Source organism: Exophiala spinifera, assembly GCF_000836115.1.
Source record: "Exophiala spinifera strain CBS 89968 unplaced genomic scaffold supercont1.6, whole genome shotgun sequence".
Taxonomy (NCBI): Eukaryota; Fungi; Ascomycota; class Eurotiomycetes; order Chaetothyriales; family Herpotrichiellaceae; genus Exophiala; species Exophiala spinifera.
This window is the reverse complement of record NW_015622518.1, coordinates 1-136,813: the sequence shown is the minus strand read 5'-3', so window position 1 is coordinate 136,813 and position 136,813 is coordinate 1. Positions and strand designations below refer to the sequence as shown.

At 46.4% G+C, this 136,813-nt stretch overlaps 40 protein-coding genes and 1 non-coding gene across 41 annotated transcripts; 21 read left to right on the top strand and 20 right to left on the bottom strand.

The window, feature by feature from the left end:
- Positions 1–348: 348 nt before the first annotated feature.
- Positions 349–1,362, bottom strand: PV08_07959 (uncharacterized protein; the record flags this gene model as incomplete). The annotated part of the gene is made up of 1 exon (XM_016382285.1): positions 349–1,362. The coding sequence occupies one exon, from the start codon at positions 1,360–1,362 to the stop codon at positions 349–351; it is 1,014 nt and encodes a 337-aa protein (XP_016232988.1).
- Positions 1,363–2,219: 857 nt separating this feature from the next.
- Positions 2,220–3,959, bottom strand: PV08_07958 (uncharacterized protein; the record flags this gene model as incomplete). The annotated part of the gene is made up of 8 exons (XM_016382284.1): positions 2,220–2,651; positions 2,708–2,792; positions 2,908–2,994; positions 3,048–3,276; positions 3,322–3,503; positions 3,552–3,742; positions 3,790–3,869; positions 3,929–3,959. The coding sequence occupies 8 exons, from the start codon at positions 3,957–3,959 to the stop codon at positions 2,220–2,222; spliced, it is 1,317 nt and encodes a 438-aa protein (XP_016232987.1).
- A 1,331-nt stretch (positions 3,960–5,290) lies between these two features.
- On the bottom strand, positions 5,291–7,280 carry PV08_07957 (uncharacterized protein; the record flags this gene model as incomplete). The annotated part of the gene is made up of 7 exons (XM_016382283.1): positions 5,291–5,525; positions 5,581–5,788; positions 5,845–6,119; positions 6,164–6,482; positions 6,533–6,690; positions 6,740–6,949; positions 7,000–7,280. 7 exons carry the CDS (start codon positions 7,278–7,280, stop codon positions 5,291–5,293), a joined length of 1,686 nt encoding a protein of 561 aa, XP_016232986.1.
- A 1,760-nt stretch (positions 7,281–9,040) lies between these two features.
- On the top strand, positions 9,041–10,728 carry PV08_07956 (uncharacterized protein; the record flags this gene model as incomplete). The annotated part of the gene is made up of 3 exons (XM_016382282.1): positions 9,041–10,002; positions 10,056–10,282; positions 10,337–10,728. The coding sequence occupies 3 exons, from the start codon at positions 9,041–9,043 to the stop codon at positions 10,726–10,728; spliced, it is 1,581 nt and encodes a 526-aa protein (XP_016232985.1).
- Positions 10,729–10,894: 166 nt separating this feature from the next.
- On the bottom strand, positions 10,895–11,975 carry PV08_07955 (uncharacterized protein; the record flags this gene model as incomplete). Its single annotated transcript, XM_016382281.1, has 2 exons — positions 10,895–11,616; positions 11,681–11,975. The coding sequence occupies 2 exons, from the start codon at positions 11,973–11,975 to the stop codon at positions 10,895–10,897; spliced, it is 1,017 nt and encodes a 338-aa protein (XP_016232984.1).
- A 426-nt stretch (positions 11,976–12,401) lies between these two features.
- PV08_07954 (uncharacterized protein) lies at positions 12,402–13,858 on the top strand (the record flags this gene model as incomplete). The annotated part of the gene is made up of 2 exons (XM_016382280.1): positions 12,402–12,533; positions 12,572–13,858. The coding sequence occupies 2 exons, from the start codon at positions 12,402–12,404 to the stop codon at positions 13,856–13,858; spliced, it is 1,419 nt and encodes a 472-aa protein (XP_016232983.1).
- Positions 13,859–16,630: 2,772 nt separating this feature from the next.
- Positions 16,631–16,867, top strand: PV08_07953 (uncharacterized protein; the record flags this gene model as incomplete). Its single annotated transcript, XM_016382279.1, has 1 exon — positions 16,631–16,867. The coding sequence occupies one exon, from the start codon at positions 16,631–16,633 to the stop codon at positions 16,865–16,867; it is 237 nt and encodes a 78-aa protein (XP_016232982.1).
- Positions 16,868–24,250: 7,383 nt separating this feature from the next.
- Positions 24,251–24,592, bottom strand: PV08_07952 (uncharacterized protein; the record flags this gene model as incomplete). Its single annotated transcript, XM_016382278.1, has 1 exon — positions 24,251–24,592. The coding sequence occupies one exon, from the start codon at positions 24,590–24,592 to the stop codon at positions 24,251–24,253; it is 342 nt and encodes a 113-aa protein (XP_016232981.1).
- A 1,101-nt stretch (positions 24,593–25,693) lies between these two features.
- On the top strand, positions 25,694–25,763 carry PV08_07951. The gene has a single exon. It is a non-coding gene; the product is annotated as a tRNA-Val (tRNA).
- A 334-nt stretch (positions 25,764–26,097) lies between these two features.
- PV08_07950 (uncharacterized protein) lies at positions 26,098–27,476 on the top strand (the record flags this gene model as incomplete). Its single annotated transcript, XM_016382277.1, has 3 exons — positions 26,098–26,386; positions 26,442–27,244; positions 27,306–27,476. 3 exons carry the CDS (start codon positions 26,098–26,100, stop codon positions 27,474–27,476), a joined length of 1,263 nt encoding a protein of 420 aa, XP_016232980.1.
- A 1,299-nt stretch (positions 27,477–28,775) lies between these two features.
- Positions 28,776–29,731, top strand: PV08_07949 (uncharacterized protein; the record flags this gene model as incomplete). Its single annotated transcript, XM_016382276.1, has 3 exons — positions 28,776–29,056; positions 29,149–29,480; positions 29,544–29,731. The coding sequence occupies 3 exons, from the start codon at positions 28,776–28,778 to the stop codon at positions 29,729–29,731; spliced, it is 801 nt and encodes a 266-aa protein (XP_016232979.1).
- Positions 29,732–31,913: 2,182 nt separating this feature from the next.
- PV08_07948 (uncharacterized protein) lies at positions 31,914–33,281 on the bottom strand (the record flags this gene model as incomplete). The annotated part of the gene is made up of 4 exons (XM_016382275.1): positions 31,914–32,697; positions 32,746–32,807; positions 32,859–33,002; positions 33,057–33,281. 4 exons carry the CDS (start codon positions 33,279–33,281, stop codon positions 31,914–31,916), a joined length of 1,215 nt encoding a protein of 404 aa, XP_016232978.1.
- A 1,234-nt stretch (positions 33,282–34,515) lies between these two features.
- PV08_07947 (uncharacterized protein) lies at positions 34,516–35,745 on the top strand (the record flags this gene model as incomplete). Its single annotated transcript, XM_016382274.1, has 1 exon — positions 34,516–35,745. The coding sequence occupies one exon, from the start codon at positions 34,516–34,518 to the stop codon at positions 35,743–35,745; it is 1,230 nt and encodes a 409-aa protein (XP_016232977.1).
- Positions 35,746–55,221: 19,476 nt separating this feature from the next.
- Positions 55,222–56,913, top strand: PV08_07946 (uncharacterized protein; the record flags this gene model as incomplete). The annotated part of the gene is made up of 1 exon (XM_016382273.1): positions 55,222–56,913. One exon carries the CDS (start codon positions 55,222–55,224, stop codon positions 56,911–56,913), a length of 1,692 nt encoding a protein of 563 aa, XP_016232976.1.
- Positions 56,914–58,107: 1,194 nt separating this feature from the next.
- PV08_07945 (uncharacterized protein) lies at positions 58,108–59,826 on the bottom strand (the record flags this gene model as incomplete). Its single annotated transcript, XM_016382272.1, has 4 exons — positions 58,108–59,020; positions 59,075–59,134; positions 59,182–59,637; positions 59,684–59,826. 4 exons carry the CDS (start codon positions 59,824–59,826, stop codon positions 58,108–58,110), a joined length of 1,572 nt encoding a protein of 523 aa, XP_016232975.1.
- A 2,534-nt stretch (positions 59,827–62,360) lies between these two features.
- Positions 62,361–62,798, bottom strand: PV08_07944 (uncharacterized protein; the record flags this gene model as incomplete). Its single annotated transcript, XM_016382271.1, has 1 exon — positions 62,361–62,798. One exon carries the CDS (start codon positions 62,796–62,798, stop codon positions 62,361–62,363), a length of 438 nt encoding a protein of 145 aa, XP_016232974.1.
- An 872-nt stretch (positions 62,799–63,670) lies between these two features.
- Positions 63,671–65,289, bottom strand: PV08_07943 (uncharacterized protein; the record flags this gene model as incomplete). The annotated part of the gene is made up of 2 exons (XM_016382270.1): positions 63,671–63,859; positions 63,919–65,289. 2 exons carry the CDS (start codon positions 65,287–65,289, stop codon positions 63,671–63,673), a joined length of 1,560 nt encoding a protein of 519 aa, XP_016232973.1.
- Positions 65,290–66,237: 948 nt separating this feature from the next.
- Positions 66,238–67,866, bottom strand: PV08_07942 (uncharacterized protein; the record flags this gene model as incomplete). The annotated part of the gene is made up of 4 exons (XM_016382269.1): positions 66,238–66,337; positions 66,395–67,376; positions 67,429–67,479; positions 67,536–67,866. The coding sequence occupies 4 exons, from the start codon at positions 67,864–67,866 to the stop codon at positions 66,238–66,240; spliced, it is 1,464 nt and encodes a 487-aa protein (XP_016232972.1).
- Positions 67,867–68,563: 697 nt separating this feature from the next.
- Positions 68,564–69,809, top strand: PV08_07941 (uncharacterized protein; the record flags this gene model as incomplete). Its single annotated transcript, XM_016382268.1, has 6 exons — positions 68,564–68,722; positions 68,772–68,850; positions 68,903–69,043; positions 69,094–69,207; positions 69,268–69,462; positions 69,514–69,809. The coding sequence occupies 6 exons, from the start codon at positions 68,564–68,566 to the stop codon at positions 69,807–69,809; spliced, it is 984 nt and encodes a 327-aa protein (XP_016232971.1).
- A 464-nt stretch (positions 69,810–70,273) lies between these two features.
- Positions 70,274–71,373, top strand: PV08_07940 (uncharacterized protein; the record flags this gene model as incomplete). Its single annotated transcript, XM_016382267.1, has 3 exons — positions 70,274–70,545; positions 70,633–70,838; positions 70,895–71,373. 3 exons carry the CDS (start codon positions 70,274–70,276, stop codon positions 71,371–71,373), a joined length of 957 nt encoding a protein of 318 aa, XP_016232970.1.
- Positions 71,374–71,442: 69 nt separating this feature from the next.
- PV08_07939 (uncharacterized protein) lies at positions 71,443–73,844 on the bottom strand (the record flags this gene model as incomplete). The annotated part of the gene is made up of 4 exons (XM_016382266.1): positions 71,443–71,654; positions 71,719–71,922; positions 71,975–73,671; positions 73,741–73,844. 4 exons carry the CDS (start codon positions 73,842–73,844, stop codon positions 71,443–71,445), a joined length of 2,217 nt encoding a protein of 738 aa, XP_016232969.1.
- Positions 73,845–74,369: 525 nt separating this feature from the next.
- Positions 74,370–75,963, top strand: PV08_07938 (uncharacterized protein; the record flags this gene model as incomplete). The annotated part of the gene is made up of 6 exons (XM_016382265.1): positions 74,370–74,400; positions 74,455–74,551; positions 74,602–74,764; positions 74,817–74,873; positions 74,929–75,294; positions 75,364–75,963. 6 exons carry the CDS (start codon positions 74,370–74,372, stop codon positions 75,961–75,963), a joined length of 1,314 nt encoding a protein of 437 aa, XP_016232968.1.
- A 406-nt stretch (positions 75,964–76,369) lies between these two features.
- PV08_07937 (uncharacterized protein) lies at positions 76,370–77,470 on the top strand (the record flags this gene model as incomplete). Its single annotated transcript, XM_016382264.1, has 1 exon — positions 76,370–77,470. The coding sequence occupies one exon, from the start codon at positions 76,370–76,372 to the stop codon at positions 77,468–77,470; it is 1,101 nt and encodes a 366-aa protein (XP_016232967.1).
- Positions 77,471–78,021: 551 nt separating this feature from the next.
- Positions 78,022–79,910, top strand: PV08_07936 (uncharacterized protein; the record flags this gene model as incomplete). The annotated part of the gene is made up of 2 exons (XM_016382263.1): positions 78,022–78,250; positions 78,337–79,910. The coding sequence occupies 2 exons, from the start codon at positions 78,022–78,024 to the stop codon at positions 79,908–79,910; spliced, it is 1,803 nt and encodes a 600-aa protein (XP_016232966.1).
- Positions 79,911–80,147: 237 nt separating this feature from the next.
- On the bottom strand, positions 80,148–81,188 carry PV08_07935 (uncharacterized protein; the record flags this gene model as incomplete). The annotated part of the gene is made up of 5 exons (XM_016382262.1): positions 80,148–80,252; positions 80,314–80,450; positions 80,513–80,622; positions 80,697–80,869; positions 80,922–81,188. 5 exons carry the CDS (start codon positions 81,186–81,188, stop codon positions 80,148–80,150), a joined length of 792 nt encoding a protein of 263 aa, XP_016232965.1.
- A 384-nt stretch (positions 81,189–81,572) lies between these two features.
- On the bottom strand, positions 81,573–83,183 carry PV08_07934 (uncharacterized protein; the record flags this gene model as incomplete). Its single annotated transcript, XM_016382261.1, has 1 exon — positions 81,573–83,183. The coding sequence occupies one exon, from the start codon at positions 83,181–83,183 to the stop codon at positions 81,573–81,575; it is 1,611 nt and encodes a 536-aa protein (XP_016232964.1).
- Positions 83,184–83,587: 404 nt separating this feature from the next.
- Positions 83,588–85,429, bottom strand: PV08_07933 (uncharacterized protein; the record flags this gene model as incomplete). Its single annotated transcript, XM_016382260.1, has 6 exons — positions 83,588–84,124; positions 84,171–84,530; positions 84,589–84,783; positions 84,833–85,105; positions 85,159–85,180; positions 85,233–85,429. 6 exons carry the CDS (start codon positions 85,427–85,429, stop codon positions 83,588–83,590), a joined length of 1,584 nt encoding a protein of 527 aa, XP_016232963.1.
- An 825-nt stretch (positions 85,430–86,254) lies between these two features.
- On the top strand, positions 86,255–87,610 carry PV08_07932 (uncharacterized protein; the record flags this gene model as incomplete). Its single annotated transcript, XM_016382259.1, has 1 exon — positions 86,255–87,610. One exon carries the CDS (start codon positions 86,255–86,257, stop codon positions 87,608–87,610), a length of 1,356 nt encoding a protein of 451 aa, XP_016232962.1.
- Positions 87,611–87,933: 323 nt separating this feature from the next.
- Positions 87,934–93,068, bottom strand: PV08_07931 (uncharacterized protein; the record flags this gene model as incomplete). The annotated part of the gene is made up of 7 exons (XM_016382258.1): positions 87,934–88,137; positions 88,201–89,514; positions 89,587–89,861; positions 90,429–90,966; positions 91,019–92,282; positions 92,341–92,947; positions 92,996–93,068. The coding sequence occupies 7 exons, from the start codon at positions 93,066–93,068 to the stop codon at positions 87,934–87,936; spliced, it is 4,275 nt and encodes a 1,424-aa protein (XP_016232961.1).
- A 543-nt stretch (positions 93,069–93,611) lies between these two features.
- On the top strand, positions 93,612–95,247 carry PV08_07930 (uncharacterized protein; the record flags this gene model as incomplete). The annotated part of the gene is made up of 3 exons (XM_016382257.1): positions 93,612–93,741; positions 93,792–94,863; positions 94,914–95,247. The coding sequence occupies 3 exons, from the start codon at positions 93,612–93,614 to the stop codon at positions 95,245–95,247; spliced, it is 1,536 nt and encodes a 511-aa protein (XP_016232960.1).
- Positions 95,248–96,080: 833 nt separating this feature from the next.
- Positions 96,081–97,443, bottom strand: PV08_07929 (fumarylacetoacetase; the record flags this gene model as incomplete). Its single annotated transcript, XM_016382256.1, has 2 exons — positions 96,081–96,433; positions 96,495–97,443. 2 exons carry the CDS (start codon positions 97,441–97,443, stop codon positions 96,081–96,083), a joined length of 1,302 nt encoding a protein of 433 aa, XP_016232959.1.
- A 1,473-nt stretch (positions 97,444–98,916) lies between these two features.
- PV08_07928 (uncharacterized protein) lies at positions 98,917–99,937 on the bottom strand (the record flags this gene model as incomplete). Its single annotated transcript, XM_016382255.1, has 2 exons — positions 98,917–99,594; positions 99,674–99,937. The coding sequence occupies 2 exons, from the start codon at positions 99,935–99,937 to the stop codon at positions 98,917–98,919; spliced, it is 942 nt and encodes a 313-aa protein (XP_016232958.1).
- A 349-nt stretch (positions 99,938–100,286) lies between these two features.
- PV08_07927 (uncharacterized protein) lies at positions 100,287–102,011 on the top strand (the record flags this gene model as incomplete). The annotated part of the gene is made up of 1 exon (XM_016382254.1): positions 100,287–102,011. The coding sequence occupies one exon, from the start codon at positions 100,287–100,289 to the stop codon at positions 102,009–102,011; it is 1,725 nt and encodes a 574-aa protein (XP_016232957.1).
- A 591-nt stretch (positions 102,012–102,602) lies between these two features.
- On the bottom strand, positions 102,603–104,323 carry PV08_07926 (uncharacterized protein; the record flags this gene model as incomplete). Its single annotated transcript, XM_016382253.1, has 4 exons — positions 102,603–102,863; positions 102,956–103,616; positions 103,673–104,121; positions 104,183–104,323. 4 exons carry the CDS (start codon positions 104,321–104,323, stop codon positions 102,603–102,605), a joined length of 1,512 nt encoding a protein of 503 aa, XP_016232956.1.
- Positions 104,324–105,238: 915 nt separating this feature from the next.
- PV08_07925 (uncharacterized protein) lies at positions 105,239–107,563 on the top strand (the record flags this gene model as incomplete). Its single annotated transcript, XM_016382252.1, has 12 exons — positions 105,239–105,315; positions 105,399–105,607; positions 105,693–105,745; positions 105,832–106,029; positions 106,082–106,149; positions 106,221–106,317; positions 106,375–106,458; positions 106,527–106,542; positions 106,598–106,694; positions 106,784–106,938; positions 107,104–107,347; positions 107,425–107,563. 12 exons carry the CDS (start codon positions 105,239–105,241, stop codon positions 107,561–107,563), a joined length of 1,437 nt encoding a protein of 478 aa, XP_016232955.1.
- A 485-nt stretch (positions 107,564–108,048) lies between these two features.
- PV08_07924 (uncharacterized protein) lies at positions 108,049–110,260 on the bottom strand (the record flags this gene model as incomplete). Its single annotated transcript, XM_016382251.1, has 2 exons — positions 108,049–109,100; positions 109,180–110,260. The coding sequence occupies 2 exons, from the start codon at positions 110,258–110,260 to the stop codon at positions 108,049–108,051; spliced, it is 2,133 nt and encodes a 710-aa protein (XP_016232954.1).
- Positions 110,261–123,734: 13,474 nt separating this feature from the next.
- On the top strand, positions 123,735–124,688 carry PV08_07923 (uncharacterized protein; the record flags this gene model as incomplete). Its single annotated transcript, XM_016382250.1, has 2 exons — positions 123,735–123,837; positions 123,964–124,688. 2 exons carry the CDS (start codon positions 123,735–123,737, stop codon positions 124,686–124,688), a joined length of 828 nt encoding a protein of 275 aa, XP_016232953.1.
- Positions 124,689–125,764: 1,076 nt separating this feature from the next.
- Positions 125,765–126,322, top strand: PV08_07922 (uncharacterized protein; the record flags this gene model as incomplete). The annotated part of the gene is made up of 1 exon (XM_016382249.1): positions 125,765–126,322. One exon carries the CDS (start codon positions 125,765–125,767, stop codon positions 126,320–126,322), a length of 558 nt encoding a protein of 185 aa, XP_016232952.1.
- Positions 126,323–131,248: 4,926 nt separating this feature from the next.
- On the top strand, positions 131,249–131,570 carry PV08_07921 (uncharacterized protein; the record flags this gene model as incomplete). Its single annotated transcript, XM_016382248.1, has 2 exons — positions 131,249–131,253; positions 131,327–131,570. 2 exons carry the CDS (start codon positions 131,249–131,251, stop codon positions 131,568–131,570), a joined length of 249 nt encoding a protein of 82 aa, XP_016232951.1.
- Positions 131,571–134,717: 3,147 nt separating this feature from the next.
- On the bottom strand, positions 134,718–135,107 carry PV08_07920 (uncharacterized protein; the record flags this gene model as incomplete). The annotated part of the gene is made up of 1 exon (XM_016382247.1): positions 134,718–135,107. One exon carries the CDS (start codon positions 135,105–135,107, stop codon positions 134,718–134,720), a length of 390 nt encoding a protein of 129 aa, XP_016232950.1.
- A 425-nt stretch (positions 135,108–135,532) lies between these two features.
- Positions 135,533–136,469, top strand: PV08_07919 (uncharacterized protein; the record flags this gene model as incomplete). Its single annotated transcript, XM_016382246.1, has 4 exons — positions 135,533–135,589; positions 135,683–135,857; positions 135,918–136,148; positions 136,210–136,469. 4 exons carry the CDS (start codon positions 135,533–135,535, stop codon positions 136,467–136,469), a joined length of 723 nt encoding a protein of 240 aa, XP_016232949.1.
- Positions 136,470–136,813: the final 344 nt, after the last annotated feature.

Genomic DNA, 136,813 nt, shown 5'->3' with positions numbered 1-136,813 from the left:
GAATCCTCGGCCAAGACGAAATTAGCCCAGCAGGCTGGAGAGAAAGAATTCGGTTCCCCACGGTACGTCTTTGGTGACCACGGCAAGGCTTTTGCGGGCAGAATGTTATTCGTTCTACGTGACGCTCTGCTGGCTTTTGAAGGAGCAAATTTACGGTTTAGCCAGATGAGGATGATTATGTGCAGCGGGAGAGCTTTTGTGAGGAGGAGAAATAATTAGTCAAAGCGCGGTGGAATCCTCCCTTTGTGCGAAAGCGTTGCTACATTGACATTACAGACGAGGAGCAGTAGAACCATATAGTGAAGCAGATCACTCTTAGGGAAAGATGCAAAATCAACCCAATGGTTCTTAAACTGCGACAGCTAGAAGATCTTGGATGGCTTTTGTTGTCTCCTCAGGAGACTCCATTGTCCAGAAATGACCCCCTGGCAGGTACTTGACTTGCACTTCCTTCGCGTTTGGAATGTACTCCCTTGCGTCCTCGTAGAACTCACGAGGCTGTGTCCTACTGTCGTAACCTTGCATTATGAAGACAGGACATTTCCACTTTTCTAAAAGACGATTCCGACGATCTAGCCATTCAGCTCTGAAGGTCGAAGAGTTGAAATATCGTGGTACTGCGCGTGAGACCAGTGGATATGAGTATTCCTGGATGATGCGGGCGAACTGATCATCTGGAATTGGTTGCTTCGCCACCCACGTGTAGACCCATACGACAAAGTGCTTCGGATCTTCCATGATGCCTGTCCAGGGAGCGTTCATAAAGATATCACCCTGAGGCGCAAGGACAGGGTTGAAGTGGTACAAGTGCTGTTCTCCTCTCCCGTAGCGCAATACCGCTTCAGGGTGCTTCGCCACGATATAGTCAGCTTGGACCGTGCCTCGATCGTGACTGACTATGTTGAATTTTGTGGTAGCAAGGCCAATGGCTTCGAACATAGAAAAGAGGTTGTCTGCAGCACCTTCGTGACGGTAGTCGCCCGCTTTCTTCTCTGACTGTCCGTAACCCTTGAGATCAGGTGCAATGCATCGGTATGTTGCGGACAACGTAGCCATTTGATGATGCCATTGGTACCAGGAATCCGGGATTCCATGTAGGAAGACGATCACCTCACCCTTCTTAGGGCCGGCTTCTACGTAGTGGAACCGCACACACTCATGATCGCCAGGTGCGTCGACAAAGTGATGCGTAAACTCAACCCCGTCTAGAGCTTCTTTGTCGCCCTCGCTATCTTCAGCTCGAGGTTGGACTGAAGCAAAATGACGGCTCCGCTTTTGAACAATATCATCTGGTGGTATGAAGTCATCAACGGCTTGCTGAGCCCTAGAAGAAAGCTCGGTGTATTGAAGATTTGATGGCATTTCTCGGCTGCGGCTCCTTAACTTAGCTGACCTTCGTAATACGAATTGTTGACTTCGCGAGCGTTTGGACTTGACGAAGTCGTAGATTTTATGAGATCTGTTCGACCGTGCCGAGATGGAGCAGAAACCACTACATTCTATATCGCGCAGATAAGTCAAAGGTAAGTGCTGGCGGATGCTATTGCGAAGCTAACCCCACAACACTAAGAACAATGGTAGCGACAACATTATGTCTCGGAATTACCGCAGCAGAAGTAGAAGAGGAGCCGATAAGTATTGAGATGGATACGGTCAATATCTCCTTACCGAGTGGGGGACCGGAATTGGGGATCTGGGCAAAAGACAGCAAGAGAGCTCGGTATGACGTTGAATTGGAGAAGGACGTTGCATTGTAGAATTATGGGATATGAATAGTTGACCCCAGAGATGAGTTAGTTAATCTGTTATGACAAACCGAAGAGGCGACATTGAGAAGGTTCAAGGCAATTCCCACCTGTGCAGTGATCCTTTTGCAAAGGGATGGGGTTAGAAAGCCATGTTCATATATGAATGACAGAGGAGATAGATAATGGTTGACTAAGGAGACACGACGGACTGTTCGAAAGCAGGGGACCGTTTTCAGGAGATGGTGAGAAGCTGAGCTGCAAACCGTAGTAACCATTTCTTATACCTTCTCACGAAGATATGATGCCGCCTTGCAGTGTTGGTGTATAGAGTAGTACTATCGAAGGGCAGCTGAGTTGGGAGATTGGGTGGTCGAGGCTGGGAGGAACGAAAGCGAGTTCAGTCTTCGGTAACATTGATTATGTTCCTATATTTTGTAGAAAGTCGCGTCATGTGCCCGTCTAGTCCGACCATCACATCATATCGCCAGACAATTTCTCTGTCCATTTCTCGAACGCAACGTTGGCATGTTTTACAGCATCAAACCCCATCAGTTCATTCTGATAGCCAATATCTCCCCACTGCCACGGGCATGGTGTCTTCCAGTCCACACGCGAGAGTTCTTCGTCCCTCTTTCGCTGATCAATGCCGTCGTGCATGTGAAACATTTCTCGATTGCGTATAGATCCGAGGACATTGGTGGTCGTCCGCGACTTTCTAATGGATTCGTACAGTTTGAGAAGAGAGTGAACATTCGCCGTACTATTAGCAGATTGTTTGTTCAATCTTGAAAATTTCCCCAGCAAGAGGCCTAGGACCGCACCGTCTTCAACCGCCATTGCCGCTCCTTGAGCCTGGTATGGGAGAGATGGATGACAGGCATCGCCGAGCAATACTACGCTTCCCTGCGATGATATGAGCACAGATTCTGTTACTGGCATAATGTCGTTTGAAATCTTACTTTGACCCAACTTTCTAACTCAGTATGATGACAAAGTTTCCATTTCAGTAAACTGTCGTTCATACATGATATCAGCTGCAGCAACCTACCAGAGTCAGCTTAATCCTTGATAAAGATGCTCTCTCGGTTTGGCGTTTCTTTAACCCCAACAACCCAAGAAGGGCAACCACACTCATAACGGAATTGACAAGGCAACTTACGTAGGGTCCCATCCTTCGAACATATATCTCAGTTCATTAATGCTGCCCTGAGACGTTCTAATGCCTTCTGAAAGATCGTCAGGAGTCCTGCCAAGACGAAATATAAGTGAGAGATGTCAAACAGTACCAGCTAGACTCACAACAGGACCAAGTTAAATTCCTGTCCGTTTCGAACAGGATAAAACGAGCAATGTTTGTCTGGACCCATCCACAGGCACGCCTTTTGGGATGTGATGAGGTCTCGAATGCCATCATCTTCTATTTTTTCTAACCTTGCAAGAGGGAAAGTCCCTCTAAATGCAAGGTCACCGGTTTCTTGAGGAGGACTCGACCGACCCAGGATCTGGTCCCGTGTTGTCGACCACAAACCTCAAATGCTGTTAGTTTCGCCAGTACCACATGTGTGCCCTTTACTTGGAAGCTTAACATCCGCTCCTACAATCACGTCGGCGGTAATTTCATCTCCGGTTCTTAGCACAACCTTAGGACTCTCGTCGAATATAATCTGCGAGACTTCGGAATTTGGGCGGAAGTCCACACCTATCCTTACAGCTTCTTCTAGCAGAAGTTCCTGATAGTCGGCGCGGTGTATAACGCTTAAAAGAAGTAAGAAAGAATGCTCAACAACATCCCGCAAAACTTACTAGTAGGATGCTCCAAAATCATTGACCATATCATCTAGACCAGGTCGGTTACACAAGGTGTGCCCATCTGAATATCGTAGAAGATTGCGTGAGTGAATACGCACAGCTCCACGCTGGCGAAGGCGGTCTTCAAGACCAAAATGCTGCATAATCCTTGTCGCATTCGGTGGGATCTGGATTCCTGCTCCAACCTATTCCATTTAGCATACGGCATACATAACTGTGAGGTCCATAGTACTGGCAGAATGGATGGCGCCCGCTCCAGCAAAAGAACCTGTAAGCCTTCCCTGTGACAAGCTATTGCGCAAGCAAGGCCACCTAAGATGCACCGTAAGCAGCGCCCGCATCACGTGCAGCCCTAGTAGAAGTTTACGTACCTAGGCCGCAGCCGACAATGATGATCTTCATTGTATCATAGGATGATGATACCCTTTGCTCAGTGACACAAATAGCGGCTTATTTCGCAGAGGAGGTAGAGGGGAACTTATGTGGCTGGTTGAGGGGACCAGAGCAGCTCAATCGGAAACCTACCCGTTCTCGAACTTCAGACCCCCATGGGGCCCCACTGGCCGCATCGGCATGTCGGCCGCATAATTTGCAAAAGTTCCGAGCAACGACGCCACTGAAATTGCTTGACAACTCTTGCTCCCAAGCACTGCGATGAAATGTTCTCATGTCGAAAAGGACTCGTTGGCGCTGGAAGGTTGAACGAGCCAGCTATGGCGTTGGTTGATGATTCGAACTTTTCCTGAACACCTTAAGGGAGAGTGCCAACTGCCGGCATAGCCGACAAACCCCATTCTGAGGACTTTGATGCGCACCTCGTCGGATACGATTCCGCCAAGATGACTGCAGAGGGGAAAGGTGCCTATTAGCACTGCGTCCGTTTCGGATGCGAAGCCGGGAATCATGAAGCCTCGAGACCAGGAGGAATTCACCTTAGAATCACTTTCCTTTGGTAAGATAGCACAGAGACTGATGAGCCCATTCGTCTTCGGTAGCGGACGCTCAGCATTGTGTGAACTTCAATGCATGAATCTGAATAAGCGGCAGCCGTTTGATTTAATTAGCTCGAACTTCTATCCAACAATATTAACTTTGGTTTACGGGCTCGGTACTAGTTAGCGTCATTATATGGAGGAGGCAAGGAACGTGTCATCAGCAAACGCCTAAGTCACAGATTAAGGTCTTCACTATCATCCTAGTCGTGTGTCCTGCTAGCAAGTCTAACCGTCGACCCCAACCTCGGCCTCGACACTGCCTGCGTTCGCCTACTCACACGCGAAACCCTACGTAACTAGTTCCCAGTACTTGACTTAGTTATTGTCATCAAGATGATCGATATGGTTATGAGACATGGTAGGTCGCCTGTAGATGATAATATCCACACAGTTCTTCCAGTTGTAGACTCTGTGCCTAGGTTGCCAGAGCGAAGACCAGGAAACATGGCTATAGAACCATATCGACAACTATTTCTGTCAGCAACCTTTTACTCGTCTCTTGCCCCAATGACAGCAGTAATGAGATGGCGTCGTGGTGATCACTGCATGCTTTCCAGCACTGGAATGATTCTTCCGCCTCAAGAATCCTCAAGTTCTGATCGTACTTCACTACAGTGAACAGTACTTAAAAACAGAAAGTACACGCACGGCCGTTGCTAAATGAGTATATCATTGCGTTGCGACTCTGAAGTGGCGCACCTACAGAATTTGCAGAGCGCAACTACAAGTGAAGCAGTCTTAACTTAATGCTTTTTCGAGCTTTGAGACTCCAGGCTGGGTTATTTTCGCTGACATATCAACCCCTTCAACTTCGCCAATTGTCCTACCATCGCCGAGGTATGCAAATCGATTGCGCCCAAGATAATGTATCTGGTAGTCTTCGAAGCGGGGCTCTCTCAGTGCTTCCTCATAATGCCAGGTAGATCCTATCCAAGGTCCAATTACCGGCCCGTCAGATTTTCCGTTCTTGTACCTGGTGAAGAGAGTCAATGATAGCGATAGGCATTTTGGGCAGTAGGGATACACACCAGCTTTTACAGCTATCGCTCCAGACCATTAGATCCATATATGCATCACGATGCTCAAGGAAATCTTCCACCGCTTCGATTTTAGGCTCCAAAGAAACGATATTCTCGGTCTGCATCTTGGTAATGCAGCGGTAAGCATAATCTATTGCTGTTTCAAGACCAGCTATCAACGAGCCATTAGATATTGGACTATTGGGTCCACCGGCCACTGGCATCGTTGTCAGCGTACTGAGTCATCAGCGCAGATTCTACAGGGGAACTCACTGAAATAGTTTGGGAATCCTGGTGCTGCAACAGAAAGATAGTGTAGTGGCTGCTCTTTCCACTCCTCTGCCAAGTTCCTCCCGTTCAGCCCGATGACCGGAAAGGCTGGCTTGAAAGATGTGTCGAATCCTGTAGCACAAATAATGGCATCAACCTCATACTCCTCTCCGTCAGTGGTGCGCAGGCCACCACTAGTGATGCATTCAATGTCCGTCGTCACGACGCGTGAATTAGGCGATACCAGCGCCTCTAGATATCCGGTGCCCGGAGTGAACCTGTTGCAATTAGCCGAGTGTGGTAGCATGTTGATGCAACTTACCGCCGACATCCAACCGCAAATTCTGGAATAATTCGCGAGCAAAGATCTTCTCTGAAGTTCAATCTCTCTTTCATCATCTGAGTAAACCGTTGCTTCGCAAGTTTCTGTTTTTCTGAGTCTTTGTAGTATACGGTGTAATTGGCTCCCGACGCATTATACAACCGTTTCCGATAGTCAAGGAAATATTGTGTGTCTGTCTTGAATTTCTCGATTTGTTCTGCGGAGTACCTGGTTTCTCGCCCTTGCGGTGCCAGGTCGGCATTGAATTCTGCAGTGATCCATGTTCGCGAGCGGATGAAACTAACCATCTCTGCCACAACTATCCTCCAGTTTAGTAAGATGGCGCGGTCGGCACAGCAACAAACTTACTTGGTGTCAACTTGGGGACGATCTGAATTGCAGACGATCCGGCCCCAATTACAGCCACTCGTTTACCCTCGAAACTATAGTCGTTGTCCCATCGTGCTGAATGAAGAAGTTTTCCCTTGAAATCGTGAATCCCAGTGATATCTGGCCATTTCCACTTGCTATGACTTTTGAGCCGTGGTCGATTCATAAGCTAGTATGCTCACTTACTTTAGCACACCGGTAGCGCTCAGAAGGACATCACATTCATCCACAATTGTCTCTCCTGTTGCCAGGATTTTTACACTAACGTCCCATTTTGAAGAGCTGGACGACCACTTTGCTTCCGTGACTTGGTGCGACAATTTGATGTATCTCATACAGTTCCACTTTTCAGCACAAGACTTGTAATATGCGTGGATCTCGGGGGCCTCTGCGTAGCTGCAAGATTTTTTAGTAAATGCTTTGTGCTAAACGATCGCGCGACATACAAACAAGACCATTCCGGGTTACCCTCCCATGAATATGTGTATCCATGGGCAGGGATATCGCATGCACAACCGGGGTAGCGATTCTCGAGCCAGGTGCCCCCGACATCCTCGTTCTTCTCGTAGATGACGAATGACACATTGCTGAGTTGACGATCATATTTATACGCTGCCGCAATGCCTGCTATTCCAGCCCCGATGCAGATTAGCCGCAGCTGCCTGCGGGTGTGGATCTGGGACTTTGACACCGAGCATTGGCCATTTTCGTCGAACTTGTCCAACATCGCGAAGTCACCAAATATGCTGGTACTCTACATACAATCGAAGGTGCCAAGAAAGAATGTGGAAAACAGCTCTTACTGATCGTACGGGTCCTAGGACTATATATCTGGGGGTAATCGCCAGCGTCCATATACCGTGCGATAAGACAGAATGAAGTTTACTTACTTGATCAAAGATGGGAATTATTCCGAAGCAGAAGGTCGAACAGCAGCCGACACTCTGTGAGAACGTGCACCAAAGTCATTTCGGCAACGGAGCCGTCGGAATCACATCCATGAGGCCTGCCCCCCGGGGCAACTTTATCCGCTTAGGAAGGATTGAAGAATCCCCGGGGATCGCTTCGAGGTTTACGCTACAGAAAATTGTTCCTTCTTCTCACCCAATTTTTGCGCTTCTCCACCATCAACGGGAGAGAAGTCCCTCGGACGCCATAAAAAAGACATCCGCCTGGGAGCTGATGCCGCTATGCTCGAATGCTCCTTATTACCCTTGGTCCATTCAATAGGGGTGCACCTTCCAACGCTCCCGTCTCGCAAATGCTATCTCTGATACTGCTAGGTCTTTGATTTGGGGTACTGGAGGAGGGCTGCGACCTATGCTGTAGAAGACTTCTAGCTCGGTCTTTACTTGGTTTCTAAGTGTCATGAGTTTAGGATCCCGTGTGGTCGTAGCGGCGTGAAGAAATCAAAATTGACTACCTAGAGGTAACGGATCGGCGGGCAGCTGTATGTAGGTACTTTATGTAAGGGCATGGCACTCGTAATCCAGTGGAGCAGCGGACAGAGGCACCCTCAATCGTTGCCTTACTCCCTACGCCACAATCACATTATGAACGCGCACAACATTATTCGTTCGCCTCCTTGCTAATCCCGATTCCGGCTCCCCCGCACTCTGGCTCCAGAAATGACTGCCGCCCCCGGTCTCGTTTCTCCACTGGACCAACCCAATGCTACTGTAAAACCTCTGAGCATCCCGCCTTTGGGCGGCGCTTCTCGTCTCCTACCGTGCCCAACCCAATCGCCCTTATCGGGCCCGGCACATCCTCTCCTGCTATTGTCTGCCCAGTATTGTCTTCACGACCGACACAATGGAAACTTCTGTTATGAGAAGACAGAGTGAGGCGTCGCATAGCCCTGGGGTGTTGGGGGTTTCCACACTATCAAAGCAACATGGCCACAAGCCGAGAAGGCGTACATATTTGGCTTGCACATTTTGCAGGTCGCGCAAACAGCGATGTGATGCAAGACAGCCACAATGCGGCAATTGCAAGCAGCAAGGCGTCGAATGTGTCTACCAGGCCGCTTCAAAGCGTGCAACCGTTACGCAGCGGTAAGTAAGTCGCTGTGGTCGTGTCATTTCTGGTGCGCAGTTCCATACCTTGAACCACTTTCTGGGTAACACTGCCGGGGCACGACAAAAATCAGTCAATTTAAAAGCTCCTGATTCTACCAATTGAGCTGACTTCGATGTTTCTGCAATCCAGATACGTCCAGAGCCTCCTGACAAAAATTGAGAAACTTCAGGCGCAGCTGGACGGAGTCGCACCCTCGCCAACTTCCACCCACAGCGCACACAGCCTTTTGAAGGACGATGATGTTCTAACTGCATCGGCAATTCAAGAAGCCCAACAACTCAAGGTGCGCTCTCCTACGCGGGCGTGTTACCGCAACGCAGACGCTGATCTTCACAGGGTACGGCCAGCGAACCATCCGAGGAAGGCTCAAAAAATGTTACACGTGCCCCTTTTTGCGGCAATAGTTCGATGACGGGTTTGAGTCCCCATACGTTTACCCAGCAGGTGATAGCTAGGCCGATCGATACGGCGAATCTAGATCAAGCGACGGCATCTGGCACGGTCCAGAGTGGTTTCGACATAGACCTCCACACCCTTCCACAAAAATGGCTAGCAAATCAGCTTGTTGACCGTTACATGGAACTATGTCAGCCTCAGTATCCATTTTTGCATGAAGCGACATATCGGAAAGCTTATGGCAACCTGTGGACTTCTGAAGAGCCCCCAAATGCAGTCATTGCGGGTACACTGAATGCTGTGCTGTCGCTTGGATGTCACTTCTCTACCAACTCCAGCATCGCAATGGCCGACTCATTTTTTCGCAGAGCTAAAGGACTTACCTTGTCCGCGTACGAGAGTACAGATGATGGAATGGTGACAACCACCTTACAGGCTCTTTCGTTGATAGCAATGTATCCACAGGGCTCGGAAGCGCAAGAACAGACCTGGGAGATTATTGGCATGATGATCCGGCTGTTGCCTAGACTGAGACTATCGCCTGGGAACGAGCATTCCAGCTATGAGGCAAAAGTCGAAAATGAGATGAACGTACGACTATGGTGGGCGTGCTTTGTTCTCGATACGGTGTACAGGTCATACTGGGGCCGTGAACCCCGTTTCCCCGATGCGGAGGACAACGTTCGATTGCCCCAGGCTCTCGAAGATGAAGACAGCCATTCTGGAGACGATATCACACCAGGAGCACTAACCCCACCGCCCAGGATCTTCTTCTTCGCACAAACCATACGGCTCTGCCAATTGATGCGGAACGTGGCTAAAACATATCGATCGACACCGAGCGCGGCGCAGACTTTGGAAATCGATCAGCAGATCCTAGACTGGTACTCCAGCATACCATCATTACCTTCCGCAGAGCGGGAATACTGTCTACACGGAATTCTGTGGCGCCAATGCGAGGTCCTGACATCCAGGTGAGGAGACGACACATTATCCTGCTAGCGAGACGAGGCTAATGATTCCACAGATTCTTACATCTCAGGGTCTTTCTTCTGACCCGCCATCTCAAGTCAAGCTATCCTCAACCCAAAGTGATCACAGCTTTCTCCTCTGCGAAAGGTGCGGCCGATGCAGTGTTACAGCCTATATTGGAGGAAGCTTGTGTAAAGGCGGCAATTGAGCTTATCCACCACCTCGACAGGCTCCATAGCGCCAAAGACGGACCACACAGTGCATGGTGGTATGACTTGAAGAGTAAGGAGCCTATTTGCCGCAAGAAAATATTTGTTACTGATACAGCCATCTCAGAAATCACGGCTTCCGTAGGAGCGCTACTATTGCATTTGAATAAGCTTGCAGAGGGCCAAACTGTGACCGCAGAGTTATTTCAGGGCGAAGAAAGTGCCCTTCATATTGCGCTGAAGCTTCTGAAGCAGATCGACAATTCCGGCAAACCGCAAGCCTCTGGGCTTCTTCAGCGGGTTGAAGGACAATTTGAGGCTGTGAGGGAAAAATTGCACACCATCGAGACTGGTAATATTGTGCCTGAGGGTCACGAAGAATCAATCCCCAAGTTCCAGCTCGACACCAGCTTTGACTTGATTGGGGACGAACTAATGGACGAAAGCTTCATTTCTTGGGAGCCTTGGAGCTCGGACACTATTACTGCGGAGCCGTTTAGTCTCGACTTACTGTCTTAAAGCGTGTCAAAATAGTGCTGCATGGACAATATCAGAAAAATGGGAGTCGCTGGCCCTTCAGTGTCTAACTATGGTCTTTCTCTCGAAGTTTCGACGGGCTATTCTTCGATGTGTCTCAAGGCTGGCCACGGAAATGGTCCCAACCCATCTGAACAGATTCTTCTATCTAACTCCTCTCAAGCTTCCGAGAATCTAACTGAGCGAGAAAACTCTTTATCGACGACTTCAGCTCAGCTCGCCCTTCGGCACCCGCATCGCCCATCGGAAGCAAAGTGAATGCATGGCAGCCTTCAGGGATGACCTTGAGTTGGACCTGATTTCCTTCGAGATACCACCTTGACGCCATGAATATGCTATCATCCAATGCCGGGTCAGCAGTCCCCACTAGAAAGAATGCCGGAGGTAGGTTTTTCAAATCTGCTCGCAGAGGAGACAAGTTTGGATCCTTGCGTGCTGTCTCAGGGTAAGACGCCGCAGGAAAAGCGGCGTCAACAAGGAGTTTCAGATCTTCGCTTCCTACCAATGCTCTCCCCTTGTAGTTGTGGACAGAGGGCGTGTAAGTAAGGTCATAAATTCCGTAGCTGAGGAACACAGCTGTGATTTGTTCTCTTAAATCAATACCCTCATCTCTCAGTGTCAAAAGGCTCCAGGCAACCAGATATGCTCCTGAAGATTCTCCTGCGATGAAGAGTGGTTTTTGTCCTAATTTAGCCTTCCCTTCTTCAGATAATGCAAATCGAAGGGCATCAAGAGCGTCCTCGCCGGCAGCTGGAAATGGTTCTTCAGGCGCTAGTCGGTATTCGACCGATGCTACGGCCAGAGAAAGATCGGTAGCAAACTCTAAAAGATATTTGTCTTGGCCGTCTGCTGATCCGTAGACGAGACCTCCTATGGGGTCAAAATGAGTGGCTGCAAACAAATCTCAAAGGCGTGGGAAATGGAATGTACTAACCGCCGTGATAGTGCAGTATGACCCCTTGTATCTCGCCAGCAGGTTTGATAAGACGCAGCTGGATTTGGTGGCCAGCATGAGTCGAAGGGATTGAAATCACCTCAGCCGTATCGAGTACAAAGGGTTTCTGAAAACCGTCGGTGCCTTCACGACGTTTGTCTCGGTATTCCTGTGGAGACCGACATTGATGCCACTGAATTTGGGAATTCGTCATTGCCTCAAGACGCTGATTGAACGCTTTCCTTGCGGCCAATCCATCCTCGCTGCAGGGGCTTAGCTCGATTGTGAGGCCCATTTCCTTGGAATTCTAGTAATGCCCAGGAGAGAGAAGAGCTAGGGTTGACAGAGTCACTGCAATATGACCTACACTTTGGCAGATATGAATTGATATTTCAAGGTGACATGTTGTGGAGCCGGCTCGGAAACAATCGCGAATGTCTCATCTTAGGAGCTCGACTGGTGCTTCAGGATCTGAAGACTCTCATCTAAGTCCACGATGTGATGGGTAGCTTCCAAAACACCAGCTCTCGCATCTGCCGACACTCCAATACAACCTGAGAAGAAGAGATCCCGTATCCTTACCAATTATCGAATAGGGTTCATTCCCGCGAGCATTGGCTACCAATCTTCTTCCTCGCAATTGACTTCTACCGGATCCTTAGGCTACAAACAGCAGAGTTCAGGGATGTAAAGTTGCCACCTAGAGACGGGAACGTACCCGATGGTTTTTGTGTTCAGCGCCCGTCGCCCGCGATCCCGACAGCCTGACGCGGGGCTCCGCACTTGCGAGATCTGCATTACATATAGCTACCGTACACGCCGTTGTTTTGCGCATAGCACAACGTCCAGTGCGGTAGATGACATCTGCACCACACTTGAAATTTTCAAAAGGGACTCCATTCTACTCTCAACGAAAATGGACAGGCAACAAAAGCACTTTTCGGAACCTATAAAAACCCATGGGCACATCATCCTTGTGTCAAAGGCACTATCGACTCGACTGCAAATACCAACGTCATTCTCTGGGCGAACAAGCTTCTGGCGTTGCGGGAATCCAGTCTGCCGTGGGAACTTGACCCGGATACGCTGGACACCAATGGATACGATCCGTTTAAAAATTATCCGGAGTCAGTGGTTTTCACGGCGCATCCAAAGATCGACCCTTACACGGATGAACTGATCGTCTTCGGCTACGAGGCCAAAGGACCTGCCACGGACGATGTCATTACCTACACAGTGGATCGAGAGGGCAAGAGACACAATGAGCTCTGGTTAAAAGGACCATACGCAACGTTCATCCACGACTGTGCAGTGACAGAAAACTGGGTGGTGCTGCTCCTTTGGCCATTTGAGGCGAGCATTGAGAGGATGAAAGCTAGCGGTCACCACTTTGCATATAACTACGAATTGCCTGCGAGTTTTATCGTATACCCTCGTAGGAAGCACAACATTGCGGGTTGGAAAGCTGGGGAATACCGCGTGTATCATTGGAAGAACTGTATGAATATCCACACAGCTGGTGGTTGGGAAGAAGAAGAAGGCTCAAAACTGGTTTTCGAAAACGCCAGAGTTCACGACAATGCTTTCGGTTTCTTCCCAGACGCATACGGAAGGAAACCTGGCCCCGAAACGAAGGCGGACTTCGTACGTTACGAAATCGATCTGACCCAGCCCAGTGAAAGCTGGGTCCCTGATCCAAAGGTCATCTTGGATATCCCGTGCGAATTTCCTCGCATTGACGATCGATTCATCTCTAAGAAATACGACATCATTTTCCTAAATGTTTTCCTTCCTGAGCGCTCTGACGGCAAGAAAAACATTTTCGCTGGCCTGAATGCGCTTGCAATGGTCAATAAACGAACCGGAAAAACTGAATTTTACTACCCCGGAGACAATTGCTTCTGCCAGGAGCCAACGTTCATCCCACGGTCTGAAAGTGCCCCGGAGGGTGATGGCTGGATCATGTCTGTCGTTGAGCAGCGAGATTACAACGTAAGCAGTTTGGTTTTCCTTGATACAAGGGAATTCAGCAAGCCCATTGCCGTTGCTGAGCTTCCCTTCCGTATCCGGGCACAGATCCATGGCAATTGGGTTGATGGAAAGGAGCTCAAGGGCAAGCCGCTAGTGTACTACCCTGAAGAGACAAAGATCTCAAACATGGGAATTCAGCCGTTTTGATGGGGATAGCGTGTTGGAAACTGCACGAAGATCTGGAAGCTTGTGTCTCTGATTCTGTCTTCGACGCTACTACACTGGTATGTAGTTGAAACTTTGAATGACGAGATTTTCTGTGTTCCTCTGCAAATGATCGACTCACAGTATGCATTCATTGCGCCGCAACCTGTTTGCAGCGGGTCGTCATCACTGTAGTCAATAATTTTCTTGATTGCTCGAAGACCTGTACAGATATCTTTTTATCTGTCAAAAAGACGCCTTGAAAGTCCTTCGGTAAGAAAACTATCTTCTCTCATTTCCAGCCGACACCCTGAGGCGATCTACACAAACAAATGCAAGGTAGCAGCCAATCTGCAGCAGGTGTGGTCAGGATGGCCCTCCTTCTCCTCTCACCCCATCCTTTATAGTTCCACATATCTATGATATCCTATCTTGAGCTCCTCCATCCTCATACCCTGCCAATGATTGTTTTTACTCGCATGCAAGGGGATACTGAGACATAAACACAAGATTTGTTGGGACTCTTGTCACTCACCTTCAGCTTATACCTCAACACATGCTCCATATTTTGAACAGTATCATGAGCAGTGTTATGTCCGTCTACCAATATCTCCAAATCTCCTTTTCCCGACGTCGAGTCTTGCGCCGAGGGCTTTGATGAGCCAAGATAGCATCTCCGGAGGATAGTCCCAAGTAGTAACTCCAAGCACTCTGCCGTGCTTCTTGCAAAAGGCACTAACATTCGCAAGTGAAACTTCCGTCTTCGGGTTGTTGACCCAACTGTTCCAAATCCCAAGACTCTTGTAGAAATCAAATGTGCCAATGAGAATGCTGTTAGCAACAGAGACGGCGACGATCTCTTCGATTTATTTCAGCACTGAAGTGATTCGCACATGCCAGTTTCCCTCCGTCAGCCAACGCTTGATCCTGAGGCAGGGGTGCTTACACCAATTGTGGATAATGTCCACCGACCCTGCGGTGGCCAAGAGGCGGGTACTTTGCGATGTTCTCAGCATCCTTGGCCTCGGCCTCAAATAGCCAATGAATCATGCTACCTCAAAGACCGGTTGGACCTCGAAGAAAATCATCAAACTCAGCTCCAGAGGGAACTCATTAACACCGCCACAATGATCATCGCACTAATATGGATTACAGACAAGCGGTGATAAGCCACAGCAACGCTAGCAATAGACAATATCGCCGCGTCGGAAACGAACAAAAAGCGTGTTCGAGGTCAATGAGGACAGTATCGCGCCCAGTCATGTCAGCTGCCAGGACTGACTTCGGGGCGTCACGAGCTTCAAGATTGGAGACTAGTTCACCACGCGTTCAAAGATATCCCGTTACGCTTTCCGGATCAGAAAGATAAGGTATTTCAATCACGTTCCAGCCGAAGCTATAAAGTTTTTCGACGTGGTTTCGAGATTATTTCAGGCGTAGCTTCAGTATTGACGTAGTTTCCGTACCAATGACAAGCAACACTTATTTTCGCCGTGAACCATTCGCTAAGTCTTCCTGGTGGCCAAGAACTCTCTCTTAGATACCTTCGAGAACACCCGAAGAAGATCAAATCGGTGTGGTGTATGTCAAACTTGCGTTAGTGTTCTTGGAGGCTGGTCAAATCGGTTTGGTTGCTGCACATCGGGTGTAGGTTTATTATGAGAATCATTATTTAATCGATAGCTGATCCACAACGGAGAGAGATCTGCAGCATTCGTTGAGGGAAACATCGAAGGGAGTTCCTGAGACCAATTAGTCAAGTTCGCGAATTACTGCTGTGCACCGAACGAGAACATGTGCCTCCCACTCGAATTCCCAACAGCACTTAAAGAGTGTAGTGGACTCTTGGTTTGCCCGGCGCCAAGGGCATCTAGTCTGGGGAAGACAAGTTCACTGTCTTGGCTGGATATCGCCCATGGGGTATTCCGAATCTGTGGTCCCTCCACATCAGCTTGTGATGTCTTCACCCTGATACCCACTTCTCGCAGTAGCACGGGGCAGGGAGCCAGTAGCCCAGAGCCACTCGCTAATGCTAACCTCTATTTCAGAACTCGTCATATTGCTTGGAAGATATTCGATAGACGCCTTGGCGAAGTTTATTGCCTTCTAGAAGGCCTCCGAAAGGATATTGGCCAAGCATGCCGCGCCCGTGAAACTCCAATGTTCCAATCTGAAATATCTTGGACCTGGATGCCAAGCACACCATGGTGATAACCCCTCTCGGGCGGTGGCCCAGAACGGAGCATTCAAGAAGTGGTCTTGGACTCTGTTCGATGTTGGCTTTTACAGAAACTTGGCCTTGCTTACAGAGGCCAAGATATGATCATAATCCTGCGATATCCAAGCCTTCTAGATCGACTGCCATGATCGTATTCAATCCATCATTGTAACCTTCCACGATAATGCGCCGGAGGAATGCAGTTTGTAACTCAGCTCAACCAATTGATGAGCTCGATTCTAGAAATCTAATTGCCTGACGGGCGAAGTTAGGAACAGCAAAGACGGGTAGAACCCGTACTATGCGTAGGGAATTTAGGACATAGGTCTCATCTGTTGCGGTAGACAGGATACACGAGACGGAAGAACTGGTCCCAGAGCGCTGTTCGAAGTATAAAAAGGACAATATGTCTTCTCTGTTTATCGGTTTGTTCAAAGCATCTCACTTCACTGACAATCTAACTCCTTCGTTCATTGACTTATATCGCCTCAACAAGCTATCTGCTTCAAATCCAATCTCGATTAAGAAACTCCATCTTCAGAAGTTTTCCAACCATCATGGAATCTTACAATAAAGATGACAAGGGTGACCAAGATCGTGTGTTGCCTAGCAACCAGGCTGAAAAGCCTGTCGGTGCTCACACGGAGTACGTTCTTGATCCAGAAGGTGAAAAATCGATCTCAGTCGATTACTCTGGAGCACATGAGAAAACCGACCCTGCAGAAATTGCGCTGATCAAAAAGCTCGATCGCTGGATCATTAGCAATGGTAGGGTCAATAGTTATTACTATTAAACAAAAATATTAATAACTAAAAGATGATAAAGTTAATAGAGGTTTTAGTTTAATGGTAAAACATACGACTTTTAATCGTTATGTTACGTTTCGCTCCACCCGGGGTGTCACTGCACGTATCGTTCCTTGATAAGTGGGAAGTATAGGAGGCGAGGTCGCTGAGAACGGAGTACTTGAGCGAGTACTAGAGCGAAGTGATCATAGTCCAAAACGTATGGGTATGATCGTGAACGAAGTTGACTACGTGGTAAAGCTATGGAACGACCGTGTATATATATCCGTCACTGCTCAGTCCCGCTCAGTGGTGCTCAGGCCAAGCACACTAAGCACGTCTGAGCATTCCCGAGTGATGCTCAGCGGTGCTCAGCGTCCCCAGGGCTGAGCCGGCTGAGCGTATCACGTGATCCGTGCCGTGGTTCTTCACACGTGATTTCCCGGTATAGCTTCCTCTCTTGTCCTGGCTGTCGTCACAGCTTTGTATGCGGCCTGCTCGCAGGCCGATTCGTAACACTTTCCCCTTCCTAGATTTATTTGTTGTCCTTAATGTACATAAGTAAGTGCCTCCCCCTCCTTGTGCCCTTCTCTTCTTTCTTTTCCATGGCTTATCATGCCTCAGTTTCGTGTTGCTAAGCCCGCACGCCTCTTAACCCTTTATCGTCAGAAACTGATTGATCGTATCGAGTCCTTTGGTCGCGAATTGTCCGGTATGGGTCGCTGCATACCTTACTAAAACTCGAACTCCGTCTATTTCGTCCTCGATGGCTACAGCAAGTGTTCATCCTGCACAAAGAAGGGCGTGAAGTATTGCGACGGCACTTTTTCGGATGAAGAGTTTGACTCCCTGACTACTCAACGAAATCGCCTCGTCGAGGCGGCCCGCCAAAAGGGCGCAGAGCTGGCCTAACTGATTGCCGTTGTCAATAAGGCTCACTCTGAACGCGAGCGTCTTCAGCGTGAGGCTGACCTGTTGTTGGAAAAGTAGAAGCAGATACTGGTGCGGGAGGCCAAATCGCTGGATGCTTTGGATCACGTGGATTCTCTCGAAAAAGCGTTAGCCATCGTTTTTATTGGCATGGATGATAAACAACTTGAGGAGATATTTGAGTTGTCATCGGGGGCTCTTCTAAACTTCGAAGGCCCCATCCCAATTGATCGCCCCTTATAGTTGCGTCAGATGTTTGGTGAGTTTCCTCCTCCGTTTCTTCCTCAAATACTTCTTGATCATGTTCTCTGAGAGATATTCCGGTGGTTCCTATATGTTTTCTTTGTGTCTATATCCTAACTATTTGATTAGGTATTGTAGTTTTCCATTGGTTTTTTAATGGTCAAGGATCCCCTCTATATTGTATATCGATTGTTGGGTTTCCTCATGTATTAGCACCGGTCCTAGTTTGGCGTTCGGTGGTGCTTTTTCAAGAAGCGATTTATGGAAAACTAAATAAATGTTCATCCCTCTAGATAGTTTCAATTTAAAGTTCACTGGTTCAAGTTTCCTTTTGATCTTGTAAGGTCTAATCTTGGTGTGATCTAGTTTGTTAGATAGTCGTTATGTTTTAATGTTTTTCCTAAGAAGGTACACTGCCTCCTCTTCTTTGAAGTCTAGTCCCTTAGATCTTCGTCTGTTTAAGCTTTTAACTGTTTTTTATAATATTTTCTTAAGTTCTTTCTTTAAAAGTTCATATAGTGATTATAATTTCTCAACCAAGATTGCTGCCTTTTCTGTAATTGGTTTAATGTCTTTAGCATTCTTATCTATTCTTGGGTGAAACTCATAATTTACGTAGAATGATAATATTCTTGTTGCTGCTGCTTTATTGTTAAATGTAAACTACGCTATAGATAGTAGCTATATCTAGTCGTTCTGCTGGAAATTGATATAACATTATAAATACTATTTCAGCGTTTGATTCGTTCTTTTTGTCTGCTTATCGCTCTGTGGGTGAAAAGCTATTAATAGCTTTTAGTGGACTCCTGTGAGATCTATTAATGATTGCCAGAACTGCGATATAAATAGCTTATCCCGGTCCGAGCGTATTTCTTTCGGTATCTTATGTCGACTAAAAATGTCCTTATATAGCGTGTACACTAAGTCTTTAGCTGTTGATAACTCCTTGTATAGGATGAAATCTGTATATTTAGTCAGAATATCATTTACCACAAGTATACTGTCGAATTCTATATCCATGAGGGGTTCTTTAGACTTTAGTAGCTTTGTGATAAAATCTAATGCGATAGTGTGCCACGTCTTTTCTAGTATTATTAGCGTTTAGAGTAACCCATAGAGCTTATATCTTGTGTGCTTTGCTTTGTGGCATGTATTGTAGTTCTTAATGTATTTTGCTATATCTTTCCTGACCTCTTTCTAGATAAAGTCCCTCGTGACTAATTCGAGTGTCTTCTCGATACCTGAATATCCTGCTAACTTATCATCATGTCGTCTTTTGATGATTTCTTTCTTTTGCTCTTCTATCAACTCAATGTCGATAAGAGCCAGCACCTCTATCTTAGGTGTTGCGTAGATTAAGGCGCTATCTTTTTCCTTGAGTACTGCCATGGGCTCTGGTTTGATGTTTTCCATGTAATCTGGCCGTCTATTGAGCGCGTCTACCACAGCATTTTCTTTTCCTTGAATGTGATGTATCTTGAAGTCATATAATGCCAATATTTCGGCCCACTGAACCTGTCTATGGTTAAGTTCTTTTGTGGTTATCCAGTATAATAGGTTTTTGTGATTAGTGTAGATCTAAACTTAATACTTAGCGCCTTTAAGATATACTCTTCATTCCTTGAGATATACCATGATAGCGAGTAATTCCTTATCGTGGATATCGTAATTTAACTTCAGCCCTATCATTCTCTTTAAGAAGTACGCGATTATTTGAGTCTTACTATCTAGCCCTTTTTGCGTGAGGCGGGCTCTAATCGCTTCGTTCAATATATCTATCTCTATCTAGCATTCCAGCTCAGGGTTAAATATCGCAAGTACTAGCGCCGTCATGATAGCTTCTTTGAGGCGTTTAAATGTCTTTCTGCATTCTAATCTAAACTTAAATGGAACGTCCTTCTTGGTAAGGTTCATCAAAGGCGCTGCGATCTTCGAAAATCCCTTAATGAATCTTTAGTAGTAGTTGAGTAGTCTAACGAAAGACTGTACTTTCGTGATATTCTTGGGTTCTGGCCAGTCCTTAATTGGCGCTATTTTATCGGGATCCACTTCGATACCCTGATCGGATATAATGTGGCCTAGAAATCGAATCCGTTTTTTGTGGAACTTATACTTGCTAAGTTTTAATGGTAGATCCTTTTTCTGAAGTTTCCTTAAAACCTTTCGAATATGCTGTATATATTCCTTATATGTCTTCGAGAATATAAATATATTGTCCAAGTATATAACTACGAAGTTGTCGAGATATTCTTGTAGTGTGTTATTGATTAGTTCCTGAAAAGATATCGGGGCGTTGGTTAATCTAAACGGTATAACACAATATTTATATAATCTAAAGCTGATTTTGAAAGTTGTTATCTATTCATGGTCTTCCTTCATCCGTACTCGATAGTAGGCGTCCTGTATATCGAGCGTGATAAAGTATTTTGCATCAAGAAGTCTGTTCTGCAGCTCCTTGATCAAGAGTAGTGGGTATTGGTTCTTTCTGGTGATCGCATTAAGTGGTCAAAAATCAATGTATAGTCGAAGAGATCTATCCTTTTTTGGGGCGAACAGCACACTGTGTGCTATGAATAACTTGGATGGTTAAATAAAGTCTTTCTTTAAGTGAGTCTCTACGTACTCCTTAAGGAAGCTTTCTTCCTTTGGGGATAAGGGTCGAAGCTAACCGTTATGCTTTAGCACTTTCCTTTCTTCAAGTGTTATTTTATAGTCCCATGGCTTATGCTCTAATAGCGTGGCCATGCCTTCTCTTTCTTTAAAGATATCTGCGAAGTTCTTATATTCCTTAGATAGGCTTTTCTCTCGTATTTCGTTTAAGGCCCTTCTTCTAGATTATATCTATATCGCCCTTTATAGAGGTACAATAAAAGTTAATTATTTCTTTCTCTTTATCTTCCCGTGATTGCAATTTAAGAAGAACAAGGTTTCTTCTTTTTAGTCTATCACTAATGAGTGTTCTTTTAGTCACTTTATCCCTAGAATGATATCATACTTAATTGATATTATATTAAGCTCGACCTGCTCTCTATACTCCCTAATCTCTAGATAGATGTCGCGAATCTTCTATCGTATCTATCCACCATCATACTCACCTAGTGTCTTGTCTACTATAAAGACCGGGTATAGATTCTTTTTCCGTTACTTATTTAGTCTTGCTACTATTTTTAGTGATATATAGTCTCGGCTTGCTTCGCTATCGATCATTACTTGGACAGGCTTATTAGCTAGTCTGGCGCTAAAGACCAATGACGTTGAACACTAAGTCTGTACTATATTGATATGGCGTTTCCGAGGCTTTTTTCTGTTGCGCGGGACCTTCCGCCTCATGATAGATTCTCCGCCTAGTTTTTTGACATGTTGTTCATGGTTATATCCCTGCTTCCGAAAACATGTAGAAGCACCTCGATCGGTGGTTCGATCACATTCTTTGTCGTGAGATATGCGTGTATCCTGGGTGCATGGATGTATGTCGTGTTAGTACACTACTTTTTGGCTAATATAAGGACTTTATTCTTTTCGCTTATTTCGGGGTCAAACTTCGGGTGGTAATGTGATACTCTGTTTAGGCAGTTTGTCTGCTCATATTTTACTGGTCTTCAAAACGGGGTTAAGAACCAGAGGTGTATTTTAGTTGTCTTGATAACGATAAACTTGAACGAGTTATTCTTATTGGATTCTTCAGGGGTACCAATTACCATGAGATCTTTCGACTTATATAGTAGGTAGTGTGTTTCGCTCTTAATCATATTGTGTGTGTATTCTCCCTTGTATAGACACCACTTATCGTGACATAAGCATAAGGTTATAGAAACCTAGTGGGCATTTAGGTTAGTGTAGAGGCTGTATCTCTGGACCCCTTTTACTGTTTAGACTTAATGATATATTCTTATAACCATAATGTCTCTCGTTCTTTCTTCTTCAATATAGTGTCTCGTCATGTCTTGGTCGATCTCTTTTGGGGTTAGATCATTATGTTCTTTGAATGAGAAGAAGTAGGGTTCTCCGATATCAGTTTAATGTGTATAAAGAGCTAGGCCTAGACACCTAAAGCATCGCTATATAGATATCAACCTCCTTTTCTTCTACTTCTAAGCATAGTTTAGCTTAAGCCCATTGTTGACTATACACATCTCGAGTACTCCTTCCTTATAGTAGATTTAGTTCGGCGTCTTGATAACCGCGTGATAGTACCCATGGAACAACACGATATTACACTTAGGCTTAGAGTCGCTTGAGTTCAGTTCTTCGCCGAATATAAAATCGTAATGGTCCTCCCCTAGTATATCGTGTGTGTGAGTGGATCCTTTATATATTTCTTCATATTTTGTCATAGGTACTAAATCTTCCTTGTTCCTCGAACTTCCTTTAGGATCAAATCTTTTGTGTTTCGTGGCGCAACCCCTTCTATATACTTGGGTGCATAATATGTTCTTTCAGTACTTTGTTATGAGTACTGCCACATTATTATAATTGGCAATTATTCTATATTTTTCTTTGTATCGTGTCCCTATTATTGGTGTAGCTGTTCTCTAGATGTTAGACTCCATCTAGACGAATGTTTTGTCTTCTTCTTGGTCGCTAGGTTTATTGTTTTCCTTATTGGAGTTGTTATCGAATGGAAAATAATGGATTATAGGCATTCCCTATATATCGTGTGTATATAGACGGAACCCCTTGATGTAGTTAGGTTCTTGATAGATACGCATGATGAGGACATGCTTTGTTAGCTGTTTTCCCCGATATAGGCTCAAGAAGGTCCTGTCCTCTCTTCTGGTCTAATAATGTGTTTGTACTATCATCAGCGTTTCCGCTCTGCTTATAAGGTTATAGGTGCTTGCGACTTCTTAGTTTATCTGGCTTAGGGTCCATTCCCATAGCAGTTTAAACGGGAACTGGTATTGTTCTCCTTCTGCCAGGTGGATATAGAGTTCTTCAAAACTGCATTACCAGAAGCACCTTTTCAGCCTTAGTGATATCCAGTCTTGCTTAACATTAATGTGTGGGCTAAACACGGCCCCGTTAATGTCATGTTCCTAATAACGAGTCCTGATCCGTGCAAACCTGTATCCGACGCTAATTATTTCGTATAATGATAATCTCGCTTCTACCATGGCCACTATTTCAGGCTCTTCTCAGTCGACTTCCTTTCTCTTGGATTTTTTGCTTTAACGATTCTTGCACTTCTTTTCATGAGGGAACTATTCTGTACCCTGCTTGTTAGAGTAGTGAATAGAGCAGTTATCATCGTGGCAGGCTGTCCATAATAAGTTCGCGTGTTTTGGCCGCTCTTTATCGGTCTTTCGTGCCGTGGCTATTTTATTCTGTTAACCTCAGCCAGAATAGATTCCTACGATATCGATAACCTCTTCACCATTGATTATTAACAGTGATACTGAAGTCGCTCCCTTCGTCTAGGTTCCTTCGGAATTCTTCTTCTATGCTCTCTCGACGCGATTAGTCTGTTCTGAGTTGTCTTTCTTAAGGCCATCCAGATATACCTTCATCATTTGTTGTCTTTTAGATTCTAGGCTCCTCAATCCCCGAATCTATTCTTTACTCTCAAGTCTTAGGCGCTCGAGTTCTTTCTCAATTAAAGTGTCGGCCTTTTCTTCTCCAATACCAGCTTCAATTATATACAGTTCTATGGGCTTTATACCACACTCATTAGCCCTATGTCCTGGATTTCCACAGTTATAGCACAGGTTTTCTTTCTTGCGTCGTTCTCGCTCCTTGTTAAATAGCCCCTTGCGTTGGAACTTGCCTTTCGGTTATAAGGACCGGCCTCGTTCAACAATATCAAGATCCATCGGATCACTATAAGACTGGTAGTTAGTGCGCTTGCCCTTGTAGTACATGCCACCTGTCTTTTCATGATATTCTTTCTTCTCCAATCCTAACTCGTATAGCCAGTTATCAATTTCGATGACTTTATTAACTAACCCCTGATATGTGTCAAGCCTCTCCGGTCCCAACTCCTTTTTGATATTGTCCTTTAAGCCAGTGTAGAAGGCAGCGACAAGTACATTGTCGTCCCAGTCCAGTTTAGTCTAAAGCCTCTTAAACAAGGCATAGTACTGCGCAGCTAACCCCTTCTGCTTGAGTTGGTAGATTTGTTGGGCCGCGGCCTGTTCCTCCCCTAGAGTTCTAAACATTTGCTTGAGTCGTTCCATGAATGTCGCGAAGTTGGAGAAAATGGCAATGGTTTCCGGGTCCTTTTATCCTTTGGGGGACGTCATGTAGTCCATCATGATAGGTTCAAACCAATAGAAGGCTGATCCCCTTATATAAAGTCCCGCGAATAAGACCTTGTCTTCATGGGTGACATACCTAGTGCGATTCAATTTGAAAGTCGCGATAAGTTGAGTGACGAACAGTCTCAACTTTTCACGAGATCCATAGAACACGTCAACCTTGGTATTGTCCTTGCCGTGATTGCTATAGTTGCCATAGCTAGAGATGACAGTGGAGGTGGGTCCTGGTGTGGGTGCGCCCGGCGCGGCGGACCGAACCGACCCAATAGGGGATAATGAGCGGATAGGAGCTTTGGAGCTGGACATCGTGTCGAATACTTCTAATTAAGTGGTAGTTAAAGTGTTATATTTCGCTCCACCCGGGGTGTCACTACACATATCGTTCCTTAATAAGTGGGAAGTATAGAAGGCGAGGTCGCTAAGAACGAAGTACTTGAGTGAGTACTAGAGCGAAGTGATTATAGTCTAAAATATATGGATATAATCATGAATGAAGTTGACTACATAGTAAAGCTATAGAACGACCATGTATATATATCCATCACTACTCAGTTCCGCTTAGTGATACTTAGACCAAGCACACTGAGCACGTCTAAGTATTCTCGAGTGGTGCTTAGCGGTGCTTAGCGTCCCCAGGGCTGAGCCGGCTAAGCGTATCACGTGATCCGTGCTGTGGTTCTTTACATGTGATTTCCCGGTATAGCTTTCTCTCTTGTCCTGGCTGTTGTCATAGCTTTGTATGCGGCCTGCTCGCAGGCCGATTCGTAACATGTTATCATGTTTTGAGTTAGATTTTCGACAGATATATGATTATTATTAGCAATCACTTGATCATTATTTTCAATATTCTGAATTACATTTTTGATACTAGAATTATTATTATTTATAAGACAATTTTTGTTGTTTCTAATGTTTTGAATCATGACAAAGTTTTAAAATATAATAATTGTTTAGATAAAGATGATTATTATATACAAAATCAGAATATATTTTTACATCAAGATAGATTCTATTGATATAGATCAATTATTTGGTGTTACTATATTATAATTTGTTGCTAAAATATATAGCATAAATATTATAATTGTTGTTATAATTAAATATAAACCTATGTTAGTTAAAGAGAAGTTTCTTATTGTGAATTGGTCTAAAGGACTTTGACTTATGTATTGCATTCTTTTTAAAATTAATAATTTTTGGGTTGTAAATGCTCTTAAATAATAAAGTTTTATTATCTAAAATATAAACTTTAAGTTTATAGTTCGTTTTAAGTTTTTATGCTTTTTTTTTCTACTTTAATTTGTTGTGTTTTTGTTTGATTCTAATGTTTTTAAAATTTTAATAACAAAAAACAATTAATAAATAGAGAAAAATTAAATAATATGATAAATAAAAAACAAACTTTCAGAGAAAGTAGCTCAGCGGTAGAGCAGTCGTTTTACACGCGAATGGTCAAGTGTTCAAATCACTTTTTTCAACTTTAATTTGTTGTGTTTTTGTTTGATTCTAATGTTTTTAAAAATATACGTGTTTTAAATAAACGTACCTCTACTGAAGATCTAAAATTATAAGAAGAATATGAAAAAATTAAAAATATATCAAAAAGAGGTATTAAAACTAGAGTTAATAATAACATGAAAGTGTAAGCACTCCACCTCATGACTAAGGCGGCAATGCACAAATTGAAATCATTAGACCGTTTCTGAAACCAGTAGTGAAGTATGTTATTTAATTCGATGACCCGCGAATAACTGTTTACACTAAAACCACCTCAAATAAACTCAACTATGTCTTGACCCACTCTCTGGCTCATGTACTGGTTGAATTATTTGGACCGCAATGCCATTGCCCTGGCTCGCCTGAACGATCTGGAGGAGGACCTCAACTTGACCTCCACACAATATCAGACATGCGTATCGATACTCTTTGTTGGCTACATTCTTGGCCAGGTTCCTTCCAACATGTTGTTGACTCGAGTCAAGCCATCCTATTACATGTCTGGCTGTATGGCTCTATGGGCCGTGGTATCGACTCTGACCGCGATCTCCAAGAACTTCACCGGACTCTTGCTCACTCGATTCTTTCTCGGAATCACAGAAGGTAAGCACATCCACTCTACTAGACTTCGAAAGTAGGGTCTTTAACATGATGCCAGCGCCTTACTATCCTGGAGCTCTCTTCCTGCTATCTTGCTTCTATACTCGGAAAGAGATCGCAACCCGAATCTCAGTTCTCTACACAGGCAACATTCTGGCGACCGCCTTTGCGGGTCTGATTGCGCTAGGGATCTTTGAGATGGACGGCTTCGCAGGCCTCGCTGGCTGGAGATGGCTTTTCATTATCCAAGGAATCGCGACTTTCATCGTTGCTCTAGGTGCCGCCTTCACTCTTCCAGATCACCCACTCCAAACCAGATGGCTGTCTGAGGAAGAGCGTCGACTAGCTCATGCACGAATTGAGAAAGATACAGTGGGTAACAAGGCCGCAACCTCTACCGTACAGGGTCTCCTCGAAGCTGCAAAGGATCCCAAACTCTGGCTCTTCGCCTTTATGCAACATATGCATCTTGCTGCCAATGGTTTCAAAAACTTCTTCCCCACTGCCGTTCAGTCCTTGGGATTCAACCGCACCATCACCCTCGTTCTCACTTGCCCACCTTATCTCATCGCAGGGTTTATCTCCGTGTACTGGTCTTATTCCTCTGGACGGTTTAACGAACGTACATGGCACATCACAACCGCCAAGGCAGTTGCATGTCTTGGTTTCGTCGTGGGCTGCGCCACTCTCAATACCGGAGCAAGATACTTTGCGATGATCGTCTTCTCTATTGGCACCTACGCCGTCAACTCGATCATTCTTGGCTGGGTCGGAGCCACTTGCGGACAAACCAAGGAGAAGAAAGCAAGTTCCCTTGCCATTGTAAACACAATAGCTTGCGTTTCCTTCATCTGGACTCCTGTAAGTGTGCACCCAACAGGATATGAAAATTCGAAAACAGGATGCTAATGGTGGTTCTTAGTACCTCTGGCCAAAGACTGATGCCCCGCGCTACACTATTGCAATGTCAAGTTCCGCTGCTTTTTCAGTCGCCACTGCTGCTGGTGCTTGGGTCATGAAGATGTGGCTCATCAGGACTAACAAGAAGATCCGGCAGAGTTCGGACGAGACAACTTTATTCTACGCCTACTGAATAGTGACGAAGAGCGAAGGTCACTTATATGAAAATTCTATACCAGCGGTCTGTTGATGCGGCTGAAACTGTGGGAGCGTGATCTTAGCCAACTATCAAGGGCAACCTAGCTTCCGCAGCTAACAGATGACTCTAGTATTGACCATCACGAGATGGAGGGCTCTGGGATCATTCTGAAGTTCTCCATGTACGTCAATCAAGGCAATAGGTTCCTCGCTTTGAGGCGTGTGCTAGTAGGTCGGTTCCAGACTAATGGTAACAGACTTCTGGCAGGTAGACATCATCTCGAACATGATGAACTATGTGTAGTCAACAATATACATGTAATACTCAAAACTTTTGCGACAATCTATTCAGTATCCATCACGATCGCGGTTATGAGCTGGAACAATCTTTATACTTAGGAGCAGGTATTTGCTTCGTACCATCCACGCAGCTCAGCCAGCTAGGTCTTGCGTCTGCATATCCTTCAAGAGTAGGATGGATATAAAAGTCATCCAAAGTCCCAGACTTGATAATGGTGAAACCAGGGAATGATTCGCCCTGTCGATAGCAAGTGCTCCCGCAATCACCACACAGATAACTGACTATCTTATTCCCGCTGTCAGCTAATTTCTCATACACTTTTGGCGTGCCCTTGACGAGATTGAGATTTTGCTCAGGAACCAAGATATTGGTGCTGAACGCGCTGCCGCTAATCTTGCGGCAATCGCCGCAATGGCAAAGAGCCTATCTCGTCCATCAGAACTCTGATGCTGTCAAGGCCGTGTTTGAAAACAGCTACTAAAGTTCGGCCAAGACTTACCTGAACCACGGGCTCTCCCGTATAACTGTACCGAATGTTTCCGCACAAGCAGCCTCCTTCCGCCATTTTGATGTCCACTAAGTTTGCCGAGATCGAAAAGCGTTCACTTGAGAAGACTGTTCTCTATGTGAGAGGTAGTATAAGTAGTCTCTATCAACGAACCAAATCGCCTTTATAATTGTTGAATATAAGAAGGGCGACGGTTGGGAACCGAGGTCTTACTATCACTAACCGATATACCTCGGCAGACTTGCCCTAGAAATCACTTTTCCCCAGAAAATACTTGCCCCAGACAATCGCTTCGGCTCATTTTGTGGGGATTGCGTAGCCTAATTATGTTAATTTCATTCCCTCGGCTGAATTGAGAGTGCTGACCCCAGCTTACATTGTTCAATAATAATGATCGATCCCCGCAATTGCCATAACTTTGGATAATCGCTCTCGACAAAGGGATAGAATTGTATTCTCATTGTTTACTGAAAGCATTGTTGACCATGGGACGACTTGACGGCAAGATAGCCATAGTGACCGGCTCGTCTAGCGGAATAGGCCGTGCTATTTCGCTAGAGTTTGCTCGAAATGGCGCCAGAGTGATTTGTGCAGATATTGCCGAGAAAGCCCGGGCAGAGATTGCCTCCGAGCTGACCATTACGACGCACGATCTGATCACCAAAGAAGGTGGCCTTACTGAGTTCTTTAAGGTCGATGTCACCAAGGGCGAAGAACAAGAGAGGTTGGTGAAATATGCTGTCGACAAGTTCGACAGACTAGATATGTAGGTCACTAATCGCGGTTTCTACTTCGCAACGGGGTTCGACCTTGCACAAACTTTTCATGAAAGCCTAGCTGACACATTCCATCGGTAAGAATGGTCAATAACGCCGGGATTGCGAGTGAAGCCAAAGATCCCCAACCAATCTGGAGCTTCGACCAAACCACCTTTAAGATGGACTTGAATATCAATGTGATGGGAGTATTTCTTGGATGCAAGTATGCTTCTGCCCAGATGATCAAACAAGACCCTCTCCCGTGCGGCGACAGAGGCTGGATATTGAATACTGCAAGTATTTTCGGCCTAGTCGGGTCACCCGGTGTCGCTGGCTATGTTGCATCTAAGCATGCTGTGATCGGATTGACCAAAGTATCGGCCTGGGACTGTGCGCCGCACCGAATCCATGTGAACGCTCTGTGTCCTGGATGTGAGTAGTTTTCTTCTTTAGTACCCATGGTCTCTGTCACGGCCAGAAACTAATATAGCACAGACACAGATACAGCCTTCATAGCTGGGCTTGAGAGACAAAAGAAGGCTCAAGTTGAAGCTCTCCACCCTTTTCGAGGACTGGGAAGACCAGAAGACATTGCCAAAGCTGCCTTGTTCTTGGTCTCAGAAGATAGTAGTTGGGTGACGGGTATAGGCCTGCCTATAGATGGAGGCTATACAGCTTTTTAGCTATACAAAGAGATCAGTATCAAGAACTATTTTTCTAGATATTTTCTAGGCAGCTTGAGTTACTATACACCGAAAAAAATGGCTCGCTAATTAGCCTGTTTTTAATAAGCTCTCAAGTTTTCTTCGAAATATCTCGCGAGAGAATATAATCGCCAATATATCACAATATATTCCCTTAGTCAGCTCACAAATTTTCAGTTCTTAGCACTATACTGTATTACTACTTATAAGTTTCTTATCCAAAAGTTCCACAATCAATTTTTAATTAAGTCACGATCACTAAATTTGTTTAGAATTTAGTTTAGTCTCTACTGTTATCCTCAGAGTAATACTCTATAAACGATAACTTGGGAAAGAGCATAGAGCTCTTCTTGATCTTTAGCGACTGATTTAACTCTTGGTTTATATCCACTACTTGTGTTAGCACAACTATCCAGAGAGTGTCTAAGAACGCGCGAGACTAGCCATAATCATGATACTAAAGATATCAGTGTAGCCAAAATCTTGTATAGGCCAAAACACACTTAACTAGTCTATGTTTTTGCTAAAGTATAGATATCACCAAGATTGGCTATTAATATTATAACAGGAGTAAAGGGGGAAGCACCAGGTGCACAGGGCTGTTATCAATCAGGCAACATGAGAAGAGGGTCGAGATGCACTTATAGAACACTTCTTCTTTCCCTGGAACACTTGTTTATCCTCTTTAAACACTCCTCGGAATGCTCTAGAACACAATTAATCATGCGTTGGAGTGCGCGACGTACTGAGAATCTGTAGGGAACGCTGTAGACTTGACCGAAATCTGCTGTCTCTTCGCATCACTCTGTACACAACTTATGTACTCGCATGTTGACTATACACGCTTCTCTATACGTATATCTTACTTGCTTGTTTTCGACTATTGCTTGATTGACTGATTGATTGTATGTGAACATGCTATCCTCGGGCTGTACTATATGCATGAAAAGAAAGAAAAAACATTTGCCTAGGCCTCTTGATCTAGTTGTTCGCGTCTGCTTGGCCCTGAGCCCACTGTATAGTGATCGCCTCCCTAGAGAGGGGCTCACACATCTCAACCTACTACAATATAGTCCTGAGATAGATAATTAGAAGTCGATATTTAGAAGTTAAGAGGGCACCAGAATACCGCGACACAGAAACCGGAGAATAAGTATAGAGGGTTTGCTCTATACATTGTATCTATTGAATCTCTCGCACCGTGGCGAGGTAAGCCTACGAAACCTCGAAACTCATAAGCTTTTATCACCTTCCTGTGTAGAGTAAATGGCTGTCTCAGCCACTATCACTAATTCAGGAAGAGTCAAGGTTAACCCTCATCAGCGTCAAAATGTGGAGTGGATGGACGTATTTAGGAACCTTTGACATGTTTGTCAAGACGGTATCTCGAGATTGGCTGAAGTAGGCTTTCAGCGAAGCAGCTGATCTCCTCTTAAGAGTACCATCTATCTAAGCACGGTTTCAGTGTGGCTAACGATATTATGCCGGCATTCACCGATTGCTGATATTTACACATGTCTGTCAAGGCCTCACTAAGAAAGCTATCTTCGAGGCGCTTCTAAAATAATTCCCCGTTCCTTCTAGAGATTGGGGTGCAAGAGAAGCTAATACTAATAATCATTCCTATTTTATCCCAATCTAGACTGAAGTGATTTCTATACACTAGAACAAGCAATCCACCAGGATATTTAATGAATATCTGCTTTTTCTAGTTTCTTCAGAGCTTTCATTAACAAACTCTTTAGTCTTCTCCTTTTGATCGAAGTCTTTCCCACGGGTAGCTTCGATCTGGTAGCAATGGAGAATATCTCCACACATAGAACCTAATCGAGATTTACTGCGAACTCAATTAACTAGTATTGTATCTTAGGTGGCAAAGGTCTAATCTATAAAATTCGGGACGCCCTGAATCTGAGTGCGCGATATAGTGACGAGTCTAATGGTGCAGAATAATGATATTATATCTAAGGAATCGCCGACATGAACAAGCCCTCATACTCAAAACAAATCAGTTTTCGTAAGTTTAAAGCTGCTGTTTAGTATCTTCCTCTCATGCTTAGTCTTCGAATCATCAGTGGATATAGATGTCTAACTCTGCCTTATTCGTGTCAATATTGTGAAAAGTATCTCGATTGAGCCCAAACTCCAAAGGAAGATCTTTTTATTCTCGACCCTTTAATGATGATGGTGGCTGGTCCAAATACTCAATATGGCCCTTAAACGATGTAATTTGCTCCAAGGTCAGCTCATCACCCGACGGATTTGGAAAGTTGCTTTTAAATACTGACTCGCCGTTGAGCAGAGGCTGAAGATTTTGTCGAACGGAAAACATTACGTTTTCAGAGAGAGCCTCCCAGAGCACTGGATCCTCACTTTCGTTGCCACCTTGAATGTCGCTTGATCGAGCCATGCTACCTGGTGGCGTGGACCTTCCGATCAGGCGGGGATAAGGCGCGATACATCTGAAGTCGTGCAGGTCTCCCTTGCACATGTTTCCCATGCCCCCATCGACGGTGAGGCTAAATGGGATCATGCTAAGTTTGTAGAGCATCTTCTGGGCGGCACTGCGGGTGACAGCATAGGCCGAGGTGCAAAAGGCAAAATCCTGGAAGTAGACGACTCGTGTTTGAGGATCAGGATTGTCACCTTCAGCCCAACGAGTCATGTTGTGCCCGCCAAATTGCGAGCGATACCCTGCGAGTGGTACAGTAGGGTCATGAGGAATTACCCATCGTCTTGGGTCAGTCATGTTGGGATCTGTGTGACAGTGCCCAATCCACAGGAGGCTCCAGCCATCTCCGTATGGTGACCTGGGGGTCTGGGAGCCGGTCTCAAGTAAGAAGCGAGACCCTTTAGCGAGCTCATGCAATTGAGCCTTGATGCCTATATCCCAGTCCGAGTCGTCCTCAAAAACCAATGCAGTTTCAATGTTTTCCTGGATCATTCTAGAACAAAGTTAATTGTGAGTGGAAAAAAGGTGCAAGGCTGCCTACCTCTTCCAAACATTCAGATGAGCCCTCCAGCAGCCGATACTGCCATTTCCTTGGTTCATTGTCTGAAATACTTAGCCACTCATGCTTTCGCTTCAATGAACCTTGTAACTTACAAGAGGTAGCGCCTTAGGACTGACATTCTCCCCGCGGATTCCATCAACGAAATCCAGGGTGAAATTGGTCAGACTGGCTTGAAGTAACATTGTATCGGCCTTGTCAGATCGCTCTGGCAGATTAATTGCGAAGATTTTCTGAAACTGATGGTGTCGGGTTAATTATCTGTAAACCGAAAAGGTAACGGAAATACTCACACCGAGTGTGCTGTTATAAACGTCGCCAAGATTGTCTCTGCGGACAAATCTGTCTAGGCTCGCCCGACTCGATTTTAAGTGTGTGAAGTCGTCTGAGCTGGATGAGGCATACAAGGCCGCGAATGAGAGTGTCAAAGTGATCACTGCTACCATGCAGGACAAAAGATACTTTCTGGATGCTCTGCTAGTTGACCATGCTGGGTTTGTCTGCGAACTCGAGCCCATGTTGCAGTGCGTTGTTCGGAATTTATAGCAGAGAAGCGAATTAAACGATATTTGCAGAAGTAGAAAAACAAGCAACTCCTGTCCTTGCCTCTGTACCGGTAGGAAGATGTCGTCCTTGACTCAAACGGAAGCCTGAGTAGGGAGGGATGTATCTGTATCCGAGCCTGTGAAGGGGCTTGCGGAAAACAACCACCACAGGACCCAGAATAAAGAAACTACCGCGTTAATAAGCAGTTAGGAGCGATTAGAAAGTGATGTGGCACAGTGCTTGATGCGGGTTGTTGGAAAGAAAGATCCAGGACAAGCCACTGTCTTAGAATGAGGAATATTTTGGCTGATGTCCCTAGGTATCGAGGACGCAATGGGACCCCGGTAGGACTGAAAACAGACTAGTCCAGGTCTTTGAATGTCCTTGATGGAGGCAGCAAAAGTTTAAAATCTCCGGATCTCTAGATCCTGAGTCCAGGAGAAGAGACTCCGGAAGGGGTGCACTTTCCGTGTTCTTGTGCTATATCTTATCTCCGGACTAGCACGACCAGGCATCGCTTCATGCAATCTGTGACGTCCGAAACCTAAACATGAGACGGATTCTGGAAGCCAATAGCTTCAAAAGTCTAGGGAAATCTGTATTCGCCCTCTGCGAAGAGAGTGTGTGGATAGAGTAGGGATACGAAAATTATTGCTCTGTTCGCCAGGCCTAGCCTCTCTGCCTCAGAATCTGGCGGCGTTGGCCGCGTGGCAGAGGCTAGATGCGAAGCACAGGCGCACGGTGTAGTGGCGCACTCCGATCGGCCTCAACGTGTCCGTGCGCGCAGGGTGCATGGGCCAGGTGAGAAATATTCTAGGGTCGAGAACGTGTCCCCAAGGTGGACTTTGCTCTTCTAGAGCAGTCGCGGTCAACCTTGTTGGAAATTTGACTAAAAGCTCGTCTAAGAAATATCTGTTCTTATCGCCGGCAGTATAGTTCGCCTCTAAAAGACACCTAATGTTCTGTGGGGAGATCACAATTGGGAGTTCTGCCTATTGGGTTCTTGCTTAAATCTCCTCGCGAGCGGCAAGGCCCCAAGGAAGGGGAAATCCGACTCTTGCACTGACAACAGGCCGGCCGCATAACTCTGCCGACTTTGGGGTTATAGAAACTCCGAGTGTCCATTGTGCGCAGGTCTTCCTTTATGTTTTCTCCTCTCAAGCCCACGCGTGTCTCGTGTCGATCCTCTGCGCAACACTAGTCTCTATGGCTGAGGACCGTGAAGACCGTGCTTCACGATTATGTGAGCGTGGATTTGAGATGGGATATGCGCATTCCTCAGAAAAGTCAGCCGATCAACCTCTTCTATTGATGTCCGACAAATCGCCAGAGGGGTTCTTATACAGACATCCGCGGTCAAGCCGACGCACCTGGATCGCTTTGGTGGTAACCAGCTTATTCCTCGTCGCTAGTGTGTTCGCAGTTCTCATGGTACGCCAAATAAAGCTTTTCGAAGAGCGTCGTTGGAACATAAAGAACTTCAGGTCATTCATCACCTTTGGGGACAGTTGGACAGGCGAGAGCAGATACGAGTATTTCTACGCCCACAACTCCACATTACCTGAACCAGGCACTCTTTTGGGAGAGAATCTTCGAACAATTGTTGGCGGCAGAGTTTGGGCTCGTTATGTTGTTCAGTATGCTGGTTCATCAGACCCTATGCAGTGGAAACCCCAAATCACCCTATACAATTACGCTTTCGGTGGCTCATGGTGTTCGGATGAACTCATTGCGAGAGGCCCAAAAGGGGTATCAGTGTTGGAAGGAGGAGTACCATCTTTCATTCATGATATGAACGCCACAAGGCTCGACACCACAGAGCCTTTCTTTCAACCACCAATTACGCCGTCTAATGCTGTATTCGCACTCTGGATCGGTGTTAACGACCTTGGAATGTTCGCGTACCTCTCAGATGATCAGGTGTATGGAAAAACGCTACTTGACTTTACAGAATGCAATTTTAGGTCTTTTGATGCATTGTATGCCGCTGGGGCAAGAACTTTTGTTCTGATGAATACGGCGCCTCTACAATTAGCTCCAGCCCATGCGAACACGACGTCGAGTGGCGGAGAGAGAATAAAGGACTCTTGGATGGCGGGTCGGGAGCTATCCATGACCGAGGCTATCAACAATATCTTCAGATACCAGACGCTATACGAATTCACTGTGTCTATGAGGTATCCAGGGGCCAGGGTTGCTCTTTTTGACGTCAATTCTCTATTGACCCACCTATATTATAACCCAGGGCTCTATCTTAATGGCTCTGCAGCGCCAAATGTGACAGGTTTCTCTATCGAGACAGAATATGGTGCTCAAAACCCAGACAGTTTTATGTGGCGCAATAACCTTCACCCATCTGAACAAACAAGTCGAATTATCGCCGCCGAGTTTGTGAAGGTTTTAGACGGCAAGTCTACCTATGCTCAATATTGGTGACTATAAATTTTGGGGAGTATAATACTCCTGATTAATAGAGTGGTGTATATATCAGAATTCAGTATCAAGTTAAAAGCTGTGTTGACCAAGGGCAATAATTCAGTGTAGGAGGCTAGTAGAGTTGCTGTCCAGGGATCTTGTTGTCGGACCTAGACTTAGAAGCTTCGCACTTTTCACGTAAATCTTTCGTATAAGGAGATCGTCTCTTCTTACACTTGAAAGTTTATAGAAGGAGTAACACCTAAATAGAAATACTTCGACTTCTTCTACGCTATCACTCTACCTGTTGATAGAAGGGTTATAATAGAATGGCAGGCTTAAATGATTCAGAGGTAATTCTAAGCGGTGGTGAGACGGTTATTCTTGAACCTCGACAAGGGGCACCGGTAATCACTTGTGCCTCGTGTACTCTTGTCCCAATCTATTCACGGCGTCGTGTAAATACTTTAGTGTATTCGAGTCATCATCAACGCCATTTTCAGGCTGTGATACAGCAGCCTTAAGGACAAATTTCGCATTCGTCGCCAAAATCAGAGCTACAAGCTGACCTGACTCGACCCGATAAACCACTAGCTCATTGACAGAGTAGAGAGCAATATCCGTCTTATATCGAATGCTGTCTTAAAGAAACCCTGGTGTGGGCTATCCACCACCTTCACCGGGGAGAATTGTCAGAATCTGGGGTAGATGAAGGTTTCACTATAAGCTTTACCAGCCCCCTCCGATCATTCCTTGGCTACCTATAGATAGCTAGACAACTATATAGTCTAGGCCTCCCCTGAAACCCTTCTATCGAGGACAAGAAACCTTTTCAACCTCTCATAGTTTGACAAAAATGGCTCGTAGGTACCCCACAATGAACTCGGCCTAGCGGTATTAATTATTAACAGAGAGAAGCATGCCAATTAGGAAGAGAGGGATCGAGACTTTGATAAATGTAACAATGTTCAGCAAGTTATCTAGGACGGCTTACATAGTGTCCGAAGTATGGTATTACAAGTGCGGTCGTTCCATTATAGGTTCAAGGGGCCTTAACAATTTGCTGTTGCGTGGAAAGTGATGAAATATAGTCACCTATAAAGTGTCTTAATCTGCAGAATTCTCCTAGTAGGTGTTAAGTATAAAAGAAAGATCCTAAAATCGAGCAGCTATAAACGATATATAGAAGAAAAGTGATAATAACTAAAATGTAGAAATATGATCGTGAACAAAATTGATTACATAGTAATACGATATAACGATCGTGTAAATATATCTCGCAGTCTTCCTATAGACTTCTCGGGTTTCCCTTAACTCTCTCGCAAAGCCATCAGAGCTATGGAAAAGGATATCGAATTCAAGAATCAGGAAAGCTGAATTTTGCTACTTGGAAGCTAAGGATTCCGCACATTCTTTGATCTCACTAAAATCGATCGCGTTGTCTCCTTAAAGGATTGCTGTAGTGTAGTTTCTCTGGGCCAGACTTCGGTGGAAGTGTGGTTGGGCCAGCTGGATTGCATCTTGTTGTGGTTCTGCCACTCTATCGTGATGTGGATATTGATTGACGTTACGAGTACATGGAGCGAGAGGATACAACATATTGGGCCTGAGAAAATAAGGCTGACATGGCTATCTTTCCGCGCCGCCTGCTGTTAGAGGCCTGTGCACTGACCTAACCATAGGTCAACTCGCAACAGTTTTCTCATATAGAGAACTTGCGTGATTCTTAACTATACGGTAGGTAGTGTTGAGTGTGGACTCTCTTAGCGCATTGCAGGTCTTCTGGTGCGCTTTGTGGCCCTGTTTGTTCCGTAGCCCTTTTGCGTGATATTAAATAAGGATTCTCTCTGCTGCCTAGAGTACTTCATAATGATTGATGTCCTTACCCAGAGGGTAATAGATAGAGAAGTGCTAGGTTTACTGCTAGTCTAGCTTTAATATAATAATCTTTTCTGTCCCTAATTTTACAGTCATGTGTTACGTTTCGCTCCACCAGAGGTGTCACTGCACGTATGGTTTCCTGACAAGTGGGAGGTATAGGGTATGACCTGAGAGCGTGGTAGCTATGAGCGATAATTCTTGAGCGAAGTGATCACAATCCAAAACGTATAGGTATAATCGTGAACGAAGTTGACTACATAGTAAGTCTATATAATGACTATGTATATATATACCTTGTTCCCTGCTTTCTCTATTACTATGTCTGAACATAGCGAATAGAGGAATAGAGGTCACGTGACCTCTGTTCTGTAGCCTCTTTGCGATCCCGTGCACTTGGCAATCCTTCCCTTCTAGAAGGCGTGGCTATAGTCATAGCTTTATATATGGCCGGTGGCCAGGCTAATTCATAACACTTTCTCCCTCCTAGATTCGTTCATTGTCCGCAACGTACATAAGTAAGTGCCTCCCCCATTCTGAAAAGTTCGCCTTCTCCTTTCTTTTGTTATGGCTAACGATGCCTTGATAGCGCCCCGGCCGGCCTGATTCCCATGAACCCGATTACACTTGTCTTGGTAAAAACATCTGCAGCATCGATGAGAAGGCGATAGCTCCCTGCCCCCAATGTGTTAAATCCAGCGAAACCTGTATTGTCAAGAAAGGATATAAGCGCTGCGATCCTTGCACCCGTAAGAATGTGTCCTGTGAAGGGAATTTCTCACAGACCGAGTTCGATCGGTTGGATAAAAAGAAGGCTCAACTTAAAGAACAGTGTCGCTAAGGTCGCCAGCTAATGGCTGTTTTTGCCCGCCAGCTGCTCGCTTAAGAATAGAAGGTGGCCAACCTGGAAAAGCGTCTTGAAAACATCTCTCGTCGACAGAACCGAGTACTGTTGCTGCTATTGATAGTGATATATAGTCTTGATTAGCTTCATAATTAATCATTATCTGCACTAGTTTATTAGCTAGTAAAGCCTTAAAGACTAATGGTGATAAAGCTTCTTCTTATATAATATTAAGTTTCTGTGTTTAAGGCTTTTATTTCTTTCTTCGAGAGAACTTTCGCCTTAAAAGTTTCTCTCTTATTCGTTTTTTGGTAGGTCATTTATGTCTGTGTTAGGTTTCCCGAATATATATATCAGGACTCCTGATGAAACTTTGATATCTATCTTGTCATTGAAGTTTGGCTTATGCGCGTGAATAGTGGGTATGTATTGGCACTATCTATCCCTGTATCATGATATCTAGATCATTCTTGGTTGTCTTGGTTCCACACTTAGATTAAATTTCGCATGATAATGTTATGTTCCTTCTAAGCACTTTTCCTGTTGATATATACTAGGTTTTCAGTACAGCGTGGTTATGTAAAATTATTTATTGTTGACATTAATGATAACGAACTTAATGAGATCACTATCCTATCTAGGTGCGTTAGCCATTATAAGTATTTTATCTTTCTGTTCTGAGTTCTTTCTTTGCGCGCTCGTGTTTATTAGGTCTGTTGCGAGGAACTAGTATGTTCTCTGGTCTTTGACTGAGTGGGTGTGGTTGCCTAGTCCATTAGGGCACTCTAGCCAGTTGCATTGTTTTAGCCCAATTATTCTGTGGACTGATTATGGGTATCCTCACAGTGTAAATCAGGCCTGACCTTCTATCACAGTCCACTAATGCATTGTTATAGTGACCTTGTGTTCGTTTCAGCTTATTACCCTATATTTTTCTGCGACTTCTCTGGCCCTGATGAATTCGTTGTTCTTTGGGTCACTGGGTTCTCGAAATAGGAATTCTAGGTAGTCCTGTTGGTTCTTGACTTGGTGTGTATATGGTTTTGTGATCTTGTCATATTCTTTATATCGCCAAAGCGTCACTATCTGTTATTCTTCTCGCTTGATACCGTATAGGTCAGCCATCGCGTGCGATATCCTGTATCTATTTGGTGCTGAACACCTCATGTTGACTTATCAGTGAGTGAATATAACCGCACAAGTGACTCCTCGGTATTACACCTTATATTAAGCGTTGGTTTTTATGTCGCTGTCCTCTTCCTCTGGAGGTCCCTTTGTTGGCATTTTGTAACAATCCACACCCACTATATTATGCGTGTGTTCAACATTTAAGCTAATATCGCACTCGCTGTCTTCACACTTCTATATATACACAATTCTTTCTTGCGTATTTAGGGTTCTGTTGGGGCAGAATCGCCGATGAATACCTGAATACCCTGATTCTGTGCTGTTAACTTAGTACCTAGTGTTTAGTATTGCAATATTATAATTATTTGTTACTACTTAGTATTTGTTTGTGTGTTGATATATAACTATTTCTTTAGGTGTGGCACTTGTGCACCCTTTATTGTTTTTGTTATCGCTGAGGGCGTCTTTATTTTCTTTATTCAGGAATATATATATCTAGATGTTTCCTTAAATATTGTGAGTATATCTTTCTTTGTCGCTATTGTCGCATTCTTTATTGTTGTAGATCCTTATTTGTACTGTGCGGGGCTCCACTTATTTAGCACTAAACGGGCGAAATATAGGTTTCTTATCGATCTGCAGCCAATAGTTCGTTTTAGTCATTACTTGTCTCTAGTCTTTATACATAATCCGATAAAGCTCCACAATATCGAAACTAAATTCATCCACCAGGAGTTTATTCTTATCTTCAAACGAAAAGTTGTATTGTTTTCTATCCAGTTCTACGTGAATATATATTTTATTATCCTAATATCTAAAGTATCTCTTAATAGCCACCACTCTAGATCTTTATCGTGAGGCGTCTTCACAGTTAAGGTCAAAGATCACCTTGCCCTGATGATCCCTCTTTTAGTATTTGGTCTCAACTTCTATAACTCTATATTCAATACACATAATTCCTTGGAAGTACTTATTTTCTCCCATATAATCGAGGATATTCTTTTCGTCTCAGTTGACGACTTGCTTATCTCTTGGCTTTTATGGGTGTCTCTCTCTAGGCCATTTTGATTCTTCATTATATCGATGGTGCACGGTGTAGCCATCCTTGTAGTGAAAGCACTAAGATATAAGTTCGTGCTATCTTAGTAGTGCTTTGGCTTCTTTATTTTGCTTCTTTAAGTTAGAAAAGGTTTCTGTGGTCGTGATAATCTCTTTACTATTCTTCTGTAAAGATGATCATAGAGTCGCTCCCTCCGCCTAAATCTCTTTGAGTATTTCTTTCTGTGCTTTTGAAATATTGCTAGCTTGCTTAGGTTCTTTATTGGAGGATTGGAGAGCTGTCTAGTGTTTGGCTCTCTTGGCCTGAACCCCCGCGCTTAATTTCGTAATCCTCTCCCCGAAATGTTTTATCTATATCTTCGCAGAAGTGTTGATCTTTTCTTCTTCTGTATTGATTCTTACTTTCATCATGTACAGTCCTAAGAGCTTTCTATCGCATTCTTTAGCCTGATGTCTAGATTCACTATAGATATAGCACAGATTTTCCTTCTTTCGTCGCTCTCGCTCCTTAGTCGATAGACTTTTACGTTGAAACTTACTCTTTGGTTGTGAGGACCGGTCTCGTTTCATTGTATCAAGATTTATTGGGTCTCCGTAGGATTGGCCTCCGCCCTTGTTTCTGTTGAATGGGTCGCTGGTTTGTCCTCGGTATTCTTTCTTTTCGAGCCTTTATTTATAGAGCCAGTTATCGATCTTAATTGATCTATCGATAAGCCCTTTGTAATCTGTCGGTCGTTTGGCCCCCATTTTGTCTTTGATACTGTCCTTAAGATCATTGTAATACGCAGCAGCGAAAGCATTGTCTTTCTAGTCTAGCTTTGCCTCGAGCCTCTTGAAGAGAGTGTAATAGCTGGCTGCAGACTTGGTCTGCTTGAGTTAATGAATGCGCTGCGATGCTGTCTGTTCTTCCTCTGGAGTTCCAAAAAGCTGTTTCAACTTTTGGATGAAGACACTGAAACTGGCAAAGATTTCCTTAGTCTTGTCATCTTTCTGGCCTTCCTGAGAAGTCAAATGGTTTATTAGGATCGGTTCGAATCAATGAAAAGCGGATCCTCTTATGTGGAGTGCTGTGTAGAGGACTCTATCTTCGTTTCTAGGGTACACGGTCTACTTGAGCTTGAACAACGCACTGAGCTACGCGATAAATATACCCAACTTGGCGCGATCCCCATAGAAGGCCTCAACCTTCAAGTCCTTGTTGTTGGCAGTGTTGGTAGTCGACATGATAGAACTCGTTAGTGTTCCTCGAACTGATCTAGTTGGTGAGGGTGACCTGATAGTTGGTGCTCGAGAGCTGGATATAGCCTATACTTCCAGTTAAGTGGTAGTTAAAGTGTTATATTTCGCTCCACCAGAGATATCACTACACGTATGGTTTCCTGACAAGTGGGAGGTATAGAGTATAATCTGAGAGCGTGGTAGCTATAAGCGATAATTCTTGAGCGAAGTGATCACAATCCAAAATGTATGGGTATAATCATAAATGAAGTTGACTATATAGTAAGTCTATGTAATGACTGTGTATATATATGCCTTGTTCTTTGCTTTCTCTATTACTATATCTGAACATAACGAACAAAGAAACAGAGGTCACGTGACCCCGGGGGCTGTAGTCTCTCTGCGATCCTGTGCACTTGGCAATCCTTCTCTTCTGGAAGGCGTGGCTATAGTCACAGCTTTGTATGCGGCCGGTGGTCAGGCTGATTCGTAACATCATGCCTTGTCTGTAAGGAGTTCAATATAATTGTGAAAAGTGCTGGTCGCTTTGATCATAGCTAGACTTCTAGAGGTCGAACTTAATAGCCGGAAACAACCCCATTTTATGAATAAGCTTGCCCTGAATTATTAGCGTATACCCGCATGGTTTGGTAAGCATGCATAAAGTGGTGTCGCCTTCCAATAAGCATAATAAGAGATCGACAATAAAGCCATAAATTAATTAAACCGAAGTGAAAATCTCTGCCGATTAGATAGAATACATTTTCGAGTAATATTAAGATTAGAAGACTTCTATTATAAGTATTAAGCTTGATTTTATTCTCTTCTAAATTTATAGCAGCACTTATCTTTGTCTTAGACATTATGGCGAAGGAATCCTTTTTGAAAGAGAACCCTCAAGTGACAGTGAACATAACTGTAGTGTTATGTTTCGCTCTACCAGAGATGTCACTGCACATATAGTTTCCTGACAAGTGGGAGGTATAGAGTATGGCCTGAGAGCGTGGTAGCTATGAGCGATAGTTCTTCGAGCGAAGTGATCACAATCTAAAATGTATAGATATAATCTGTTGAGACAAGGGGGTGACTAAGTATATTGCATGCTTAACCGACTTGGTTATTTTCTATCTACTAAGGAGAGAACGCCCCTTAAATACTATAAAGGTGGCAACTAGCTTATAAATCAAGTATCCACCTAAGTGGCAAAGTCTCCACTTAGGTGGCAAATAATAAAAACCTATAGAACTCCTTAGAAACCTTGATTTATAATAGACCTAAGTCTATTATTAATCCTCTTTCTGACTCACAGACTAGCCTTATATTTTTATATTCTTCACAGATAATGGCAGGGAATAGCGTGAATTGCCTTGTATATAAGAATAATTATAAATAAATATTACGAGTGAAGCTTAAAGGACTTTATCTTAAGATGGGTTCAGCCCTCCTTAAATAGCTAATAAGTGACGAATAAACTAAGCATTATAAGTTATATTCTTTACTCATGAGTTATAGTCTGTACTTGTGAGTTATAGCCTTCACTCATAAGTTATGATCTTAACTTAGCTGGTTAAGTGAGGCTATGATTAATTAGTTAGTGTCTAGGCGAGGCTATGAACTTTAATAGTTACAAGGCTTAGTCTTTCAAGTCTCTAAGGTTGGTTCCTTACCTCTCTAACTATAATGAGAATTTATATATAGTCAATATATAGTGATTATAACTTCTTAATCAAGATTATTGCTTTTTCTGTAATTGATTTAATGTCTTTAGTATTTTTATCTATTCTTAAATAAAATCCATGATTTATATAGAATAATAATATTTTTATTATTAATACTTTATTATTAAACGCGAAGTATATAATAAGTAATAACTATACTTAATTATTTTATTTAAAATTAATATAGTATTATAAATACTATTTTAAGATTTAATATATTCTTTTTATCTATTTATTACTTTATAAATAAAATATTATTAATAGCTTTTAATATATCTCTATAAGGTTTATAAATAATTATTAAAACTATAATATAAATAGTTTATTTTAATTTAAGCGTATTTTTATTAATATTTTATATCGATTAAAGACTTTCTTATATAGTATATATACTAAATTTTTCGCTGTCGATAATTCCTTATATAGAATAAATTCTATATATTTAGTTAGAATATTATTTATCACGAATATACTATTAAATTCTATATTTATAAGAGATTCCTTAGATTTTAGTAGTTTCGTGATAAAGTCTAATATAATTATATACTATACTTCTCTTAGTATTATTAATATTTAGAGTAGTCTATATAGTTTATATTATATATATTTTATCTTATAATATATATTATAATTCTTAATATACTTTATTATATCAAAAAAGCGAAGAGGGCATACTTCAGGAGAACGATACAGGAAGCCTCCCAGGATCAAGGAAAACTCTGGAAGCTCAGTAAATGGGCGAAACGGAAAGCGAAAGGACTACTCGAACCTGAGTACTTCGATACACTGAAAAAAGATAACGTGGAAGCGATTAGGGTAGAGGAGAAAGTAGGCATCTTTCGCGAAGAATGCTTCCCCTCCCCTCTCAATGCAGATCTAGAAGACCTATCAGGATTTAGATACCCAATGCAACTGACAACTTCAGACAAGGTCTCACAAGATGAACTCATGACCGCGGTATGGAAAACGAAGCTAGATAAGGCACCAGGTCCCGACGAACTCCCTAACCGGATTGTGAAGATAATCACCGAGCAAGCAATAGCAAAACTAGTAAGGTTATTCACAACATGTCTCAAACATGAATACCACCCAAGGGAATTTCGAAAAGCAATCATGGTGATGCTAAAGAAACCAGGAAAGAAAGACTACACCGACCTCGCGGCGTATAGACCGATCGCCCTACTCAACATACTCGGGAAAATCCTAGAATCTATCGTAGCGAGACGAATCAGCGACCTCGCAGAACGATGGGAACTCCTTCTGGACACCCAATACAGAGCGAGGCCAAGAAGATCCACAGAGACCGCACTCCTTAATATCTATGAGCAGACTAGAGTAGCCTAAATAAGAAGTAAAAGAGCGATAGTCACAATTCTATTAATGGATATAACGAAGGTATTCGATCGAGTCTCCCACGCACACCTTATCCACAACCTAAGGAAGAGAAGAATACCATAGACCCTAGTTAACTAGGTAGTAAGCTTCCTGAAAGATAGACAGATATTAATTAGACTTAGTGACTACACTTCTCAGCTAATGGACATTCAAGTCGAAATCCTATAAGAATCGCTGATTTCACCAATTCTCTATCTATTCTACAACGCAGATATGGTAGAAGACTGTGCGAAAGCAAGGCTTACCTTAAACACCATAACGTTCATAGACGACAATAATATACTAGTCTACAGCGACTCAACATAGAGTAACTGCGAGAAACTTCAGGAAGTTCACCAGATCTATAAGAAATGGGCAACACAATATGGCTCTCAGTTCAATGTCAACAAATACAAAATAATCCACATGGCAAGAGCGAGGAGAGACAACATGCAACAGCCACTTATACTAGATGACCAGACCATTAAGCCAGATGATAAGCTTAAGATCCTCGAGATATATCTAAACAGAACGCTAAGCGGAAACGCCCATATCAAGGCCACCCTAGACAAGGCGCCAAAGCTGCTAGCGACGATACAAACGCTTCAAGGCTCCAACTAGGGTGCATCGCTTCAGGCAAGTAGACAGGTTTATCTCGGTATAGTCCGACCAGCACTTATATACGGATCTCTGATATAGTATAGACCAGAAGGGATCCTCAAAGGAGGAAGAATAACGGCCAAAAAGCTGCAAGCAGTTCAAGGGCAATTTTTACGGATAGTCGCTGGAGTGTATAAAGCGATGTCGATCGAAGCTCTAGAAGTAGAAACTCATGTTTAACCACTCGATATCCACCTCACCAAACTGACGCTCGGCGTCGTAGCGCGCTGCGCACTATCAAAGACAAAAAGAGAGATAGAAAAGCGAGTAACAGCAATTTTACGTGGACACAGAATTCGCGGCCGAACACCAAGATACTAGGGGCCTTTCCAGACCCTCTAGGCATAGATCACCACTATCTCCCCATAACCGCTAGAGAGACAGACAAACCTGAACAAAGAAATAACCAGAGAAGCAAACACAAAACTCCTGAACACAGTCAAAACAGCAATCGCGGCCAACGGCCATGACTACTGGAAACGTCGCTGGGAAACAGGGTTAAAAGGCGCTCATAGTCGGATCTTATAATCGCGCCCTAACGCCAAAATAATCCAAATCCATAATGGGTTAAAGAAATACCAGTCTACTATCACGGTGCAACTACATACAGGGAAGATCGGCTTCCAAGCCTTTCTATATAAGAAAAGAGTCCCGCAAATCGACAGTCCATTCTGTCTAATGTGCAACGAACTAGAGACTATACAACATGTCCTACTAAGGTGTCCAAGGTGAGAAGAAGAGAGAGAGGAATACTTAAGAACAGGACTTAAAAGGGGAACCCGACCATCATTAAAGTCACTCCTGAACACAAAGAAAGGCTGTCTCGCCGCAGCTAGAATGATACAGAGAATAGGACTGCTACCACAGTTCCAGTCCTGCGATATTAACAAGGTGGAGGAGGAAGTTAAACAGAAAGGACAAGAAGAGGAGGATAAGGTGTTGATAAGAGGATAGAGAGGGGTGATGGCCCGAGAAGAGCAACGTCTTCATTAGCTCCATGTGTAGTTAGACGGACGTAAAACGGGATCAAATAAATAATAAATAAATACTTTATTATATTTTTCTTAATCTCTTTTTAGGTAAAGTTCTTTATAACTAACTTAAGAGTCTTATCTATATTTAAATATTCTATTAACTTATTATTATATTTTCTCTCAATAACTTCTCACTTCTATTTTTTTATTAACTTAATATTTATAAACCCTAAAATTTTTAGTGTTATATATATTAAGATATTATTCTTTTTCTTAAGTATTGTTATAGTTTCTAATTTAATATTCTTTATATAGTCTAGTCTTTTACTAAGCGTTTCTATTATAGTATTTTCTTTTTCTTAAATATAATATATTTTAAAGTTATATAAAGCGAGCGTTTTCACTTAATAAACTTATCTCTAATTAAGTTTTTTTATACTTATTTAATATAATAAGTTCTTATAATTTATATAGATCTATATTTAATGTAGCGCACCTTTTAAATACACTCTTTATTCTTTAAGACTTTTTACTATAGTAAGTAGTTCTTTATTATAAATATTATAATTAAGTTTTAGCCTTATTATTTTCCTTAAGAAGTATATAATTATATAAATCTTACTATTTAGTCTTTTTTGCGTGAGACAAGCTTGTTAAGACAAGGGGGTGACTGAATATATTGCATGCTTAACCGACTTGGTTATTTTCTATCTACTAAGGAGAGAACGCCCCTTAAATACTATAAAGGTGGCAACTAGCTTATAAATCAAGTATCCACCTAGGTGGCAAAGTCTCCACTTAGGTGGCAAATAATAAAAACCCATAGAACTCCTTAGAAACCCTGATTTATAATAGACCTAAGTCTATTATTAATCCTCTTTCTGACTCACAAACTAGCCTTATATTTTTATATTCTTCATAATGAATACATAAAAAATAAAGAGTTCGTCAAGAGATATATAGTGCTAAGCTAAGATAAATAAGAAGTCACTATAATAACTCACTAGTGGATCACGATTTAGGGCTAGATCTAATTTATATTTATAAGTTATCTATAGCTAAGTTCGAGAACGATAAGATTAATATAGTGTTAATAGCGAAACTATTTAAGGCAATCTAGACTCTATATATACTTAGTAAAAGGCGAGAAGATATATCGAATTCTATTAATAAATCTATTGCCTAAAAAGATACACGCATAATATAACGACTTAAAGCAAGAAAGAGATAAGATATTTATAATGACTAACACACTTAAATAGAATATTAATCTCATTAAGTTCATTATTTTCAATATTAATAATAAATAATTTTATATAATTACACTATACTAAAAACCTAGTATATATCGACAGAAAAACTATTTAGTGAAAATATAATATTATTATATAGAATTTAACTTAGATATAGTATCTAGATAATCATAAATAATTTAAATTCTATAATATAAAGACAATTAATATTAATACACACTAAATATTTATATATATAAATCAAGCTTAAATAATAAAATAGATAATATACTATATAGAGTAATGATATATATAGTATAATAACGCACTAAATTCTACTTCAGCACCTATAAAAGTCTTCAACGAGGTATCACGACAGATATCCCATTTTCAAATAAGCTAGATAAGTAGTCTAAGATCTTATCTTTATCCTCAGACTCGCTTTTGATAATCACTTATCGATATGGTTATCAGCGTGACCATTTAGCCAAGCGCCCCGCCTCCTCCTCTCGCGCGACCTTTAACACTTTCTCTGTTGAATACATAAATTCGCCTTCCAACCTAACTCTTTTGCCTCGCTTATAACTCTTTCAGGCCTTAAGTAACTCCTCTTGCCCTTGATTCTGTCGTTGAAGAAGAGTGTTCTCCACAGCGAGCGTTTCAGTTATTTGAGTCACTCGAGCCATATATCGCTTGATAGGCGATGATAGCCCTAGTGTCTGCGCTAGTATAGAATCCAATAAAATGTTGAACTCTCGAAGTTCGGTATCATCTAGAGAAGAGCTATGGAGTAAGGAGAAGTTGAGATTACGCCCTTCTGGCGGTGTAATTAGAACAAGAGCGCGTTGGGTCGGGTTTTGCGAGAGATACTTCAAGACTTTCTTTAGGTTATTTAGCACTAAACCTATGCCTCTTCATCCTTTAAGAATATTATTCGACTTAACAGCCTTCGCGCGCGCTTAGATAAATATTTCTATTCATTCTAGACGCGAAATGCGTTATATACTAAGTCGAGAAGTCATATTAGTCTTATTTAAGTGGGCGCGCTTGAAGGCCATAAACACCTCTATATTAAGCGGCTAAAGAAGATAAGAGTAATGAGGAGACATAATCAGTAAGTCAATATTATTCTCTATACAGTGGGCAATAAAATCGGCCCTGATATAACTTTCATGGCTATTAGCGATCAATAATCGTGGCTAACTAGCCGCTTTTTTATGTGTTTAAGGCTTAAACACCTTTATCAATTATTATAAATCAAGAACGTTTAATGTCTAGCTATTCTCACTAACTGCGAAATGCCAGTTCTTTAGTGTTTAAGATAATAGCCACCCTGAATTGAGGTTTTAACCCTTAAAGATAATTATTGATGGGAGAGCTTCTCTCGCTGCATTAATATATTCAATAACAATTACTCACTCTTGCTTATCTACTATAGTTTTATGCTATTATGCATAATTAATAGAGACTAAGATCTTTATAGTTTAACTGTCATCGACCTCAAAATCAGACTTATCCATGTTCCAGATATTAGAATTATGGTAGACGCGCTCTTGAAATTTCGTGGCGACCGCGTCAAACCAGGCCTTTACTTTATTATATAACGCGTTATTATATCGTGTGGCCTCTAGCTAACGAGCATAAATACTCTGGATAATAAAATAATGATTGAGGAAGCGATAGAGCCATTCGTGGCCGATTGATGCGAGGATCTTGGTGGAGGATAAATTTTGCGACGCGTGTTGGACACATTTATGTCGAATTAATTCTGCCATTTTCAGCAACAACGCTAATGTGATGAGACTTTCAGTGTATATATATCACGAGACCCATTATACGAGAGTCTTTTCCTCCGCGTTTAAAAGAATTTAAGCGACTTCTTTAGCTTGAGCGCGTGATAGTCCTCCATCGAGATGGCGAGATATAGTTCGGTCAGAGACGTGAAAATGATTGGCAGCGGCGCGAATCGAGCTAAACTCTTGGTTTTTATACGCTGAGATGGCGTCCTGTAGTCGCTGTTCACGATTCGCTACTTCTGATGTGCGCTTGTAACCCATGGTTGATGGAAATGATAGTTAAAGGTGGTGGAGTAGGATTTGGTGCGTCATTATACCATATACGCCATTACCCCATACAGTACGTTACCAAAGGATTTCCTCCTCGAGTGTCTGTGGTGGGAGATATGGCGAATCGACTTCTCGCGGTACGCGACGCGCCACGTGTTGGGCCGTGTTGGGCTAACAACTTTGTTAAACGCCGTCCAGAGCTCAATACACATTTTCAACGGAAGTATAACTATCAGCGAGCTCAGTGTGAAGATTTAGCCATTATTCATGGCTGGTTTACACTTGTACAGAATATAATCACGAAGTATGGAATCCACGATGTGGATATCTATAACTTTGACGAAACTGGGTTTATAATGGGCGTTATCTTGACCGCAATGGTTATAACAAGCTCTGACGGGCGAGTTAAGGCTAAAAAGGTGCAGCCTAGCAATCGGGAATGGGTAACGATAGTTTAGGGCGTTAATTCTCAGGGCTAGGCGATCTCGCCATTCATCATTATTGCGGGTAAAAATCACCTTGTATCTTGATATAAGAATAGCGGTTTTCCACTTAACTAGACTATCGAAGTTACTAAAAATGGTTAGATAATGAATAAGAGAGATATAGACTAAATTTAGCACTTTAAGAAGTATACTCGGTCCTAAACTATGGATAGATATCGCCTATTAATTCTTAATAACTATAAAAGTCATCACTCAGACGAATTTAAGGAATATTATAAAGAGAACAACATTATCACACTCTGTATACCTCCTCACTTCTCTTATTTACTTTAACCACTAAATATTAGGTGTTTTAGCCCGTTAAAGAAGGCGTACAGCCAATAAATCGAGAATATAATGCAGGCCTAAATAACGCACATTACCAAGGATAATTTTTTTCCTGCTTTCCGCACTGCATTCTTTACTGTAATCACCGAAAGTAATATTCAAGGGGGTTTTAGAGGTGCTAAACTTATCCCATTCGACCCGGAGAGAGTGATTTCTACACTTGATTTTAAATTAAAGACACCAACGCCCCTAACCTCTCGCCCAAGTACTGCTCAACCTTGGGTATCTCAGACGCCGAACAACCCAACCAAAGCCTCGTCACAAACTACTTTCATCAAGAATCGAATTATTCGTTATCAAAATAGCTCTCCAACCTCGATTTACGAGGCTATTGACCAGTTTGCGAAGGGTACATTAAAGATAATGTATAAGTTGGCGTTATTACAGACGAAGAATTAAATCCTTCGACAGGCGAATAAGGAACTTAGTAAACGCCGAAGAGCGAAAAAGACATGACTATGGCAAGGAGGATCACTTACCCAGCAAGCTGCGCAGGATTTACAGGACCAGATTAATATTGCGTATCAAATAAAGCAGGAAAAGCAGGCTAACAGTGGTCGTAAGCCAAGAACCAAAACACGCCCTCGGCGTTATGGTGCTTACAACGAAGTCGGACATAATGCGAGAACCTGTCAGATCGATATAGAGACATCTGAAGAAGAGGACTCTAAATAGTTTTGATTGATTACAGGCGTTGTGGTGGAATAATAGTGGTGTTGGTGGGGGGGTTGGTGTGTGTCATTCGCTATGTTGTATTATTCGCTATGTATCTACGTTATATATTTTAATTATAATTACTTCGCTCTAGTATTCGCTTAAGTACTTTATTCTTAGTGATTTTATCTTTTATACTTCTTACTTATTAAGAAACAATATATATAGTGACACTTTTAGTGGAGTGAAATATAATATTATAAGTCGGTCTATCTATAGACTATATATTGACTCATGATAATAGAATATTAAAAAAGATAAGTTAAGCGAGGTAGCTTTATAAGCAAGGCTAGTGTATATAACTTTCTAGTTTAGAAAGAGAGTATTATAATGTGGTGCTATAATGCTATAGTGGTTAGTATAATAACACTATAGTAAGATAATATAATATCGCTAAGATATATATATATATAGTCATTATATAAACTTACTATATTGTCAACTTTGTTTATAATTATATCTATATATTTTAGATTATGATCACTTCGCTTAAAACTATCGCTTATAGCTATCACGCTCTTAGGCTATACTCTATATCTCCCACTTATCAGGAAACTATATATATAGTGATATCTCTGGTGAAGCGAAATGTAATATATAATATAGATAAACTATAATGTAAGTAGTTATTTAGATACCTAGTTACTAGGTCTATATTGGTTTAGAGTTCCTTAGAGATAGTTTTGTAATTCGTTACTAAGTCGATAATTAGAAAGAGACAACTTCGAAGGCTTTAATGATTAGTTGTTAAGCACTACTAGGGTCTAATGAATATAGAAACATACTGAAGTAGATTTAGGTAACGCCTAAATCGCATTATGAGGAATAATTTTCCCTTACCCCCCCTAAGGGGGCTTATTCACAGCGTTCTTGGCTCGAGTTCTAGGCTTACGTTCTAGGCGCTCTAGACTTCCAAAATATAATGATGCTAAGAACGATGCAAGGAATACAAGGATCGATACAAGGATCGATACAAGTGATGCTCTCTGTGTGCTAGTTAGAGGCGACTCTCACCAATCTCCTATGGGAGTTCTTTTCGCCGCGAAATGCACTCTATATATACCTAGTCTAGTCGAAAGGTCATGGTTTCTGGAATATGAGTTGCCTGTCCTCGATCTTGACCTCCTCCTCCGCGGCCTCTTCACTAGGTTGCGTGGTGTCGAGAGCCTCCAGGGTATCTTCCTGCGCCGCCACGCCCTCCTGGTCGGAGTTACACTTATGGAACTCATCATTTGAGGCCGATTTATAGGCCAAAGGGCTTTCGTTTTCGTGGCTAGTTGGACGGGAGTCGACATGGCTAGATAGCGTAGTGATAGGCGTAATTATAGGCTGTTACGGGCACGGAATAGGGGTTGTAATCGATGAGTAGACAGGGAGAGAATGGAAATGGGCTACCTGTGATGTGCCAAGATAGACGCTAACCAAATATTTCGCACAACGCCTAATTAAGTATGTCGATAGTGTCGATTCTAGGCACCCCTAACTTCGCGACTCATGCCTATCCATGCCCACTAGGTGCCTATTCTTTACCCGGACACCACTATAACATCACAATCACCATAGAGCCTGTAAGGACTCATACTTTGCAGTTTCATGGTGCCTAAATTGTAAGACTCGCAAAATTAAGTCCAAATACCTAAATTATAGACACGAGAGACCCAAAATGTGGCTGTAAGAGGTCTAAGTTACGCGCATGAAGAGCCTAAGTTATAGGGGCGAGAAGCCTAATAGAGTACGGTTGTGATAGGTCTAGATTATAGGCGTGATGGGTCTAAGTTACAAGGGGTCTCCCTGAAACCCCTCTCTGGTGAACACCTATTGTTTACACTGCTCTACAACCACTTCAAAATTAATCTTTATTCTACATGAGGGCATACACTTATAGAGCAGTGAAATCTAATTACTAAGGGATTTTCAATGAAAAAAAATGCGCCATGAGAGTGTAGTTAACGAACAAAATAATATAGAATTATAGGAGCGACTAGGGGGGTGCCGGCCCGTTTAGGGAGACCCCTTGTATAAGTGTGAGGAGTCAAAATTATAGGCGTGAGGGGCGTCTTGTGCGAAATAAAGAGGGGGGTCTATATACTGGCCCAACCGGGTATAGGGACCTTGGCGTTAGGCGAAATACAGACCCCATTATGCGAAATACCCATTACCAGATTTAGGCGTTACCATAGATTTCGCTCGCCGGATTGTTGTCCCCACTCTCAGCGGTTGACACAGATCATTGCGTGCGGTTGATATCCCTCTGAGAGGAGCTAGCTCTGGCTTCTCTTGACGGCTGATGCGAGGATCACCGCTAGGTCGGGAGGGCAAGCTGACTTCTCATATCTCGGGGTATTGATTCGAGAGTCCCCTGCTAACTGGAACAAGGCCCAGGCGCCGAAGAACGTTCCGCATTTGCCCCGGCTGCCCCGGCAGCCCTCGCCTTTTTGAGGGACATAGTGCTAATTCAGCTTTATCCGCCTCGTACCGAGGAACTTTAGTCGACCCAGACAGTTCGCAATTCGATTCAATACCAGTATACCAGTTAGTTACCATAGAGGTGGCCTCCGATCTTTCTCGTTCCTACCCAAACCCTCTATTGTTGGCACGGATAACGGTCGTATCAGTTGAGACCACAAATTGAACGGCATCACCTATTGCGCGGTTAGCAATGGTGCTGATATCTTCCTCCACGTGGTTGTCTACCTTAAAACGGTCCTCCATTGAACTGGTGGGTCGGTGTTCAAGGCCTCCCACTACAATGTAAATTCGACGATATTTTTCCGCCGAGATACGCGCGGGCTTGGACCTTGAGACCACATCGGTCCATCAGATTAGGTAGCAGACAATTTAGAGAATTACACTATAACAGTTCGTCGGATAAGAAGTTCAACCATCTTTGATACTGTAAGATATCCATACACAGGCGTATTGACTTTTGCCATGCCGGGAGAACCACCCTATAGCCAACCCCAGCTACCGCGCCAATTTCGGATATTTTGCTGCTCGCAACCCGCCAGGTGGTTATGATACTCTAGTCTCGACAATACCGATGTCCCACAACTTCTTACTTCACGGGGAGCCGCATCTGAACTTCAGTAGCCACATGCAAGATGCACTTCCCGTTGAGAAAAGTACAGTATGCGTTGGGAAGATAAGGAATTCCCACCTTTCCTATCTGCCTGGAGAACCTTCTGACCCGATAAAGACCGGAAGAGCTGAAGCGGTTCGAAGGTCCGGGACTTCTCGACACGCTCAAGGAGCACCCGAAATCTCCCCGCTTCACCTCCCGAAGTCTCGACGCATTCGTAGCGGGCGCATAAGTCTAGCCCCTTGCAAAGATGCCGCCAAAGTATCTAGTTGTTCGTAGTCCCGCCCTATCACCTTCATTCTGTTGAAGGGTCAATTTTATCTCGGCTTTAACGAGCGGGAGAATCATGCACAGTTCGTTCCCCCTCCACTTTATCGCACCTTATATCTTCTAATCTGTCTGTCTACCTGCGAGCCTTATCGAGGCTGGAACTCTTTCGGGACTGGCTTGGGACTAAGGGACTGGCTTGGGACTAACGGACTAACGGACTCGGCACCCTTTTAAAGGCCCTGCTTCTTAGTGCAGCTCGTGACCTCTTCTTAATTGAAGAACTTCTCGAATGTTGGCCAATGCAACCAGAGCATATTTCTGCCGGGATTAAATGCTATACTTGGAATACTGCAACCCAACTTCTTTGGACCGTTGATTCTCGGTTTCGTCAGCACAAAACTGTGGAGCGCATCTTTATCTTGCCAGGCATTAACAACTATTATCAGAGAAATGGCTATGCATCCACCAATAAATATCCCTAGGGAAAGAATCACTGTGCTGGAGCATGCACCGTGGCCTCCAGAAACCACTCTGCTTCAAGCACGGACCGGAAAAGTCAAGAAAGCCGGCCTCGGGGGACACATCACCACCGCCATCTACAAGAAAGCACATACAGAGCCGATCTTCTGTGGACCGACAGGTTTAGAAGGAGATGAACACTCTGCAGCATTCCATGGTGGCACAGAACGCGCTGTACATCAGTATGACTCTGGCAACTATAAAGAATGGCGATCAGAAAAGGGCATTGCTCAACCCGATCTGTACGAGGTTGGGTCATTTGGAGAGAATCTTGTTACAACGGGAATGAGGGAAGACAATGTCTGTATTGGCGATGTGTATAAGCTCGGCTCCGGCGTCCTGCTGGAGGTAAGCGAGCCAAGACATCCCTGTTACAAACTCAACCACCGCTTTCAGTGGCCGAGGATGTTGAAGCGCACGATTCAATCCGGCCGATCTGGCTGGAATATGCGAGTCCTACAGCCGGGCATGGTCTGTAAAGGAGACAAAATCTCGCTACTCGAACGGCCTTACCCGGAATGGTCTATACTGAACGTGCAGAGAGTCATCAGGGGTAAGACTGTCCCTCTTCGTCTGCTGTCCGAATGCACGCAGCTGCCAATGACTCAATTGTGGCTTGACATTGCAAACGAAAAGCTGATACACTCCCCAAAACCATACAAACTCGTCGATGCCCGGATGGTTGCCTCCCGCGTCCGTAAACTCACTTTCGAGCTGAGCGAGAATCTGGTGCTTAGGACACCTGAATTTAACGCTTACGCTTTCGCCATGATCACCTTTGGACCCAAGGGCAACCCGATTAGCCGCACCTACTCAATTGTTGAGGGAAATCTGTACAAATTCACCCTCGGAGTGTCTCTTCATCAGAACTCCACAGGCGGCTCGACCTATCTCCACGACTCTCTCAAAATTGGGGATGAGATCACAATGTCTCCTGGTGACAATTTGGGTGCGCAAGAAAAGGAGAAAAAGTGTGACGAGAGTCTTCAGAGAGTCGTGATCGTCGGGGGCATCGGAGTCACTGCCTTCCTTCCATCCATCCAGGATTGGGAAAACAAAGGCCTGCCATATCATGTCCACTACGCAGCTCGTATGCCTGAAGAAGCTGCCTTCCTCAATCGACTTCGTAAGGATAAAACCTCTCTTTACTTTTCTGGAGAGGGTAATCGCCTCAATATATCATCCATCATCCCTAAGTTGTCCCAAGACGGCACACCGAACGTCCGGATATTCTCCTGCGGCCCATCGAGGATGATGAAAGAATGTGCCCGAATCACTAGCGAGCTTGGCTACCCAGAGCACATGGTCCATTATGAAGATTTCGGGAGTGCTGAAGGGGGCGACTTTGGCGACCCGTTCGACGTCGAAGTCGACGACCCGGACGAGAGCAGACATGGCGTCCTGACAGTCCCAGCCAACAGGACTCTTCTCGACGCGTTGACGCAGGCCGGGTTCGATGTTGCTTCATCTTGTCTCAGCGGTGCATGCGGTGCGTGCAAGGTGATTCTCTGCAAAGGAAACGTCCAACATAAAAGCACGGCTCTCCTGCCTAGCCAGAAGGGGGTTGCCTTACAAGCTTGTGTGGATCGTGGAATTGGGAACATCAAGATTGAGATTGAATAGAAACAGGATTTTTGCTTTCGTTTATCAGTTATAGCTACTGAGACAAGATTTAAACTACTACAACAGAGACCTGAATTTCCCAAATTACATAAAAATATCTATGCCTGGTGGGTGTTACGAATAGACCTGACCGGCAGATCGCCTACAAAGCTGTGACGATAGCCAATGAACATGAAAAAGGTAAAGCGAACATGCATACGTGCGGGATGAACTGGCCACCACCGCACGTAACCAAGATCGAGGGCAATCAAGGGGAATTACTTGTGTTCAGTACTAATGAGTCTTAGCGACACTGAGCAACACTGTTGTACGCTGAGAGACACTAATCGCGGCGGGATACGTATTCAACTTCGTTCACGATCATACCCAAGGTTGAAGATTCAGTCCCGATGCCCTCGGATATGGAATCATAGGGAGAAGGAATAGTCATTTCTTGGTCATATATCTTCAACGAGGAGCCATGATTGTGCAGAAAAGAATAATGAATTAAAGAAGAAAATTTAAGAGCCCGAGCGTAATCTCACACCCTTGACACCTACACATTTTGTTTGTGATCATTTTGCTCTGGTATTTCGCTCAGGAACTACACTCTCAGCGGCCTCCCTTCTTATACTTCCTACTTGTCGGAAAATTCCAAGTGTCGTGACATCCTACGTAGAGCGAAGCGTAACATCATTGTACATTAATTCTTGGGGTTTTCGATGAACCCCATTAACCAGATATAACAAGTATACTTTTGAACAGGCTGGGTTGCAGGTCCCTCTGAGAACGTCATTTCAACCTTGTACTCTAGCCTCGCGCACCCTAAGAAATGCCGACGCCCTGACGCTCCTCACAACTTTGCAACACCTTCCAGTCACCAAACACGCACTATGTTTCGCTATATTAATGACCTCATTTTGAACATGCTCTCGCCGATGACTCTCTGAACGCCCCGAATGCGACGGAGAAGAGAGAAAACATGCAAGTAGGAGAAAAGTAGTCGCTCTATTTGCTGTATAAATACTACAAGACCTGATCTCCAAGTGTTGGAGTTCAGTCTTGTCAATACATCCTGGTTGAACCCTAAACATCGAGCGTTGCATGACATATAGTCTTGTAGATCTAGTTACCAACGAGTACACAAGAACTGCCTTTCGTCTTCACCTCATGAAGGATAGACTCTTTGTCCACACCGGCCCCTCTAGACCATGCTTACATGATCTCCTCAAGCTGGTGTACTTTACTCTTACTAGTCATCATGCGTAGTCGCTTGCCCCATATGTATAGGGGGATTGTCAGCACGAATGCTAGTAAGCAAAACGCGTACCATACCAGGATAGGAACATGAAAGCCCTTCGTCAATCCAAGCGTTGGCACCCAGTACGAAAACGAGAAGCCAACAACATTCTTGATGAAGGTTCCAACAACCATGATCTCGCCGCTGACAGGTCGATAGCAGTCTACAGCGTAGGCAATGGCAATGGTGGGAAGGCTGCTGAGCATCATGCCAGCAGTACCGAAGCCGAAAACGACAATGATGGCCCAACTCCACTGCCTATGCAAACCGACAGCAGCTATCGCTGTTCCGATGGTGATGATGACCGCATATGGCAGAATGGCAGGAAGACGCATCTCTGATTCCCAGATACCGTTGTTGCGTTGAGTAAGCTTCCGGGCAACCCAATCTGACAGAGGTCCAGCAGTCAACGTGCCGATGACGAGCCCAATGGCCATGCCAAAATTCAGGTAGCCAACCTGCTCCGGGTTCATGTTGTAAGGTGGCGCGCTGAAGGCGAACGATTGTATCAAGTTCCAGACCAGGGTAATAGCTGCTCCCGCTGTCAAACATAAACCAGTCCAAAGGACAATTGGAAAATAGCAGATTTGGAAAGGCATGACGGTGTCACGCAAAAGGAACATCTTCCAACGCGGGTCCCGGCTTTGGATCAGTTTGAAATTGGCCTTCGAAGGCCGTCCTTTGCTCAGAATTGATGGTGCGTGTGTCTCTTGGGCAGTCATTCCAGCATGTCGGCGGTATTTCGTCTCTGGGAATGTAAGGACCAAACATATGTAGGAGAAGGAAAACGTCCCAAGGCACATCCAGAAGAAACTGGGCCATCCGTAGCTGCGGGTGGGGGTGTCAGCTTATGTTATAGGAAGCGATGAATATCCCACTTACCGTTCGCCCATTGTTCCAGCAATGACAGGTCCGATGAAGGTTCCGAGGAACGTTGATAGTCTGCATAACGTTTAGAGTAAATAACGGTGGCATATAGTCTCGCTTACATGGCAACGCCCACCCAGATACCTCTCTCGTGGAGAAAAAACATGTCCGCAGCTACCTGAACTCCGATTGCTTCGCATGGTGCAGAGACCAGCCCAACAAAGGCCCTGGCTGCCAGGAAGTTGCCGTAAGATTTTGCCACCGCTTGCCATACACTCGTAACGATGAACAAGGCTCCAAAAATAATAAAACAAGCGCGTCTCCCGAAGATGTTTGCGGTGGAGACAGCGAGAAAACTCCCGACCATGAGGAGGAGAATGGGGAGCCCAACCGTCAAGCCGACTTGAGAAGCTGATATGTCCCACTGCTCCATGTATAGCGGGAACAAGGGTGACAGCGACAGCGTGGATACAGCGAACCAGAAATTGCACATCGAGACATTGTAGATGGCTAGGATTTTCCACCATTTTGTCCAGTTCAGAGGGTCAAGTGGGTCAGCAGTAGGCCGGGGGAAAAGACTGTGAGTCGTCAGTGTTGAGCATGAACAACTGAGTAGAGTCTTACTCGTGGCCGACACTATCATGTGTAGCATCATCGACTGCCTCTTTCTCATGCATGTACTCAGTGCCTGGAATAATGTCCATAACCGTGGTTGAGCCTTGTTCGGTTATGGCCGCATCCTTTGCCTCTACCGTGGGAGTGACCATGATGTTGTGTATAACAGCTCTGTGATAGGGTAATTCCGTTCCTCTTCCTCGAGAAATTGGCAAGATGAGTACTTGCACACAACACGGTAAGTACTGAGTATATGTATACAACGACACGTCTACAACGGCTCGCGGATGACGGGGATGGCTCGGATCATTGAACCATCCGTGATATAAATCATCCGAGTAGCTAGGAATCGAGAGAGTTAGATAAGACTTGGAACGAGACCACCAGAAGGCCTCATTCGTGTGGGGCAGCATTCCATATACATAGATAAGACCATGATAAGGGGTCGCTTTTAACTACCACGGGCACGGGGTTCTCTGCGTGGAGTTCCAACGTGCCATCATCCCACAATCCCACAATACGAATGTTCCCCCAATGGGTCGGACTTGGGTTAGCATGATATTCTTAACACGTGGAGTAGACTGTCGAGTTCCACATAGTTTCCACAAATACACTAGGCCAAAACAGAAGAACTCTCCTGTACTCGAGTGGATAGCTCGCGGTGAACGAGTGGTCGGACTTCTCAAAATCTCAAGTTGCAGCATTTCTCAGATAAAATCCAGCAATCAGGGAAACTTTCGGAAATCTTTCATCTCGCCTATATGTGGCGCTAATCTCGACTAACACAAGGAAGCCTGAGCAAACTCATTCGATGAGAGACTCGGCCCGAGTGCCTTAGACTCACCGAGACCCTGATAAGCCATCGTAATGGTACCGTAGCCTCATACACCTGCAAGCGAGTTATCTGTGGGGATATTTCTTACAAACTTCGAGGCCCCTTTAGATGCCTTTTGGTGGCAGTACCTGGACCATTAGCGTGTTTGCTTCAAGCGAGTGAACGGTTAATCGGAAGGTGAAGTTGATGCGGTTGGCCCGAGAACACAGTCTAGCAGCAACGATAGCTGGACTGATTCTGTCCACCATGTGCACGGAGATATGGGAAGAGCTGCAGGCTTGCATCCCACTCCACTAACAACTGCCCTGTCCTGGCTCCGGCTCACCGGAACAAGAAATCCTCTCAATGTGACCACTTATTGTTTTGTATGGCATGCTTGGAGAGAATTTCTACGATAGTCAATCGTTCTTGATTCACTGTGATTGTATTAGGGGAGACAAAGTATTTGGATATAGCATCTGAGCAGATTGGACTCGACAGCTCTCTTTGCCTAGACCGATTTGTCGAGGGCAGAAGGCACAGCCTAAATATGGTCACTTGCCGCCGCCAAAGTGCTTCTTGTCAGCTATGAGAGGGCTCAAGTGGGCACATTATGTGCGGATATTCTTCTGCTCAATTTCTTAAGCTATTGTCCACCCTTCGGAAATCGGCACGAGGAGATTGGCTGATAACTCAGTGGGATCGTATAGATCTCTCCTTCCCGGCAGGGACCAAGAATCCTAGGGTGCCTGGTAAGCGAACCTGACCACTCCTCATTCGAGCGGGTAGTAAATGGAGCACGGTCCAATTCGAAAAAGGCACCCGCAACTCCGGCTGCCGCTCCCGAATATACCGCGGATGGATGGGCAGATAAGCACTCACCTAGTATAACGACTCACTGGGACGATTGCCACCTCAAACAAGAAATCTAGCCACCTAGTGACTAAAGGTCGAGGTAGAGAAACCTAGCCGTAGTAGATATAGTCAGACGTTCAATTCTTAGATTGCGCAACAGGCTGAGTTAAGCCAGCCCGCAACTCGATACCCCATCTGGAATGAAAGCGATATCCTCAGCAGATCACTATGGCCGCGACTACACCACCGTCAATGTTATCTCCGAGGCAACTTGTCCAAAATCATATCCCGAACATTATATTTGAGCTCCTCGGTGGGACAAGAAAGCATGTTCCCTGCTGACACAGGTCATTAGAGCTGTGATCATAATGCCAAGCCTATTCAACTGACAGATTGATAACCCAGCCGAGGAAGAGTGATCTGCAAGGCCGGGTCGCGTGCAGCAAAGAGAGAGGAAAAAGATTGTCCCCAGATCTCAAATAGGAAGACTTCCCCAACCAAGACACTTACTTGGCATCTTGTAGGTACCATTGTTTAATCGCGGTGGTAGAGTAGGGTTAGGCGGGCATTGCGGCAAGATCGAATCCTCAAAAATGTCTTCTGCAAGACTACGAAAAGTCGTACCCAATCTAGCTGATGGGATGTACCCCCGAGATCACTACAGCAATCAGTCTACAGCTTAGCATGTTATGTACAGTGGCTCGCCGCCCCCGTGGGCGTTATTCTCCCGCGTCCTGGAGCATCCCGCGTCAATGCTGCTCAATTTCCACAGCTCCGTGCTTGTATTGTCGAAGTGATTGTACCCAAATAACATTTTCATCCATCACATCCATGTGAGCAGTAGCCGACTATTCAGAAAACCCTTGTGTCATTATTCTGGAAAGTGAAAATGAGGCACAGATAGAATTGCACCATCAACCTCTCTCACGCAACCTTCCAGTGCCACAACCACTTGGCGCTCAGAATACTCCAACTCCAAAATGGTAAAATTCAAGCTCAGCTGTTGCATGTCGACACTCAGACCAACAGCTTCCAAGCTGTCTCGGCCGTGAGTCCGAGTAGCGCGAATGAACTCGCGGCAAAGACCGCAAAGCGTACGACGACTTTATTGGTGGAAACATGAATAATGCTGTGTATGAATCTCAGCCCAACATAAGCCCACGCCAAACCAACAGTCCTCCTATCCTTAACGCCCAGAAGTGTCAGCCCCAGCAAGATGGCGTAGAACTGAGTAGGTTGTTCCAGTAGGTTGTTGTAATTATCGGCCGGCCATTGGACGAAAGCTGGCAACTTCTCTGCTTTCTGCTTCTTGACGGTTTCCGGGTCGAAGGTGATGTTGTATTTTGCAAGAGCAGGCGTTCGACGTTTGTACAGAAGGGCTTCCATGCCCAAAGTCCAGGCGTTCAGGGCGACCAGGGGCCCGAGGAGAGGCTTGTTGGCAAGGAGCGCGGACATTTTAGGCGTTAGACAACTTGGGATGTTGTGGCTGTCGTATCTTCGCACCGTTGTCTGTAATGAACGAAGCATTGAAAAGAATTTAAAGCTGTGACTTATTCTAGCGCCGATCAGTTCTTCCCGGACGCCGGGGAACATCGGATTCGGGCGCTGATGAAGAGGCCGATGGCATACAAACCACCGGCACACACGGCTGCGTGGGGCTCGCTATTTTGAGCAGAAAATGACATGAATCTTAGGCGATTGGATATCGGCTGTGCAGACGCACTCGGACGATAAGAGGGTAAATCGACTGGTCCCAGTAAAGTGGCGCAGGGGACATTCATTTCGGAATTTTCCCGGCAGACTCGGTGTGGACTTGAAACATTTTCTCTCAGCCTATCGCAAGCATTCATCCTATGGATCGCCGTTTCTATTGTTTCAAGAACGAATATTCTTCCATGCAGGAAAGGCGCCCATCTACTTATGATTTAAGAATTAAGAGACTATATTGTATTGACTATATTTTCGTAGTGGAGGGCTTACTTAACACTAGTCTTTGGGCTCGAGTATTCCTTACGCCTCTAGAGCACTGTAGCATCACGTCTTTTTGAGACAGGCCATTGAGCCCTTTCCTCCTGTGATATTTGAATCCAAAATTTTGATGAAAGCAGGGAGACCGCCAATCCTTCAGCGGCTCCAAGCCTGTCGAGGACAATGTATGCAAATTCTTCTCTCAAACTTCCCCGATTTCTCAGTTGCTGACACAGCTGGAGACGCAGCCGTGTGCCAATGATCTTCAGACGGCGTTCAAGAGCCATGCGGATCAAGGAGGGTGTGACCTGGTGTGAAGCCGAACTTCTGACAATTCCAATGCACATGCATGACCCATCTCATCTTTGAGACCGAACCTTGACTTGTACCCGGAAATTTGTAGGCTTGATAAACCAACTGTTCTCCGTGTCCCAACCTTCGGGATCGATGAGCTCGAAATCAAAATCCCTCACAATCTGGGGTATCAACTTTGACATTTCCAAAGTCGAGATGTGCCGACCTATGCAAGTCCGGGAACCTAGCCCAAACTTGGGGACAACTTGTCAGTGTATTCGAAGGAATTCAACATGGAAAACCTTGTACTTACTGGCATGTAGTAGGCTTCCATATTCTTAAGTCTCTCACCTCCCTCCTTCTCGGCCTCGAGCCATCTCTCAGGGCGGAACTCCTTGGCGTCTGGACCAAAGACATCTTCATTGTAGTGGGCGCACCAGGTGTTGATGCCAACGGTAGTGCCAGGAGGAAAGTAGTGGCCGCAGATTTCGACACCTTCCCCCTCAGGTACTACTCGCCAAAGTGGTAATCCTGTTGCAGGACATATTCTTAAAGCTTCCTTCATGACAGCTTGAAGATATGGCATACTCTGGCTCTCTTTAAACGAAATTTCAGGATTCAAACAGTGTTCCTCGATTTCCCGTCGTAGCTTTTTCATCGTGTTAGGGTATTTGAGTAGGTTGTATAGAATCGCCGAGAGACTAACTGCCGTCGTGTCTGAACCAGCGATAATATTGCCCATGCCAATCAGAAAGACGTGGCCTGGTGTTACCTTTTCCGGATCCGCTTGATTCGCAATCATGAGTTTCTCCAAAAAGTCCATGGGTGCGTCAGTTGCGTGTCCTTTGCTAATGCCCTGAAGTGCATTGGCTTTGTTATCGGCCTTTCTCTGCTCCAGACGGTCCTGAACATATTGGATCAAATAATTTCGGCCTGAAGCACCTCCAAGCCCTAAGCGACTGAAGATGTCAAAGACCAAAGGATGCCACGAGGCGTAAACGCCCACCAGCGTGCCATATTTCAACATGTCGTGTAAAGCTTTCATCAAACCAGCAACATCCTTGCCTTCATCCATGAAGCCAAATCGAGTCGAGTATGTAATATTGCCAACGACATCAAACGCGTAACATTGTAGCCAGTGAGCCATGTCGATTGTCTCACCAGTCTCGGCAAATTGATTGAGTTTCTGGCGAAAAATAACGGCACACTCGTCCACATATCCTTCATAGCTAACCAAGCTAGACATCGAGTACATGGCCTGAAACCGTCTTCGTGTCTCGGCATGCCGTTTCATGTCGCGATCAGGAAAGAGGTGTAGTCGGTTAACATCTGGATGTCTCCATGCGTCGTACCAATCCGACTTGGGGAATTTGGAACCAATGCCGTACACTTTCTTTATCACTTCCGGTGAGTCAATGCTGTAGAGGTCTGCTCCAACCCGGACGACAGGCCCATAGCGTCGATGCAGGGCGATATCTTCACGCTCCCAACGACCCAGGGACACTCGCACAAAGTAATAAATTCTACCGAATCGAGCAAGCAAAGGTCCTGGCACCGAACGCAATGGCGAGGTGAATGCCCTGTAGAGAAACAGGGCAACTTGAGCGACGAGAAAAGATGCGGCCGCCCAGCTCAAGTATCGAAGGAGGTGACTCCAGCTAAACCCATCGTGCTGAAGATTCATATCGAATGGTTTCTGAGTCTTGTGCAAACACCACTTTTCTGTCCTCGTCACGGATTTCGTTGGAAGCGACCTGCTGAGAATGGAACTCGTGTTGCCACACTAATGTCGAAGCCACACCAAAGGATGATAGATTTCAGTTTTATAACCCCGAAGCTCCGAAGTCCAACCTCGAGTAACCAGTTTCACACCGAGATAAGGGGTCAACCCTAGTGTAAGTCGTTGACGGGTGGAGGCATTCGAGTTGCCGGAATTTGATCCAATGGGAAAAGTTGCCGCGACTCGGGACAAAAAAGTACCACAATCGGGGGGCTGATCTATCTCCCCCCGCCGCGGATTATCAGTTAACAGGCGGGTATTGCGCTGAAATTCCGACAGCTACATGGTGGTTTGTAACGTGGTATCAAGTTTCTGACGAACTCCAGAATCGAGCAATCGGCTGCACAAGACAGAAATTGCCGTACCCATGAAATGGAATACATATCTGTGAGTGACCCAGAGCCCAAGTGGTGTGAGGCAGGGAATTTCCGAGATAGCAGCGACATGACTCATTCACCGCCTGCCATAGCAACGCGAAGAGAATTAACAGCGGGAGCAGATCGCTGCTTGGAGTACGTCAGACCATGTAAACCCAGGTTCAACATGTTGGTAATACGATCTTATCGATCTTGCGAAACACGAGAGAAATGCGTAACAATCCTGTGTGAAATCACACGGACGGAATCTGGATCATTGAGAATAACTAGAAAATATGTACGTAGGTGCATTCAAGTATACAGTCAGCCAAACCAAGCCACAATATAGGGTGTATGTTTAACCAGCTTTCACACGTCGATCCTGCCTCCGTCTCTGTCTTGCCTGCCTGTTATTGAGCCACCCGGGATAAAGCTCATCGCGGACAAAGTAATCGATCGCTGGAGGTGATAAGCACTCCCAACATAGTAGAGTTGTTCAGCCTGTGGCAACAGAACCCGAGTTATCCGCACAGTCAAAAACCTTCGAAATAAATCCAGATCGGAAAGCATCCCGGATAGAGATAGCATCAGCATACCTAACATCACACTGTCAGTAACGGGGCATGTTTGTGTAAGAGGACGGTTGTACTCACGTGCCACCAACCAGGATAAAAACCCCAATAATTGCAATCGACACGTTGAATACATAGTTGGCCTTTTGCTTCAGAGTGCCAGTTCGATATTCCCTGAAGTCATTCGCCCAGAGAATAATAGGGTAGATCAGACTGAAACACGCAGAGCCGAGGGACGCAGAAAGACCAAGCAAAAAGTTGAGCACTGGGACTGCTTCGGCGACGATGAATCCGAGAGTACCTAGACAGAGATTGACCCCCAGCCACGTCCCCCAATGGACCAGCGTGTTGGCTTGAAGGTGCCTGGAGTTCCGCAAGATGCGGACGAAGAGATACTTGGCCGCAACGTGTTGGTAGAGGCCGACGCCAATAACGAGGCCAGGCATTGCGACGCCATAAGAGATCTTCTTGAAGAGCGTCCCCGCGCTGCCGAAAGCGGGACTTGCGATCCAAACACCGCAGTAGGCGTAGATGACCATTGAAAAGGTAAAATAGATAATGCCGACAATGACACCGGCTAGGATCGTTGCCTTTTTGAAATCTTTGGGGTTTTTCATTTCCGCGATGACAGGAAGATACATGAAAGGGCCACTGGTGCTGACGAAGATGTTGAGTGTCATGAGCATTCCAACAATGAACCCTGGACTTCGAACGGCCACGAATCCAAGATCGAAGGGGCCTGTTTGCGGTGCTGCCGCTGGCCGGTCTTGCTGTGAAACTGCGACCGAAAAGATGAAGACAGAAATGAAAAACGTCGCAAATCCGAACCACGTAAGCAAGCCCAGGCGGGAGAAAGTGCGGATAGATGAACAGATGGTGATCATCGCTGCGGACGCAAAGTTGAAGACCACCGTACAGGCGGAATGGTTGGAGAGTGCATTGAGGCCCGTCCCAGTCGAGATTATGCCCGAGGCACAGACCAAGATTTGGATAATCACAAGTTGAACGATGACGAATTCACGACCCCATTTGCCCCAAACCAAGGCCATCATGTCTGCGAGTGCTTATCACGGTGTCAAAACAGGATCTTCAAGAGGAGGGCAAAGATAGCTTACTGTGACATTCTGGATGTCTGTTGCGGATACCACCTAGCAAAACACCGGTATCTAGACGCCTTCGGTCAGCATCAAAAACGTAGAGCTGTGGAAAGCCACCGACATACAGGTGTTAAGTGTAGTCCATCCGACAATAGACAGTCCACCTCCCACGGCCCCCAGGGCCCCCAGGGCGGATGGAATGGCCAGGATGCTCATGGCAAATTCAATTTTGCTGAATATGAGCGTGGCCTTCTGCCAGCTCACAGTTCGAAACTCGACGCCATCGACGCTCTTCTTGAAAACTTCATGAGTCTCCATATCGACCAAGTCGCCTTCTGCTTTGGTCTCAGCCCTAGCCAATTCTTCACTGATGTAGGCCATCTTATCCTGGCCGGCAGAGCTGATGTCCGAGGTCGCAGTCGAAGCTGCAGGGTGAGGGTCACCAATGATAGACATGATGGGTTGCCGCAGAAAGGACGTCTTCTAAAGAGCCGGGCTTAACGAGTGGGCAGAGAACAGAGAAAACTAGTCCTGCTTGGTTCAAAAGAAGAGACGGTCAGCACCTTGAAGAAAGGAAGCCATGGGGGGTGGGAGGACTAATGGATATACAGCTCCTAGACTGCTCTCGACTGGTCACAATGACTTCGCCCAAGATTGTATCGACCGCTACAAATCTGTGGTCCATGGGATCTACTTGGCCAGACCAAGATCCCGGGAACCAAAAGACATTTCCATTAGATAACGGAATCTTCCCCGACTCCGGGGTATAAGCGGGTTTCAGGCCGGGATTGTTTTGATAGGCCAAAGCAAGTATCAGGATGGCAATGGAGAACGCCAACTCCACAGAAATGATAAGGGGAAAAACTAGCCGCAGGGAACACTTCCCCTTATCAGTGCTAGAGGCGGCCCGAGGGAGCTATTAGCGCCTCCTATGTTATCTCCTATAGTAGCTAGAGGAGGAGTTAGGTGAAGATAAAAAAATGACCCGACACATCCGCCGTAAGCTCATAGTGTAACTCAGATTCCGGCCTCGCGGTTAAACCGGGTATCCCTTGGCTCTCAAAGGAGACACGAATCTTTGTTTCCTATTCATCACAAAACACTCGGCCGTCTCTGTTGAAGTTGAGAGGCATTCGACGACCTAGTAACAAACATGGTCAAAACCATACGTTTCGCCGACCAGGAGGTTCCGGTCCCCGGGTTTGGAGCCATGGGCATCAGCTTCGCTTTTGGAAAGAATTTGTCGTATGAGGAAGCCGAACCGATTCTACTCAAGGCTTTGGAGCTGGGATGTACGTTTTGGGATACTGCTGTAAGTACCGACGCAGGGCACCGCTATCTATCCCTAAGTGTGTTGATAGGTGTCATACAGAGCCGGCGTCAACGAGAAAATCCTGGGGGACTTCATTAGGAAACATAACGTTCGAGACAAAATCTTCCGTATGTTTGCCCGTCTCGCATTGTAAGTACATTTGGATTGACTAAGCAACAGTCGCATCCAAATGCGGCGTTGCCGTCTTCGAAGATGGTGCAGTAACAAACTCGGCCTCGCATATCAAGACCTATATGGAGGGAACCATAGAGAGACTAGGGTTCACTCCTGACCTCTACTACCTTCACCGAATTGATCCCAGTAACTAGCCAATCTTCCCAACTGGAAGAAGCCAGCTCACCTGAAGACAGAAACTCCTCTCGAGGAATCCATTCCAGCATTGGACTCACTCCGAAAAGAAGGCAAGACAAAATACATTGGGCTTTCGGAATGCTCGGCACAGACGCTTCGGAAAGCAAACTCAAGTAAGCCCAATGTCGAGAGATATTTGTCGATGGTGATGATGCCGCTGACCCTAGGAACAGTTGCTAGGATCCACGCTGTTCAAGCGGAATATTCTCCATTTGAGACACTCCACGAGTCTGATGGTCTTATCAATACCGCTCGCGAGCTCGACATCTCATTTATAGCGTACGGACCTTTGGGACACGGCTGGCTTGTGGACCACTTCCCCTTTGAGTCCCCAGATGATTTTGCCCCTGATGACTATCGTCGTACCAGTACGTCCTTCCTCTCATGCCTCAAAAGGAATGCTGCTAATTACTGCACAGTACCAAAGTTCCAGGGCGAGAACTTCTATGTCAACAAGAGAATTTCCGAGGGCTTCAAGAAAATTGCGCAGCGCAAGAACTGCACCATGGCTCAAGCTGCATTGGCCTGGATTGCAGCTCAGGGCATAATCGCTCTACCAGGCACAACGAGACCAGAGCGCCTCGTGGAGAATTGGATTTCACGAGATATCGAGCTAACAGACGAAGATTTGAGGGCAATGCGGGCACTTGTTGAGTCTCTGAAGCCACAAGGTGATAGATACAGTGAGGTCGCAGCGAGAGATATCGGAAACTGAGTACAGATAGATAGTGTAATGAGGATGCAGGCTAACAGACCTGGAATTTAACCTCTCCCTACTGTCGATGCATTATCCTCGATGAGAAGCGTGATCTACTGCCAGACAATTAGTTTGTGGAGGATTAAACCAATTATTTATTAACCAAAGCTAATCGTAGAAATGGGATCGTCTGCCGTGGAATAAAAGATGCTCTAGCCGAGCATATGGCCCACGGTGAGATGCGCACAGGAGACCGTATCGAGCTGTGACGCGGCTTTTCCACCGGCCTCGGAGCCAGCCAAGAGGACCCAGGTCACCGGGAACGATACCGGGCTGAGCAAGCCACGGTGGCCCGTTAGTGCACCAGTAGACCCCTGGCACTTATTTTTCCGACCTTGATGAGTACTCGTATAAATTAGACGGCTTACCTGACGGCGAAGTAATCGTTGCAGATCGAATAGCAACAAAGCATTCCTGGCATAATGGCAGCAAAACATTACCTCGACCCTCACAACGCAGCTTTCGCCGCAGCAATCGTCGATGAGCCTTTGCCTCATATCCTTGGCTACGTCAAGGGTCACGAAGCTCTGGAAAGTTTACAGAAGAGTGAACCAGCTTCTGACATTGTAACCGAAGTGTTTGAAGTGCCTTTCGAAGATGTGTCAACAAAAGTGACCATATTCAGACCCAAGTCTGCAACAGGGCCATGTCCGTTGGTGTACTATACTCACGGCGGTGGGTGGATATTGGGAAGGTGAGGGAAAGATCGGTGGATTGACCTTCGAACGAACCACCAATTCGTACTGCTTGTCTCCACGGTGTTGGCTGACCACTTTGCCAGTTCCAAGTCATTTGCAGTACTGATGGAGGACTTGGCCCGTCAAACAGGCGCGGCCATGGTGTTCCCCGACTATTCACTGGCCCCGGGGAAACAATATCCGTTTCAATTCGAGCAAACATACGCCATCCTTGATCATGTTGTTCGCGAAGGACACAAATATAACCTTCTGACTGATCGGGTGGTTCTCGCTGGAGACAGCGTTGGAGGTAAGACTAGGCAGCCTGTCTAAGGTTGTTTGCTGGCGCTGACGTTGATTGCAAAGGACACTTTGTTATTGCCCTCATGCAAATGAGTCTAGAACGGAACCTGCCGTCCAAAATCGTACAGCTGGTAATAAAGAACCCGGTCACAGACACCCATATAAAATTGCCATCCTACGAAACCTACAAAGACGGGCCCTTTCTCACATCCGATACAATGGACTGGATGATCGACGCATTTTTGCCCAACAAAAAGGACCGAGAGAATGCACTGACTTCTCCCTTGACCTTTGCGTCGGACCAAGTGCTGGCCAAGTTTCCAGCAACAATCATTCTTCTTTCGGATGTCGATCCTCTTCTTGACGAGGGCAGGGCATTCGGTCACCGGCTTCAGCAGGCAGGAGTGGACTGCGCTATTATCAAGGCTGAGGGACAAATGCATGCATATGCTTCGATAATCCCATTAAGGGATAATGCAACCGCTCGGGCAGTGAACGAGCTTACCGCTTTGAAGATACGCAAGGCTCTTGCATTGCAATAAGCTAGCACATGAATCGTATTCATTATATCATTGATTGCTGCATGTAGATTCAATGACATATACAGGGTGCTAGACTATCCCACGTAAAGTACCATCCATGGCCCACCCAAAGCCTTCGAAAGCTGAAGGCTCTAACAGCTCAGAAGTCAAGAACTCAAACGCATCGTGCCCTTCCGCATTCATGAATGTGGTACTGTTCACGTGGACCGGTGAGTCTTCAGATTGTGTTTCACCCGCCGTAGAGCGTGGATCGTCGACGGCCTCGTCAGATGCGATCGAACCTGTGGACAGATGTTAGCAAGACTGAAGTCGAAGCCATGGATCTCTGCTCCACAGGCAACCTACCTCGGGAGTTGAAGATGTCGGATAGGTTGCTAATGTACTTCGAACAGCTCTCTGGCAGAGCATCATCGTTACTGAGCGCCTGAAATATTGTTTGAGCTTTGCTGAGAATGCTTTGGCAGTGGGCTATGGCGTCTTCATCGGGGCTGTTCGGCCCATGTTTGGCCAACAGCCACCGGCCGCAGACTATCAATGACGCTGTGAATGCTGGTCTCGGTTAGTGGTTTCAATTCTAGCGGGGTTTCAAAGACGGACTGACAGTAGTATAAGGTGAAGTACCACACGCCCAAGTTGTTGTTGCTCGTGGGGTCGGTGCTCACAATTGCGTGGACAATGTCGATGGTTCTTTCCGCTGAGTGCACACATTCATAGGCCCCTGCGGTGGCAAGCTGGAATACGTATGGTGAGGTCCAGTGGTGCATGTTGCCCCCTTGAGACGCGCGTGCTAGTGTCGAACTAAGCAGTGGCCGATGTATGAGCATGTTCAGGTTGTGGTACCTGAGAGTTAGGATGACGCGCAATCTATTTGCCTGGGTGTTCTCGAGGAGTATTGCTGACTGGGGCGTGCAAAGCCGGAGGTGTGCGGGAAGGCTGGAAGCCCACGATTTGAGACTCTTTCGGAGTTCCTCTATTGACTGTAGTGACGCCAGTTCGTCCGTGTCGACGTTGCTGGCCTCTGCGATCGCGCCGTACTGCTTCACCAGCGAAATACCCATGAGCTGGTAGAGTGAAAATGACACATTTAGGAACTGCCCTGGTAGATCATCCATATTGCCCGGACTATCGTGCTGCGTATGAGACGACAACGGGGTGGACAGGCGACCAAGCACCGCCTGATCCATGATCGCGCATGGTCTTCCGAAGACCACACTCAGAACCTTGTCTAGGCCATAAATGACCATCCAGGTGCGACGATAGGTCTCTTGGACAGCCGGGGCGAGGTCTTTCCTGTGGTGGTCGCTATGAAGGCCCAGAGCAATTGCCGAGCGCAACAGCAGACCGAATATGTTCCAAGCTTGGATAGATCTCTGTGTACCCTGGCAATGGACAACGACCAGTACGAGGTATTGTATGATCTCGATACTTATTACTGATTTTGCAATTGTGTCGCAAAGTCCCTTTGCCCGTTCGTAAAAATGATCTGAAGAATCGATACTTGTCTTGCCGGATTCGTCTTGGTTTCCGTATTGATGGAACTTGCTTGCCATTGCAAATATCATATTTAGAGTGCCCAGCCATGTTCTACGAACCTTTGTAAAGCCATTGGCTTTGAATTCGGCGTATGCCTGTCTCATTGTACCTTCGTGGATAACCGGGAACACAACGCCGGCAGTGTCGAAATAGACATCGAGCAACTTCTGCATGACTTCATCAGACGGGAGAGCGGTAAGTGCAGATTCTGGAACATTTGAAGAAGCCGTAAGAGGCGAGGAATGAAATTGAGACAGTCTCTCCATATTGCTCTCCACCAAGATCGATTCTCTGTCAGCCTTCATTTGGGCCAACGAGGTCGATTGGGACTGGTGGAATGCCGCGGTCGCACGCAGCAGCACCCGCGTAAAGTGTAGATTTGATGACTCTCCAAAGTAAGCAGACGTACGCTCTTCGGTAAAGGTCATGGCCATCCCATTCATCAGTGCGTCTTCATCTTGCGGCTCCTCCAAGACGTTGGCGCGATTGGGACTCTCTTCCGGCGGCAACATCGCTCCCGATGCAGCAGAAGGCTGAGACTGTCGCACAGTACTGTCGAGTGTGCTCTCGGCACAGTTGGATAGATGGCATTGTAACAAATTGTCGAGCCGCTGAAGCCCTCGCTCGTTGGCGGCGACGCGATTTTCCAGGTCAGAAAGGTACTCCTTACGAACAAGAACGTTGGCCGCGGAGTCGGTGGGCTCATAGTGGCATACAAAACCGAGTCCTATACAAGACGAGCACGAGGGGCGTTGCCCATCACACCTGTGGACGACAAAATCACGTCAGTCTCCTACTCAAACCCAAGGCCTCGGCGCCGTGTTGAGGACGTACCTCGACTTGCGCACGCGACAGGCGTTGCAAGCTAGACTGATTCGACGACGTTTGGTCGGAGGTGTCTCGAAGTGCGGCGCTGGATCGTGTGATTGTGCCGACATCGTTTCGGAAGCGGAGCTCCCAATTGCTTGCAAAGTTGCAAGACAGTGGAGGAGTGGGAATGACAAGAACCCAGAAGTCAAGGGGAGAAACGGCTTCTTCGGGGGGAGACGAAGAGGGGTTTATCTGGTCCGGGAAGATCCCACGACGCCCAGCCTAGCAAGCCGCCCCATTTCCATTAACCGATGTGGGTGTTTCGTTATCTCCTGGGTGGAGACGACTTATTGTGGCGACTCTCTTATCGTCGGTCATCGGATTGGAGTATGATTACTATCGGCTACAAGAGAATCTCAACGAGTTGCCTGTAAGGTTTGTTCACGCCACTCAGGTCCCTTGGCGTGAGAACATATGTCCCCGTCGCCTGATCTCGCGGAGACCTACCGAGGTTGCCGAGAGTTGGTGTCCAATACGTTTCCTCCCGCAAGCTAATGTAAGTTCTTATGAACTATTGTCCTCTTGACAAACAAGATTCGACAGCAGAGAACAATCCAACAGCAGTTCAACCAACAACTACCATGATAGCTACCATGACGAACGACTTACACGTGGCCATTGTTGGTGAGTTGTCGAGACAGGACCTCGTTCCCGTCAGCAAGCTAATGTGAACATGAGGCGCCGGAGTGGGTGGTCTGGCTTTGGCCATGGGATTGCACAAGCGAGGCGTGTCTTTTACCCTGTATGAGGAAGCGAAACAATACTCGGCTGTGGGGTGAGACGATGAATGCACCTATACGTTATACTTGTCTAATTGTTTGACAGGGCAGGTATCGGCTTTGCACCAAATGGTTTACGGGCAATGGACCTGATTGAACCCGGGTTTCGCCCTATATATGAGAAGGCCTCTTGCGGAAACAAGTACCCGAATGCCCAGAATGTGTTTTTCGAAGGATTGTTGATGGAACCCGGCCTCGGTTTGTCTCGAGTTGCAAATTCTGATTTCTTGAGCTAATGGAGGGTGAACAGGCGTAGATCAGCCGTGGTCCGGTGATTTTAAGGCAGCCTGGGGCCACCCTGACTTCGTGCGGAAATCTGTCAGTCGTCGTGCCCCCTTTGTGTGACGAATGCAACAGTACTAATTCCCAGTAGGCTCACCGAAGGGATCTTCTGGATGTCATGACCAGCTTCATTCCCATCGAGAACGTAAAGTTCAACAAACGCCTGACAGAAATTGAGCAACATCCCGACAAGGTGGTGCTCAAATTCGCCGATGGTGAGGTTGCCGAGGCCAGCATTCTAGCTGGCGCCGACGGCATCCAAAGTACTGTCCGAGCCCATGTACTCTCTCCCCAGTACCCCGATCAGGTTGCCCCATTGTACACAGGGACTTACTGCTACCGTGGTGTGATCCCCATTTCGGAAGCCGAGGAGATCTGGGGAGAGCACGCCGATGTTGCAAAACAGTTCTTCGGTAATGAACGATGCGCTATTACTTACCGAATTACTGGTGGCCAGGTAAGGTCTTCCTTGCCCGTCTACTTCTCCGACCTAAGCAGGCACCGCTAATGGCGTTTGAATTTATAGGAGTACAATACAATGATGACGGTTGTGGACCACGAAGGATGGAAGTTGAAGAATGCTGTAACAGAAAGGGTTTCATATGAGTCCATGATGGCCGACTTCCAACGTGAAGGCATAGATGAGCGCTTCTCAAAGCTCCTCTCGAAATTTCCACCCATCAAATGGGGTCTGTTCCATCATTTGCACACCTCAACATACTACCGTGGTCGCGTGGCTCTTATTGGCGACAGTGCCCACGCCTCCTTGCCGTATCAGGCTGCCGGGGCTGCTCAAGGCTTGGAAGACGCTTGGGTCCTGACTGCTGTCATTGCGGAAGTGGCCAAGTTCCCCAGGAGCGCTGCAAGCCTGGCACCAGAAATTGATGCCGCTCTTGCTGCTTACGACTCGGTACGACGACCACGAGCGCAGTTTCAGCTTCAACGTGCTGCTGAAGTTGGCCGTATGCTTCTCTTCCAGCACGAAGAGACTGGCAGCGATATGACCAAAATCCTTGCTAAGCTACAAAATGGATGGTTCGACTGGCTATGGTTTCACGATATCGACACGGATGCGCAGAAAGCCCTGGCCGTACTGAAGGAAAATAAACTTTGGTCCCAAGTCTGATATGGTAGAATTGAGAAGCATTTGAGAGTTTTGTTCATAGGTCCTTAAGATAGGCAGAAGCTGCTACTTAATTCCATTCTAGTAATGTCTCGTGTGGTGCCAGATCTCCGCCTTCTGAAACTCGATACCGAACTCTCCGCACTCACCCGGCTTCCGCTTGGACGCTTACGAGACGGAGTACGGAGAAGACTGTTGCGGTCTCGACCCCGCCCCAGAAGCTCGGAGTGGATGGAGGGAACGGGCGATTGACCGGAAGAGATAAGCAAGTCAGAGGAGATAAGCAAGGGAGAAGAGATAAGCTGGCTACATACGTGTTTACATATATGTATATCACAACACTGGCCGAGTTAGACACTTGATCTTGTTTCCCTTGTCCAGTGTCAAATTCCCAGGCCTTCCAGCAACCATGGCTTTCCCAGAACAACCCCCTCACTTGCACATTCCCGACTCCCCAAACACTGTCAAAGTATCTGTCATCAACACAGCGTGCTGGATGTCGAACTTTCCTATGTGGACTTTCTTGGAACCTTTGATGCCTGGCCATCACGAAATGAAGGCCGGTTCATACGCTTTTCTCATTGAACATGCCAAAAGTGGTAGCAAGTACGACACTCTTCTGTTCGATCTCGGTGTGCGTCATGATTGGGAGACGAACTCTCCACCGGCATTTATTGCAGCTATCAAAGAGGGGAAGCACAGTATCGAGGTTAAAAAAGACACTGCTACTATCTTAAGCGAGAATGGGGTAAACTTGGCCGATATTGGGGGCATCGTCTGGTCTCACTGGCATTTCGATCACACGGGAAATCCTGGAAATTTTCCGGGGACAACAGACTTGATAGTTGGGCCTGGCTTTAAAGCCAATTTGACACCGGGATATCCCACTATCACTGACTCCCATATCGACGAGCGGCTGTGGGCAGATCGAGAGTTACGGGAAATCAATTTTGTCGAGGAAGGCAAGGGACTCAAGATTGGTAAATTCGATGCCCTGGATCTCTACGAAGACGGGAGTTTTTATCTTCTGAGCACACCTGGCCACACGGTTGGCCATCTATCGGCTCTTGCTCGCACCACTGCTGACCCTCCTACCTTTATTTTCATGGGTGGCGACATTGCTCATCACGGGGGGGAATTTCGTCCAACACCATATCTACCTTTGCCCGCAAACATTCATCTTCATCCTGTCAAAGAACCGCTGCTTAGCTGCCCCGGCGAGATATTCGTCGCCCTTCACCCCAAAAAGAGCCGCACTGAACCGTTCAACAATCCTACAACCGCCCCGGGCTCCTGGCATTATAACCCTCAGGAAGCCACACTCACCATCGAAAAGCTGACAGAGTTTGATGCATATGAACATATCTTTCCAGTTATTGCCCACGACAATAGTCTTCTTGATGTCGTTGATTTCTACCCCAAATCTGCAAATGATTGGTTGGCAAAGGGCTGGAAGCAAAAGAGCCTATGGGGTTTTCTCAGTGACTACGAAGTCGTCAATAAGAAGTAGTCTTTTTGCTCATCAAACCTGTTCTCATCCTGATCAAGAGACGTGTGGAAATCAATAGCATCGGACTTGGCGCGGGCTCCGCTTGATTACATTGATTTCAGGACCTGACGACATTGAGCATTCCCATTGGTATGGCTTAAGCCGCCATCTCGATATGCCCTCCGATGGCAGAGTCCCTTTGACTTTGTAGCCTTTAGAGTTCAGGGAGGATTGCTGAGATAAGGCCGAAGGTCCACCTTCCCCCAAGCCGGGAAGGATCCCGGGGCCCGGAAGCCATTATTTCTGTGCACCGGGACACACCAGCAAAGACGGCCAAACTGCACAGATGTATGTGAATCAGCCGCTCGGGATGTTCACTCATGATGAGATACGTTGCGCTTATGCTGCCCACGGGCAATTAGCGCAGTGTTCTCGGCCAGGTTTTACCCCAAGCTATCCTCAGCCGTCCAGCAGTGTTAGCAAGTATTGTTCAATAGATAGACGACACCCCCATCCCTGGGGCATACGCTTTGCCCACTCCTGTTCCTGCGCAATCTTTTTGATCTTACGCAATGACAGTCGGCCTCCAGCGCTCGGTTCTCTTGGAGGCACTTTTAAGCCATCCTTCCAACTCTACGGCCATCATCCATCACGATTCCCGATCAACCTACTCCTATGGTCTGCTGCTCCGCGATGTAGCCTGTATCAAAGAGCAGCTTTTGCGCCTTACAGGGAAAAGTGAAACCACAATTGCAGGCGAGCGGATTGCTTTCCTCCTGGAAAATGGGTACGAATATGTCGGTAAGGACACTGCCCTGAAATATTGGCCCTTGCGCATGTTTCCTAACCCTAACTACGAGAGAATCTGACTTGATATTTGCATACAGTCACTCTGCTCGCTATTTTGGCATCGAGTGCCATCGCTGTACCATTGGCGCCGTCATTTCCAGTGTCTGAATTGAGGCACATTCTTAATGACAGCAGAGCATTTCTCTTACTGAGCTCTAACAAGTATCGACAGCAAGCCAAGGCCGCGTTGCAAGATGGCCTAGAGAATACACCCTTGTTTCACGATATGAGTGACCTGGATCGATCTACTGTCGAGGACCAGGAGCTTGTCTTGGTACACCCCGCCAGCTCTAGCGATGGAGGCATCATGCTGTACACCTCGGGGACTACAGGTAGACCAAAGGGTGTTCTGCTATCAACCGCTATCTTGACTGCTCAAACACAGAGCCTGCTGGCTGCTTGGAAATATACACAAGAAGACCATCTGCTGCACGTCCTACCACTGCACCATATCCATGGGATCGTCAATGCCATCTTGACGCCATTGCTTGCAGGAAGCAGCGTCGAGTTTTTGTATCCGTTCGATGCTCAAGCTGTATGGGAACGTTTGGCTATGCCTTTCCAAGCGACGCCGATTGTTCCTGCCGGAACCTCTGGCGTTAAGCCGCACGATTCCAAAACTCCCGTCTCCATTCTTACAGCTGTACCCACAGTTTGGGCACGATTATTACAGCTGTTTCCAAAGCTGAAGCCTACAGTTCAGGATGCTGCCAGAACGGCAATTTCTCGGCATCATCTAAGACTAAATATGTCTGGGTCTGCCGCATTACCCAAGCCTACACTTGATGCATGGACAGAGCTTTCTAGAGGTAATGTCCTTCTCGAACGCTACGGTATGACTGAGGTTGGTATGGCACTATCTTGTGGCCTTGATGAGTCGGATCGTATCCAAGGAGCTGTCGGCTGGCCGCTTCCATCCGTGGAGGTGCGCCTATGGGAAGCCAGTTCGGGCTCAGGAGATGGCTTGGTCATTGCCCCGGGTGAAGAAATCGATCCTGTTTCCGGGCAAGAGCGTCAAGGGGAGATCCAATTGCGCGGTCCTACGGTCTTCCGTGGATACTGGCGCAATCCTGCTGCGACAAAGAAAGAGTTCACAGAAGACGGATGGTTCAAGACAGGAGATATTGCCATACGCCGGAAAGTACCTGGCTCCGGAGAAGGAAAGTCAGGTTCATGGGCTCGTGGGCCAGCTTACTTCATCCAAGGGCGCCAAAGCGCCGACATCATCAAGACTGGCGGGGAGAAAGTCTCTGCTCTGGAGATTGAACGCGAGTTGCTGAGTCTTCCACAAGTTCACGAATGCTCGGTTGTTGGCCTGCCTTCAGAAAGCTGGGGACAAAAGGTTGTGGCCATTGTCATGCTTTCGGACGACTGCAAGAAAGACCAGACGCTATGGGGTCTGACAGACATGCGGCAGGCACTGAAAGAGCGCTTGGTAGCTTACAAAATCCCTCAGGATCTGGAGATTGTGAGCAAGATCAAACGTAATGCAATGGGTAAGGTCAATAAGAAAGAGTTAGTTAGCGAAGTCTTTGGGGACGTCGAGAGGATTCGGAGGAGGAGCATAGAGAACCGTGAAGAGAGAGATCGACTGAGAAAGTCCGTTAAATAGTTCATACATGTTCTGCGGAACTTATAGATTGTTTCAGAGTGGCCTCAAAGCTTTGCGATCTGGAATTCTGTGGATATCTACTTATCTTTGGAATACGGCCATTGCCATTCCATTGCCGAGGCTGCTGAGCCTGGTGGCCATATCGTATCACATGGCATCTGCCCTTGTTGCTTGTTCCGATCAATTTAAATGATGTTCTGTGACAACACCCAAGATACATTCAGACTCATATGCGCTTCACGCTGACTCCTTCGACAGCCAATGATCAAACCAGTCTACGAAGCTCCTAAAACTCTGCTCCTTTGCCCACCTTTCGTACGGATCTTCAAGGAATGCTCTTGCCTGAAAACATCTTTAGAATCACGATTACGGAGTCTAGTCATCCGTGGAACGGGGATCTTACAGCAAAGCCGTGGGTGACCTTCGAGAATATTTGCAGGTTGAAATCCTTATTGCGTTCCGTCAGTATCTCAATCGTTCTGCTGCGTGACTCGGGCGAAAAGAGGGTGTCGGTGTTGGGAACCGAGAAGAAAATAGGCTCTATTACCCTCGGTTAGCCTTGATAGCACGAATATAACAGGCTTATGCTCTGTCCAACTCACCTTCAACGCCATAGATATGACTCTCCATCATGAAAGACGGATGAGCAACAGCGCCAGCCTTGCAGATGCCATCCTTGGACAACTGTTTGCAGACAGATTGCGCACCCCAGCTATTCACAAAGGTTAGTTAGTACATTTTAAGAGTCCTGTGTTGGACTTTAAGAGCGTATTGTAATGATCGTACCAATAGCCCACACATGCGAATTTGGTTTTGTCGTCTTTGCCATATATAGCTTTTACATCCTTGACCCATCGTTCACCGATTTCATGAGAAGATTTCATGTGCTTCCCCTTCCAGGCTTGGAAGTCAAAATTGGGATCATTGAGAGGGGTCTTGGAATACTTCAAGATGGCGTCCTGAATAAGAGTAAGCAAATATGTAACGTGTGTTATTTCCTAGAAGTCCCACCCCAAGAAAGTAGTCAACTCCCAAAACGAGGTAGCCGCAAGCAGCGAGCGAGTCCATGATCAGGAAGCTGTTGATATACAGACCAAATGCGTCTGGAAAGTAGAGGATGACATTGTTGTTTGCGTTCTCAGGACTGGGCCTGGATACGTATGTGTCGACCCCATTAATGCTTTCGATGGTCCCTTTCTGCTCGCCAGAATGAATGGAGCCTTTGATGCAACAAAGCTCTGCCGGCTTTGCAAGCACTCGATCCTCGGTGGTAGTCATGGCTTGAGATTTGATTCAAACTGTCCAAACGAGCAATTCTGGCAAACGAAACTGAGAGAAATTAGTACTTTTAACCCCAAGTTTCCACAGAGTGATAGGCTAGGCTAAAGACTGAATTCGAGATTGCGGCAGCTCACGGCAGCTCGCGGCAGAGCTCGGCATAGTCGGCTGGTTCGGGAGTGTACGCTGACTGAGTTGAGTCTAGGAAATCGGGGTCCTGCGCCCCGTACAATTTCTAGGTTGCTTTTATACGAGGAGAGTGTGGTCTATGTTCCGACACAACCTTACTCTGCAGGCGCATGGGTACAGGCTTCATGGATATTTGGACAAAATGTGCATACGCTTGTACTGGTAGACTAAGCTGTAAACAACCGTGGCCCATTATCAATGTCCGCCGTTCAATAGCTCCCAGACTTCCAGACCCTTTTCCCACCTGTCATCTTCCCAAATATCCGTTCCACCATCGCTCCTCCATCTTCTCATTTCCTTCGGCTTCCTTGGCCCCCATCTTACTGGCTTCCCATCCACGAAGGCAGCGAAATCTTTGTTCCAAGCATCCAACCAGGACTTTTCCTGTTCTGTCAGACCGTTCGATAAGTTCATTCCCCAAAACCATAGAGGCACGTCGGTTGCGTGTGTGACTCCCCACTCAATAGGCATTATCTCATCAACGCAGCCCAGCCGTCGATCAAAACGATATCGGAGTACATCTTTGCCTGGTTCTAGACCGCCTTTGAAGAGTGTGTTTAAGAATCCTCTCTGGAGATGATAGACTTGGATGTCCGCATAGATGTAACCAAAGAGGTCTTGCCAATCTTTGTAAGAAGATGGGAGGGACTGCATGGGTTTGCAGTAATGTTCCATGAGCTTTTGAGCCACTCCCTCGGAATATTCTCCACTAAGGCGATTGTATAGGCCTGCGTAAGTATTTTCCGGCGTACGCCAGCCTCGATACGAAGCGTGCTCTTCTTTGCATTCGCCAAGCAGCAAATTAACATTGCGATTCTTCATCCGCTTTGCGAAGTCACCGTTGTTAATATTGCCGCGAAGGTCTCGCGGATAGAAATGGCCATCAGCCAGTGCTCGAAACTCAGATGTCGTCATTTCACTCTGGACATCTACCAACCTCTGGTAAGGAAGCGCTCGCAGTCTTTCTAGTTTGCGAGCAGGGTCCAAGTTGAGCGGAATACCAAGTCGTGAGATATACTCGTCGAATTGCTTTTGGTGATCTGACAGAGGCTTGGGTTCAACACCAGGGCTATTCGATAGCATAAAGACCCTTCTGATTATTGCTTCGATATCTGGCTTCTGGTAAAGTTCGTACGCCAGCTGCTGAAAGGCTGAAAGTCCACCAGCTGAGTACCCACCAACGGTGATGTTGTTCGAATCTCCGCCAAAGGCGTGAATGTTCTGGGAGACCCATTCTAAAGCTGTCCGTTGATCCCAAAAGCCCATGTTCCCTAATGGGCCATGAATGCCACCCTGGCTCTCGTCAGCAAGCTCTTTCCCCGTCAGAAAGCCGAGCGCATTAAGTCTATATGCCGGCATAACAACAATGCCACGGAAAGCAGACTCGCTGATCAGTCGCACTAGGGCCTCGGGCCCCCAGTTGGGACTTCCCCACTGCAAGAAGCCGCCATGGAGGTAGAACAGTACCGGCCACAGCCCTTCTTGCGGTCCGTTAGCAGGCAGCCAAATATTAAGCTGCAGGCAATCCTCATCAAAGAGGGCTGGGTCAGGCGGTACCCGGCTTGGGGGCTGCGGACATGTCGCTGCACTACCTGTGAAGCGTCCAGGGTTTGCCTTAGTGCCGTATCTGTAGAGAGGTGGGAGCTTTCGAGGAGCCCGAAACCGATAGGGACCGATGGGAGGCAAGGCGTAAGGTATGCCACCAAAATAGCGAAGGACAGGGTTGTCGTTCGAAAGTATGGTCAAACCCTCAATGTACCCCAGCTGGGACGCATTGAAGATATAATTCTCCCGCTGATAGCCCATAGTACAAGGGAGGAGAATGCGATTAGACCTGACAAAGGATGAAACATTGATATCGAGACCTGTGAAGGGAGATTATAGACGTCCACAAGCTCCACAACGTGAGGGGAGGACCGCGTGCTGCGAACGGACGATTTCGGCACGTCTAGCCAGTCATCCCGACATCCGGAGGTCTGCACGAACCCATGGTTGGCTCCGTAAGTCGTCAATGCAAGATAAGTGGTGACAAAACGGTCCCATGTCGGGCGTCAGAGGCAAAGTTTCACGCCTAAGCACTTTAACAACCAACATATAATAAAATGGCCTGAAAAAACTTTTCTATAGGATGCCTAACTTCACGAGGCAAGAAAAGGATACACTTCGCAGAATTGCACAACTCGTCCCTACACTATAAACATAGGTTCCTGCTATGACGGACTCTTAAGTAGCCGTTCAATCTGTAACGCTGCCCCTAAGACCTTTTCTTCCTCTAAGCGCCGGCCAATGATCTGCAAGCCTATGTCATGACCTTCCATCAGGTCAAGATCGTATAATTGCCAGTTCCAGGCGTCCATAGGATTGCGTGGCTCATACTCTGGCAACACAGCTGGATCCAGGCCTTTGGTGACTTTACCCGCCGGGAATGACAATGCAGAGTAGTCTAAGAGGTTGAAAAGCTTGGTGTAACCAGCCCAACGAAGTGTTCGATGTGGTACCGCTGTGTGAGGAAAGGTAGGTGCGAGTAGAACATCTATTGGACGTCCTGATGGAGTTTGGATCTCGCTCCATAGTCTGAGATATGATTGCTGCGCAGCCACCTTCTTTTTGTTCAGTTGCCAGTATTCATAGACGGAAAGGGCTGGTGCACGATTGACCAAAGCCTCCACATGAGGGAGAAATGGCTCTCCGCCCTCAGCAACGGCTCTGCGGATATCTTCGCCACCATCTGCAGTATAATATCGATCCTGCTATAGTCAGAGACTTTCTTACTACTCCAAGTGGTCATCGTACCTGGATTCCGACACACTCAGCGTTCAAGGACGTATCCCAGTCGACAATCTCATGGCCGGCTTTCCTCAGCTTTGCAATAAGGTCTTGGAAAACGCGAGCAATGGGAGGATGTACTCTCACAGTCCCGTCATCCAACATCAAACCAATCACCAGTGACTTCTGCGAGAAATCTTCAAGAACATCTTGGGCCCAGGGAATCGGTGGTAGCTGAGCATCCATATTCCAGAGTTTGCTGTTGAGAACTGCTCTTGTGGTGATGATTATGGATTCTAATGATCTTGCCATTGGACCCACCGCCGAAGGTACATGTTGCTGGCCATCTGTAGAAACCTCCACCCCCTGGTATGACATTCTTCCACTCTTTTGAAAGGCTGTCAGTCTCATATTCGTAACAATGAGAGCGCTTGGTCAGACTTACACTGGGTTTGAAGCCCCAAAGCCCGTTCATGTGACTCGGAATGCGGATGGAGCCTCCAATATCAGTCCCCCAGCCTACCAGTGACCCTTGGAGGGCTAATAGTGCTGCCTCGCCGCCAGAAGAGCCACCTGGCGTCAATCTGGGGTTTTTAGGATGGGTTGTCAAACCCCAAAGAGGATTTTCTGTCTCCGCCCACTACTGATGTCAAAATGCATTCAATCAGTCACATCGTGAAAGAACTCACCATGATACTTTGGGGCAGGTTTGTCTTGGCGATAATGATAGCACCTAGCTCCTTGAGCACCTCGACGAGAAGAGCATCAGAAGCGGCCGGCTTGAAAGCTCTGCCAACGTAGCCTAGTGTTGAGTCGTAGCCTTTGACGTTAAATTGGTCCTTCAACGACATCGGGACACCATGTAGAGGGCCTTTCAAACGACCTTCATTTTTCCGGAATGTGTCAAGCTCTCTTGCTTGTGCTATGGCATCATCAAAGCAGATTTCCGTAAGACAATTCGTCTAAACTGAGTCAATTAACCATATCTGAGCAGAATTGAGTCGCAACAGCGTACCTCTGCTTGCGCCTTGCAGGCTCTAAACTGTGATTAGGTATAGGCTCAACAACGTAGAGGGTGTCTGTACCTACTTGGCGACGTAAGCCACGACAACTTCTTCTGCTGAGACATGTCCCTTTTCCAACTGATCTGTTAAGAATTTCACACTATCTATTCGGGTGATCTGGGCCTGGGTATCGGAATCACTTAGCCGCTGGGAGTGATTGCAAATGCGTGCTTGTCGTTCCTCACGCTTTGCTTTGGCGACCTCTGTCCAGGGTCTTTGCATGATTCACAAGAACTTTCTGAGTAAGGCGATTTAACAGTGCCAGACTTAGAGGCGGTGATTCTGATCTGTCATACACTGAGTGAATCTCGCATGGTATGGGCTGGAATCATGGTGGTCAAGATGTGGACTCAGCTATGTGACTACTCCTTGGGCGGGCAGGCCCACCAAGCTCGGGCATCTCGCTGCCGATGAGGGCTGAGAAGCCCGGCCTCGAATTCCACGATAGGCTTCGGCAGGGTTGGAAAAAGTGACACCTGAGCAGGCGCCCCAGTTACCTTCATGGCGTTCTTCCTTGGGTCAATCATCCGGTGACCGATCATTCTAAATTGAGCGGGCATTATCGTACAATACCCAGCTGTTGCGGTTGCATGCATCCCGATAAAGTATAGCCCGCCACCGCGGAAGCCAACGCTCTTATCGCTGGTAGAGCGTTGCCGAATTGAATCTGCGGAGAATTACCATCTGCCCTGTGCGACCATGGCCTTGGTGCTAAGGGTATATCGGGGCAAATACGGGTTCTTTGTACTGGGGTCTAGGCACAATCGACAGATAAGTGTGAAGATTCCGATTTGCAAGGAGCTTTCCGAAGGTCAACTCCACATGTCATCGATGACCTTAGCCACACTGAAAACCGTCTCCAAAATCATTGACTCTGCTCCGTAACTGGGTTTCAGAGGTCACTTGGTTACAAGAAGCTGTGGGACCGCTTTGATATTGCTTAATTGTGAGTTCCGTTGAAAGGACGAACACACACATGTATGCCGCCTGTAAGGAGGCTTTCGGATTGTCTCGATTACTTTCCCCTGTGCTAGCAAAGCCGAAGATATGACCGCGAAATTGCGACAACCCGGCATTTTTGGTCAGCTATGCTGGGACACCTACACATTGATCCTTTTGGGATTCCCAGACCGGCAGGGATCGAGTCGCGATCAGGTCCTCTCGACCCTGGACTCTGCAGCATTGCGATTGCTCTCTGCATACCCTTCGCTCGCCGGACAGGTGGTCAATCGAGGTCGGACAGCCACCAACTCAGGCACCTACGAAATTGTGCCGTACCCACCTCATGAGAACAAATCTCCTGTGAGACGAAAGGACTGCAGTGACCTTTGTCCTTCTTACGATGAGATCCTCAAAGCTGACGCTCCCTTCTTCATGCTGGATGGTGATATTCTGTGCCCCATGAAGGGTATGGGATACGCGTACGGGCCAGAAACCGAGTTTCCGGTCTTTATAGTCCAGGCCAACTTTGTCAAGGGTGGGCTGCTGCTGTGCTTTGCTTGCATGCACAACGCCCTGGATATGAATGGACAAGGTACCGTCTTGAAGATGTTTGCCGCCGCTGGGAGAGGAGACGAGCTCGACCCTACTTTACTAGCGGCCGAAAACCTCGACGCGGATAGCATCGTACCACTTCTTAAACCTGGAGAGGCTTCTGCCTCTCACGATGTTATGCGCCGGCCATCGACTCTCACACCCTCCCAGACTACTGCTGGTCCCCCCAGGGCGTTGCCCTGGAATTACTGGCGGTTTACGGGCGAGGGTTTAGCCCAGCTCAAAAAGACTGCATCTAGTGGGAGTGAGTGGGTTTCCACCAATGATGCTTTAACGGCGTTCCTCGTTCAACGTCTCACGGCAGTTCGCGTTGCTGCTGGGCGAGTGGCGCCAGACGAGGAGGTTCATCTGTACCGGGCAGTCGACTCGCGCTCGATCCTGAAACCCCCCGTACCTGACGGCTATCTGGGCCACCTTGTTTCTCTCGCCGACACAAAGTGGTCCACAGCTCAGGATATCTGCGAGTCGTCGTTTGCCGATCTGGCGGTCAAGGTTAGAAAGTCGTTACGTGAGGTGGACGATCACTTTGTGCGCAGCTTGGCCACACTGATTAAATCCACCGAGGATAAATCGACCATATTTTACGGAGCAAAGGCCAAACCCGGCAGAGATTTCATATGTTCATCATGGGCCCAGCTGCACTGGCTGTCGAATTGTGACTTTGGTCCGGGACTCGGCACGGTTGATTTTGTGAGACGAGCTCGTCTGCCTGGTGTTCCTGACCTGACGTACATCATGCCCAAAAACCACAAGGGAGACATGCATATCGCAGCAAGCACGTTCATGGACGATTTTGTTGGTCTGGTAAACGATCAACAATGGAGGGAATTCGCCCAGTTGGTGGGCTAGAGCAATCCTTCGTAGAGTCTACTGGTTTCTTCGCTCTACCACTGGGTAGGGCCGAAGTGGCGTTACAGCAGTATGAGCATTTTCCTGTTACGTTGCAATTGACTGCTTCCCACACATTGGCCTGGCTCACATTGCTCTTCCCTGCGAATCCTGGTACATGACAACAAAGATGTCACAAGGGACAATGCTTGAGGGGAAATAGTACATATAGCTTGATGGTGACTTTTCTAGGGCGCCGGGTGCTTTTCATAAGTTTGTGGCTATATTGCCAATTGCTGTGTCTTTGCAAAATATGCATCTTTCCTTCGCTATCGTGTCATGGCTCAAGGAGGCGAGACAGACGACCTTTGTTGACCCAGATCGACCCAACTCCGCAGACTTGCTGTGTGGACAGTTTTGCTACCATCCAAAATTGATAAGAAACTACAAAACTCGCGCAGAAACTCCCTTGCCCGTCGCCCTCGCTTGTCATCGGCATCGAATGGACAAGCAAGTAGCGGAACAGCCATGTCCCGGGCTTTGTATACCTGTGTATTTGAAGCAGAAGTCAGAGAATGCTTACTCGCAATCGAGATCTGAAGCGTACTAACCACTGAGATTCCGTTTGGCTCTAGAGCTGACAGAGAAAATGAACGCAAGGTTTGCAACATTTGTCGACAAACATCCTCTTGTTTATCCCACAACCACAGCGTGGAGTTTATTGTAACTTCCGGAGGCTCTGTCCGATCAAGTTTTGGCGGATATGGTAACCCTGTTTGCTCGCTTAAGATGGCATCAATCTGACAAAGGATCGCACTCTGGACCCATAAATGTGTAATATGAATATTAGCCAGAAGTATCTCACGTTGAATGGTTTCTATTTCGTCTCCATTGGTGACCTTTCTATTCCAAGGGCTGTGAGGAGGCATCAAAGTGTCAAGCATGTATTTGACGTTGTGTAGCTGATCGTTGAGCGAATCCAGACGCACCCTAGCATCTTCGTTGGAGCAGCAGAAGCAGGATGTATGCTGGCGTTCGATGGCAGCACAAAAGAGACGAATATTTATATTGAAGCCTGCCGTCAATGATCCGGTCTCCAAGGCCTCGGCGCACGGAAGTATGCCAGATGTAGTGATGAATTCGTCGTCAACAGGAGCAGGGATGAGCTCCTCGACGCAGATCCTATGTAGGATCTCAGGGTCCAGAAAGCTCAGTCGTTCATTGCGTGGATTCTGAGTATTATGAACATAGCCAAAAAACATTAGCCAAAACGCTTTCTTGCGTAGCTGGACCTCAACAGCGTTGAGGCTCGTATGGCTTGAGACGTATTGAACTTCTAGCATTCGCAATAACTGCATAGCTTCAACTTCCAGCATCCGCAACAGATTGGCATTCCCCACCTGCTGGAATGCTATTGACAACAAAAAGGTACTTGCCCATTTCCCGTGGCTGATTGTGTCGAAATATCGTGTGTTTTTGAAGCTTTGATGGATCTTATAACAATGACTGATCATATCTGTGCGCGTGGAAAATGGTAAGGGCGCCATGAAATCAAGGTATGACTGGAATCTGGACGGTAGAAGTGCGACTGTGGCAGCGCATAAAGAAATGATCAAGGAAAAGAATTCTTCATCAAATTGATCACGATTGTCGTTGAGATTGATCTCAAATGTTGGCCGATGTACCACAGGAAGCAGCGGATAGACGTACTTTAGATAGTCGGAAAGAATGTAGAGCACTAGGCTTCGCGGGCATAGTAGGTCGGTTGGATATGTCGGCCTATCCCATGTGGGAGAGGTTGTCTCAAGTGCAGTCGTCATCAGCCATGCCGAATCCTCATTACCATGAGAAGAAAGGCTCAGTAATGAGCGTGGTGAGAACGGGCTTTGACTGTTTGACATATCAGGTTCTACTTCCCCCCCGCCCTTCAACGAAGCTGGAAGAATCTCGCAAGTTTGTGCATTCGTCTCGTTTTTCAACGAAGCTGAAAGATTTACGAGAGGGTGGTGATTCGTTTTCCTCTTCGGGCCACGAACCCTCAGTGGCAGAAGGAATGTACACCGATAGCCCCATTTTTCACAATTGTTACACCTCGTCGCTGACTCTGATGATGGTACTGTGTAATTCCATATCGGACTGTTCGCCGTAGAAAAACTGCATCTACGCTTTCTGTGGCGACAAGCATCGCAGGCTTGGTGCGTGGAAGCCCTAGTGTCTGGCTTCGGAACAAGGGACGGTACTGCAGAGTTCTGACTCGCATCCATATCCAGCGCTTCCTCTGGAAATCTTGGTTCTGAGGTACGGGAGCACGATCGAAGTAAAGCTTGATGGCAGCCCCGGCATTATACGGGTCTTCCCTCTGTGATCGGGCGACGAGGTCAAGATAAGAGTTTCGAGGTCAAGATAAGAGTCTTGAGCCGTAACCGATAACAATCCCGGGGCACCCCTCAGACATGCGCCATTGCGGGTGTGTGCCGGTAACGGGGACTGTAGACAAGCCATCTCGTTGGCTCATTTTAGGCCTCGGCTCACGTACGAAGTGTTACTTTTTAATGCATTGAGACTATGCTAAACTCACTGCGCCTATTTTGAATCTTACTGAAAAATCCTAATCTGGCGATCTAGATTTAGCGGCAACACGCTCTGAAGTCCTAGTTTCCGTAGCTTATAGCGCGCCACCTGTAGGGATTTCCCTCGCTATACCATTCCTTGGACAGGTCCCAATGGCTTGACACTTCTGTATCTCGATACACCGCATCAATTGAAGCTGTTGATCGCTTGTTACATTGCATCTGGCACTGCGAGGAGTGCATCCTTGATTGATTCTAGGGCGTCAGACCTGACCAATACTTCGTCCTACTCGTCTTGAATAAGTGTTGCAGAGGAGTCTCGGCACTGCTGGTGCCAATCAACACATTGTACTCCCCAGCCTCGCTGCACCATTGGTCACGAGTCTCATCAAAGTAGCTCGTTGAGAGCACCGTATTCATTTCTATCACGATCTGCCGTGTTTCCTGAGATTGGAGGTGTACTTTTTGAAACCCCTTGAGCTCTTTGACAGGCCTTTCAATGGAGGCCGATCTTGGCGCAACGTAGACTTGGACAACTTCAGCCCCAGCATAGGAGCCCAAGTTGGATACATGCAACGAGAGCCTGATGGTATCGTCCACCTGAACATGAAGACTGTGGAGCTTGAAGATGGAGTAGGACAGGCCGTGTCCAAACGGGAAAAGAGGTTCCACGTTGACCTTGTCGTAGTAACGGTATCCGACATATACATCTTCGCCGTATAAAACACGTCCCCCCTCGGACCGAAAGTTGAGATATGTGGGATTGTCTTGAAGTCGACGTGGTATGGATAAAGGTAGTTTGCCGCTCTGAGTCAGTGTTAGCTTTGACCTCGAGAATATTCAACAAATGCAATCGTACTGGATTAACGTCTCCAAAAACGACGTCAGCAATGCCATTTCCAGTCTCATTTCCCCCAAACCAAGCATGGATAACAGCTTTTGCCTCATCAATCCAAGGCATCTCAACTGTTGTCCCAGTCTGAATCACGACCGCCGTATTTGCGTTGACTGACAAGACTCTCGCCACAAGGGCGTCCGTGTGGGGGGGCAGTTCCAGATTCTTACGGTCGATGCCCTCTGACTCCCACTCTCCGTTCAGACCAACAAGAAGAACCACTTGATCTGCAGTTCTGGCAACTTCTACGGCATCTTCAATCGCTTGAACAGGATCGATCTGTCTGTACGCCCCAAACCTCAAGCCTCCTTGCTTACCGCCCACAGAACCAGAAGGTGGTAACCTGCTTGTGCGTGCGCACCCCCATTCCACACGAATCCGGTAATCTTGACCAGCAGTAAGTTCTTTGCTGCTGATTTCTTCGATGGTTCCCGAGCCAAATAGAGTTTCTCCTGGTGTCTGATTTTCGTCGTTGCTGACCAGAAGTACATCATCAACATACAGTTTTGCAGTGCCTTCGACTGCAAGACCAAAGTCGTAGATACCGCTCTCGTCTGGAGTGAAGATGCCTTCTGATTGTGAATACCAAATAGGGGCTAGATCTTCATGCTCATAATCGAGGAAGAACATGTTTGTATCTCTAAGGATGCGCTCCTCTATCACTTTCCGGCCGACCACCGGCGCAGGTTCATTGAAGGCTCTCCAGTTGAAGCCTTGTACGCCCTGTTCTGTCCGAAGAACATTCCCGAGTTGAGGTAGTAGCTTGTACCCCTTGGAGCCTTGACTGTACACGGTATTTTCACACCGATGTGAAATTGCCTCGTATGGCGAAACGCTGTAGTATGGTGTCAGGGACGCACTGCCACCTCCACAGAAAGCGACTACTTTGGCATTTGGGCCGATGATAGCCGTCTTCTTGGACTTTGAGAATGGCAAAACGTGATTTTCATTTTTCAGGAGGACAATGGATTCAGCCGCAGCTCGCCTGAGCAGCAGCTGGTCCTCTGCACGATTCAACGATTTTTCAATGGCATTCTCTGGAACTCCAGATCCTGTTGAGTAGTTCAGCAAGTTTAAAACTCTCCGTACGCAATCATCAAGCTGTGACTCCTTGACCTTCTTGGCTCTCACAGCTTGGGATAATGCAGGCCCTCTGAATCGACCTGGACCAGGCATCTCAAGATCAACCCCGGCTTCTATCGACTCTGTAGTACTATAGGTACCAAACCTGATAAAATCAGTGATGCAAAGGATCATAAGCATTAATCCACCAAAAGAGAACTCACCAGTCACTCATAACTAGACCTTGGTAACCCCACTCATCCCTTAGGATCTTTCGTAAGAGAGCCGAATCCTCCGAAACATGTTTACCGTTGACTTTGTTGTATGCTGTCATGATGGCACAGGGGTTGCCTATGGAAATTGCAAGCATAAACGGCAACAGGTATATCTCGCGGAGGGCACGCTGAGTAACCAGCACGTTGACGGCTGTTCGTTCATGTTCCATGTCATTACAGACGAAGTGCTTGAGAGTGGCGGCAATGTTTATTTGTTGTATGCCGCAACAGTAGTGGCCGGCCATGACACCAGAGAGCAATGGATCTTCTGAAAATGATTCAAAACCACGGCCCCCCAGCGGTCCTCTCTGGATATTGAGAGTCGGCCCGAGGGCAACCACCGCTCCCTTGGCCTTTGCTTCTTCGGCTTGTAAATGCCCTAGCTCGATCATCAGCCCTACATCGAACGTCGCTCCCAGGGCGGTTCCGCAAGGCAGGCAGGCCGAGGGCGTGCTGTCAAAGATCCGCGTTCCACGGATACCATTCGGGCCATCAGAAAGTCGTATAGAAGGTATACCACGAGACGGGATCGGGGTCGTGTGCCAGAAGTCTCTCCCTGTCAAGGAATTAAACAAGAATCAACACCTCTCGCTATAGTACACACCTGAGGTGAGAGATACTTTTTCATCCACTGATAGGCTGAGCAGCAATTCATCAACAGCAAGTTTGTCATACATGGCTCTGGGAAAGGAAGGACCGGACACGAGTAGTCTGGATCGAAGGACTCAGCGAAAGCCTCAAAAACACCCTGCCTTGTGCTATCGAGCACATTCAGGAGCTTCACTGCTCACTGTTATCGTCGAGAGATATCTCTCAAACGACGTTGGCCTTGCGATGCCAGAGTTTCCACCAATCCTTGTGAATGTACGGGGCAATGGTTGGTGATGCTAATCTCTATGCCGGTTTATTTCCCGCTTCCGGGTTGCTCCCCGGGTCACCCGTTATCTATTTCCCCCCTCTGCACTTGTGTAATTCGCCGCCAATTCTCCGCCAATTCTCCGCCGAGCGCACTGGCTATTGCGATGAGGACGGAGACGTTGAAAGGGTCTCCTGGAGACTGATATCCTCTGTACCCAGCTAGTCATAGCCGCCAAGTATATAAAAACCCCCGTCGAGACACACGGAGGAGATCATGATCTTCACCATCATCATCCTTTTTGTTCTTCTCCACAACTATCTCGAAAGGTTTTCACTTTAACAACCTTCCAGTCATCGAAATAATGGGCGCCACAGAAACGGACACCGTTACCCATCACCTGGCGTCAGTACTGCCAACTGATGGACGACCGTGGTATACGAAAGGTCATTTGGTGAAGCTAAATTTCACTATCTTCTCTCTAGTCCTGCTGTGTAAGTTCTGTGATCAACCTATTTGACCACTGAATCACTGATTGTACCAGCATCGTCTAACGGCTATGATGGTTCCTTGATGAATGGACTTCAAGCTCTTCCCGTCTGGAACTCATTCATGGGGAACCCTACCGGCTCCTGGCTTGGCTTCTTCAACGGAATCTATTGGATCTGCAACGGTCTCGCCTTCCTCGCCGCCTCTTGGGCATGCAATAAGTACGGCCGTAAGACCGGTGTTTACGCCGGCTATGTCTTTCTCGTTGCTGGCACGGCCCTTGGGACTGCAGCTCCAGATCGGGGGAGCTTCATTGCTTCCCGCGGCCTAATTGGTGCTGCAGCAGGGTTTTTTGCGAACGGAGCACCTCTCATTATCAATGAAATCGCCTACCCAACTCATCGACCGGTCGCGGCCTCGTGCTTTCAGTGTGGCTTCTACGTTGGCAGCATCGTTGCAGCGTGGGTGACATTCGGAACAAGGAACTATTCAACCAACTGGGCTTGGAGAATTCCATCGGTCGTTCAGATCCTACTCCCCTGTTTGGCGCTTCCAGGTGTGCTAATGGCACCCGAATCACCTCGGTGGCATGCATCCATGGATCGCATTGACGATGCAACCAAGTTTCTGGCCAAATATCACGCTGGTGGCGATGTGGACTCCCCACTAGTTAAGTTTGAGACCGAGGAGATAGTAAATACTATCAAAGCCGAACAACAAGCACATGCGACCACGAGCTATCTAGACCTGCTCAAAACAAGAGGAAATCGATGGCGACTTCTTATATCCGTCTCTTTGGGTGTTTTCAGTCAGTGGAGCGGCAATGGAGTCGTTTCTTACTATCTTACCCTGGTTCTCGACACTGTTGGAATCACCAGCGTAACAAATCAAACTCTGATTTCTGGATGCCTACAGATATGGAATCTCCTTTGGGCCGTTGCTGCAGCGGCATCTGTTGAAAGGTTGGGACGCCGACCACTATTTATCACCTCTGCTGCGGTAATGCTCACAAGCTACATCATCATCACTGGGCTTTCAGGTTCCTTTGCCAACACAGGAAATTCCGCCGTGGGGACCACCGTTATCCCATTCCTTTTTATCTTTTTTGCGGGCTATGATATCGCACTGTATGTCCGATCTCCTACGCATTTGGGTTTCGCCAGCTAACTTGTTATAGAACACCCTTGCTGATATCATATTGTCTTGAGATTTGGCCTTATCGACTACGAAACCGAGGTTTCAGCGTCATGTGGACGACAGGCGTCCTGATCGGTATTTTCAACACGTTTGTCAACCCCATTGGCCTGGAGCACATTGGATGGAAGTACTACTTTATCTTCATCGTGTTCTTGATTGCGTTTCTCTTTCTGGCCATCTTCTGCTACCCCGAAACACGAGGTCACACTCTCGAACAGATGGTCTTTGTCTTTGACGGACCGGAGGTCGAAGTGCTGAATGCAGACGAAGCAGCTGAGGTGGTGGATGTGGAGCCAAAAAGGGAGAAGGTGTAACTGTAGACAGGTTAGATCTTGGTGGTGGCCAAGCGACAACTTTTCGGGGCGCGCAATCAGGCAGGTACTGGAAAATAGGCTTTAGACATGCTGGTCTTCACAACATCCTAGGTACCGATGCAACTGTGAGAGCGAAAAGGATTTAACTGGAAATGCGGCTTTGTCTTCCATTCCTCTATGCATGGGGCACGGGAAGGACTCAAACCTCAGATAGGTTAGGCAATCAATTGATTCGATGACCGAAGTGTTCCTGCCGGAATTAGACTTGCGCGGTTATGGACGTCTAGCGTCTCTTCTACCATGGTGAAGATCATGTTAGTTATTGCTATATCTGGTTTGCATTGAGACTACAACTTCCTCCATAAGGTCGACGTGAATGTTATCCATCCATCAGCGCAGTAAGCGGAGAGTTACAATCTGGTAATGAAGGGTACCTTGAACTTTTCTAAGCTTCACTATGAGTGCGTGCTTGATGGCCACAGACCGCCAGTCAGCCATTCCGATACCAGGCGACACTTCAGGTCGGAAAGCTGGCAGTAAGGTTTCCGTTTATCGGTGCGACAGAATGCGATAAACATATCTTCATTGTCAGTGCAATGCGAATAGCAACATTGATTGCGTTCGCACAGTACTGTCGGAGTGGTAATTATACGTATCTTTTACACTATCTTGTACGAAGAACAGTAGACATCGCAGTTGAAGACTACTATAGCTTGATCATCTATGGCTTCCAAGCTCCAGCTATGATTTCGACTTCGCCGCCGAGGATTGAGCGACATGTTGGACTCCCTCTCCTGATCCTGAAACCTATAATCTGCCGTTCATCACACACATCACATCCAGGCCGGTCTTATAGGTGGCAAAATGGTTCCTTCACAATCGCCAAAGCCGACCAAGCTTAAGTCGTCCTCGCCACACCATCCCCGGATATTGATACTATCTCCATCCTCCAGATAAGTTCGCCTCATTGTGGCGGAAATGTCAATACCCTGCTTGCCTCCATTACTGCCTTCGAGGAAACACCCAAAACTCCCAGGTTCGGGACCAGCAAGTGTTCCTGACGCTATTAAGTCTCCCACTTCCAATGGGCACCCGCTGACTGTGTGGTGAGCTATCATTTGTTCGAATGAGAATACGAGATAACGTCCATTCGTTCGCGACAAGATTCCAGAATCACCATTTGATGCTAAAATTTCTAGATCAGCACGTAGTTCGTTAAATCAAAATAGACTATAATTTTAACTGACCTCGAATTGAAGTTTCTAACTTCATATCATAAACATTTTCTACCGTTCTCTGCTGGAGATAGGGATGCAGCTTCGTGTCGTTTTCGATGCCCTTGACACGGAATGGTTCAAGAGCATCTTTTAAAATGACCCAAGCACTGATAGTGGTTGCGAATGATTTTGAATTGAATGCCCCTAGAGGCACCGCTTCCCAGCTGTAGAAATCCCGAGCACCCCAGTCATTCAGACAAACAAAGCCAAAGATGTACTCATCTGCCTTGTTGACGTCAATTGCCTCACCTAGGCTGTTCCCACGGCAAATTAGTGCTCCCAGTTCGACCTCAATGTCTAGCTGACTGCAAGGACCGAAGCTCGGCTCTTTATCGGAGGGATTCTGCAAGAATTGTCCCAACGGTCGGCGAATATCGGTCCCTGAAACGATCACTGACGAAGCCCTCGAGTGATAGGCGATGGGAAGATGAAAATAGTTAGCCGATAAAGCCTTGCTAGGATCCCTAAGGATACGACCACACTTGTAGGCGTGATGTTTGCCGGCAAAGAAATCGCTGAAGCCCGCAATTTTCATGGGCAAGTGCATTTTGACTTGATCTTTGTGGAATAGACAGGACTCCTTTGCTCCGACATTGGATTTCAGCAAGGAGGGAAATCGGGTGTCGTATTTCAAGATTTCTTGTAGATATCGACGGACATTGGTGTGGACCTCCTGACCAAGAGCCGCGAAGTCATTGAGTACAGGCTTTGAAAAGCTTGCAATCAGGCTAGCGGTGGAATCTTCCAGACCAGAGAAGCCTTGGTGCTGAGCAAACTCGTGCAGATCCAGAACATGATCGCCAACAGCAATTGCTGCATGTCTGTCGCTGCATTTCGGTGTTGTTACAACGCCGAAGGGAATATTAGCTAGTGAAAAATGCGATCCTCGAGGGATATCCAGCCAGCTTTTCGGTGCCATATTAACTGCTCTGTTTCCCGACAGATTTGCTCACGCAGCCTGGCTAATAGACAACCAGTTTTGGAGATGAAAGTAGTTGGTAGATTCTATAGTATCGAGATATTCGCGGGACTGGGCCTGAGGTGCTGATGTAGTAGACAAAGAACGGGCGGGAACCGGGGAAACATCCGACGGTCAGCCAGCCTTGCCAGTTAACATGAGATTAACCTATCACAATTTGGCTTCAGCTAATTTAACCTTCTAGTATAGTTATACACAACTGTAGAATGTAAGATCAGATATTAGAACCGGCCTGCCTCCTGGCCACATACCAGGCTATCATGCAAGGTGCACAAGGCTAACCATCCTAGTCTATCTGCGGGCTCTACTATGCCATATATTCTCGGACTCGTCATGTTTTTCTTCTTCTGCGCCAAACACTACTTCTGCTAACCACGCCATGCTAGAGGCTCTTTTTTACGGAGCTCTTCGAAGCTCAAGATATGAATCTTCAGACCTCCATCACAAAGAAATAATTACTACAGTTCGAGAGATCCTGATCCGGGGAATTACGAAGAGTTAGACGGCGCAGACGCCAATACTGTCGGTAGCCTTTCCGTTTATGCTGAGGCACGTCTGAAGCATCGCCCAATTTCCAGCCGAGTCCTTAAGATATCACCGCAGGGGCCCCCGTGGGGAATTGATGGTCACCTCTGAGAAGAAAAGGGAATCTGGAAGGTGGCCTGCCTTCTAGTACTTGTCCTCGGCGACTTCAGAACTGGTCGAAATTCTCACAGCACCTCGAACCATAGGATGATTGACGAGCTACCAAGAATCATGGCTTTTCGAATCAACAAATTGCCAGTTCGTGCCACCAGCTGCACTCATGTCTGCCTCAAGCCGTCCGGTTCAATCAGAGTACCAAATTCCTCGGACTTTCCTTACAGCCTGACTCAATGCTCCCAGTAATCTTATGCACGAATTAGGGAGACTACTCACAAGCCCGATCCATCTCGATTTCCATGCTTCTATTTCAATCACAAGAAAAGAGGCTTTTTGCCAATGGAGCCAACCCCGACCAGATCTGCAGTGTTGCATCAGACGGCGGACACAATTAACGGTAACCCATTCCAACCTCAAAACTGACCCCTTCTATGACTATAGCATTTCCTTCCAGCTCAGAGCTCAGACAGCGCCGGAGTAGCTTGCGGTGTTGGAGTATCTTCTGTGCCACTACTATCACTCTATTAGTCGATTTACATGCCACGGGGCGTCGTTTTCCGCATTGTTGGCTGCTTCGGTCAAATTCTGTGCTCCTCACTCAAGGAGTTTATTCAATATTCCAGCAAATAAATCTGCTGAACGTCGTATCTGGTGGCTATAGGACTTGCCGCGGTTGTTGGTTCCGGTTATGCTAGGATAGATCGAATGCCGATTTTATACTACTGGCCAACCAAGAATTCCAGATTCCATCCAGAACGTTCGCTTAGGGGTTTAGAATCTTGCTCGTAATGCTTGCAGCAGCACGAAGTCCCGCTTTCTTGTCATCTCAGTCCAATCCACAGCGGTTAGATACTTCCTAACCTCATCCTCCAGCAATGTCAACTTTTCCTCGCTCCAATCAAAACGATGCTCGTGCATATCATCCTCCCACCTGCGGATAGCAGGACCTAGGCGTTCAATTCTTGTTGTGAAGCCATCCAGACCTCCTCCACCTCCGAGTGCATTGGTAATTATCGGCCCAGTCACTCCCCAGCGAAGTCCTGGTCCAGATGTCACGACTGTATCAAGGTCTTCGGCCGAGATGATACCACGGCTGATCAGGCTGTATGCTTCGGCATTTATGGCGGCCTGAAGACGATTCGCAACAAACCCTGGAACTTCCTTGAGAATAACTACTGGGTGTTTACCCAAGGATCGATAAAAGTCCAGGGCCTTTGACACTGTCGTATAGCTGGTAACCGAATGGGGTACCACTTCGACAAGTGGAATCAAATGTGGTGGGTTAAAAGGGTGTCCGATAAGGATTCGGTCAGGCTTATTTTCACATTGTCCGACAAAGGCGGAGGAAGGCAGGCCCGAAGACGAAGAAGCAATGACAACTTCTGACTGAGCATTTCGGTCGAGTATTTTGAACAGCTCCTGCTTGAACTCTACATTCTCAGGTCCATTCTAGAACGGCTAGGGTCAGCAGATTGTAGACACCAGTAATTGCAGGACGCAGGGGCACACCGCATAGTTCTGAGCATACCTCCTGTATGAAATCAACAGTGCCCAGCCTCGGGGTGATGTCGTCCACAAATTCGTAGTTGTTGGCCAGCTCTTGGTCAATTGGCCCGAAGAGCAGCTGGAGAGTGGGCCATGCGTCGTCCAAGTATCTCTTGAACCTTAGTTCAGCGCCTTCTGCAGGATCAGTAATGATGACCTTCAATCCTTTGGCGAGAAAGAGGCTCGCCCAGCTCATCCCGATCATTCCGCAACCGATGACGGCCACGATGTGAATCTCCTGCGACATCCTGAGCACGAGGGGATGATATTATCTAGAGTCCAACTGGCATGACACCCTGTGTGTTCATCTGGCTCCCTGAATGATACAGCATGCCGAATATATTCACTATGCCAGTGGACGGGTCCAGATGTGGAGCACCAAGCAGGCACTCAATTTGTACTGGGCGGGCGGCCCATACTCGGAAGCCCTTCCCGACTTCTCGGGCTGCTCCGATACCCCCGGTCTCGGTGAGGTTTCCACGCTTATATTAGGTTCATGTAAGGAACTGAAAAGCTTTATTAAGCAGATGAGCACGCGAACAGGAGTTTAGACCAGGTCCTATGTCCGACATACCTTCGTTTGCTTCGCAGATAAGATGATCCCGGAATCAATCAGGAAATCCGAAGCTGGCTATGGCCCAGGAACTTTCGTCGATACAAGCTTCGCTCCAGTTCCTGAAGAATGCCGGCGTCTCTTACGCCTTCTCGCAGAAAAGACTCCCTGGTTTACTAAGAATGAAGCACTTATCGATGGCGTGTGCTTCGAGGGCAGTGATTTACCAATCATTCCGGGCCCCATCAAATCACAAGCCATTACAGCCGTTCTTCATGCCATGGTTGGCATCGTTGGCCTTGAGATTCTGCATATTCGCGGTATAACGACGGATACAACGACCCATGTAAACACAGACCATGCTGGTCTGTATCCAGCAACACCAGGACTTGTGACTGTCAATGGTCTCACCGGTCCCGACATTTTGAGTTTGCCCACTGTGCCTCATTGGGACAAAGATCGTCAATCAAATTCACCTCTTGTGTACCGCGCAACGGCCATCTATGAGACAGCGAACAAAGGAACATGGTTTCAGCTGCACGGGTCTCTCGATCCCTGGAAACTTCTGGAACTCATCGGCATCCCGAAGGACAAGGATGCTGAGGTGCGGACAAACGACGAAGCGTACGCCCTCATTCAAGAACATGTCAGAACGTACCGTGCACGAGAGATCGAGCAGCTCATGGTTGAAAACGGCTTATCGGGCTCCATCGTACATTCGCCAAAAGGCTGGCGCGAGACCGAGATGGGCCAGCGCCTCGCTCGGCATCCTCTGGTCAACTACTCCCAGCAGACCTATTGTCCTGCTCTACCGGCTGCCAAATTGCCCAGTTCGGTCGACAAGAGACCGCTCGCGGGAATCAAAGTGGTTGAGCTTGCCCGAATCATAGCCGGCACCGCGGCTGGCGCTCTCCTGGCGTCCATGGGCGCCGAGGTCATCCGGGTCAACTCATCCAAACTCAAAGACTATACGCCTGCGCAACCTTCTTCTTTGATGGCTGGGAAAACAACGATAGATCTAGATTTGAACAACCCCGCTGACCACGCCAGACTGACACACCTATTTGAAGAAGCCGACATAATCTTGCAAGGTTATCGCTTGGGCTCTCTCGAGAGGCGCGGATTCGGGCTCCATGCGGCGTTGGAGCTCGCGAACAAACGCGGCAAAGGCATAATTTACATTGATGAAAACTGCTATGGTCCTGATGGATGCTATGCCGAGCGCCCAGGTTGGCAACAAGTTGCTGACGCTGCCGCTGGATCCTCATATGTCATGGGGCAGTCATTTGGATGTCCTCCCGGCCAGGGTGTGCTGCCAAGTCTGCCCTTATCTGACATGTCAACGGGCGCATTAATGGCTCTCACCGCCATGTGTGCTGTCCGTGATCGTTATGTCAAAGGGGGTTCATATAAAGGTCACTCTGCACTCGCTGCATATGACATGGCATGTCTAGACGAGGATGTTGGACTATATTCTCATGATGTTGTCCAGAGGATCCAGGATAAGTACCAATTTCCCTCTTGGTCGAGTGACGAACATGTCGCCCCTCTTTACTACTCTATAATCAAGGCTTGGGAGCGCACGGGAACATTCATGAAGAACGAAGCCTTTTTCGCCACATTCGACAACTCGGTCTTTGGTTCTCAACTTCGAGTACTGGGACCTTTAGTCCGGTATAAAGATGTGGAGTGCAGTCCAAGATGGACAAGTCCGCCAGTGCCTTTCTGCCACCACAAATTCAGATCTTTCCAGTCTACACCCAACTAGCTTTGCATAGAAGAGATAATCTGTCCCTAGCCCTAGGAAGACCAATTTGAATAAAGTCTAGGTAGACTAACTTATATGATACTCTGAGTCTGTCACGGATCACTCGCTTTTATACTAGGTGGCTATTCTCTTCTCTCAGCCTATTTTTATATAACGGTTTACGTCCTAATATCCAGCATTCTAGCTTCATTAAGAATAGTCATCATGATGTATCTACCAAGCAAAGATGAATTATTCTTGCGGTGCAATTCCCTCGCTGAATGTGTCCCTAGCCTAAGCTCAACAGAGACAAGGCTTCTTCTTGACCCTGACTTTATACATCAAGGACTCTTGGGCGCACGGAAGACTGATACATTCAAGCAGGACCCTGCTCACCTCCTCTAGCCAGCCTCCAAACCACCAAGTCTTTACACAGCTTCTAGGCTTCTGATATCCTCATGGGGTGATGTGCCCATCAAAGCTGACCAAGCTATCCTAGACCCCTTCACGCACGAAGCCACCTGGAAATACTTTGCCTACAGAAGATATCCATGAGTAATGAAGCCCCCTCAAGTTTTTCGATGATGGCCGGGCGTCCCGCTGTACGCTTCACTAACGTCGAAGTTCGACTGTTTCTTCCAGCGCGTTCTTGTTCTGGTTCTGGGAGTCCTCGTTCCCAATGGTAGTCTCATGGACATCCTTCTCATGAACGGCAAGAACCAAATCTGTAAAGACATATTTGCTGAATTTTCGCGTAGGCACGTGGTTGTTGAAAAGGAAGTCGAGTTGTTCCAGGGAAAGAGCTTTCATCTCTGGGAGGACGAAGTAAACCCAGACAATCGACAAGAACGAGAAGCCGGCCCACAGAAAGCCCTTGTTTTCCAATTGTTAGCGTTGCCTTGAGTGTCAATTTGTAACTTGATTCGATCTTTTGTAGTTTCAAACAGAAATTAGGCTGGACTTACAATTTTTCCACCGAGGTTTCCGTAACCAGGGTCCGCAATAAACGGAGAAACTGAAGCGGTGAGGAGGGCTGTACCGAAGCCGAAAAAGACAGCCGTGGCAATCACCTTTTCACGATTACGGGTAGGAGCTGATTCCGCCGTGATGATCCAAATGAGTGGAGATTGGGCACCAAGGGAGAGCATCCATATGAACAGTAGAACGACTATAACCGTCCCCGAAGCCCCACCAGATGTGCCGGCCATGATACCAGACATGATCACGAGAGCAACAGCACATACCAGAGAAGTACAGATGACCAAAACCCGACGACCAAACCTGTCTGGGAGGTAGTAACCGGTGAGAACCCCAAGGTAGTTGGTGCAGAACGCACTAATGATGTATGGGAAGACGTTTGTAATACCAGCGTAGCCCAGGTAAAAGGTGATGTAGTTGAGGATATACGTCACGCCCTGAGCTTGTTGGATACACTGAATACCAACAGCAATGAGAAGACGACGCAGATTGGGCCCTCTAGCCAGATCCATCCATCCAGTCGCTTCCTGATTGGCACGATCTTGTTCGATGGACAGATGGATCTTATGAACGTAATCAGCGGCTTCAAAGTTGTTGGTTTTTGTTTTGAACAAGCGGTCCGCTGCTTTGATGGCTGGCCCAGTGCGGCTGGGTTCGCGTTAGCATAAAGATTGCGTATCTCGTGCAATACCTGGTGAACCTACCCTTTGGTGGCTAGCCATCTTGGACTTTCCGGGAGCAACGGAGTCAGGAGGATCAAGAATGTGGGGGCTATCAGCTGAAGACCGATCGGTATCAGATAGCATGCGGCAGTCTGGAGCTGCGATGTGCCATAGACAACCCCTGACGCAGTAATTGCCCCAACAAGAATCAGATTCTGATACATGTTAACACTGAATCCACGGGCAGCAGCGGTCGACGTCTCCGAAAGGTACATAGGGACAATGTTGAGAGCCATGCCCATGGCGATAGATGCAATGGTCTTCCCAACTACGAACTGGGAGTAGCGACTTGAGCCAATGGCACTGGTGAGCTCGATGATGACGCCGACGATGGATATTACCGCGGTCACTGTGAGAGACACTTTGCGCCCGAAGGGTTCATTGATGTATGCAGCAACGATTGATCCGACCACTTGCCCGACGTCAGTAGTCTTCACACAGTTTGCAATCTTTTTGCATGGCCCAAAATGCTGACGGGGTCTAGAGACATACTGATTCCGGCTGACTGGACTGAACTTCCAGCGGAGACTTGCGGCGCCGAAAGACTGCAAATCTCTTTCCCATCAATTGTTTTGCAAGACCCGTAATCTCGAAGGAACGCATGAGCTCCAAGAACCGTCCCCCACCAACCATTGTCGAATCCCTAGTCATCAGAGTCAGTACGCATTGTTCATCATGTAAGCGGCTCAAGTGCAGAGGAAAGGAGTGCAGTCGTACATAGAGAACCGCGCCGATCGAAACGATGCACATACACACAAACCCGCTGCTGGTGGTGCCTTGCAGGAACGTAATCGTCATAGCTACCGTGGGAATTGTGCAGATTTTGAATTACAATCTTGACTCTCTGGAGGTATCCAAAAGTTGAGGAAGATGAGAAGAATGCGCAGAGGCTTGAAAGCTGATTCACCTGTTGCTTTAATATATATGCTTATATCGCCCGTGGTCTTGTCGCGCTTATCTTAACTTGACAAGCTCGCCCGTGGGCGCATGTGGTGTATCATGCTATCTAAGCCTCGAATCTTGGGGTACAGCATCAGGGATCTCCCCAAGAGGACGGAATAGGGTTGGCGAGGACGCCCCTACTGACCAGGAGTCGTGGCTATCTACGGAGTGCGGAGTACAAGCACTACCACACCTACAAAGAACTACTTAGACCTTGCCTCTTATTTGATGAAAAAGGTTGGTTCCGAATCGTGGCGGATCGGGACCGCGTTCGCAGAGGATCACACGTCAAGCCAGTTGCCAGCCCCGACGGACCCGACGGGCCCAACGGGTCCGGCTGGCCCGTGAAGTGGGTGATGCGATTGCTTTTGTCCGTCGAATAATGTATTGTGCAGTTCATCTGAGGCAAGGATGAGCCTGATGGCTCTGCTGAAGGGACATGGAGACGCGCGATGCATGCGAAAAGGTTTCTCCCGTCCACTTAGGTCAAATACAAGTTTAAAAGGCCGTCCCCGTTGATAAGGTGGTTGCAGCAGCAGCAAGTTCCAAAGCATTAACCAGATAACGACGACGTAGTTCTGCTCAGCTTAGCGCAAACTGGACGCAATGGTAACTTACAGAAATATTGCGGAAGATCCCGCATACAAGGACGTCCTCCCTGAAGACTTTGTCCACGGGTATTCGTAGGCATTCCTTCCCGGTTTTGAAAATGCCCGTGTGAGGCCCCAGGTATCATAGTTTTTTGGGACTGACAGATCCGGTGTAGGTCGGCGTCATATCAGATCGAAGGTGGCGCTACTGCCGGTGGTCGTGGGCCGTCCATCTGGGACGAACACCTTCAGGAAGCAAATCAAGACACTGGAGACGACGCTTGCGACTCATATCGGCTCTGGGAGCAGGATGTTAGCCTCTTGCAGCAGTATCGCGCCTCCGGATACCGGTTCTCTGTCTCATGGCCTCGTATCGTCCCCAATGGTAAGCCTTTCCCCTGTCACGCTCAGGAGCCTGATTCCTTCTTCACCAACCTGGATGGACCAATGCTGAACATTCACTTCCACAGGTGGCAGAAACGATTCTATTAACGAGGAAGGCATCAAGTACTACAATCAACTGGTGAGCCTTACGCTGTGACCTTTTTCTCGGATGATTGTGGAGCAATAATTCTAGCCTCTAACCACTTCATCTATGTTGGTTTGTAGATTGACGCCCTTCTCGATGCAGGCATCGAGCCTACAATCACCATCCTCCATTTTGATGTTCCGCTGGAACTGCATAAACGTTATCGGTCTTTCTTGGCCACGGATCCCAGAGAGCTGATTGCCGACTATACGTCGTTCGCGAAGCTATGTTTTGAGAGATTCGGAGACCGGGTTAAAAAGTGGCTCACTTTCAATGAGGTATTTATCTACGGCGCATATAATGGCTACGTGAAGAACTAACGACATCCAGCCTTGGATTTTTCCGTCGCTCTTGTCGATGGGTATCGTCAAAGGCTTTTCCAAACGGGACTTTTTTCGGTCAGTGATAAGCTATGCTTAACAGAGAATGCACGATGAAGACGACGGTACTGATTGTTACGGTGCTATAGTGTTGGCCACAATATTCTCCTGTGCCACAGCGATATTGTTCGTCTTTATAGATCTGAATTCCAGCAAAAGCAAAACGGTCTAATCAGTATTGCTCTGGTAAGGCTCTCACCTCTGTTAACTCCAAGAGATCCAAGGATATTGACTGTTCTCAAGAATAGCGAGTGGGTGGAGCCGATCAACGATGACCCTCGAGCCGTCAAGGACGCGAAATTAGCTATCGAGAGAGACTTTGGTTGGGTAAGGATGATATCTTGGGCGACACCACTGAATTTGCGTGTTTCTTTGGCTAACGTTGGGAAAAATAGTTCGCAGACCCTATTTGTATAATCATCCATTTCCATACGCAGCCGCTGCCCACTTTCCTGACGTGTGGTAGTTCTCGGCACTCAAACGACAGCCTGGGATAAATACGGCGACGACTTCCCTCGCCTCACTCAAGAAGAGCTCGCTCTGCTCAGGGGATCTGCCGACTTGTGAGATTCCTCTTCTCCGAGGACTGGTTGAGCGATGGCCGGCCAAAATCATAGGCTTTTTCAAACATGACTGACAAATTCCAATACAGCTTCTCCCTCAACCACTACGGCACTGGGTGGGCTACGGGTCAAGAAGTCCAACCCAATGGCGATCCTCGGTTCAATATGGACGAAATCGATAAAACCTTCGTCAAAGACGGCAAACCGATCGGCATGCGCGGAGAGGAAGGACATCCACATACCGGTTCGTCGCATTCTCTACCTCAATCCCCTTGGAAAGTATTCTTATCGTCCGATCGCTCGTCGGACCACACATATTCTTTTACTTGTGGCCATTAGCCTTTGATTGCCCTTTGGCTTTACCCTTGGCCCATCAGAGACGGCCGCTAACATTGATTCTTCTCAATAGTACCCTGGGGTTTCCGTAAGATCCTGCTCTATACCTGGGACAAATACTGCAAAGACAAGAATATCCCCATTGTTATCTCAGAATGTGGCTTCGCGGTCGAGTTCGAACAGCACATGTCTCTCGACAAAATTATCGACGACAAGGCCCGTCAAGAGTATCTGAACCAGTACATCAAGATCCTTTGTGATGTCGTCAGAGAAGACGGAGTTCGTGTCTCTGGCTTTTACGTCTGGAGTCTGCTTGAGTAAGTCGAACACTTCCCAAAATCCCATCCAGGGTACTGCAGGGATTGAAAAGGAACTGGACTCACCAAGATTCCAGCAACCTCGAATGGCTTTCCGGGTACGGCCCTAGATTTGGAGTGACGCATGTGGACCGCAAGAACGGATTCAAAAGAACTCCCAAAGACTCGTCAAAGCTTCTCGCGGCGATATGGCGTCATGTTGTCAAGAAGAACTAGATGAGTCGCCGCATTGCACATGGGGAATGCATGGACTCTCTATGTGGTTTCAAAAGATACTGCTAAGTGACTGTTACAAAAGGACCCGCTGTATAGCAGCTCGCCCCAACCTGGACGACTTTACTGTTCTCACATGGGCTGGTTTCTCTCTTTTTCTGTTATCTCCTCCTTTAATGGCACATCGTCGCTACTGCAAGGAACATGGAAAATGATAGTTCCTGGAATGAACTGCCCACAAAAAGGTTAGCTGGACATTGTGGGTGAGGGCTCGATGTGCCAAGACTTCCGAAGCTCGGCTGCGGTCTGTGCAGATAGAACAATTAGAGCAAAACACTATACTACCAAGACACTGACATGATTTGCGCATCATTCATGGTCGCAAGATGGAACCTGACTTCCTCTGGTGAATAGTTAGCGAGCATGGCGGTTGCCTCCTTCCATTCAGGAAACCAGGAGACATCCTATATATAAAGACTCGCTTATAGTTATCCTGGCGGAGGATCGGGCAGCATGTCTGCAATCAAGGTGTCCAAATGGCTTTCACCTACTGGAGCGTAAAATGTCCCGCATGATTCCGGGTGGCCCCAGTGAGGCATGAAAGAGCTCGAATTAGAAATATCGTAGCCCATGCCCGCTGACTGCTCAGCTGGACGACCCGGCAATTGTAGAAATGTCGGACTGTCTTTGCTAAGAGGGTAAAGAGCAGGCTCTGTACCAGGATAGGAGTTCCAATCCCAATCAGCGTCGATGGTCTCAGATACAGAGCTGGCTGAAGTATCAAGGGTCTGGTTGGCATTGGGAAGTCTGACAATACGGACAATATCATCGCGTGTGAGTGGTGTATTGGATGGCGAGCCTGCGAGAACATTCTGTTCCATTTCACATATATGTCGAATGAGGCTCGCGCCTCGTCTTCCAATCCCCGACTGGTCCGCAGAATTGTTCAACAAGTCGACCAGTCCCATCAACCTCCTGCGTCGAGCTGCGGCATCTGGACATGACCTCTTTTGGCTGGCGGTATAGAGAAGATCAACTCCCAGAACAAGACCCGCTGCAATAAGCCAGAGCGTCGTGTTCCACAGGCGATAGAAGACATCCGGCAGACCCTTGTCTGCCAGATTTATGATCGTCTCTGCTGCCTGCACGCAGGCAATGCGGGAGATCTTGTAGCGGTTTTCCGACAGTGACTTGACAAAGAAGGATCGATGGATAATGTAGGATCGATATGCTAACATCATCAGCAGGAAGCGCCACATAAATAGCGGGCCAGACGAGTTCTGACTAGGTTCGGCGGCTTGTTGCACTTCGGGAGGAAGACTCTGAACCATTTGATCTAATCGCTTGGACGCAGATATAACAGAGTCGTACAGAGGATATTGGTTTGCTGAAAGGGGCGCATAAACATCGTAAAGAATTCTGGCCGATGGGCAACAAGCCTGAAGGAATGTGAGAGACTGCGCATCGGTAGAGGACGAGGCAAGCGTTCCCTCATCGGTGAGATCTGGGAGTGCGGTTTCGAAATGATGTGGCGAGACAACTACGATAAAAATAAAGTCCTACTTGTCAGCACAGACACCCATGGTTAGGGGTGCGGATCTCCCTCTTGAACAACTCACAGCAATATCGATGATATGGCAAGAGGTCCCAGTCTCCCTCCAGAAGTAGCCACCAGACTCGGCGACCTATCTCTTGTGCCTGGAAGTCCTCGTCCGAAGTGCTGTGGAAACTTCCAAGGAGATGGAGATTCATCGCTCGAGCCATCCCAAGGCCCAGATATGCCAGTTGCTGATGAAGGCTCGAGTTCCCGGTCAGGTGGAAAGCATACCTCAGGGTCAGAATGGTCTGGCAGGCGGCAAGTGAATGGTGAGTCAGGCCGCCGCAGCGGAAGAAGGTGGCAATGCTACAGTTGAACCAGTCTCGGGCAGAATAGAGCAGTCGTTGAGGAACGAGCCCCTGCGACCAAGCCTGCTGGTCATCGAGGAAAAAGGCGGCGGTGCTGAGAACAGCGAACAACACAGCCAAGGACATTCCATCTGGGGGGTGCCCTTGCTCATAAAGTGTCCAGAATCTGTCATGCTGCTGTTGAAGCGACTCGCGATGAAGACATCCGCACATCCAGTTGAGGTTGTCACAGTACGAATCCAGAAGGAATTTAGACTGGCGTCGCTCGGGGAGCGCCGCCACACATGAAGCGAGGGTCGTAGGTGTGTACCACTGGTGAAGAGTCCCCGGTAACGGGGCGCTTTCGACGATCAAAGAAGGGCCTTTCCACCTGCGATTTTCCCCAATACCCAGTGCCGCCTCCTCCATAGCACTCACCAATGCAGGCTCTTTGACATCGCGCCCATCGTCACGAGCTGTGGTTGGTGTTCGCTCGCGATTGAGGCCGAGAACTGATTCAACAGAGTCTAGTCGTTCACGCAATATCTCGAGCTCTTCCAGTATATCATCATGCACAGGACCTCTACCTCTCGGGCCATTTGTGCCGGATCTAAATCGGTTGCTTGGAATCTGTTGGCGTTGACAGAGTTCACCGTCACCTCTCTCGTAGCAAGCCCGGCAGGGTATTTTCCTGTCGCATTTTATCTTCCGTCGACTGCATTCCACACAGCTCAGCGGGCGGGTAGTCGGGCGGTTCACTGGCGAAGGTGCATCGGGTTGTGCGAAAGCGTGGAGATGGGTTCGCGTGCGGCTCATGTCGGTGATGCACACACGGTCAAAGGTTGTCGAGAGCCGACTAGAAGTTGTCAGCGAACGAAGAAGTCAACCGCATTGACGAACCTCGCCCAAGATAGTTCGTTGGAATTGGGCACGAAGGACTGGCTGATGCCAAAAGAGTATTGGACCTTGTGAGCCATTTATCTGATTGTCGTCTAGGTAGATCGCGGTATGTTGGTGTCATTTTGGGTTCGGCCGGCTCCTTCCCCGACATGATTTTAGGTCCGGCATCGGTAATACTTATTCCCGATTGCTGTAAGGGCTTACTTGCTCCTATGTACGGAGTATATCCCTCACTTTTAGCTAGTCAATTAATTATCTTCACGCCGCTACAACCACACACAAAGATGGCAATGGCATGCTCTTCGTGCTCCCAGGCAGCATCACGGTCACTCCGGCTTCTTCGACTTTGCAGACTGGTAAGCGTATAGCTGGTGTGATATGTCCCACTTCCGAAGTGGCAAAATGTGCGAATGATCTCTGAAGTCCTCTGGTGTTCCGTATGCATATTGCAGGTGTTCCGTATGCATATTGTAGGTTGGTTCAATAACTGGCGAGCTGGTATGTGAGGGTGGCTTGCTTACGTTCAGGCCGATGAACTATTAGTCAAGGAATTTTACAGTGTGACCGGTTTTGTACAGGGTGCTCCACGATTGCAACAGCCTGTGGACTTTGTGCTTTGTATGTGCCGTCGTGGAACAATGCGGTGCAGACACAAGTTGTCAGGCGCAGTAACGCCAGTTTGTAACTTTTCATTCTGTTACACTATAAACCCCCATCACTCTGCAACACCCCATACATTTTACCATTACTCTATGTATAGTCCTCCTATTTGCAATACGTTTGATAGACTGCTCTGTGTGCTACTGAATGATACTGGTTTTACTCTAGTTCTAACACTTCTAGAACCTGGTGCACCAACCATTCGCGTCTAGGACCGAATTCTCTCCAGTTGTCATGCTCCTTACGACGTCGTAATTATCGCTTGTTTTAGGCAATTCCACACGTGAATGATTGCCTTGCCGAACCGATCGAGGGCCTCTTGTGACTCCCCGATCTCTACGGTGTGAGGGAATTGCGCTATAAGCCCTGCTATTAGTATAGACTAGATATGCTCGATCGGTGCGAGATCCGGTGAGTATGTAGGCTAATTCATGACAGGAATTCCATCCAATCCTTAACAGCCCTAACGGTGTGAATCCTAGAGTTGTCCTGCTGCAACGTAAGTCCTGGAGACTAACACAGAGGCAATTAATCTTCTACAACCTCGAGGTATAAGTAAGCGTTATACTCATAACTAACGACGACCTTATCTAGTTGCATAATATAGAGATCAGACCTTTCACCTGTCTAGATAGCCTCCTAAACCATAATAGATATATTCAAACCCATTTTGCGGAGTTTAATCTTGTTGACATTAAATTTCTAAGTGCGTGTTCAAAAGATCCAGGTAGGTTATTCTCTACAAACTCTTTTAAGGGGACGCTTATCACTAAAAATATAACTCTTTCCCAGTCGGATTTATCCCAATATTTGTATCGAGTAGTGAATTCTAGGCATTTCTTAGTATGATGAGGCTCTAGAAGAAGCTTCTCAGCGGCGATCTAGTTCTTAGTTCCACTCTTAACAAGAATGTATTCAACAACCGACTTTTTATGGGCACTATCAATTCTTGTATAGTTCTGTCTTATTTCCACTTCGGATTGCGTCGTACTAGATACAGAAGTTGTCTTTCCTGTCTAGGGGTATAGAAGACAGATCGCCCATGGCGTTTCTGCGAGGCATGAATCTTTCTTTTCTCAGTCAATTTAATGGTATTCTTCTTCTACTTGCTTTATGGACTGGGTCTCTCACTTACTTAGAGACGGCCAACACCAATAATAAGCATCAACATTCTGTTGATTGAAGTTATTAAGACTATTTTCTTTCCCTTTCCTTTATATACGCAGCTGATTGAGGGTGGTTGATATCTGAGAATAAGAGGCCCGCGCGAGGCTTATTTGTTGACTATATGTGAATCCTCACTATAGTTAGCGAGGCAAGGAACCAACCCCAGGGACCCAGGAGACTAAGCCTCGTGACTATCAAAGCCCACAGCCTCGCCCAGAACTCCAACTGGTTAACCACAGCCTCACTTAGCCAGCTAAGTTAAGATCATGACTCACGAGTGAAGGCTATGACTCACGAGTAAAGGTTACGACTCACGAGTGAAGGATATGACTCATAATGCTTGGTTTCTTCGTCACTCGTTAGCTATTTAAGGAGGGCTCAACCCACCTCGAGATGAAGTCCTTCAAGCTTCACTCACAACATTCATTCATAGTTATCCTTGTATACAAGGCAATTCACGCTATTCTCTGCCATTATCTTCACCATTCCCCACTATAACCTGGTCCTCTTGACAGATGTATCTATCTCTACCTAGTATTTCAGCTTAAGGTTAAATATCGCGAGTACTGGCGCCGTCATGATAGCTTCTTTGAGGCGTTTAAATGCTTTCTTGCATTTCGGTTCGAACTTAAATGGGATATCCTTCTTGGTAAGGTTCGTTAAAGGCGCTGCGATCTTCGAAAATCCCTCTATAAATCTTCGATAATAGTTGAGTAGTTTAACGAAAGACTATACTTTCATAACATTCCTGGGTTCTGGCCAGTCCTTGATTGGCGCTATTTTATCGGGATTCACTTCAATACCCCCACCGAATATAATGTGGCCTAGAAATCGAATTCGTTTTTTGTAGAACTCACACTTGCTGAGTTTTAACAGTAGATTCTTTTCCTAGAGTTTTTTCAGAACCTTTTGAATATACTGTATATATTTCTCGTATATCTTCGAGAATATAAGTATATCGTCTAAGTATATAACTACAAAGTCGTCAAGGTATTCTTGTAGTGTGTTGTTAATTAGTTCCTAAAAAGATATCGAGATATTGGTCAATCTAAATAGCATGACACAATACTTATATAACTTAAAGCTAGTTTTGAAAGTCGTTATCTATTTATGGCCTTTCTTTATTTGTACTCGATAGTAGATATTCTATATATCGAGTGCGATGAAGTATTTTGCGCTAAGAAGTCTGTTCTGCAGTTCCTTAATCAAGGGTAGTGGGTACCGGTTCTTTCAGGTGATCGCATTGAGTGGTTAAAAGTCAATATATAGTCGAAAAGATTTATTCTTCTTTAGGGCGAAAAGCACACTATATATTATGGATAACTTAGATAATTAGATAAAGCCTTTCTTCAAGTGAGTCTCTATATACTCCTTAAGGAAGCTTTCTTCCTTTAAAGACAAGGGTTAAAGCTACTCATTATACTTCGGCACTTTCCCTTCTTCAAGCGTGATCTTATGATTTTATGACTTATACTTTAGTAGCGTTATTATGCCTTCTTTTTCTTTGAAGATATCTACAAAGTTCTTATACTCTTTAGATAGACTTTTCTCTTATATCTTATTTAAGGTTCTTCTTCTAGGTTATATCTATATCGCTCTCTATAAAGATACTATAGGAGTTAATTATTTCTCTCTTTTTATCTTCTCGTGACTATAATTTAGAAAGAATAAAGTTTCTTTTCTTTAGTCTATAACTAGTGAATACTTCTTTAGCCACTTTATCCCTAGAATAATATTATATTTAATCGGCATCACGTCGAGCTTGATTTACTCTCTATATTTCTCGATTTCGAGATAGATATCGCGAATTTCCTGTTGTATCTATTCACTATCGTACTCTTCTGGTGTTTTGTCTGCCATAAAGACCGGGTATAGATTCTTTTTTCTTTGCTTATTTATTCTTATTGCTGTCTTCGGTGATATATAGTCTCGACTTGCCTCGCTATCAATCATTACTTAAATAGATTTATTAGCTAGTCTAGCGCTGAAGACCAATGACATTAAACGCTAAATCTATATTATATTAATATAGCGTTTCCGAGGCTTTCTTTTGTTGCGCGAGACCTTCCGCCTCATGATAGATCCTCCGCCTAGTTTTTTGGCACGTCGTTTATAGTTACACCCTTGCTTCTAAAGATATATAGAAGTATCTCGATCGATGGCTTGATTGTATTCTTATTTGTGAGGTATGTATATATCTTAGATATATAATCACACGCTTTATCGATATATCACCTTTTCGTTAACACCAACACTTAGTCCTTTTCCTTAGCATTCGGGTCGTACTCCAGGTGATAGTGAGATACTTCATTTAGACAGCCGTTTTGTCTGCACTTTGTCAGCCTCCAGAATGCGGTCATAAACTAAATATACGTTTTAGTGATTTTAATTATAACGAACTTTATCGAATCGCTTTCTTCTGGTCCTTCGAAGCTATTAATCATCATGATATCTTCTGCCTTATTTAGTAGGTAATGTGTTTCGCTTCTAATTACGTTATGTGTATATTCGCCTTTATGCGAATATTATTTCTCGTAATATAGACGCAGGGTTATGATGATTTATCTCGTGTTTAGGTTTATATAGAGACTATATTGTCTTTCCTCGTTATTTATCTGGATCTAGTAGTGTGTCTTAATAACCATAGCGTCTCGTGTCCTTTCTCCTTTGATATAATATCTCGCCATGTCTTGATTAATCTCCTTCGGGGTAAGGTTATATCGGTCTTTAAATGGGAAGTAGTGCGGTTGTCTAGTGATAGTCTAATATATATATAGAGCATTATTATGGTATCTAAAGTATCGCTATATTAGTACCGGTTTCTTTTTGTCTTGTTCTTGAGTGTAGTCTAATTTGAGTTTATTGTTGACTATATATATCTTGAGTACTTCTTCCTTGTAATAAATTTAGTTTAGTGTTTCGATAACCGCGTGATAGTATCCATAGAATAACACGGTGTCATATTTAGGTTCGGAGTCGCTTAAGTTTGGTTCTTCGCTGAATATAAAATCGTAATGATTCTTCTCTAGTATGTTATATATATAGATTAATTCTCTATATATTCCTTTATATTTCGTCACGAGCACTAAGTTTTCTTTATCTCTTAAGTTCCCCTTTAGATCGAATCTTCTATGTTTTGTGGTGTACTCTCTTCTATATATCTAGATATATAGTGTGTTTTTCCAATACTTTATTATAAGTATCGCCATATTGCTATGATTAGCGACTATTCTGTATTTTTCTTTATGTCGTGTTCTTATTATTAATATAGCTATTTCCTAGGTATCGAACTCTACCTAGACGAATATTTTGTCTTCTCTCTGGTCGCTAGATATTTCGTTTTCTTTGTCGAATTTTTTGTTAAATAGAAAGTGATAGACTAGGGACATTCTCTATATATTATACATGTGTAGATAAGTCCCTCTAATGTAGTCTAGCCCTTAATAGATACTTATGATAAGTATTTATTCTGTTGGCTGCTATCCCCAATAGAGGCTTAGAAAGGTTTGGTTCTCTCTCTTTATCTAGTAACGCGTCCGTATCATCACTAGCTATTCTTCTCTGCTTATAAGATTATAGATACCTATAATTTCTTAATTCAGCTAACTTGTGGTTTATTCTCGCAGTAGCTTAAATAAGAATTAATATTATTCTTCTCCTACTAGGTGTATATAGGGTTCCTTAAAGCTACATTACCAGAAACACCTTTCCAGTCTTAGTGATATCCATTCTTGTTCAACATTGATATATAGACTAAACACGGCTCCGTTATCGCTATGCTCCTAGTGATGGGTCCTAATTCGTGTAAACCTATATTCGACACTAATGATTTTATATAGTGATAATCTTATCTCCACTATAGCCACTATCTTAGGCTCTTCTCAATCGACTTTCTTTCTCTTAGATCTCTTGCTTTAACGATTCTTGCGCTTCTTTTCGTGAGAGAATCACTTTACACCCTGCTTTCTAGAGTAGTGAGTAAGACAGTTATCATCGTGGCAATTCGTCCAGAATAGATTCGCGTGTTCTGGCTATTCTTGGTTGACCCTTAATGTCGTGACTATTTTATTCTGCTGACTTTGACCAGAATAGGTCCCTACAGTGTTGATGACCTCTTCACTGTTGATCATTAATAGTGGTATCGAAGTCGCTCTCTCCATCTAGGTTCCTTCGGAACTCTCCTTTTATGCTTTCTCGGCGCGGCTAGTCCGTTCTAAGTTTTTAATCTTGAGGCTGTCTAGGTGTGTCTTTATTTCTAGTTGTCTTTTAGGTTTTAGGCATCTTAATCTCTAGATTCGGTCTTTACTCTCAAGTCTCAAGCGCTCGAGTTCTTTCTCAATTAAAGTGTCGGCCTTTTCTTCTTCAATACCGACTTTAATTATATACAGTTCCACGGGCTTTATACTATATTTATTAGCTCTATATCTCGGATTTCTATAGTTATAGCACAGGTTTTCTTTTTTATATTGTTCTCGCTCCTTATTGAATAGCCCCTTACATTAGAACTTGCCTTTTAGTCATGAGGACTAGCCTCGTTCAATAACATCAAGATTTATCGGATTACTATAAGACTAGTAATTAATGCGCTTACCCTTATAATACACATCACTCATCTTTTCATAATATCCTTTCTTTTCCAATCCTAACTCGTATAGCTAGTTATCAATTTCGATAGCTTTATTAACTAATCCTTAATATATATTAAGCCTCTCCAGTCCCAACTCCTTTTTGATGTTGTCTTTTAAGCCAGTGTAGAAGGCAGCAATAAGTATATTGTCGTCCCAGTCTAGTTTAGCTTGAAGTCTCTTGAATAGAGTATAGTACTACGTAGTCGATCTCTTCTACTTAAGTTGATAAATTCGTTGGGCCGCGGCCTATTTCTTCTTTAAAGTTTTAAATATCTGCTTAAGTTATTCCATAAATATCGCGAAGTTAGAGAAAATGGTAATAGTTTCTAGGTCCTTTTATTCTTTAGAGAACATTATATAGTTTATCATGATAGGTTTAAATCAATAAAAGGCTAATCCCTTTATATAAAGTCTCGCGAATAAGATCTTATCTTTATAGATAATATACCTAGTACGGTTCAACTTAAAAGTCATAATAAGTTAGGTGATAAATAGTCTTAACTTCTCACGAGATCTATAGAACACATTAACCTTAGTATTGTCTCTACCATAATTGCTATAATTATTATAGCTAGAGATAATAGTGAAGATAGATCCTAATATAGATGCGTTTAACGCGGCGAACCGAACCGACCCAGTAGGAGATAGTGAGCGGATAGAAGCTTTAGAGCTAAACATCGTGTTAAATACTTTTAATCAAGAGATAATCAAAGTATTATATTTCGCTTCACTAAGAGTGTCACTACATATATTGTTTCCTAATAAGTGAGAAGTATAAGAGGCGAAGTCACTAAGAATAAAGTACTTAAGCGAGTACTAGAGCGAAGTGATCATAACCAAAACGTATAGATATAATCATGAACGAAGTTGACTACGTAGCAAGTCTATATAATGACCGTGTATATATAGATCGTGAAATTAGTGGCTCCTTTAGGCTCTGTGGGCTCTGTAAGCAGAGCCCGCAAAGCCATAAGAGCCATCAGGCTCTGTCCCCTTTGTATCCTTGTGACAGAGCCCATGGTCTTGGCTTGGTCACGTGATCCCGCCTCTCCGACTCACGTGCAACGGAGGTAATAACGCTGAGTGGCTATCGTCACAGCTTGGTCTGCGGCCTTATAAAAGGCCTGGTTCGTAACACTATATTTATCTTTTATATATATATAATAAGATGGATATAATACTTCGATCTATAAAGATCTTATAGAGTAGCTATTTAATATAGAGCACAATCAGTGTTTAGGTTATTTATTGAGTTCACGAGGAGATTACGCGATAAATATAGTGACCGAGCAATGAAATAAGAGGTAAGAGATAAGAGATAAGAAGGGTAGGGTTTAAGGTCGAAGTTCATAATATAGAGAGAGTATTTATTATATTTAGAAGTGTGGACAGGAATAGCTATCTAACTAGGAATATTTTATTTGAGTGATATTATCGACATGGGGTGAAAGTTTAAATTCATAACCCGCTAGAACCGCCGGGTTTCTCCGAGGGATTTTACTGATGCGAGGGAAGGAATGAGAATTCAATGCAATGAAGTATTCTATATAGTCGAAGATAGAGAATCAAACTATGATGATATTAAAATACTTGGATATTATAATTATACTCGGTGAAGAGTCGAAGTAAAAGAGTCGAGTTCGATTTATGATTAACACTTTAGGGTTATTAACCATTATACTATCGCGCGACCCATATACGAAGGGGCCAAAGTTAGTTATAGTAGTGCGATGGCGATGGTGATGTTATGTCACCATACTAGGTACAGCGAATGATTAGGGATAGTAGAGAGCAATGGTGATACTTTTATCATGGTGATAATTCGCTTACAAGTGACCATAGTACTTAAGGAGAAAGAAGAATACTCAAGTGATAATTCGGGCGGGATTATAGTGACGGCGAGGTTATAGCAAAAGCAGATGGAGAAAGGAGATCGAGGAAGGTATAGGGTTGAGGCAGTGGAAGAAAGAGTGGATATACATACTGGAGGGGTGAGGGGTTAATGGCTGTCGTGGGACTGGTAACGAGGTCGGATGGAGTAGAGAAACAGGGCCGTCCGAAGAGTTTCCAGTTTGGTGAACGAGTGGCGGTGAGGGTGGACGAGTCGGAGTGAGAGGGGTTACGAGAGAGTTATACCGGTAAAGGTTTCAGCGGTTGGGAGAAGGGTCCGGGTTCAGGGATCGAATGGGGCGTAAGGGCGGTTAAGAAAGGCCGGGCGAGTATGGCGAGTATGGCGAGGCGGTCTGAAGGACGGGCGCATGGCGGGAGGACCGCCCAGAGAGAGAGAAAGGGACGGAGGACGGAAGTGAGGGAGGGACAGGGTTAGGGGGGGACATAACCCGGCGCGCGGAGCGCGTATCCGGAGGCGACAGATGGGGGTTTCGAGGGAGGGGAGAGCGGGGGCGCACGGGTCGGAGCGACACGGTGACGGCGCATTCTCGACTTTCCGTGAGAGGGTGAAGAAGTCGAGCGCGCCCGCGCGACCGGAGGCGGGACCAGAGATCCGTGGAAGAACACCACTCATGCCCTTTACTTACCCCAAGTGGTTATCAAGGCTTCACCCTCATGCCGTTACCTTGGTATTCGGATGATCTCCCAACTCACTTGGGACTACCATCATGAGGTAATGAAAACCAAAGCCACGAAACGACTATCGGCCCTGTCAGCCCTAGCATCGTCCACTTAGGGCGCCAATCTGGTCAATCTGAGACAGGTGTACAGGGCGATAATCGTCCCTTAAATACTGTTCAGATGCTCCGCGTGGCACGCTCTTAGTCGCCGAGGCGGTAGGATTAACAGTGCCATGCTCAATGCAATCACGAGAATTCAGTGCAGGGCCGCGCAGATCATCACTGGTGCCTTCCGCACCACGGCGAGCGCCGCAGTTAATGTAGAGGCCAACCTGCTACTAGCGATACAGCAACTTGAACAGACAGCCCTCGAAACGACGATACGCATCCGGACCACTCCCCTCCATGCAGAGATGGCACTCATCGAAGACGACGGCGGGATAAACACCTTTAATCGTCTTTCGAATCTCCTCGAAAAGAAACACCACGTTTGGCTCGACCACCTAGAAAAGCGCCAGTAGCACGTGGTCCCACCTTGGTGGACACCACCAATCACACACATTAACAAGTCAGCTAAGAAGGCCATTAAGCGACACAATTCCATGGATTCGCAGGCATTACGCGTATACACAAATGGCAGCGGCATCGACAGCCATATCAGGGCGGCCGCAGTCATACTCAATATACCCGTGGTAGATATCCTAGCAAAGAGAACGGAATACATGGGCACCTCAACCACCTCGACTATGTACGCAGCCGAGTTACGAGGCATCGAGTTGGGTCTCTAGATAATACTTAATGTCCAAACAAAGACACACACCGAGCCAATACGTCATCTTTACCGACAATCAGGCCGCCATTCAAGCCATGGCCAATCCCAGGTGCCCTTCTGATCAATACATCCTCGTGCGAGCAGTACGACTCCTTGATCAACTCCGAGATAAAGGGTGGGAGATTTAATTCTGTTGGATTCCTGCACATCTTGGCGTGCCTAAGAATGAAGCGGCTAATCGAGCGACAAAAGAGGCTACAAGTCATACAGGCGCGATAGACCACCTAGATCCCCGCGTAGAGGTCTATATATCTCGGATTTTAATAGTAACCATAAAGACCACTATTCGACAAAATATAAGGATCGAATAAGAACGATCCTGAGAAACGGCTAAACATGGACAAGAGCTATACAGGCTTAGAGTCCGCCTAGGTAAAGGTCTTTTGACCGCATATAAGGGTATACACCGCGCAATCAGCTCAGTTATAATATAAATACGCACCGACAAGATCAGCTTACACTCCTATCTTCACGTTATCGACAAGGTCAACACTAATCAATGCGACTACAGCTATAGACGCCAAACGGTACGCCATATCTTACTTAAATACCGGAACTGGTGCGAGAAACGATAAAAGATATGGGCAGGCAAAACTTCGTGTGTGGATATCAAGCAGATTCTCTGCAGCTCTTTAATTGCTATTCGTGCAGCAAAGATAATGATCAGGACGAGACTACTGAAGTAATTTCGAGTAGTGCTATCCATAGTATTCGAACACACTTAGTGTAGACAAGTGTTTATTAGTAAGCAGAATAAAAGGAAAGCCAGGAAAGGCTGGACAAGTATATAGACGCAGGACACAGTCATTAAGGCTGTAAGTATAGGCATACTGTAACCACGTGGAGTGGAGGTAAGAAGCAGTTCGTGATAGGAACGGCTTGTCGTACAGAAACTCGACGGGGGAGGTGCCGGTACTTATAGTCGTTTCGCTGCATAGCCGCTACTGTAAAGGTGGCTGGGACAGACTATGACGTAATCAATCAATCAATCAATTGATTGATTGATTGATTGATTACATTATAGACTGTCTCAGCCGCCGATTAAGTGGCAGCTATGCAGCGTTCGACTATGAGTTGGATATCCCTACTAATAATCATAATATCTGTTCTGTATCTATGTACGTGTCGGACCCTTCCCGGTCCTCTTATGTTTCTGTTTATCAATAAACACTCGTCTGCGCCGGTGTGTAGTTGGGCCGTGGACGCGACCGACGGGACTTGGTCCGAGGCATTTGTCCAATTCGCGTTCTGCTTGGCTGGATTGCTGTCGCTGGGGGTAATTGCCGAGCGCCTAGCCGGCCCCTAGTGCGATAGCCACTAGTTGGGAGTGCGCTGCATAAAGTGTAGATGTACTATATGAGAAGGACGTGTGGTGTGCGAGGCTTGCTCGTTAATGCTTCTCGGGTTAATGCTCGCTCTCGACTATCGAGACACCATCGGCAGCCGGACGCGTCGCCACGGCGTCCTTCGCGTAAATGGCGTGCCACGATATCGGCAAGCTGTGGAAGTGGCAGTGTGTGATGCGTCTGAAAGGTATTTTCTGAGCTATGGGTGGTGTTAATAGTGATAGCATGGTTCGATATGGTGACTTCCTGAAGTGTGTTCTCTCTGTGATGGACCATCTCTTCCCCGTCAACTCCGCCTCTTCATCGTGTACTCTTTAGTTTCCGATACCGTAAACTATAGTCGGGTAGGAAGATGGAGTATCAAAGTCTATCTTCCATCCAGGGGCGTACGTGAAAGAGGTAACACTCTCTTCCCGCGCACTAGTACTATATGTTAGGTGTTTCGGGAGGCTTGGAAGGTGATTTTCGACGTGTCGACACGTCGTTGATGGAGGAGGAGGTGAAGGAGATGGATGTGTCTGAAGATATGTTCTATGTTGTGCGTGATCGCAGTGATGTCGTGTTAATTATATGCCTCTTATTAATTCCGCCTCTTCGTCGCGTTTCTTCACGCTCTGACACCGTAAACTGCGGTCGGGTAAGAAAACGGGGGACTCAAGTCCGTTTTCCATCGTGGGTATACATGAAAGTGAGGCCATTCTCTTCCCGTGTACTGGTACTGTATGTTGGGTGTTTCGTGAGGTGCAGAGGGCGATTTTCGGGACGTTGACGCGTCGTTCCTGAGAGGGTCACCGCGTTTGTTGAGCTCCTCCTGGCACTCAGAGACAGCCAGACTATTTCTCTGAGAGTTCCCAGCGGACACCACGTGGAGGTGGGAGAATAATTTACCATGATGAGGAACAGACCATTCCGTGATGTACAGCATCGTACGGTAATGGCGCGGTTTGAGCTAAATATAACAAGAACATAAAAGTATCGTCCTTCAACCTTTAACCGAGTCGCATAAATAGACCCTTCAAGTCGAGACCGGGAACCGTTCATGCATCAGAACAAAATGTGTTACTATCAGTTTTACTGGTACCTCGGATGCGGGCATCGTGTGGCCGGTCGACTTTTACGCCCATGTGACGCGGCGCGGATGTCACCTACTTCAAGCCTTTCTCCGACGACTTCCACATCACAGATGTGCACCCAGAAGATCCCTCACCCTTTTCGTGTTCATAGAGTTCACGAGATATATAAGACTTGTCAGAATAGCCTTACTCGCCACTTAGCCGAATTGGAAGAGCAACGAGATAAACGAAATGATCAGCTGGAATCAGAACTGGGTAATTATACGCTTGGGAGGTACCTTGATTCTCCGTATTTCGTGTTTTCTGGTTCTAGACGAATGCCTATTGTGAGGTGATAGAGGGGACAGGTCAGGAACAGAAATCGTCACCCGGATTTGGTAATGGTTGCTAATTCGCAAGTAGTCGGTCACGAGAAGCAGTGCCAACTTCTTCCAGGCACAAGATGAAATCCTTTGATTTGGGAGGTCTAGATTCTCCTCCGTAAGTGGTAACTAGTATTTAAGTCATTCAAGTTCTAAGGATACTAACCACCTAAAAGATGAAACCCCAAATTACGAGCCTATCTTTCCTGCCTGTAACGATAGTTTACCAAGGCAAGATTTTTTCGCTTTCATTTTCATTTTCATTTTCGTTTTGGGGTTTGTTTTCATTTTCATTTTCGGGTTACATGACTAGCATGGGCCTTCCTGTAATTTCGACCCTAGTTCCTCGATAGAGGGTGTCTTTACAAACTCTATTCGTCACATGTTAGCTTTCTGTGTCTCAATCCTAAATCGCACATCAGTGCCCTTGCCCCAGGTAGATATGTATAAATTAGAACGTTTAGGCCGGTTGATTCGTGAGCTCTCTCACTTCATTACGGATGAACGTGGCGATCCTGGACATCTACGTCGCTTAGCATTGCCGGACATGGGTAGCACAGATTATTATTCTTTTTTAAGGGCGGCCACAGGGATGCGAACGAGACATGGACGGCAGGTAGGCGCGAAGCGCCCTCGAGCCAAGTCCTTTTCTCCCAGATTCGATGACCCGCCATCGAGCAAACACCCATCCCCGCTGAACACCATCGAAGTGTTGCCACCGCGATCGAGAACGGTAGCCGTGCGACTCGGGAATGGGAATGGCCCACACGGGACACTGGATCATCGGCCTACAGATATTGACAAGTCCACAAGGAAAGGGACAGAATGCTCGAACTGCCGGAGAAGGAAGAAAAGGTGTGACAAACAACGTCCTTGTACGTCCCTCCGGTCTCTCCCGACGTCGTGTCGAGGAACGACCTGGTCCCCGCTAACTATTTTGACTAGGTCAGAATTGTCTGGACAGGGGCTCTATGTGTTAAGGTGATGACGAGACACGGGCCGATAACGTGCTCGAACGACCCATCCAGGCCGTCAGAGCTCCCGACTCAGGACCTCCGGCCCTAGCTTCCACCCCGTCCTCCGGCGGGCAATTCTTGATTTCAGAGGATGTCGAACGCACCCGGATGATCGCGGAGTTACCTTACAACCACCTAAATACTGGGTTACAGCGCGACCGTGACCGGTGTAGCCACGCTCTGGCGTTCTATAACAGTAGTCGTGGAATTCCCAGTACAACCCGAACCCAACGGCTCTTGGCGACGGTGTTCGATCCTAGTCATCACCTGTCTCACATGTCGACCCAGGTGAAAGGCTCGCTCGGCCCCAGGGCGACGATTGAAGTGCCCTTTAAATGCACGTACGGCTATAATATCCACATCTCCAACGACGTGTTGATCGGTGAGAACTACAACATCGACGACGCCGCCCGGGTCGACATTGGCTCGCGCACGCGCATCGGCGCCGACGTGACCATGTTCACCTCGGACTTCCATCTCGACGTCGACGGCAGGGATGGTGATCCACGGTGGATTGCCAGCAAGATTCTCATCGGGTCTAACGTGACCATCGGGCGCGGAGCCGTGATCTGTCCGGGGGTCGAGCTCCAGCGAGGTTGTGTCGTTCCGGCATTCACCACGATACACGGAGCTCATTTGGGCTTCACGGCCAATCAAGGCGTCCGGCCTCCAGGACTCGGGTCTCACTAGCCAGTCGTCGACGACAAGCCCGGGGACTTCACCACTTCCCATCAATGGATATCTGTCGGTAATTGTAGCGGCCTGGGTGTCCTGGTGATTGACGGCGGGGGACGATGCTTGCGTTTCGACCTGTCGTCTTCAAAGAAACGCCCGACTTCTTTAGGGCCGCCTAGTCTTCCCAATCTTGATCGAGTCGTTCGAGATAGACTACACTTATCGTTCCGGCCGCCATGTATACATCAAAACAGGCAGTTATGGGGCTCCACGATACCCTGCCACGTCCCACCGACCCAATGTATGGGTGTTTCTGTAAAGTGGAAGGATTTTACACCCTAGGATGTGATGCTTATGGACGACGTCCTTTGTGATCCCACTCAATGTGCGGATGGCGGACCAACTCCGTGCTCTCCCGCATCGTCGAGGTCTTGGAGGTATGAGTGGAGCATTCCGGGATCCTCTTGCAGATCCAGATGACGCTGATAATATCCTCATCAAATGGACTCTCCCGATGACGGACCAAGTATCGAGAAACAGGTAGAGGGTAGTGGTTCGAGCGACGTCCGAGGCAAGCGTAAATCCCCGACTCAATTTGGCATCGTCGCTGACACCGCGGCGATTCTCGATTCTCGAGGCTCAGGAGATCCCCGCCAATCAAGATACTCCGTTTGCGAGCAACCACCCAGATTCGGCCATCACTACCCAAACAGGCGACTCACACAACAACGCGGATTGTCCATTGAAAGAGCCCCCACATCAAAGACACTCGCGGGTGAAGCCGTACAATAACCTTCAAGAGGAATAATAGTGTCTTCTTCTGATTGTGCCTCAGTATATAATTAATGTGGTACTTTTCGCCCCAATATGAGATTCGGCGGCCAGAAACGCTCCTGGGAGATTCTATTTTTAGGTCTGATGATCGTTCCAATGTGCACATTCTATCACGATGAATGCATCAGTCAGCTCTCGAAATGTTTCAGTGATCGAAAGGTTTATATAGCTCGACTGTGTTATAAAAGTCAACCTGCAATGGGAGCAGAGACAAACAAGCTGTGGACGCTCCGGTAATCATTTCGACCACGACCTCTATGGCGACTAGATATGGGCGTCCAATCACTTATTTTCCTCAATCGTCCAAGGTCAACCGTGATTCCGCGACAGCATCAAAGGACCCAAATTTGATTCTTAGAAGTGTCCCTTTCTCTTCCTCCGATCCGCCTGCCCCAAAGTTTGGCACTCAACCACCCGACCGAGTCTCTGGCTCTCAACCCGTGCCGACGTTACACACGGACATATGGAAGACTTTTACTTACATAGCCGACATTAAATTGGGTCAGAAGCGACGACTGCAGGTGGTGGGAGACGACACACGTCGGGTCCGCTTGCTCGTCGAACCAATCAGTGAAGACATGGCCGAGCGTCTCCGATCGGACGCTATTGATCTCCGTCTTTCGGAGACAGACTTCCTGATATGTCGACAAATTCATGAATTTGGCGGTCGCAACTTCGCCGTATACCCCCATATGGAAGTCACCTTGAGCCAGATCCTCGCGTCAACTTTCTCGGTCAACGTCCGCGTATTCGACGCTAAGGTAGGCCGTGTAGATAGCTCTGGCGGTGACAAGACACCACCATGTCTTGTCTAGTAATATTTGGTCATGAGGTCTGATTTTGACGGTGGTGTGTAGATCTCGCGTATCGCGGCCTATATGAAAACAAACGGCTTGGTTTACAAGGGTCTCAGCGCCTTTAGCTTTTGGGCGAATAGCAAGGGTGATTTCAAACTCGGTTAGTCCCTGGTTACCGCTCTGATCACGCCCTATATTACGCTAGAAACAAGGTCACTTTGATTCTGACCCGAAACCTGAGCGTAGCTCCCCCGACTCAAGTCTCTTCTTCAACGAACGTCAACGAGACGCAACGACAATTTCGCAAGATCCTCTAGAGGTTGCGGGGAAAGTCGCATTTCATCCAGGACGAGGTATGTGAGCCCCGGGAGAAGTTTGCTCGAATGATCTGATAGATCCCCCTTCGTTGATCCCCGAAATAGTCCAAACTAATGCTTGGCCCTTCACGACATCTTCAGAAGCCCGAAGATCTCCATTAATACATTCGAGGGTATACTGTGTGGTATGTACTGTCGACCGGAAAGGTGAGCGTCGGTCACCGGGATATTTAGCCTTTATGGTGAACACTCTCACGTAGACCTCCCTTCGTGACCTCGGTTATTCGTGAAGTGAATGCTATAACACGATGAAGGAGCTAAATGGATCCTTGAATCGCCGGGAATACAGTATTGTACCACCATTACATAATATTCAAAAGAAAAGGCGTGCGAGTGCGGGGTGCGAGGCGAGGTTTCATGACTATACGCACGGAGTATCTGTTAGATTTTTGTTTAAAAAGTCCGAAAGCTTCACTCTTTAAAAATTTTAGCCAACCACAAGCTTGCTTGTGCATTTTCAGTAAGTTTTACAGATCCAAATAGAGTTCTGAAACTTAAGTTATAATAATTTGATTCTACTATTCGTGAGAACGCTGTGTCCGGTCTTTAGTTAAGTATGTTCGCCGGCGACATGGATAATTGCGAGCGACTTAGCATTGAGTAGTAAAGACAAACCCTTAATAGTGAACGATCCTGACTGACTGATCGAGAAACAAACTAATCAATTGTGGGAGCGTAGTTTAGTTCGTTAAATAACTATGCCTGTTGCGTTCTTTACGATGGCTATTTAGTCTTACATCTTGCATATAAATGCAAAAATGAATGGACATTAGAATTTTCTAATATTCCACGAAAATGCGTTTCTTTATAAGCTCCAAAGAATATAAGTATACTCCGAAAGGATGATTCTCTTTCTATGAACATGTTCACAACCCATTTCCACCGTGTAAACCACGTTCATCACTTCCGTCTTTCTCTTTCACCATCCACACCCATCGATCATTTTCTGTCTAACCATACCAGTGAGATAGATATCGATTACTACATAGCACTTTAGTAGTACAGGAGGTCATCACTCAACTCACCGCTTAAGAGTGCTATCTTCGTCACATTACTCATTGTATAGTACTCGTGCCAAGGCATGGGACAAGAAGAGCTGCCAAAAGAAGAAGGCGAAAGACAACACCGGGACCCGCTTCCGCAACACCTTTTCCTATGGAATGGCCCGGAGCCAAGAAGACCGGGAAAAGACCATTAAAGCACTGATCCTGCTCTGTCGATTTCGGGGCTACACCGCTAACGACTGCTCTAATTGTCTTTGTTTGCTGTTTGGGGAGTCCAAATATTGCGGGTCCGCCGGGACGGTCAACAAGGAGTTCGAGGACCTGGTACGGAATCCGGATCTCGATCTTCACGTCGGCGACAAGCTAAGTCACTCGAAAATTAAGAAGTGAATAGATTTAGAAGGTGTTCGTGGGATGGTCGAGTAGGACTTAAAGGTGTTGAAGGCTATATAAGCCTAACGCCGGTAGTGCTAGAAAAAGGACGACATTCATAAATTGTCAAGTTAAGTACGAGCGTTCAAGATGGACCATGGTTGTCCCCCTGATGTTACCGCCCCTAATAGGCGCTTAGACACGGGACGATAATCGTGTGATGATGAGAGATTGTGAGATGGTTTAATGTTCTCCCCTAGGGACCGAACAGACTAGGCTAGGCAGCCACGAGCGATCACCAATCCTAAAGACCGAGTGGATAAATTCGAAGCGTCGCCCTCTTCTTTAAATTTTTGCTCTCTCATTCCTTTTGTCACTCGGTCGTGTGTGGACCAACGCACAATCCTCAGCTTTGCAGTCTGGTGCTGCTATTCTCGCGGCCCCTAGTCTTTTCCATCGAAGAGCATTACTCGTCTCACTGCAATACTGGATACACCGAGGGGGTTAAGCTTATCCCTACTTCGGTCGACAAAGTCACGGACGATTTTTTGCTGTTGTATTAAGATTCCTCCCATAGCACTGGCGGGAGCCATTCGTATGGCCGCTAGGAGATTAAATACGGAAGTCCTCATTTTGGTTCCGGACTCACTAAGACCCTTTTAAAACACTTTAAATTTAACGGCCGATAGTGACAATCCATTCCCTTGGCCTTCAACCCCTCCTTAAAGGGAGAAGACAGAAATTCTCCTGACTCCTCCTCGACATCAATTGTTCCCGAAACACCGCCGCCAACCACTAAAGATTCTGTTGAAGCTACTTCACTCTCTCCACGACAAGGCCGTGGCGTGATGGCGTACGTATATCGTAGAATTACCTCGGGTAGGAGCGGGGGGAACTTGTATGAGATCTCCATATGCGCTCTCGAGGGTGAAAAGATCCTCAAACAACCTGCGATACGAGCCGCCATACAGGAATTCAAAACTCGTCAGATCGTCTCAGGCAGGAGGGAGGTTGAAGGGAATAATGATCAAGCAAGTCCGCCATCCACCCCGTCCCCCAAGGGGAAATGTCGAAGGGGAAACCTTTCTGCGAAAGTATCAAGAAAGAAACCCAGACCAGGGACCAAGAATAAGAGACAGGGACCAATACAGCTGAACACCGAAGCCAGACTATAGACATCTAAGCTCTTCCTGCCAGATGGAGAAGGGGACGACAATTGTCCTCCATTGAATCTGTCCGTCAATTCGAAGATACCGTTTACGGTGCTGTCCTTTTCAAAGAAGCGTGCACAGATATAATGCGATCCTTGGACGCTGTGCAGGGAGTGTCATTGATGCTTCTTTGCCCCTAAAGATGCGCGACATTCGACGGGGTGTTTGATTAAGCCTAACGAGGCCCATACTCGGTGGCTCAATGACGCTCCGGTATCCAGCTTTCAAGCAGGGAGAAGTCACGGAACAGCGTCAAATCTAGGCTGAGACGATTGTTAAATGATCTCGGAAAGGGTCTTCTCATCTTACAGTATTATTCTGGCATCCGGAATCTTTGGAGAGTGCCGCACACCACCAGTATCGTCATGTCTTTTCCATACCCATACTCCATTCATATCCGCGCCACGAAAAGACAGAATTTCAACGGTGACTCCGACGACAATCTAACTGCACTAGGGTCCGCTGGAGTCTGCTAGGATCCCTTGAGGCGGGTTGACTCTGCCGTAATGATCTTGAACGGCATCAGAAACGAGGGATGCATACTCATCGAGCCGCTAGATAGCTCTTGTGGATCCAGAATCCAACGATAACTCTACTGATGAACAGACTAGAGGAATAATGACGACTTATGATGATTCGTCGATATAGTACGAGTAAGTTAGATTCAACCAGTCGAGGTACGGTATATACAGTAATAGATTATGAAACAAAAACACCAGGCTCCTAGGGATATCGTAGCCAGCGCACCCGTCCCGAAGACTGATAGGGAAAAGTGTCCCAGAAATGTGAAAGGCGAACCAATTCTAGACGGATCTTTTGTAGCATTCTTCTTAACCACCCTGTCACGCTGTCGTTTTTTCCTCGCTAACTCTCCACCGCCCAAACAAAATCCAGCCTTCGGGATCGTGCCTGCCTTAGGACGACATCCTTCGAGTTCTATTAGGGGTAGAGTTCCTCTAGAGGGAGTAGTGTCATTGCTCGGGGCTGGCTCATTCCCCGACTTATAGAGTTTAGACTTCTAACGTATCTTCCCAACGTCTCTCTAGTTCGTTAACTTATGGTACAAGCACGAGAATAGACGTCATAAGGTGATCCTATCATATCGGGAAGGGAGTTGCGAGCCAGGTGGTGGATAGCTAAGGTCGAGGTTTAGGAGACATTCATCATCTCGCTAAATGATTAAGTTCTCGAGATAGGCGAAGACTTAGGATGTGACAAGGCGCGTGAGAAGTCTGGGTACGGCGCGGATAAGGCTCCGGCTGATGTAATATGTCACCAGAGCGGCGATCACAATCAAGAGAAAGGAGGACTGGTTTTCGGTAAACACGGCAATCAGAATGGATGCCAGGGCCTCCATAGCGATAATACACTAAAACGGAATATATCAACTGAGGGGAATAGAAACGGTGGTTGTCGATGGTCGAATCGGACGTGGTGATAGCTTCTTAGCGGCCCTCGCGCTCATATAAGAGCCATCATAACGGAAAGAGGAATCCGGGGAGGTCACGAAAAGGGCAACGTGCTCTCCCATGTCATGCATTCTCACAACCAACGAAGATCATAAATAACCACAAGAGTCTCGCACATCTTAGACGGCCGGCGATATGAGGCCGAGAGAGGTGATAGTGCTTAGAACGATGTCGTGACACGATATACTCCTCAGCGGAGCAGATGGAAAATCTCAAAATTAAACATTCGCGCCTATCACGTACCGGCCCATAAATTTCTGTGACCTTCTGAATTAGGTTGAGAATAGGGAAGGATGGAACCTTATAGCGCACTGCTACTTAACCTGGCAATCTTAGAGTTTATGAGCAAGGAGTGAATGTGCATATAGGACGGAAAGCACTATTCTGATCGGAACAGCCGCGACAATTGTTGAGGAAGTCAAATCCCTTTTCCGAACTCCTTTTGGCCACTAAGGGACTGGTCACGCCAGACTGTGTCGATGAAAGGAAGATCACCGGTGGCCTCGTGCCAATGCTGTGGGGATATAAGGACAGAACTTAAGGCCCTCGTTGACTAACTGAAAAGATTGTTTCGGAAAATTAAGGACAGGAGAGGAACGAACGGGGACGGCGACGACAAGCAGGGGACAAGTGAGGAAGAGGAAGAGAACAAGGACAAGAAGAACGAGGAAGAAGAAAATGATGAAGAACCAACTACGAGCGACGAAGAATTCATTGACAACGACGAGGATGGCGATATTCAGAGCGACGCCACTTACACCGACTATGAGGACTCGGAAGATCTTGATTCTCCTGAAGGACGCTCGGACTCTTTAGGAAGTGGTGAGGAGTAGGATGAACACGATAGTGACTGTGAGAGTGTATAAGCGGTACTGTATAACTTTAGACCCATAAGGGTTTAATTATTCAAGATTTCAGGGAAGAGGGCGCGTCATGAATTCTATCTGTACGGTCTCGTAATCAAGAACGCATATTTGAAACCCGTTTTGAAGTCACAAAATACCGTAATGTTGCGTAGACGAGCCGTTAGTTTCGTGTCGTACTGTCGGACTAAAGTAAATCTCTAAACTTTCCTTTGCTCGAAATACTGGTTAGCGAAATATAGTAATATCACGGAAGCCGGCAATTTAACTCAGGTGAGGGCTCCTCTCCCCGTGTATGATTAGGTAGCCACGAAGTTCATCATATCTGCGATCACATCGATGAATGAGGTTCCGTCTCTAGATTAGGTGCGTCCCATTTCTTTCCCTCGGAGGCCACCCTAACTTTGAGAGACATTAGTCACGAATTAATATCGTCTCCAACGTCCTCCTAGGAGAGGATAGTATACTTTTCGTGCTTTCTTCGAGAGACACGATATACCTGGATAATACGGCGTATGGGGTCGGGGCTCTCGAGGTGGCGAAGGTAGTCTCGGAGGCCAATCTTTAGTCCTATCTATTCTTGTTCACCCCGGTCTCTTCGCCGGATGCGCCGCGACTGGCGGTGGGACCGGCGATATTTGCGCGGGAGTTCGCGGTGGAAGACCGGGTAATAACGATTATACTTTCTTCGGACACCCCGGTCGAGGTCACCCGCTATCAGGGAGGTAGGGTATCCATCGTATTCATCGTCCACACGTCCATTCGGGCGGTCCAGAAAATCGCCTCTATTCTCGGCGTCACGTGTGAAGCCTCGGGGCCGGCCGTGCATAGCTCGACGTTCCCACTGTTTGAAGGTCGGTCCGATGATCCTCTGGTGAACGTTGCCCGCAAAAAGCACTGATGGAATTGCAGACGTATTTAGTTCCGTCCGAAATCGACTCTGGTGCTAGGCCGGTCAGCTTCGGATCATAATCTACGGTTATCGGGGCCATCTAGGTCAATGGAACGAGATGATCCGGGTCGAAAACGAGGTCCCGTGGTCGACCACCCTTCACGGGACATCACGCGGCGTGAGATCCAGAACGTTTTCCGGGCCTTATATCTGAGATGGCGTTTGGAAGGCTTGCGTAAGCGCGAAATTCGTTGTGTCATTTGTGCATAGTTCATCGCGGCTATTCACTTCTCCTGTGGACATTAAAGTCATTCTTCCTGTGTCGAGCGGCGGTCTGAGGACCTGTCGACCTCCGACCTACCCAATCCGCTGGTAGATATGCGTGGTAGGGGTGTATTCGAGAGAATTGAACACTGCTCCGTTGGGGATGATATAGGACACGATCTACTCAGTTCATGATGTATCACCTCGCTCGGTGCAACTCAACAGTCCACTCTTCCAGGCATCCATTCATATAACGTGGCTTGGAGAGGACGCGGATGGCGTTCGTGTCCCTAATGAAAGTGTCTATGATTTTACTAGGGAGCCAATCTCACGGACGTGACTAATATTAGATATAGGACGACCTTGGCCAGAGTCCCACCGTCGCTACGGTGATAGCCTAAAGTCTTAGGCCTTAATCCACTGGACATGGCTTAAAGGTTTACCCCATGGTTAATGAATCGGCAGCCAAAGGTATCTCTCCTCGGACCCACCCGAGATCCGTTTTACCTGGGATATCTTTTGCGTGTCTTACTTAAATCTCGAAAACCCAAGTGTAAACATATAGCGGTAAGGTGAAGCTCGTGCCTTAGTGATGAGGGATCGCGCGGACCGTGATCGCTTATCACGTCGATCAGAAGGATTTAGTACTATGTAGATCTCGAGCGTTTCCATGACTCTATAATAATTACAGTACAATACTATACACATTCTAGTCCCGTGAAAATATAACTCGTCCTTCTTTTAAAGTATCTTAACCAAGTAAGTATTGTCGGACCAACTCTTAATAGCCGCACCGCATTTAATTGAAACCCAAACAAAGACCGACACGAATACTTAGCGAACATCTCGCAAACTTTGGTTCAAGATTGTTCATCCTAAATTTGCGAGTCGCCTGACGCGGGATTAACTTCAACAACCGGGCGATCATTAAACGCCGTAGGGAACTTGCTTTCTCGAGCGAATGGGTTAACGAAGTCTTTCACCTTTTCCACGAGAGGATTCAACTCTGTCACTAAATTCATAAGTTCCCCATTTTTTGAGCAGCACCGAACTACCTCCGTGATGGTGGCCTTGCTGGCTCTCCTAATGCAATATAACTTGCTAGGCAGGAGATACATTAGGCTGCCGAGCTTCTCGTCTTCGCATTGCGTCATGAACTCCAATTTGGCGCCTAATCTCGTCGCCAACAACAGTACTTGAGGATGTGCCACTCTGTAGGTTTCACAGAAGCGCGTTAATCGAACCTCGGCCTTGGATCGGCTTCCCTCCCAGTCCGGGTCAACCTCGACAAGGGGCCTTTTCGGATCTTCGAACTCACGAAAGATTAAGATGGCGCACGTGCATTGCCAGATATGGTACAAAAGCTAAGTCTCTGTCCACTTGTCTAAGGATAGGCTGAATAGGGCCTTCAGTGGGCTATACTCGTTAGCCAGTTTTTGGAAGAACTCTTTCACGCGGTGATCCTTGACGCGCATGTACGAAAGATGTAGCAAGCTGAGTTTGTCCTTAATGGCATTGCATAGATAGATTACTTGGGACTGGACCGGAAGCTGGGGTGCACCGGACCTTGCGCTGGTTTGAGGTGGAGAAGTAGTTCCTATGCTAACCGTCACTGAGAGACTTTCTACAGTGCCGTTTAGTGTCGCCTAAAAAGTGGTTAGCAATTCTCTCCGTTTGGGTTCAGGCTATCCATTCTCGTCGCTGAAGGGGCTTCGTGGGTGCTTTCCCAAGGAGCTCTCCGTAATGTCATTCGGTTCCTGGGATGGGCCCTCTCCCAGGTCGTTCGCCACCGACGACGGACTACGGAGGCCGAGGGCCTTGTCGATTTCGATCCGACTCGGCAATCTCTACCAAAGATACGCACTGAACCCTGTGTCGGATTCAGAAGGAGAAGCGGTTCTTGTGCTGACCGTCACTAGAAGACATGCTACAGTGCCGCTCAGTATCGGGGACCCCGGTGCTTAAGATGACTCGGCATCACTTTCGTTGTGTCGAGCCCGGTCATCCAACATCTGCGAGATATTTTCCATTTTTCTGATCGATTCTTTCACAATACCATTAAGATTCTCGTAGCTCTCTTCATCGAGGTTACAGATAAAGGTTGAGGTAACTTCACTGATAACCGCCAAAGTTCTAGTTAAGGCATCACAAATCTTGCTGTAGTCCGGTTCATTATGATCGCTATGATATAGATCGTCATGACCCCCGTTGTTTAGGTCATTACGGTCGCTATGGTCTAGATCAAGATGGTCGCCGTCGTCCAGATCAAGATGGTCGCCGTAGTCTAGATCAATATTGTCGCCGTAGTCGAGATCGTCGTCGCTGCCGTTCGGACCTATGTGATCGCCCATCCTTAATTGCGTGTCCACCGTTATAGAGTCAATCATTAGGTGAAAACAAACAATAGTGACAAAAGTGCCTAGACATCTCTACCTTTTTGCATAGTCGCGAGCAATATATACTGAATCGCTCTCAAGTTATCTAGTCTCATGTGGAGGGCGCAGTATTTGTTCGAGCATAAAAACTACTGCGAGCGGTTCTAAACACACTACGGATAAATATAGAACACGGGAGCCGAGGATAATCTCTGTCACTTAGAGTTTGAACCAAGCAAAAGACGTGAAGAAGATATGGATAGCATTCATAGTGTCACTTATTTTAGTCCTGTCCCGGTATGCTATTATCACGCAGGGCGCGGTCTAATCACGACAACCGTTCACGGAGAAACACGGAGAAAGGTTATAGCATATTGCAAGACCATCTATATTTAGATCTAATGCGTCTTGGTCTCCTAGCTTCGGTTCAACAGAAGGAAGATCTCGAACTTAATAAAGTCGGTCACAAGCGCTCCAAGCCCAAAATTATTCATCAATCTTCTAAACGCTGCAAGCTGACCACCATGGCACCGAGCAGGATAAAGAAATAGAATATCGCCACCGAAGATACCCAAAAAGCTGCTACTTCTACTCGGAAATTAGCGTTCATTGCTGGAGTGGGGGATGAATTGTCAAAGATAAGGCTCCGAAAGCCCAACTCCAGCAAACCACAACCAGACGTCCCGGCGGAGAGACCGCGAACCGTTGCCCTCGAGGAACTACCAGGTATGGTATAGACGCCGAGAATCATCTACTACGTTCATTCGAGTTAATTCCCTTCAATAGACGCAGCGCGATCTGATGATGAGGATTTAAGTGACTCTGATGCTGATGCAAGCGACTCCGATGCGAGCGACTCCGAGACAAAGAACCGGCAAAAGAATCGAAAGACTACCAACACCAAGAAGACCAAGAAGACGACTGGAGCATCTCGACATAGCAGTGTAGCCCCGGACGAGAAGGACCTCCCTACTATATTACGGACTTCAGCCAGGGCAATGTCAGCAGATCCTTATGGTGAGCCTCGTTACTAGGACGCCCAAAACATGTAAAGGCCATACTGACAAAATTGTATCAGTGGCTCCCTCGACCGGTGATCGTCCGGGAATTTCCGGCGCAATACGCGGTCTTATCTCACTCGAAAAGGTTCTGGGCAAGGAACTCATCGGCTTCCATAAGCTCAGCGGAGGGAAGCGATTTCTATTTGGCCCCTCCTCCAATTATAAGCACGGTGCAAAGAAATTGGTCATTATGATCGCCCAATCGAGGTTGTCAGAGTCGCTTACGCAGAGTCTAATGGGTGACTTCGCCTTAGGGTTAGACCAATCCACGGGATAATCGCGATCTTTTTCCCTCGAGAGCATTCTCATCCTCGCCCGACCCTGTCCCCCCTTCTCAAAAGATCTTCCGACCTCGTCGTCGCCGGCTCTCGCCATCGCTTCGCCACCGCCATATTAGTCAGCAAGGTCTTGGCATCCACCGCGGTCGGTCACCCTCTCTCTATTTCGGCATAAATTTATGCCGAAATCAATATCTCTTTAATATCTCTCTATCTTTCTCCCTTATTATTCTTCATTTCCCTCGATCACCATCACTATAGACCTAGTTTCCATCACCACCTTCTTTCCTTTGAATATTTTCGTCCTCAATATTAGTGTGACCATACTATAATTATCTATTTT